The sequence below is a fragment of the Rhinoderma darwinii genome, chromosome 4 (genome assembly GCF_050947455.1).
Source record: "Rhinoderma darwinii isolate aRhiDar2 chromosome 4, aRhiDar2.hap1, whole genome shotgun sequence".
In the NCBI taxonomy this organism is placed as follows: domain Eukaryota; kingdom Metazoa; phylum Chordata; class Amphibia; order Anura; family Rhinodermatidae; genus Rhinoderma; species Rhinoderma darwinii.
Genome location: NC_134690.1, coordinates 331,629,643 through 331,773,821, shown reverse-complemented (window position 1 = coordinate 331,773,821; position 144,179 = coordinate 331,629,643). Strand labels below are relative to the sequence as shown.

At 39.8% G+C, this 144,179-nt stretch overlaps 1 long non-coding RNA gene across 1 annotated transcript; it reads left to right on the top strand.

Annotated features, from left to right (window-relative positions):
• The first annotated feature begins 51,387 nt into the window (after positions 1-51,387).
• LOC142761248 (uncharacterized) lies at positions 51,388-141,516 on the top strand. The gene is made up of 3 exons (XR_012883580.1): positions 51,388-51,493; positions 55,396-55,492; positions 141,138-141,516. It is a non-coding gene; the product is annotated as an uncharacterized LOC142761248 (long non-coding RNA).
• Positions 141,517-144,179: the final 2,663 nt, after the last annotated feature.

The following is a 144,179-nucleotide window of genomic DNA, read 5'->3' as shown; positions in this document are numbered from 1 at the left end:
CGACTTACCTGCAAACGCTGATGCTGCTGCAGAATCGACTGTAGCCTCTGGTGCCGATGTGGCCGTCACGATGCAGGACCTGTGAGTGACGTCACAGATCTGCACTGTCAGAAGCTGGGCGTTCTGAAGAGAAGAGGATGTTACTTCTCTTCAGAGCGCCCAGCTAGTGAAAGTATTAAAAACGCCCCGATGTACGCACATAATACACGCCCACTTGGACTTTTACTTTTAAACACACCCACTTGGACTTTTGCCAGCCTCATTTGCATAACCACAAAAACGGTCATAACTTGGCCAAAAATGCTCGTTTTTTTAAAATAAAAACGTTACTGTAATCTACATTGCAGCGCCTATCTGCTGCAATAGCAGATAGGGAGACAGAACCGATAAAAACACAGGGACATATACAGAAACACCGACAAAGGCCATACTTACAAATGGACACAGCCAGGCCAGAAATGCTGATGAAAGGGCGAGCAGGTGCTTTAAATAATAATAGCCACTCCCACTAGTCTTGAGGGGAGTGGTGTGTGGTGCATGGGATGTGTAGTAAGAAATAATAAATGAATAGTGTGTGTGCAAGTGTAATACTATAAGTGAAATATAGGGGGCAGTAATAAATGAAGTGCCTCAATAGAAATAAATGGATAATGGGGTGCAAGTGAGTGAAACATGGAGGGATAGTGTGTACGTCATGAGGCACAACGTGTATAGCCAGGTAAAAGCCTATTTGTGACGCCTTGATAATTCATAGAGCGGGCTACCCTGCTTGCTATGCCAAACAACAACACACCAGATAGCAGATAGGGGTTGCAAAATCTGGTGACAGAGCCTCTTTAAGCAGCTCCTGATGAGCTTAATTGTTCAAAGTTATTGGTTTAAGGTTCAAATCGGTTTTGCATGCCTGCTACATGATGACATGGGAACAGGGTCCCATTATCATTGCTCGCTGATTGTGGGGGGATGGTGCCTTCCCATAGAGATATGGTATAGAGTGGAATATGGCGACACTTAAATTTATGTCCTGGAATGTGAGGGGGATGGGAACGCCGGGTAAGAGAAATGTGATCTTTTCTATACTACGGAGGCACATGCCACATATTATATGCCTTCAGGAAACGCATCTTACGGCAGATAAGGTGCATATGCTGAGTAAATCTTGGATTCAATGGGGGCGGCATGCTACTAGATCCTCAGCATCACGGGGAGTATCACTGCTAGTACATAGGAATTTACGCTGGGAAGCGTTACATACAAGAATAGATACTGATGGTAGATATGTGCTGGTTCATGCTAATGTAAACTCTGTCCCTTATGTCATAATTGGTATATACAACCCACCACAGGGCTCAATGAGTATACTCAGAGAGGCCATCACATTCGCATCCACTTATCAGGAGGCACGAGTTATACTAATGGGGGACCTGAACCTCACCATAGACCCTCTGTTGGATCGCTTTACTGTTAGGTTGGGCCCCCGGGACCCCACGATAGGATGGTTGGATCTATGGAGAGTGAGCCACCCGGGAATAAGGGAATACACGTGCCATACTCCGCAGTTTAACGCTCTGTCTCGCATTGACTACGTGTCGGGATCTCTCGCCATTTTCTCAAGCATGGCTTCTATAGAGCACTTGCCCAGAGGGGTGTCGGATCATAGCCCGATTCTTTTACAGTTACATCAACGGGCAGAGGGAAGGAGGGGAGCTCTTAAGATACACCCATTTTGGTTGCAATTGTTTACGGGAACTGACAGAATACCTGACCAACTAGATGTCTTTTTAGAAGCGCATTCACAAGAACAAAATAGTGCACTGGTGTGGGATACATTAAAAGCGTATTTGAGAGGGTGCTTGAGATCCTCTATTTCCTATGTTAAACGCTCCTCAGCCAGACAAGAAATGGATTTAGCACAACAATGCAGAGGTTTAGAGGATACTTTCGTACGGGACCCATCCCAGGGTAACAGAGAAGCGTGGCTGGCAGCGGGCAGACAATACTTGCTTCTAGTCAAGGAAAAGGCAGCAAGAAGGATATTCTTCTCTAAACAATCCTTTTTTGAGCACGGTAATCAGTCGGGTAAGCTGCTTGCACAAATAGCGAAACAGAATACCATGTCCCCTCCAGTGCTACGTATATCCCAACCAAACCAGGGTACGGCTACTACGCCATTAGACATACTGAATAGATTTGCAGATTTTTATGGGGAACTCTACACTTCGCAGGCACAGTATTCGATGGAGGAATTGAACTCCTATTTAGATAGGGCAAACTTCCCAGGGTTGTCAGAGGAGAATAGAATCAAGTTAGAGGCCCCTTTCTCGGTACAGGAGATAGAAGAATGCTTATCCTCCATGACAAAAGGGAAGGCGTCAGGTCCGGATGGTCTCCCTCTAGAGGTGTATATTAAATATGCAGATACTCTAAATCCCCAGTTATTAACTGTATTTGAGGACGCCTTTCAGAAGGGTGAATTACCAGTCTCGATGAAAGATGCCACTATAGTTGTCATTTTGAAACCAGGAAAAAATTCAGAGGAATGTGAGTCGTACCGCCCGATATCCCTACTCAATGTGGATTATAAAATCCTAACCAAACTTTTAGCTAATAGACTTAGTGGCGCTATCACAGATATTATTCATCCGGACCAATCCGGTTTTATCCCAGGCAAATCAACATCGGATAATATCCGTAGAGCTCAGGTGGTGACCCAGATAGGGTGGTGGGAGCAGCAGGACTGGGCATTGGCCTCGTTGGACGCGGCTAAGGCCTTTGATTCAGTAGAGTGGTCTTATTTGTTTGGGGTCCTTCGCAGATTTGGTTTTGGAGAGAGATTCCTTAAATGGATTAACATCCTATACAAAGATCCGAAAGCATTGGTGTTGGTCAATGGGATTTTGTCTCCCTCCTTTTGTCTCCATAGAGGCACGAGGCAGGGATGCCCCCTGTCCCCTCTTCTGTTTGCAGTGGCCATTGAGCCCCTGGCTATCCGCATCCGTCTAGATGCGGCTTTTCAGGGTATCCGCATAGGACCACGGGAGGATCGGATCGGACTTTATGCAGATGACATGATTTTGTATATGGCTAATCCAAACGCCTCCTTACCAAGAGCAATGACAATACTGGAAGAGTTTGGACGGTTCTCAGGCCTATATATCAATTGGAGTAAGTCATTTCTTATGCCCCTTAGACCCGATAACTGTGGGTGGGATATGGAATTCCAGGGCCTGCAGGTGGTTTCCTGTTTTAAATACTTAGGGGTCTATATAGTTAGGGATAGTGGCGCTTCATATGATCTAAATATATATCCCCTGTTGACATATCTGAGAGATAAATTTGCTGTCTGGAAGGCGCTCCCTATATCGACAGCAGGAAGAATAAATTTAATTAAGATGATAGTGCTGCCCAAAATGTTATACCTCCTAGAACACGCGGACACCCTGGTCCCTAAGCGATTTTTCAACCTGGTAAGCTCCTTATTTTCCTCATTTTTATGGGGGGAGAGTCGCCCCAAGCTTAAACTTAGCACGCTACAACGCCCCAAGGAACAGGCGGGGGCTGCTCTTCCTGACGTGTTCTTGTATTACTTGGCAGGCCAATTAAGATATATTAAGGCATGGGTGGCTGAGGAACCAATGCCTAATGCAGATCTCCACTTGGCCCATTTTCTTAGGATCCCCTCTTTGTGGCCCATACTTGAGCCGCATGGATATAGCCCTAGGCATTCCTTGCCAATAATTAAACTAGCCAGGCAGGTCTGGTCACATGTTAAGAAAGTTCTGGAATGGGAGGACATAGTTGCAGAGCTGCCACTTTGGTCTCATCAGGGTCTTTCTCATTTTAGGGGGATGCAGGATTCTGATTTTTGGATTGAAGTAGGTATAACGCAGGTGCAAAACCTGGTAGATGACGAGGGACATATGATATCAGCCAGAGAGATACAGGATACATTCCGGGTCCCTGAGAGAGATGCATTCCGCTGTGTACAGATTAGGCATGCTTTACAATCCCAGTTCAGGGAAGATCAGAGATCCATTTCTTCACTTCCACTCATTGGTATTCTGAGAACACAGGGACAAGGGGGATGGTATCTGCCCTTTATACTTACCTCCTGTCGCAGAGGGTCGCTCACGCTGAGATGTCGGTTGAGGTTGGATGGAGGGGTCTTATTCCCACACTATCCAGTGAGGACTGGGGGGAGGCCATGGGATCACATCTCTTGGTCTCGCCTGCAGCGAACAATAAATTGACGCAATTGTACATCATACACAGATGTTATATTACCCCCATCAGATTATATCGGATGGGAAGGGCACCTAGCACACGATGTCCTAGATGCTCTCAAGATCAGGCTGGCTTTGATCACATGATGTGGTTATGCCCAGTCATAGCCAATTTCTGGAAAGAAGTGACGCAAATACTGTCCTCAATTATGACCAACCCGATTCCATGTGAACCAGGTCTATGCTTATTGGGGCTGTTGGGAGAGAGGACCCCGACACACTATGAGGGTATCTTCCTGCGAGAAGCCCTGTTCTTAGCCAGAAAAGCGATAGCCATCCGATGGATGGGGGACACTTTTCCGGATACATCACAATGGAAAAGCTTGGTCAATGCCATTCTCCCATATGAAAATATAGTATATAAACATAGAGGATGTCAATATAAATTCTTGAAAATCTGGGGAGAGTGGTGCTCCTCACCTCTTGCCTCCTTCAGCGTGGGCGACCTTAGAGAATCCTTACCACTTCAAGTAGGAGGGATCTGAGATCTATTTGACCAGGTATTTAATGCCCTAGGTGTGAGAATGGAGCTTGGATCTGGTAAATAACTGCGACCTGTATGTCTACAGAATCACAAATAAGTGAGACACTGACCTGCCTGCGTGCAGTGAATATTTGGAGTCTCCTGTGACTCGCCTTCATGTATAAATGTAAATTGCAATCTCTTGTTTCTAATGTGTATTCATGGTATGCAGGAACGTTAATGTTAATGTCATTATTTTGTTTCCATTTGATGATGATTTTTGTATGTACTTTTACAATAAACCGAGTTTAAAAAAAAAAAAACACAAGCCTCAGAAGCAAAGAAGGACCTAGTACATTTTGAGGCCTCTTTTTTATTAGAATATATTTTAGGCAGCATGCCAGGTTTGAAGAGGTGTTGAAGTGCCAAAACAGTAGGAATCCCCCAAAAGTGACCCCATTTTGGAAACTACACCCCTCAAGGAATTCATTTATGGTTGTTGTTTCCATTTTGACCCCACAGTTTTTACACAGCACGTATTTGAATTGAGCTGTGAAATTAAAAAAATTAAATTTTTTCCAATAAGATGTCATTTTTCATCAAAATTTCTAATTTTCACAGAGAAGAAAATTTGTTGCCCAATTTCTCCTGAGTGCGGCAATACCCCATTTGTGGCGATAAACTGCCGTTTGGGTCCATGGGAGGCCTCAGAAGGGAAGGAGCGCTGTGTGTTCTTTGGAGTGCAGATTTTGCTGGATTGGTTTTCGGGTGCCATGTCGCATTTGCAGAGCCCCAGAGGTATCAAAGCAATGGAAACCTACAAGAAGTGACCCCATTTTGGAAACTACACCCCTCAAGGAATTCATTTATTGGTAATGTGATCATTTAGACCCCATAGTTTCTTCACAGAATTTATTTGAATTGGGCTGGGAATTAAAAAAAATAATAATTTCTTCCAATAATATGTAGTTTTAGCTCAAAATTTCTTATTTTCACAAGAAATAAAATACTCCCTTTTGTTGCCCAATTTGTCCTGAGTGCAGCAATACCCCATTTGTGGTGATAAACTGCCGTTTGGGCCCATGAGAGGGCTCAGAAGAAAGTGAGCGCTGTGTGTTCTTTGGAGTGCAGATTTTGCTGGATTGGTTTTCGGGTGCCATGTCGCATTTGCAGAGCCCCAGAGGTATCAAAGCAATGGATACCCACCAGAAATTACCCCATTTTGGAAATACACCCCTCAAGGAATTCATTTTTGGTTAATGTGATCATTTAGACCCCATAGTTTCTTCACAGAATGTATTTGAATTGGGCTGGGAATTAATAAAATAATTATTTCTTCCAATAATATGTAGTTTTAGCTCAAAATTTCTTATTTTCACAAGAAATAAAATACTCCATTTTGTTGCCTAATTTGTCCTGAGTGCAGCCATACCCCATTTGTAGTGATAAACTGCCGTTTGGGCCCATGAGAGGGCTCAGAAGGAAAGGAGCGCTATTTGTTCTTTGGAGTCCAGATTTTGCTGGATTGGTTTTCGGGTGCCATGTCGCATGTGCTGAGCCCCAGAGGTATGAAAGCAATGGAAACCCACCAGAAGTGACCTCATTTTGGAAACTACATCCCTCAAGGAATTCATTTATGGGTGTTGTGACCATTTTGACCCCATAGTTTTTTCACAGAACTTATTTGAATTGGGCTGGGAATTAAAACAAAATAAATATTTTCCAATAATATGTAGTTTTGGCTGAAAATTTCTTATTTTCACAAGAAATAAAATACCCCATTTTGTTGCCCAATTTGTCCTGAGTGTGCCAATACCCCATTTGTGGGGATAAACTGCCGTTTGGGCCCATGGGAGGGCTCAGAAGGAAAGGACCACCATTTGGCCTACTGGGGATTTTCTGGTGCGGTCATGTATACAGAAGCCCCTCATGTACCAGTACAGTTGAAACCCCCGAGAAGTGACCCCGTTTTAAAACTGTACCCCTTAAGACATTCATCTAGAGGTGTAGTGAGCATTTTGACCAGAGACATACACCCCATAAACTGTAATGTGGGTTCTCTCGGGTATGGCGATACCCTACATGTGGCTGTTAACAGCTGCCTGGGCACGCATCAGGGCTCAGCTTTGCGGAGTGCATCAAGGGATGTATGATAAATTTTAAAATACTCTTTCATACAGAGCCTTCATTTTTCGGGACACGTGTCACATTGATATATTGTGTCCTTCCTTATCCCCCTCTTATAGCAGACTTTGCACCTCTTTTGACTATTGCACTTCTTGCCAGTTTTGGGAACTTCTCCTGGAAAGTGTTGCCCTAGTAGGATGCATGTGGCCTTGCTTCCAGAAGTACTGGGTGCCCCCCCCCCTCCTTGGTCCCTAAAAATTAGTTTCTTGATAACCACCTCTTGAAATTCCAGGAAAGTTCCCGTCTGGCTTGCACATCGACGTAGCACGTACGCATTGTACAATGCCATCTGTATGATGTACACGGCGAGCTTCTTATACCACACCGCATGGCGATGTAGGGCTTCAGGACTTGATCTGACAAGTCCACCCCTCACATGTACCTATTGTAGTCCAGGCTGCAGTCTTGTTTGGGGGTCTCTGTACTGGTACCTCGTACAGGTACATGGGTACTGGTGTGGGCATGTATTGTTGTCAATACAAGCATATCTCTCTTGTCTTGTACTTGACACACAATATATTGCTGCTAGATTGTGCCCTGCTCTCACCCCTTCTGAGTGTTTGCCCAAGCAGAGTCTTATGGAGGCCTCTCAGATTTCTTCTAGCAGTGCCGCATGCCGCAGTACTTCTGGAAGCGAGGCACTTGAAGAATGGGACGCTGGTATAAAAATTATCCAGGTAGAGGTGGTAACCCTGGTCCAGCAGTGGGTGCACCAAATCCCGCACAATTTTTGCATTAGCTCCCAGTAAAGGGGGCATTCTGGAGGCTGAATACTGGTGTCCTTTGCTTCATATATCCTAAATTTGCAGGTTTACCCTGATGCACTCTCGCACAGATTATACATGTTGAAATTTACATTTTTATTTTTTTTGGTCAGAAAATCCTTTTTAGACCATTTTTTTCTATAACACAAAAGGTTTTACCAGAGAAACGCAACTCAATATTTATTGCCCAGATTCTGCAGTTTTGAGAAATATCCCACATGTGGCCCTAGTACGGTAATGGACTGAAGCAACGGCCTCCGAAGCAAAGGAGCACCTAGTGGATTTTGAGGCCGCCTTTTTATTTGTCACCATGTCCAGTTTGAAGAGGGCTTGTGGTGCCGAAACAGTGGAAACCCTCAAAAAGTGACCCCTTACCTAACCTGATGGCGGAGCTGGGTGAATACTCGAAACTGTCCAGTTTCAAGATCAACTATTCGAAGTCAGAGGCGCTTAACATATCGTTGCCATAGACTCTTGTGGCCGATCTGTCGGAGTCATTTTCCTTTAAATGAGCTAGGGATTCGCTTAAGTATCTGGGGGTCAGGCTTCCGAGTGCCCTGTCTCTCCTTTATGTGGTGAACTACACTTCACTCCTTCAACGGGTAAAGAGCGATTTGGACTCTTGTACGTCGGATACCTTTACCTGGTTTGGTAGATGTGCTATATTTAAAATGAACATTTTACCATGGATCTTATACGTTTTTCAGGCGCTGCCGATACATATCCCACGCCCCTTCTTTCAGTCTCTGTTGTTCATGCTTCATAAGTTCATATGGGCGGGGAAACCTGCGCGTATTGCCCGATCTATGCTCTTTCGTGCGAAGTGTGAAGGCGGTGTTGGTCTTCCGGATTTTGTGTCTTATCATCAGGCCTCCCACTTGGCACAAATTTTGGATTGGTTCAGACACACTGAGAATAAAGAATGGGTGTCCATGGAACAGGTCTTTATGGAAGTTCCTCTGCAGGCCTTACCATGGTTGGGCAATCACGTCCCTCCGACGATTGGGCCCACTCTGGCGACTGCGGCACGGATCTTTCCTCGGAAAGAGATCTCTCCCTCCCCGATGTTCCCGGTTTTGGGCAATCCTGCATTTCCACCGGGGCGGGAAGGAGGTCCCTTCGACCACTGGTTGAAGGCAGGTAAAGGACGGGCGGCCCATTTTTTACAGGATGAGGTGTGGATGAGTAGCACTCAGCTGGAGTCCGTGTCGGATCCGGTCTCTTTTTCTTTTTGGCAGGTTACCCAATTGAGACACTTCCTCGCGTCCTTAGCTGATCCAGCAGCGTACTCGCGAGATAACTCCCCTTTTGAACGCTTATGCACGGGCACGGGCACAATTCGTCACGCATTGTCTAGACTCTATGCTCTTCTGATCTCTCCCTCCACCCTGTCCACACCTTCATACTTGCTTAGTTGGGAACGGGACTTAGGTCTAACATTTACCTTGGAGCATAAGGATCGCCTGTTCCACATGACACATAAATCATCTCTGGCTAGCAGATCTCAAGAGGCAGGGTATAAGATTTTGTCTCGTTGGTATAGGGTGCCTTCCAGATTGCATGTGATGTTACCGGCGGTTTTGCCGTTGTGTTGGAGATGTGGCGACCATGTGGGTACTCTCTTACATATTTTTTGCAACTGCCCCATACTGACAGACTTTTAGTCTGAGGTGTGGCGCATTTCCTCGAAATTTACGGATTTCCCCCTCCCAAGATCACCGGGCCTCTTCCTGCTCCATCTGTGTGAGGTGCCTTTATCTACTTACCGAAGGTCAGTGGTGCGCCATTTAGTGAATGCAGCCAGGGCATGTGTTCCCACGTTGTGGAGACAATCCTGTCCCCCGACTGTGGGAATGTGGTTTGGTAAAATCCAGGAGATCATGAGAATGGAGGACCTCACGGCATCAATGAAAGGCTCCCATGCCGCCTTCCTCAAAACGTGGCGTGAATGGATTCGCTTTCAATCCTCAGAGGAATACAAGACCGTCATGGCTTCTTGAATTTACCCGGTGGGTCCTTCGGGTCAGGTCAGTTCTTTCCCCCCTTTTCTCTCTTTCTTCTGCCTTCTGCCCTCTTTCGTTGCTCTGCAACGATTTACTGCTCTTCCTTATGGGTATATATGCATGGCTGCGGGTTCAGTGTGCATACCAGAGCTTCTCTAGCCTCAATGTTCTCAGCGTTTTTTGTTCTCTTTCTCTGTGATTATGATGCCACTGTATTACCAATTGTTGGCCTGCGAGCCGATGTTGGTGCAGCTTTGATCTACACCGTAACACAATTGTTCTTATGAAAACGGAAAATAAAAGAATTAAAAAAAAAAAAAAGTGACCCCATTTTGGAAACTAGACACCTTGAGGAATTCATTGTAGTTTTCATTGGGTGCATGCGATTTTTTGATCAGTTTTTATTCTATTTTTAACCCCTTAATGACCGGGCTATTTTGCACGTTAATGACCAAGGATTATTTTTTGTTTTTTCACGGTCGCATTCCAAGAGTCGTAACTCTTTTTTTAGTCCGTCGACATAGCCGTATAAGGGCTTGTTTTTTGCGGGACGAGTTGTATTTTGTAATTGTACCATTTTTAGATGCTTATAAAATATTGATTAACTTTTATTAACTTTATTTTAGGAGAGAATTGAAAATAAGCAGCTATTCCAGCATTGATTTTCACGTTATAAATTTACGCCGTTTACTATGCAGCGTAAATAACATGTTCAGTTTATTCTATGGGTCGGCACGATTAAGGGGATACCAAATATGTAAAGGTTTTATATGTTTTTCCTACGTTTGCACAATAAAAACCCTTTTAGAAAAAAATTACTTGTTTTTGCATTGCCGCATTCCAAGAGCCGTAACGTTTTTATTTTTCCGTCGATGTGGCCGTATGTGGGCTTGATTTTTGCGGGCCAATGTGTAGTTTTTATTAGTACTATTTTGGGGTACATAGGACTTATAGATTAACTTTTATTTTATTTTTTATGGAGGGAATGGGAGAAAAGAGAGAATTTTGACGTTGTTTTTTGCGTTTTCTTTGGACGCCGTTCATCCGGCGGTTTAATTAATATGTTCATTTTATTGGTCAAGTTGTTACGAACGCGGGGATACCATATATGTGTATGTGTGATTTGTTTTGACCGTTTTACTAAATAAAACCACTTTTTGGGCCAAAAAAGTAGTTTTATTTGACTTTGACTGTAATTATTTTAATTTTTTTTTCACAAACTTTATTTAACTGTTTTACATTTTTTTTTTTAGTCCCACCAGGGGACTTCACTACACGATGTGCCGATCGCATATATAATGCTTTGGTATACTTCGTATACCAAAGCATTATTGCCTGTCAGTGTAAAACTGACAGGCAACCTGTTAGGTCATGCCTCTGGCATCGCCTAACAGGCAGATGCTGAAGGCAGACCTGGGGGTCTTTGTTAGACCCCCGGCTGTCATGGAAACCCGACGGCGACCCGCGATTTGTTTGCGGGGGCGCCGATCGGGTGACAGAGGGAGCTCCCCCCTCTGTCAAACACATTAAATGCCGCTGTCACTATTGACAGCGGCATTTAATGGGTTAAACTGCCGGAATCGGCGCGCGCTTCGATTCCGGCAGTTGCAGCAGGAGCCCGGCTGTGTATAACAGCCGTGCTCCTGCCGCTGATCGCGTGGGTACAGTGTCAGTACCCGCGCCATCACAGGACGGATATATCCGTCCTCCTGCGCGAACTAGCAGCTGCTGAGGACGGATATATCCGTCCTTCGGCGTTAAGGAGTTAAGGGGCGTGGTGACTAAAAAACAGCAATTCTACTATAGTTTTTTATTCTATTTTTTTTACAGCGTAAATGACATATTCGCTTTATTCTGCGTGGCGATACGATTACGGCGATACCATATGTTTATAGTTTTTTTTTATGTCTTCTGGCGTTTGCACAATAAAATACTTTTTGTAAAAAATAATTTACTTTTTGTGTTGCCTTATTCTAAGAGCCATAACTTTTTTATTTTTCCATCAAGAAAGCCGTGCGAGGACTTGTTTTTTGCGTAACGAACTGTAGTTTTGATCAGAACCATTTTTAGGTAGATGCGAGTTTTTGATCTCTTTTTATTCCATTTTTGGGAGGTGAAGTGACCAAACAATTATGATTCTGGTACGATTTATTATTATTTTCTTTTACGGCGTTCACCGCGCGGGATAAATAACAAAATAGTTTTGTAGTTCAGGCCGTTACGGACGTGGCGATACCATTTATGTATAGTTTATTTGTTTGTTTATATATTTTTATTAATAATAAAGGACTGATTAGGGAAAAAGGCGGATTTTTACTTTTATTAATTTTAACCTGTTAACGCCGAAGGACGGATATATCCGTCCTCTGCAGCTGGTACCTTAGGGTTTTGCAAATACAACATGGCACCCAAACCAAGCCAGCAAAATCTGCATGCCAAATAGCGCTCCTGCCTTTCTGAGCCCAGCTGTGTGTCCAAACAGCAATTTCTTACCACATATGGGGTATTGCCGTGCTCGGGAGAAATTGCTTTATAAATGTTGGGGTGCTTTTTCCTCTTTATCCCTTGTGAAAATGAAAAAAAACAACTTTTTAGTGGAAAAAACGCTGATATTCATTTTTACAGACTAATTCCAATAAATTTAGCAAAAGACCAGTGGGGTCTAAATGCTTACTATACCCGTAGATAGATTGCTTAAGGAGTGTAGTTTCCAAAATGGGGTCACTATTTGGGGGTTCCTACTATTTTGGTCCCGCAGGCACTTAGCAAATGTGACATGGCACCCGAAAACCATTCCAGCTAAATTTTAGCTCCAAATGGTTCTGCTTCCCTTTTGACCCCTGCCGTGTGTCCAAGCAGCAATTTATGACCACTTATGGGGTATTGCCATAATTGGGAATAATTGCCTTTCTAATTTTGGGGGCTTTTTCTACTTTATGCCTTGTAAAAATAAAAAATTTCAACATTTTATTAGAAAAAATGTAGATTTAAATTTTCACGGCCTAATTCCACTAAAGTCAGCAAAAAACTTGTAGGGTCAAAATGCTCACTATACCCCTCGATAAATTCCTTGAGGAGTGTAGTTAACAAAATGGGGTCACTTTTTGGTGGTTTCCACTGTTTTGGTACCTCCAGGATGTTGCAAACGCGACATGGCACCGAAAATCATTCGAGCAAAATCTGTGCTCCAAAATACAAATGCCGCTGTTTCCCTTCTGAGCCCTGCCGTGGGTCCATACAGCAGTTTATTACCACATATGAGGTATTCCCATAGTCGGGAGAAGTTGCATTATAAATTTTGTGGTTCTTTTTCTCCTTTATTCCTAGTAAAAATTAAACATGTCTACGTTTTTTACGAAAAATGGTGGATTTTCATATTCATGGCCGAATTCCACAAAATTCTGCAAAAAACCTGTGGGGTCAAAATGCTAACTATACCCCTAGGAAAATTCCTTGAGGGGTGTAGTTTCCAAAATGGGGTAACTTTTTTGGGGTTTCCACTGTTTTGGTCCCTCCAGGATGTTGCAAACGCGACATGGCATTCCAGCAAAATCTGCGCTCCAAAATCCAAATGATGTTAGTAAATTTCACATCTATATTGCTTTAATTCCTGTGAAACGCCTAAAGGGTTAAGAAACTTTTTGAATGCTGTTTTGAATACCTTGAGGGTGTATTTTTTAAAATGGTGTGATTTTTGGGGATTTTCTAATATATAAGACCCTCAAAGCCACTTCAAAACTGAACTGGACGTGTAAAAATCGCCTTTTGAAATTTTCTTGAAAATGTGAGAAATTGTGGCTAAAGTTCTAAGCCTTGTAACGTCCTAAAAAAAATAAAAGGATGTTAAAGAAAACGATGCCAATCTAAAGTAGCCATATGGGGGATGTTAACTAGTAAGTATTTTGTGTGGTATTACTATCTGTCTTACAAGCAAATACATTTAAATTAAGAAAAATGCTAATTTTTAAAAATTTTCTCAAAATTTTGGTGTTTTTCACAAATAAATACTGAATTTATCGACCATATATTTTTACTAACATCAAGTACAATATGTGTATAGGTTCAGACAGCACCAGATATGTGGAAGGGTGAGGTTTTGCACAGATAGGGGCCCAACCCAAACATAAATATAAAAGAGTATCCGGCACACCAATTTTGAAATAAAGGTATTTTTTATTTTGTTTTTAATGCCAGTGGCAGAGTGCGACGTTTCGGTCTAAGTGACCTTCATCAGGCACTGAGCCGTGCTGGGAAACTGAATAGACGAACGCTAGTGGTGCTGATAGCGGCTGGCCGCTGTATCATGGCGCTTTATTTAAAAATTGGTGTGCCGGATACTCTTTTATATCAAGTACAATATGTCACGATAAAACAATCTCAGAATCGCCTGGCTAGGTGAAAGCATTCCCATGTTATTACCACATAAAGTAACACATGTCAGATTTGAAAAAATTGGCTGCGTCCTGAAGGCCAAAACAGGTTGTGTCCTTAAGGGGTTAATATCATGCTAATAAAGAAAAACTATATTTAAAAAAAAAAATGTTTTAGCTGTTTGTTGCAAAAATGCACCTAATTAAAATTAAAATTAACATTTTTGAGAAGAAGAGTATGAAGAGGAAGCCTCTTCTTATGTTCATGCATGCATTTAGTCTGAACATATTGCTGCACTGCCTCATTGATCACAGCTATCAATTGGTTTTATATTTATTGTTTTCTTGGTATAGATTTGTAATTAATCTATTTCTTAGATGTCTTCAGCAGGTCTGGCGACAGAGATTGGAGGAAGCTCCTCAGCAGAAACAGTTGCCTGCTAGAGAAGGAACAATATACTCTAGACATATTGGAGGATGTCTGCTGTGTAACAAGGGCCTGTGTGCAGCCTCAGCTGTGGGTTTTAAAAGGAAAACAACCTCCAATTGAGAGCACAGTACCTGCAGGGATTGTGATATCCCCCTACCTGTAGCTAGGAACTTTTAGGTGCCAAGATTGTCACCCTTGCATCCTTTCTGGTGAATCGTCTCTATGAGTTGATGTACATGGCTATTTTAAACTACTGTGCCTGCCCTTGTCAGATTGCAGAAGCTATACAGCTTAGGGCCTGACAAGCACCTATATGGGAGACTGTTGATTTAAGGACTGTTTAAAGATCCATGATGAGAAGGAAGAATTATCATGACCTGCCTAAGTAGAGTCGTGTGTTAGTGAACCTTCCCTTATCTCTTCCTCCCCCTCAACCCCCCCTTTAGAAAAGACACGTGACACCGAGGTTGGATGTGAAATGGCCACAGCAGCCGTTTATTAATTTCACAGTTTTATAAAAACAATTTAAATCCGAAACGTTCGGATAACTAATTAGGAATCCACCAGAGAATTCCTCCTAATAATTCACATGACCCAACATGGGTCAGAATCATAGATAACAATTTAACGTTAACATTAATCCGAGCAGGGGAAGTCCTTGAAGCCATTTTAGATATTCCTTTTTGACACACCCCGAGTTAGCCATCTGCAACCACCACCAACCAATGACCTCCAGCCGTAAACCAGCTCAGAGGCACCGCTCACCTCTGCAGATGGCTCCAACCACCAGAAGACCACTTCAAAGGGATAACACCCGATGAAGCCTTCAAGTGATATACCTTCCACCAGAAGACCACTTCAAAGGGATAACACCCGATGAAGTCTTCAACCATGTACCTTTTTTGGGGGACGCATACCCCCGATGCGACCCCCCCACCATTTTGTACTGACTGACCTCAAGGACTCCCCCCGCCACAGCGAAACAGGCCTTGACCACCTTAAGCCTGTGAGTTCCGCCACACCAACACCGCCCTTTCAATTCCCTCTGCTATTGCCAAGCTCCACAGATCAATACCAACCTCGGTCAAATGAACCCCATCACTCCTCCAGTAGTTCCCCTCCCCTGACTCCAAATCCCTGTGCCGCACGCAAATGCCCCCGTTCTTGGCTACAAAACGGGACACCGCACGATTAACTTTAATGCGAGCCTTATTGACTCTTTCCACTGACCTGGCCAGCCGCCAATGTTTCCTTGGGACAATGTCCGACCACACTATCACCAGCCTGGGATAAGAAACCCACAAACACAACATATCGTGTTTAATATCCCGCACCAACTCTCGAAAGGGGCGGACTCCCAAGTCATTTCCACCCACGTGCAATACCAAGACCTCTGGGACCCTATCAAGCCGGGCATATGTCTGGAATTCTGCTAACACCCTGCTCCATGACATACCTCTAAATCCCAGCCAATGCAAAACCGCATCCTGTCGCGGAATGCGCAACTGGAGACCGTCCGGGCGGACGTCCGCCCTCAAAGCCCCCCAATGCACGTAAGAGTGGCCCAGCAACCACACCAAACACGGAGGCGGATCTGAAACGGAAAAGAAAGTTAGATACCACCACACAAACATTTATGTAAGCGCTAACAACAAGACTCATAACAGATGAGGGCGGACATAAGATCTAAATCTGTTGGACTCCCAACGACCGATGCGCCGCACCCCTTCATCATCCAACCCCCAGCGCCCTGCTTCTGTTGCTGCGCCAATCCTGAAGGAATGAGATGAATACGAGCCCGCCGCGACACCGACCGCCGCCAAACATTTCTTAAATACAGCTCCAAATTGAAATCTGGACAAAAACGACCCGTCCTCGTGACGTAGCAATGGCCACTCTGGAGACCCCACATGTGGCTTAAAACCCCGCATGCACGCTACCGGGCACATAGCCGAACCAGGGAGCGCGAACAAAACTATCAGCTTCCCCTTCCCTAATTGGTCAGTTTTTGACCAACGCAACCATACCTCAAGCCGATCTGCATATAGGCTCACCTCCCCCAGTCTCAACCCCCCTGCCTGCTTGGTACTTGGCGACACCAACTCGCCAATTCTAAATGCCCCAAAGAACGCTAAAGAAAAAGCTAACCGAAACAACTCCATCTCTGCCGAAGAACGACAGACCGATGCTAATGAACCGCCCAAAGAGTTAAGCAGAGAAAACGACACAGGCCTTCTACGATCCGCCTCGACCCTACCTCGGCGCAAACCCCTTCAAAGCCTGTCCCACTAAAAATTCCTTAGATACATCCCGAAAGCCTCGCAACTTAAAACCAAACGCCACCGCAGACATGAACCGGTTAACGTTTGCCAATGAAAACCCCGCCTCCCAGGCGTCCCCTAACCAGTACAAAAGTGCTACCAACCTGTCTCTATCCGTGTTGACGTCACCCAACTCTCTTACCCACTCCTCCCACTGCCTCCAACAAGCAGCATAAGCACTCCACGTCGTGCGCGCCAAAGACCTTTCCACCAATCGTTCTACGGGACCGAGACCAGATCCCAAAGATGTTCCGGACAAGCCAAACCGAGACGTTCCGCTCCCGGTGCCAATTGCCGAAACCGGTAACACTGCGAGCGAGAAAGAGCATCAGCGATACAATTCCGTACCCCCGGCACATGCACCGCCACCACCCACGCGTTCAACGACAAGCACACCAACACCAAATGTCGCAACAACTGAACTACCGGAGGAGAGGACGCCGTGATGTTATTAATGGCCAGCACCACCCCCATGTTGTCGCAGTAAAAACGAACCTTCTTATCCCTGAGCCTGTCCCCACAGATGGTCGCCGCAACCACGATGGGGAACAGCTCGAGCAGGGCCAGATTCCGCGTGAGTCCACTGGACACCCAGCTAGCCGGCCATTGACCTGCGCACCACGAACCCCCCCCCCGTAAGCTCCAAAACCGCCCGCCCCAGCTGCATCCGTAAAAATATTTAAATCACTCGTATCCTGCGCTGGAGCCATGCATAGCGAGCGACCGTTATACTGGCCCAAGAAGTCATCCCATACCTGCAGATCAGCCCGATGCTCCTCCTTGAGCCACACAAAATGATGTGGTGCACGCACTCCCGCCGTTGCCGAAGCCAACCGTCTACCAAACACCCTCCCCATTGGCATAATCCGGCAAGCGAAATTCAACTTCCCCAGCAACGACTGAAGCTCACGCAGCGTAATTTTTTTTAACCTACAAGCCCGACGTACCTCCTGACTCAAAGCCCCCAACTTATCCGCAGGAAGCCGACACTCCATTGCCACCGAATCTATCTCAATTCCCAAAAAACAAATCGTCAATACCGGGCCCTCAGTCTTTTCTGGCGCCAAAGGGATCCCAAAATCCCTCGCAACCTTCTGCAGTGCATGAAGCAGATTACCGCAAACCGGCGTACCCCCCGGGCCGACGCACAAGAAATCGTCTAAATAATGTATCAACGAGTCGACCCCGGCTACTCCCTTCGTCACCCACTCCACGAAGCTACTAAATGCCTCGAAGTATGCGCAAGAAAGGGAACACCCCATCGGAAGGCACCGATCCACGTAAAAAGCCCCATTCCAAAAACAACCCAACAGCCGTTGGCTTTCTGGATGAACTGGCAACAACCTGAACGCTGCCTCGATGTCGGTCTTTGCTAGCAGCGCACCTGGACCCACAGCACGAACTAACCCCACCGCCTTATCGAATGAGGTATACACTACGGAGCACAACTCGTGATCAATCCCGTCATTTACCGACGAACCCTTGGGAAACGATAAATGCTGAATCAAACGAAATTTCCGGGGCTTGCGCTTTGGAACAATACCCAATGGGGACACCACTAAATCTTTTATTGGCGGATCAACAAAAGGCCCCGCCATGCGACCCAACGAAACTTCTTTAAACAATTTTTCCGACACGACCTCGGCATGCAAGTAGGCCGATTTAAGGTTCCTCCGCGTAACCGGGACCTCATAAGGAGGCGGAGGAATAATAAAACCAACACAAAACCCCTCGTAAAGTAACTTGGCCGCCGCCCTATCCGGATACTCATTTAGATAAGGGGCCATCCTTTCCACCCTCACCGGTGACAACCCCTTGACCAGCCGAGGAGGACTGGTTCCCTGACCTCTTTTTTCGCATACATTTTGCCGCCCCGTGGGATGCACCATTACACTCTGAACACACGTGCTTGAACTTGCACGTGGCCCCGAACTTACACTGGCCATCGATAAATTGCCAGCCGAATCCCAACTTTGCCCCGCCGCCTTGTCCGACCTGACTGGACTGGCCCCCCTGGCCGACGCTCCCGGGAAAGGACTGCCTAACCGGAGCCGTAACCCTTAACCAGAGAGCAATATCCTTCTGGTCCCACCGAATCGCCGGCCGAACCGACAGAATTGCTCATCGTACCTTAGCCACGCCTGCCCCCCGTACGCCCTATGAGCCTCCCCAATGGCGTCAAAATAGCAAAACAACGCCGAACAATTTTCCGGCGCCTTTTCTCCTATTACACTGGCTAATATGGCTAACGCCTGCGACCAATTAACGAACGTCTGCGGGATAAGCCTATACCGCCGACGTTCCTCCTCGTCCTTCTTACTCTCGTCCCGCTTGCTCTTATCCAAATTGAAATTAGCAAGCGGCAAGAGAGAAAAAATCTCGAAGTATTTGTCCTTCCAGATACGCTCACGCACCTCCGGTTTTAAGTGCGCCCCCAACGGGCCTTCGAAGCAAACATACACCTCCCCACGAGCACGATCATCAATACGCACCCGATCGCCTTCTTTTTGTGCCTCGGTCTGTACCGACACCGCGACCGCCTCCATAGCCGCCATCCTGGGCCGCGCCTGTAACGATCCCACTTCCCTGGGGCCTTCCCAAACTACCGCCGGGGACACCTCCGTAACTACCGGCACCGCCGCCCTATCTAGACGCCCGACCAGCTCCCGCAAGCAACCCACTAAGTCCGCTAGACCCGCGCTGTCGCGCCCGCCCGCACCACTACCGGCCACCGATGCGACGCTAGCAGCCCCCCCACCGACACCCGACATAAAAATCGCTGGATACGACAAAGATGGAGTTATGCACTCACCGGGCTGCACAGGCGGTTTGTTCCCGACAGCCGGACCATCCTGACCTCGCTGATACACGTCCAGTTCACCTTCCTCCAGCTCCTCTCTCGCAGATGACTGGCCATCCCACCGACATCTCCGAAACGGGGATGATGACGCGCTGACAGATGGGCCGGCAACCTGCCGCCCGACCGCCGGGACCCAGACCTCCGACCGGACCTGTTGCCTCGACGTCGCTGCAGGTCTAGGCGTCCGTCTCGACGATCTCGATGAAGCCTGCCCCCCGGCCGGAACATCACCAGGTGGGGCGGCCGTAGCTTGTCCTCCAAATCTTGCATTTGATGGGGGAGGGGTGACAGGGAGCCCGGCCTGCGACTCCCTGATAACCGCCGGACCCCGTCGCGGCTGGGGATTCCTGCCAGGACGCAGGGCCTGGGAAGAGGCGGCCCTCCCAGCTGCCTGGCCTGCAGCGTCCATTGTAGGGCTCCCCCTGCGACGCCGTGTCCGCGGGACCACCTCAGGGCTGAAGCGTTCTGGAGGTCGGGACCGCCGGGAGCGACGGGTGGACCCGGCCTGAGTCACCGTCACCCCTGGCGACGCTCTCTGCCTCCTCTGAGCAGGAGCGGGTGTTGCTGACTCCCCCCCCCCGCCGCCATATTACTGCCAAGAAGGGGGCCGGGGGAGGGGAGCCTGTCCCCGACATCAACAGACCTCGTATGCCGAGCCTGACGTGGCGATTCGGCGTCAGGGATCACGATAAGTGCCACCACGGTCTCCTACAGCCATCCGGGACCGTGGTGCACAGCAGCGGCGCGCAGCCGCGCAAGTATAACGGCCTCGGACATCACACACAGAGCGGGGCAGCGGGGAGCTTGCTCAAGTGTGTGTTACTCCTCCCGCTGCTTACGGCTCAGTGCCGAAAACAGCGGGAAGCTCCGTAACGGCCCCTAACTCCTCCCTGTCCCTCCTCCACCTCCTCCTAACTCTCCCTCAATACTTAACCCTTTCCCTCCTAGGTCTGTCATGGAGGCTTCCCTCCTAAGCCCTGCAGGCTGCGTCCAGCCTCTTCTTTCTAAGGGTATGTGCACACGATAACTGTAAATTACGGAGCTGTTTTCTGAAAAACAGCCTCTGAATTTGAGGCGTATTTCAGAGCCTTTTCATGTTGAGGCGTATTTTGGAGCGTTTTTTCACACGTAAATGGGTTGGTATCCAAGCCGTTTAAGGCTGTGTTCACACGGAGTTTTTTGCAGGAGGAAAATTCCTCCTGCAAAAACTGCTCCAGACGGTTTTTGCACAGTGGTTTGACAAAAACTCGTCAAAACACTTGTCGAGGCGTTTTTTTCCACTTTCTGATTGATTGAAATGGGGTTTTGGAGGCGGAAACCGCCTCAAGATGGGTCATGACGCTTCTTTTTACCGCGACGCGTTTTTTTTACTCGCGGTAAAAGAACTCGTCCAACTACCATTGAAATCAATGGGAGGCATTTTCGGGCGGTTTTTGAGGAGTTTTGCGGCGCGGTTTCCACGTCAAAAAACTCTTCAAAATACTCTGTGTGAACAGGGCCTTACAGACGTTTTTACAGACGTTTTTCGAGGCATTAACAGGCGTCATTTGGGGCGTTAAGAGGCGTTTCAAGAACCAGCCCACTAGGGGCTGTCTTTCTGGCCCAGGAGTACAAAAAGCCTGGGCGAAACCTGCAATTTCCCTTTTGGAGATAGCACTAGTTACTGAGGCAATTCTTCATTGGAAATGAGTTCGGACAGTACAGCAGGCCCATCCCAGCAGGAGCAGCATGGACAACATGTGGTGCAAAGGTGCATAAAAGTTCGGCGACGCCACATGGCCGCCCTGATGCAAATCGTCCACAATGTCATTCGACGTAAAAGAATTTGTGAGGTAAGTGGCTACATTTATAGAGTATGTTGTCAATGTTTGTATTTGTTGCCATGATCCTTATAATGGACATTTGCTCCAACTTTATGTTTCACAGGCACATGAACGTGCCCGCGAGTATTGGGTGCACCCCATAAATGTTCTGCGAAATTAAAGGGGTCACATTGGCCACCTTTATCTTAAGATGGTGAGTTTTTGTGTGGATGCTTGAAGCTAATGTACCTTCGTGATATTTCCTCTAGTTTTAATGTGTACTTTAGCAGGTATTGTGGCAATTTCTCCCGCACTGTGTTGCATCTGCCTACAAATGTTGCATCACACAGTGTGTTTTAGTTTCTCCTGTGAAATGTGTAACAAATTAGCGTTAATTTGTTGACTTACAACTGTGTTGATTGTAACCTCTGGTTTTATGTGAGTAACCTAAATTTACACAATGCAACTTTACATTCTGAATACATATTGGCGTTAGAAATTGGGGTTGCATTGTGTTCATTTGGGAAGCATTCATGTATGTATGTTGCACATGCTATGTTTGTCCATGTGGCTTTGTCTCTACAGGTTTCCCCACAAATTTTATGATTTTTGTCGGATGACAATACCTGCATTTGACGCTTTGGAGGAGATTCTATCGGTCCATCTCAGGAGGCAGGATACGGTTATGCGCATGGCCATTAGTCCTGTGGAGAGGCTGCTGATCACGTTGTGGTGAGTTCGGAATTATTTAAACGCTTTTGTAAAACATTTTCCAGTATGGTGGATGTAAATCTAATGCTAAGTCATTTATGGTTTTCCTATCTGAATGTCCAAGTTATGCTGGTGTTCCATTATGATTACTTGTTCCTAATCCTTGTTTTCTTTTCTTTACAGATTTCTTGCAACAGGGGAGAGTTATTCTTCCCTGCACCTGCAATTCCGGGTTGGGAAATCAACTATTTCTAGAATTGTCAGGTGCACATGCCAGGTGATCTGGCAGTATTTGCAGCCCATCTTGATGCCCAGTCCGACTTGGGAGATTTGGTTGCAGGTGGCAGCAGGCTTTCAATCTGTGGCCAATTTCCCAAATTGCATAGGCGCCGTCGATGGTAAGCACGTACGTGTGCAGCAGCCACCGCGGTCAGGATCACATTACTTCAACTACAAGAAGTATTTTTCTGTGGTCCTGATAGCCGTGGCTGATGCCTCGTACAAGTTTGTTGCTATTGACGTCGGCGCATATGGAAGCACTGGTGACTCCCAGGCGCTACTGACTTCGGTTTTAGGGAAGCAAACCCTGCTAGATCAGGTAACTCTACCTCCACCCCAACCTCTTCCGGGTACCACGCATGCAGTCCCCTTCGTGATGGTATCGGACGAGGCTTTTCCACTGATGCCCAACCTGCTGCGCCCATACCCACGGAGGAGACTAGATGCCCGGAGGAGGGTCTTCAATGAGAGGCTGAGTTGGGCACGACGCTTCGTGGAGTGCACCTTTGGAATCATGGTTAGTAAGTGGAGAGTGTTCACCTGTGCCCTTCAGTTGGATGCCTCCACAGTTGATGGGGTCATTAAAGCTGCCTGTGTTTTCCACAACTATGTTAGGGATCACGAGCGAGGTGAAGTTGAGGTGGAGACACAGACAGCTTTCCGTGACACCCACATCAACTGGGGCTTAGGAAGACCATCCAACCGTGGAGTACAGGTGAGAGATGCCTTCACAGACTACTTCATGAGTCCCGAAGGTGCCGTGCCCCGGCAGGATTCCAGCCACAGTGTTCAGCAGCCGATCCCGGACTAGGCCCAAGTCTAATTTTTGTTTGCCGTATCAAATTGTGGCTATGAAGCCAAATGTACATCCTTCCTCCCTTTGTGTGCACTATGTGTGTTATATACTTTGACATGTCTTGTGTTGGTGTGGAAAAAAAAAGTGTTTTTTCTCGTCACTTTGTACAGTTCGACCACAAACTAAAAATAACATTCACACCCCAAAATGTATGTTTTGTCTCAATTGTTCCTTGGACGTTACTCTCTAGTGTTTCTTCTTGGGTCCCTTTTTTGATAACAAAACACATGTGACATGTTTCATACGGTAAAATAGTTTTACTCTGTACTTCACATAAAGTAAATGCCAAATAAGAAAGGTAACACTTTACCACAGACACCATCTCCTTTTTGAAATGCAGGGATGTTCAGTGTCAATATCAAAAACAGTCTTCAAACACATAGTAACATAACCTCCACCCAGAGAAAAGGACTATCACATGAGGGTAAATCGGGGAGGAGAATCATAGGTTGAGGCAGGGGGAAAAGTTGGGGGGTAACTTTGCTGATAAGCAGTTGTGGTGTATTGGGAGGGTGGGTAAGTGTAGAAGGATTGGGCAAAGTGTGAACCAGCAGAGGAAATGGAAAGGGAGGGCGGGGGGTTTGGGGGCTCGGTCTGGGTGGAGGCATTTTGCCATCTTGGGCTGTGGGGCATATGTGAGCGCCCCTCCCCACGGCCTGCGGACCTATTGAGGTTCCCAATTAATTCCACAACCTGGGGCATGTTGACAGCAAACTCGAAGACTGCCACCGCCGCCTGAAAATAGGTGATTACGTCCTGGGCTACTTCGGGTGGCAGCCGACGGCAACGAGAGGCTATGCCATAGCCCAAAAAAATCAAACTCATCGTCGACCCTCCGGATAAAGGACATGGCGTCTGACTCGACCTCGAGTTGCCTGTCCATTGTCTGGAGGGTTCTTCGAGTTCGCTGTCGGGTGGAAGGTGTCCGGGTGGGGGGAGCCGGACATGTTGCGGTTGCCACTCGCAAAGGGGCAGCAGCAGGTGTTTCCAATGTGTCGTCGGACCCCTCTGCTGCTGTGCCCACCCATGAAGGACCAGCCTCATCCTCTGAGTGCCCCTCCGCTTCTCCAGTTGGCTGATGGGAGGTAGATAGAGTGGGTTCCCTCTCCCTCTACTGCTGTTCCTCGTGTTCAGCAGGGTGCCCTTCCATTGGACCTGCTACGTTTCCAGCGGATCTAGGGTAAAGCAAAAAAAAGTATAATGGCTGTTGTGACCGCAACTAACATGTGTATTTGCGTGGGAACTATTTGCCAACAACATATACAAAAATCACAAATTGGACATGAAACACATTCCTTAAACAAACACCAAGGGGAGAAGTACCTGCTAATTCTACTTTGCTAGCATGACAACTTGCATGACGCATGTAGTGGTCCAAGAAATATTGGCAATGCTTAGCAACCCGAAATCCTCCGCTCCTTCATGACACTGCCAGGGTTGTGGTACAATGTAAAAACAGGGGGAACCGGTGTTTTTTGGAATCACGTCAATGCGTAGGTTACAGTGAGCATGCCATTTAGGGGTTTAGGGGGACATGAACATGTATGCTCTCTAAAATGTAGCAACATATCTGGACATCTCCACACACACCCACATTGCATGTTAGGAAGACGCAGTTCCAACGTCCCCATCATGAAGAAACCATAAAATGACAAACAACAGTTGTCTTTATGATTAGAAAGTCCACATTCCAAAATGGGCTGGGATGAATTAACATGACCAAAATTACAACAATATGTATTCTGTAAAGGCATGCCTACAAATGACCAGCATGCCTTGTTAGTGAATTGTCAGCCCTTCCTAAGGAAATGTACACAAACTTACTGGCGTAGTGCCCTGTTGGGCAGGAGGAACAGCAGCTGCTGATGGTATGGACACTGCGAGCCTTGTGAGGGAGAGGACCCACTCCTCTCAGCCTTGCGAATCTGCCTCTGGAACCGGTCCCGGACACTCTTCCACCGATTCTGAAGGTCTTTTACTGTGAAATAATATAAAAACAAACAGTCAATACCAAAACATGATAGTATACCTTTCTGGAAGTGGCACTTGATTTGGGTATTTGTGTGGAAACACAAATGTGCCTGAAAAACTATACTGCTAAGATGCGTCTGTATGCATGTACATTTTGGTTGCTCCTCAGAGGCGTCCCAGACTGTCATCACTAAAACATTGTTCCGTACATACACACCATATGCCGTTCAAATGCCACAACCTCATTAATGTCTAATAACCTATGTGTAGATATTATGAACACTCACCAATAACCCCCTGCTCGTTGTTTGTGCGAGCCTTCCAGTCCGGGTACAGCGCTCGACAAATTTTCTCCCAGGAATCATGTCGGAGGCCTCTGTTGCTGTACCCGGAAGAGCTTTTGTCCCATATATTGGGTCGCACCTGCACCTTTAAGAAAAAAGCAGAGATAAATTAGCAGAACTATTAGCAAACTAATTGAGTAATCACAAACAAGTGTAAGCAAAGGCCCGTTTTGCCTCCTCAGGTTTTCTTGACTGTACTTACAGAAACCCCAAACACAAACATGCTAAGCTAGTGATTTTGAATCCTTACACCACAAACACTTTAAGAACATGTACCTACTAAGGTTAGTTCGTGTTGTAAAGTGCGTAATGGTATCCGCGAGGGTTGGACATGCAAGGAATGAGCAATTGTGTGGGGTTTACATGATGCTGTGCTCCAAACACAGAACAAACGAATGCACGTCCTCACTTTAAATAATCACAACCAGAGAGTGGACATTTGTGACACACTTTAACACACCATAAAGTAGTCCCAAATATGCAGGCAAAAGTCCATGTACAATTTACATACACAGTTAACAAAAGGCAATACAGGTATAGAGTGTTTAAATACATACAATCACCACATGAAAACACACAGTGTCAGGTTAATAACTGCTGCACATACGCCGTGAACAGTGGCGGATTATCATTAGGGCGGTTCGGGCGGCCGCCCGGGGCCCGAGGCTCCCAGGAGGCCCATAGCCACCCGAACCCCCTCATGCCCAGTGGCGTCGCTAGCACCGGAGGGAGCCCCGGTGCCAGGACTGCACCTGTCATGACTCATGAGACGAGGGGAGCTTCGCTCCTACTTAGCAGCCGTGGTTTCTGCTGCTTTAGAAGCTCCCCCTCCAGCCCCCCTTCCCTGCTCTAAACTTCTCTCCTCCTGTTGCTAGCTGTCGGGACATGGGGGAGGGGAGACTGTCGGCGGGCTTTGTGTCGGGCTGTGAGCAGGAGAAGAGCTGCAGTGAAGACTCACAAATATCCTACATAAAAGGTAAGTGCATGTGTGTTTACAATGTGTACTTTATATGCGCATAATGTGCATACACGTGTGTGTACTTTATATGTGTATAATGTCCATACTTGTGTGTGTCTGTGATGTGTATAATGTGCATACTCGTGTGTGTACTTCATATGTGTATAATGTGCATACTCGTGTGTGTACTTTATATGTGTATAATGTGCATACTCGTGTGTGTACCTTATATGTGTATAATGTGCATACTCGTGTGTGTCTGTGATGTGTATAATGTGCATACTCGTGTGTGTATGTATATAAATATATATATATATATATATATATATAGTGTGTATGTATGTGTGTGTATATATATACATAGTGTGTATGTATGTGTATATATATATATATATATATATATATATATATAGTGTGTATGTATGTGTATATATATAGTGTGTGTGTGTGTGTATATATATAGAGTTCGTGTTTGTATATATAGTGTGTGTGTATGTGTGTATATAGTGTGTGTGTGTGTGTGTGTGTGTGTGTGTGTATATATAGTGTGTGTGTGTATGTATATATATATATATATATATATATATATATATTTCTGCAGCAATTCCGCAGAAACTAGCAGAAATTTTGCTGCAGAAAAAAAGCACCAATGCCTGCATTTTTGCTGCAGAAAATGGTGCGTATTTTGCTGCGTTTTTCTCAATGTTGGGAGATGGTGACGTCTCCTCTGAAAAAAATGCAGCAATTCTGTCCACTTTCCGCAGCAGGAATTGAAATGCTGCAGTACGAGAAATACGCACCGCAGGACAAAATGTCTGGTCGGAAATTTTACTCAGCGTCTGGATGAGATTTGGTAAATCTCACTCACTTTGCCACTACTGTATTCTGGGTATTTTCCGGGCGGAAAATACGCAGCAATTCCGTTAAGTGTGGACAAGCCCTAATACAGAAGCAGCAGAGTAGATTAGATGTGAACAATTCTCATCTACACGCTGCGTAAATGATAAGTCGGGGAAAAACAAAGCTCAGAAATTGACCTGCGGTGCGTTTTTTTATTCCGCAGCATGTCAATTGTATTTGCGTAAACGCTGCTTATTTGTTTCGGGTTTTCCCCATTTAATTCAATAGGGAGGTAAAACCCGCAACAAATAGCAGATGTTATGTAAAAATGCAATTTAGAAAAAAATAAAATCTTATATTTGCCCAGAGTTCGGTTTCTTCGTCCGGGCCGGCCTCCTGGGATGACGTTTCACCCCATGTGACTGCTGCAGCCAAACACAGGCCAATCACAGGCTGCAGCAGTTATATGGGATAAAATGTCATCCCAGGGCTGCAGTGTAGCGACGCTGTGTAGCACTATATACAAGGGGGGAGCGCTGAGTGGCACTATATATAAGGGGGAGTGCTGTGTGATGCTATCTACAGGGGGTGTGTGTGTGGCTCTATCTACAGGGGGTGTGTGTGTGGCTCTATCTACAGGGGGGTGTGTGTCGCACGGACCTATGCAAGTCTATGGGGCAGTGCAGAGTGTCCGTGATTTTTGCGCAGCGTGAATCCGCTGCGTAAAACTCATGACAGGTTCTATATTTCTGCGTTTTTCGCGCATCATGCACCCATTGAAGTCAATGGGTGCGTGAAAATCATGCGCGCCACACGGAAGCACTTCCATGGGACGCGCGTTATTCGCGCAACAACAGTAAAAGAATGAATCTAAACAGAAAAGCACCACATGCTACAAACATCCAAACGGAGTGTCATAATGATGGCGGCTGCGTGAAAAGCACGCAGCCGCGCACCATATGAACATGACACACGGAGCTGTAAAGTGCCTTTTGCGCACGTAAAACACAGCGTTTTTTGCGTGCGCAAAACGCACACGCTCGTGTAAATCCGCCCTTACGGCGCGGCAGGGTGGCGGTGGAGAAGGGGGGCCCAAGTTTGGGTAACAGCCCAGGGCCCATGGTCTTCTTAATTCGCCACTGGCCGTGAGGTGTGAGTGTGCAAAATGGCATCTGTAGATATTGCAAACACCATGCATGCTTCCAAAGCGTAGCAAATATTGGATACATTGCATAGTGGCAGGTAAATTGCAATAACATATGGGAATACACGCACATGTAAGGAACACATTACCTAACATTAATAAAACTGTCTAGACACATGTTTGCTCTGGCATACTGTCTGCAGCTTTACCCAAACCGTTTTAGCCCTAAAAACATGGATACCCAAAAACAAACATCATTTTTGCTTTCATCTGGTCCTTACCTCGCTTATCAGGGCATCCACATCGATGTGCATCCTGTTGTAGGCTCTGGGTGGCATGTTGAATGTCCTGCTTCTTCCTTTTTTAAATACCTTGCTTCAACCATAAACTCGCCTTTCAAAATGGCCGGTTAGGCAACACCCCTTGGGGGAGTGTTGCCCATGTTTCATGCGTATTTCGAGGCGTATTTTGAGGCGTAAACGCCTCAAAATACGCTCCAAATGCGTGTCAAACGCCTGGACACTGTTTTTTCAAACTTCCATTGACTTCAATGGGCTTGCGCTCCGTCAAGTACGCCTGAAGAAGTGCCCTGCACTTCTTTTTACGAGGCGTAATTTTACGTGCCGTAATTGAAGAACGACGCGTAAAATTACGCCTCGTGGGAACAGTACAGCGTAAAACCCATTGAAACTAATGGGCAGATGTTTGCCGACGTATTGGAGGCTTTTTTTCAGACGTATTTAGAGGCGTAAAACGCCTCCAATAAGTCTGAAAATAGGTTGTGTGAACCCAGCCTAATGAAAATATTGGAAGTCCCTCCGGTCAAGGGACCAGGATGTTGACCAGGGGGAAGCTCTCGTCTCCACCTCTAGGGGGCCTTGGGCCTTCAAAGTGGATGAAGCTTTGGAAAAAAGATATGGTGGCAGAAGAGTAAATATCCTGAATATGGTCCATGTTTCCTATGGATGAGCTACACTTAAACAGTGAGGTCCTCCTCCAAGATTATATGGCTATTGCCAAGGCTGTCCAGGCTTACTATTGTACCTACTAAGTTCAGGTCAAATCTCCAAGTGTGTGCCTGAAGGGCCTACTCCGCTGAGCAGCGCCAGTGGTGCAATTTATTATGGACCGCAGAAGTGCACAGTAACCTTTGGCACTCCAGCTGTTGTGAAACTACAACTTCCAGCATTTCCTGATAGCCAAGGACTTTATTTTTATTTTTTTAATATAAAATAAAAAAGACCTTATCCTACAGCTAAGCTAAATATGGCAGGCTAGGCTGTAGGTGTCTGCTCTCATCAGATCACAGAAGTTACTCAGCTTGAATCCTCGCAAGTACCAGCGTGGGGGACCTGGCTTGGAATCTATGCCTAGTTCCATTGACTTCTGGAAATCTCCAAGGCTCACCAAAAATGGATTCTAACAGATCCAAGGTAATAGATGCCGAGTTACATGTGATGATATCATCAATTTGACCCCTGACTACCTGGGTGATACTATCCCAATAGGTAAGACTGCCAGACAGGACTATGGCCCTATCTACCACTGGTAGACACTCTCTGTAGCTTAAACTCTGAGTCACAGATTATGCTTCCAAGTGCAGCCTGTGAGAGTTAAAGTATGAGTTAAAAGACTATTTGGATCCAAGCTGATTAAAAGTATAAAGAGCTTCTCTAACAAGAAGGGATAATCATTACCGTAGTCATTTGAGGTACTTCAACGTGGAAACTTCCTCTGACATTACAGAAGTCAATACCGAGGCAGACCAAGGTTCCCTAGAAGGGGATTAAGAGGCTCCATAGCCCTTAACAAAGTCAATCAGGATGACCGAGCTGTCTAGGGCTCTGCGCTAAGTCGCAGTTCCCCCTGGAGGCTGTGATTCTGATTCCATTTCTAACACCAGAAGGACTAAACTCTGACACCAGCTCCCTTTCTGTAGGGGGCGCCTCCAATCTGTTTTCTGAAGCTGGCAAAGTATAAACTTTCCTACTGTTGAAGATCATGCAGTACGGCTATTCAATAGATTTTAATTCTATTCCTCTGGAAAGATTTCCGGTACTGCTCCTTTACATCAGGTCATCCTGGATGTCTCCTTTCCACAGTTCCTAGGAAGGAACATCCTAGAGGAGGTCCCTACTTCTGGGCGAGGAACTGGAGTGTATTCTCCTAAGCCTTTGGGCAAATGAAGGAAAGGTACCGACCACCGATTATTCAGGAAGAAGAAAAATCAAATAGCAGACAATCACATCCATGGAAATGAGATTTCATGGCCTCCATGGTCCTGAAAGATGCATACCTTTATATTGCCATTTTTTTCTGCCTCTTCAGAAAATATCTAAGAACAGCTGTGTAAATAAGAGGTAGTGTCAAGCACCCTGCAATTCACAGCTCATCTGTCCAGGATTTCTTCGGCTCATCATACCTTTTCTAAGGTAGTGACCACTATAGCTGCCTGTAAGAACACAGGGAATACCTGTGGTACCATACCTGGACGATTCATCTGATACTCCATCTTCAAACTACTGTCCAGTAATTCCAACGCTGTTTGTTAATAAATTGAGAAAGTCACATAGTTCCAGCAAGTACAAACTTGTTCTTAGGCTTTGTCATAAATTCCCTGGAGATATTCTCTCCCTTCCTCCTGCCTAGCAGGTAAGAATCTTGGCAGAAGAAGGTTTTATGTTCATGTCAGTAGCTGCAAAAGCAGTTCTTTGGGCCTTAGGGCACTTGCGACCCCGCCAGAGAGAGATCCAGTACCTAAGATATGCAACCCGGTGTGGTTGAATAATAGGGGCACCCTGTCATTTCAAACTCATGAATCCGTCAGATGTGGAAACATCTTAGAAACGGGAGGTCCCTGATCCAGGATTTGGATCCTGTTGACTACAGATGCATCTCAACTATGTTGGTGGTACACCTGCAGTGGTATAGAGTCCAGGCCTCAGAGTCCCCTCTAGAGCTCTATGTCCTTGATACTAAAGGAACTCAAAGCCATATTATATACTCTGCAAGTCCAGTGGGAAGCAGTCCGTGTAAAGTCGGACATCATAACATGAGGCAGGGTGGCACCCGATCAGAACCCCTTCTCAGGGAGGTGGGAAAGATCTTGAAATTCTGAAAAATGCTATTTTTAATAAATGATCTCTAAATTTTGCATTTTTTAACTAATAAACACTGAATATATCGTCCAAATTTCACCACTAACATAAAGCCCATTGTCTCACGAGAGAACAATCTCAGAACCGCTTGGATAGGTTTAAGCATTCCGACGTTATTACTACATAAAGTGTAATGTTAGATTTGAAAAATGGGCTCTGAGCCTTAAGGCCAAAACTAGGCTGCGTCCTTAAGGGGTTAAAGAGGCTCTGTCACCACATTATAAGTGCCCTATATCCTACATAAGGAGATGGGCGCTATAATGTAGGTATTCTATAGGTTAAACAAGATGTTGGGGAGGGTGTAATTTCTGGGGTGTGGATGGGGAATTGAGTGCGATGTTTTGAATGTAGAAATTGTGTCATTAGTCAGAAAAAAGTAGATCAAATCTTTAAGTCCTGGGGCAACCAAGTACCTGTGGGCAATCAGAGCTCTATGGGAAATGGTGGCTCCTGTAGGTGAAAGCAACGGATGTGTGTAAATTACTATATTCAATAGAGCGCAGCATCTGATGGGTTTTAATCTGACCGGCAACCTGAAGCCAAATAATGGCGTCCGAGTCTGCCTTGTACGGAGCCTGCGGCGTGTCCTCATAGGCTTGCTGTCAGTGAATAACTAACAGCGCTAATACACTGCACTACGTATGTAGTGCAGTGTATTAGAATAGCGATCGGGGCATGAGGCCCTCATGTCCCCTAGTGGGACAAGTCAAAAAAGTTAAAAAAAGTTAATAAAAATGTCGTAAAACATAAAAAACACAAGTTTCAAGTTAAAAAAAAAAGCTAAACTGCCTTTTTTCCCATAGTAAGTCTTTTATTATGGGAAAAAAAGTAAAAAATTAAAAAAAAACTACAAGGTGGCGTTTGTAACGACCCAAACTACAAAACTTGTATGTAAATTATCCCGCACGGTGAACGGCGTAAAAAAAAAACATGAAAAACAACGCCAGAATCTTTGTTTTTAGGTCACATCTCCTCCCAAAAAATGCTATAAAAAATGATCAAAAAGTCACATTTACTCCAAAATAGTACCAATAAAAACGACAATCCGTGCCGCAAAAAATAATCCCTGACACAACTTTGTCCACGCAAAAATAAAAAAGTTATGGGTCTTAGAATATGGCGACACAGAAAACAAATGATTTTATAAAAAAGGTGATTTTATTGTGCAAAAGCTGCAATACATAAAAAAAACTATATAAATTTGGTATCGCCGTAATCGTATCGACCCGCAGAATAAAGCTAACATGTAACTTAGGGTGCACTGTGGATGCAAAAAAAACAAACAATAAAAAACTATTCCAGAATTGCTTGTTTTTGATCATTTCCTTTACCAAAAAATGAAATAAAAAGTGATCAAAAAGTCGTATGTGTTCTAAAATGGTACCAATAAAATCTACAGCCCGTCTCGCAAAAAACAAGCCTGCACACCGCTCAATCAACTGAAAAATAAAAAAGTAATGGCACTAGTAATACGGTGATGAAAAAACATCTCAATGCGCAGGCCATAGGCGAACATTCCTTCAGTTTCAGGGCCCTAGTATTTAGGAACTAGGAAAGGGAAGGGACATAGCACATCCGCTGGAAGCAAGGGCGCCCGTATTATACCAGCGCAAAACTTTCCCAGCAATATTTCCCAAACTACGAAGGAGAAAAAGTCCCCAAAAGGTGCAGAGTGTTATAAAAGGGGGATAAGAAAGAAAACCGTTTATCAGTGTGACACCGGCCTGCGCATAACGGATTGCTTCACATCGTAACACACACTATTATACCCTCTTATTATGCCCCGATGCACTCCGCACAGATTACATATGCCACCACATTATAAAATAAAATACCAGCAAAACTCAAACAAAACTACCACGCAAAATCCATGCTCAAAATGGCGGTCTTTCCCTTCTTAGCCCTACAGTGTGCCCAAACAGCAATTTATGGCCACAAGTAAGGCATTACCGTACCCGGGAGAACCCGCTTAACAATTTATAAGGGTAAGATTCTCTAGGGGCACAAAATATTGTGCGTTGAATAGGCAGATCAGTGAAAAAATTGCATTTTTCACTTTGCACCATCCACTGCGTATTCATTTCTGAAAAACACCTGTGGAGTCTAAATTCTCACTACACCCCTTGATAAATGCCTTTAGGGGTGTAGTTTCTAAAACGGGGTCACTTTTGTCTGGTACCCCAGTGGTTTTGCAAATGCAACATGGCGTCTGCAAACCATTCCAGCAAAATCTACGCTCCAAAAGATAAATACCGCTCCTTTTCTTCTGAATGCTCCCATATATGTAAACAGCTGATTATAACCACATATGGGGTGTTACCGTACTCGGGAGAAATTTCTTTACAAATGTTGGCGTGCTTTTTCTTCTCTATTCCTTGTAAAAATGAAAAATGTTGATCTAAAACTACATCTTGTTGGAAAAAATTTTTTTTTTTCATTTTCATGGCTTAATTCTAATTAATTCAGCAAAAAACCTTTGGGATCCAAATTTTCACTATACCCCTAGATGATTCCTCAGGGGGTGCAGTTTCCCAAATGTAGTCACTTTTGGGGTGTTTACACTGTATTAGTACTAAAGGGGCTTAGCAAATGTGACATGGCGCCCAGAAACCATTCCAAAATCCAAATGGTGCTTCTTCCATTCTGAGCCCTACCGTGTGTCCAAACAGCCATCTATTACCACATGTGGGGTATTGTTTTACTCGGGAGAAAAAAAATAATGAACTTTGTAAATTTCACCTCTACTTTGCCTTAATTCCTGCGCAATGTCTAAAGGGTTAAGAAACGTTCTAAATGCTGTTTTGAATACTTTGAGGGGTTCAGTTTTTAAAATGGGGTGACTTATTGGGGGTTTTTAATATCTAAGGACCTCAAAGCCACTTCACAACTGAACTGCCCCCTGTAAAAATAGCATTTTTACATTTTCTTGAAAATGTGAGAAATTGCTGCTAAAGTTTTAAGCCTTGTAACCAGGGGTGAACCTAGCCCCTCTGCTGCCTGAGGCGAACTATAAAAAGGCGACACCCCCCCCCCCCCCCCCAATCTATCAGAGTTTTCTCATTACTGGCTTTACACATCAAACACGCAATATATACTTTTTTTTAAAATAGGAAAACATTTGTTGTTTATTTGTAAAGTGCTGTTTAATGTATAGAAAAGATTTAAAGAACTCAATTTACTATATTACTTTAGTATCATAGATCAGCAACGCAGCATTAACACTGAAAATGGTTTAACATCTTCTATGCCCCCTTTTTATTACCTAATTGACTTATGATTTTTAACCAAGTTCAGTAGCCCGGCGTGGACGGCATGATGCAGTGACATCATCGTGCCGGGCAGTTGACGTTATCAGCATGCTACCGATCTCTTGTAGGCCTCAGGCATAAACCAGGCTGTGGCCTACAAGAGCAAACGGCGGAGCAGGGGTTTCTATTGTGGCAAATTATTATTTTTTTTACATTTTATATTGCTAACTTTTTTTTGGTGGGTTCCGCTGGACCGTTTGGACTACGTCGTAGATTCATTGAACTACTTCAATGATCTACTTTAAAAAAAAAAAAATTGTGAAAGAGGATTGCATGGGGGAGTGTTGATTTCAATAAAAAAAATTCTTATGTCTGTTTTTTTTAAATACTTTATTATGACCTTAGTAATGGCAGCTGTCTGATTGACAGCGTTCAATTACTAAGGCTGGGGCTTAGCATTAGCCAGTAAAAAGGCTATCACTAACCCCTATTATTACCCCGGTTCCCACTGCCGCCAGGGATACCGGGAAGAGTCGAGTACGATTCAGTACCTGGCCATCTGAAACAACGGTTAGGCCGCAGGCTGGTATTATCAGGCCTTTCCCACCCTGGGGATGCTAGGCTGCAGCTGCTTTATTGTATCTGGCTGGTTATGAAAAATTGGGGAAACCCTCGTCATTTTTTAAAAAAAAATTTAAAAAAAAATTACGTGAGATCCCCTCCATTTTTCATAGCCAGCCAGATACAATAAAGCAGCAGCAGCAGCCGAGCATCACCTTATGGCCTTATTACTGGCTAACACTAAGCCCCTTCTTAGTAATGGACGCTCTCAATCAGACAGCAGCCATTACTAAGGCGGTAATGAAGTATTAAAAAACAGAGACATAAAGAAATTTATTTTATTGAAATGACAACTCTTCCACACAATCCACTTTAACCATTTTATTTAAAAAAAAAGAAGAAAAAAAGCTTACATCAGCGAAGTAGTCCACCGAATCTACAACGTAGTCCAAATGGTCCAGCGGAACCTGCAAAACAAAAATTAGCAGTATGAAAAAAAAAAATAAAGTTGGCTGCCCCCACAGACATATGAATAAATAGCTACCTTCGGGAACATATTAAAATAATTACAAAAATTAGGCCCATAAAATAAAACATATCAAATAAAAAAAAAATAATTATAAGACCTTTCTTTTAAAGAGAACCTTTCACCTCCCCATACATGTACAGCTGAGTGCAGCATGTAATGGGGAGGGCCGCACAAACTCTGGGGCACTTTACATTTTTTTCCTAGCCTCCTTCGTTATTTAGATATCGGTGCTGTAATATTTGGCGCCCGATATTTAAATAACCCCCTGAACTGTCAATGGGGAGGTAATTGGCAAGGGGGCGTGTAACATCGCTGTGACACTGTGCAATCACTACAGACAGTTTCAGAGCAAGAGCTGGACAGAGAGCGCGTGCGCGCGAGCGTGCAGCTCCGCCACCACTAAGGAACAGAAGAAGAGTGTGAATTCTTCTTCTTCTGTTTCATGGCATCGGAGCTGTGCGAGCACGCATGCTCTCACTCTTTAGCTCTCGGCAGACAAGGACGACAAGACTGATCTCTCACCTGAGATCACAGTCTTGTACTTGCCTGCCGAGAGCTGAAGAGTGAGAGCGTGTGCACGCGCACATGCTCTCCTCTCTCCAGCTCTTGCTGTTGACATTGTCCGTAGCTGATTGGACAGTGTGACAGCGATGTTACACGCCCCCTTGCCAATTACCGCCCCATTGGCAGTTCATGGGATTATTTAAATATCGGTGCCAAACATTACGGCACCGATATCTAAGTAAGGAAAGAGGGTAGGAAAAAAAATGTAAAGTGCCCCAGAGTTTGTGCAGCCCTCCCCATTACATGCTGCACTCAAATGCAAATCTGTGGGCAGGTGAAAGATTCTCTTTAAAGTGTAACAACTTTTTTAAAAACTTATGACATGTCAGAAGTTTTGATCAGTGGGGTCCGAACACTGAGACCCCCCACTAGTCGCTAAAACGAAGCAGCAGAAGTGCTCGGGTGAGCGGTGTGCCGCTTCAATTCTGTTTGGCTTTCCTTGGAGCAGTGTACGGGCTCAATAGAAAGTCTAGGAGTCCGTACACCTCTCACTCGGCTGAAAGTCGATCATAAATGAAGCGGCACAGCGCTCACCCGAGCACTTCTGCTGCTTCATTTTAGCGATCTGTGGGGGCCTCAGTGCTCGGTCCCCCACCGATGAAAACTTTGGACATGTCACTATGATATATAAAGATATCTATTAATGCGATTAGTGCAAGTTTTAATTACTTTTTATTGAAAATAATTTGTACTTTTTGAGATACAGCTGCTTTGTATCCTGTATACAGAGCAGCTGTATATAGCGCTGAGACCTGAATGCATTAGGTCGCCTATTACCGATCACATCTAAGTTATGAACTTAGATGTGATTGGTAACAGCTCGATCCTGCAGGAACCGCTGACCTGACGGATACAGGATACAGCGCTACATACATTATATAATATATTTATTTTAATTAGCGGGGGCAGGTTTATGTGGAAGGATTAGGGCCTGTTCACATCAGCGTTGGCTTTCCGTTTCGGGGTTCCATGTGATGTTTCCGTCATGTGAACCCCGCAACGGAAAGTCAAACTGAAACTACAGCTTCCGTTTCAGTCACCATTGAAATCAATGGTGACGGAAACTTTGATAATGGTTTCCGTTCGTCACCATTCCGGCAGGTTTCCGTTTTTGTGACGGAATCAATAGCGCAGTCGACTGCGCTAATGGTGACGGAAACGGAAGCTGTGGTTTCAGTTTGACTTTCCGTTGCGGGGTTACCTCCGACGGAACCCCAGAACGGAAAGCCAACGCTGATGTGAACAGGCCCTAAGGCTTCTTTCACACTAGCATTAATATACGTTTGCTGCTCTTCCGTCAGAGGAAGAGAGGATCAATACGTTAAACGGAAAGCAACGGCTCCATTAGAATTACCATTGCTTTCAATGGTAATTCTTTTGTATCAGTTGCTTTCCGTTTGTCTCCGTTCGCTAAGTTTCCATTTTTTTTAAAAGAAACAAAAGTGAAGTCTGCAGAACTTTTATTTCCGTTCAAAAGAACGGAAACCTAGCGAACGGAGACAAAAGGAAAGCAACTGATACAAAAGAATTACCATTGAAAGCAATGGTAATTCTAATGGAGCCGTTGCTTTCCGTTTAACGTATCGTTCCTCTCTTCCTCTGACATAAGAGAGGTAAACGTATATTAATGCTAGTGTGAACAAAGCCCAATACAAGTAAGATGTTAATAAATAAAAAATAAAAAAACCCAGCTGGGCTTTGAACCAGCAACCTCCATATGTAAGGCAGACAAGCTAACCACTACACTATAGAAAGCTTCATAGTCAATGCCTGTGAAACTGTACTAGTTGAGGGTTTATTCAACGACAGGCACTATTAGTCTCTCCTGTCTGCTGCGTGTGGGTGGTGACTGGTAAGAGACTCACAGTCAGACTGGCTGCCGCAGCTGCCGCATGCAGTGTGCACTGGGAGTGACTGTGAGGCTCACCAGTCACAGCTCTGCTTGTAGCTTTCCCACGCTAATTAAGCACAGGAAAGCTACAAAGCCAGGAGTATACTGCAAAGGGGGGGGGGGGGATCTGGGCGTTTTACTGACAGCAGAGGCCTCTATAGGGGGGAATTATCCCCCCACCATAGAGCCCTGACTAGTTACTATACTGAAAGGTTAGGGGGGTCTGAGCATCTGACTGACTGCTCTAAAGGGGGGGGCAGAATCCCCCCCTCTAGAGCTCTCTGCAGTAAGTCAGACGCTCAGACCCTCCCCCACCCACACTAATCCTTCCATTATAGTGATGTGAGGGCTCTATGGGGTGGATTATTCCAGCCCCATAGAGCCCTCTGCTGTCGGTAAAATGCCCAGATTCCCCCTTGCAGTATACTCACGTCACGGGTCCCGGTCCCAGCAAGGCAGGAACTTACCTCGTGCTGCTCGTCGCTCCTCCTGCAGACTTGCTCCTCTCTGGCTGCATACAGCGTCAGAGAGGAGGAGGAGTGTTTCAGACGTTCAGCACGTCTGCTATCTATGTGCGTCTGCATTCCCCCCTCCCCCGGTCCAGTCCGTCCCGGGCTGAAAATGCCGCCCCCCCCCCCGTTTGGGTAGGTGGTGCCGCCTGAGGCCGTTGGCTCACCTGGCCTCATGGCAGGTGCGGCACTGCTTGTAACGTCCTAGAAAAATAAAAGGATGTTCAAAAAACGATGCCAAACTAAAGTAGACATATGGGGGATGTTAATTAGCAACAATTTTGTGTGGTATAACTGCCTGTCTTACAAGCAGATACATTTAATTTGAGAAAAATGCAAATTTTTAAATTTTTCGCTACATTTTAGTATTTTTCACAATCAAATACTGAATGTATCGGGCAAATTTTGCCAGTAACAAAGTCCAATGTGTCACGAGAAAACAATCTCAGAATCGATTGGATAGGTAAAAGCATTCCGGAGTTATTACCACATGAATTGAAACATGTCAGATTTGAAAAATGAGGCTCTGTCAGGTAAGATCAAAAGTGGCCACAGCGGGAAGGGGTTAATAGAGGAAGAGATATGTAGCATGGGGAGATCATTGTAAGTGCGGATATTTTATAATATAGGAAATGTAGGAATAAATATTATGTTTGATATGACAAAATATGGTTTAACAAATATTCTATAGGTTGAACATGATGTTGCGGATGGTGTCGTTTCTAGTGGTATGGATGGGGAATTGTATGTGATGTTTTGAGTGTAAAAATTGTGTCATTAGTCAAAAAAAAGTACATCAAATCTTTAAGTCCTGAGGGCAACCAAGTACCTGTGGGTAATCAGAGCTATATGGAAAATGGTGGCTCCCGTAGGTGAAAACGTTGGTCGTATGTATCTTCCTAGTTTTTTCTGACTACTGACTGTTATTAGGTGGGTTTTTTTTAGTGTTTTTTTTATGAAAGGTTATTAACAGAGGAAGAGATATGTAGCATGGGGAGATCATTGTAAATGGGGATATTTTGTAATATAGGAAATATAAGAATACATATTATGATTGATAGGACAAAATATAAATTAACAGATATTCTACAGGTTAAAATGATATTGGGGAGTGCGTTGCACCTGATTATAGAGATTTTGTTGGCTTATCAGGTAAACCTGTGAAAAACAGTGAAGATTTAGCAGCCCTATTCAGAGGCTAACAGCTACCTAAAAAGGCAGCCATTATAAAAGTCCAGGCGCATACAATGAAACAGTCACCTGAGGTCGTAGGTAACCGAATGGCAGATGAGGTGGCCAGAAGGCTTCAGATTATCTAGGTTGTAACATGCCATAATCAAAAGACTGTTAGGGCAGGTATGTGCAGCATCCAGTTTGAGATGGGTGCCAAAATTCACGAAAGGAGAAAATACCACCTGTACCCAAAGTAGGCCCTGCCAAATAGTAGGCCCTGCCTGCTGCCATTATATAGAACCCTCTGGACAGTTGGAGGTCAAGTGTGATATCAAGGCGAAGAGGGTTAAGGAAGAGTTCAGGAAAGTTAACTCTCAGGGTGACTGGAATTTCAAATTGCCCGATTGGCTTAGTTGGTTAAAACTAGCTAACTGGTTTTACGGAATATTACATGTAGCTTTGCAGGTATTTATTGTAAGAATACTGATTTATCTGATTGTCAAACACATTTTTATACTGATGACAAAGTCTTGTAATTGTTAGAAAAACCCAACACAGATTACAGTTCTATGTGTAGAAAAAGGAGTAACATTGGGACATGAAATAACTTCTACATCCTTGCTCCCAGTAGCAGTTCCCATGCCTCGATGGATATGCGTCTACTGTGATGAATGGAACCCCTCTCAAGTTGACATATGCGTCCATTGTGGTTGTCAGGAAGGAATAAGATAATTAGGGATAGATTTGTGTGGCCAGGAACACCCCACTCTTAGGTAAATGTTTTATAGATGATCTGTGGGAAAGGATCTCAAGGCAAGTTTGATGATCCCACTTAGAGATGAGCGAACCGGGACAACCGAACCCGGTTTCGGTCCGAACTTCCGGAAAAGTTCGGTTCGCAGCGAATCCGAACTTCACCGGGTTCGGCCGAACCCGTTTTGACCGAACCCGGTCAAAAACATTATACAAATCGGCAGCCACTTGTCTCTATCAATCACTGATAGAGAAAAGAGGCTGCTGATTAAAAATAAAATAAAAAGCATTTCATACGTACCCGGTCGTCTTGGTGACGAGTCCCTCTTCTTCCTCCAGTCCGACCTTTTCTGACGCGGCAGCCTGTGATTGGCTGCAGAGGCCTCTGCAGCCTGTGATTGGCTGCAGAGGCCGCGGCAGCCTGTGATTGGCTGCAGCGCTCACATGGGCTGCATCGTCATCAAGGAATGTCGAGAGGGACGCGTCACCAAGGCAACGGCCAGGAGACCGGACTGGAGGAAGCAGGGAGTTCCCGGTAAGTATGAACGTCTTTTTTTTTACAGGTACTGTGATCGGTAGTCACTGTCCAGGGTACTGAAACAGTTACTGCCGATCAGTTAACTCTTTCAGCACCCTGAACAGTGACTATTTAGGGTATGTGCACACACACTAATTACGTCCGTAATTGACGGACGTATTTCGGCCGCAAGTACCGGACCGAACACAGTGCAGGGAGCCGGGCTCCTAGCATCATAGTTATGTACGATGCTAGGAGTCCCTGCCTCTCTGCAGGACAACTGTCCCGTACTGTAATCATGTTTTCAGCACGGGACAGTAGTTCCACGGAGAGGCAGGGACTCCTAGCATCGTACATAAGTATGATGCTAGGAGCCCGGCTCCCTGCAGTGTGTTCGGTCCGGTACTTGCGGCCGAAATACGTCCGTCAGTTACGGACGTAATTAGTGTGTGTGCACATACCCTTACTGACGTCGCCTAGCAACGCTGCCGTAATGACGGGTGCACACATGTAGCCACCCGTCATTACGGGGCCTCATGCACACGACCATAAAAACACCCGTTATCACGGGTCGTAATTACGACCCGAAATAGCGGGCCCATAGACTTCTGTTAGCCACGGGTACCTTCCCGTTTTCTCACGGGAAGGTGCCCGTGCCGTTAAAAAGATAGAACATGTTCTATTTTTTTATTTTACGGGCCGTGCTCGTAATTACGACTCGTAACTACGAGCACGGCCGGCCGGCCACGGGCAGCCGGCCGCTTTTGCGAACCGTGCTGTCATTATAATTATAGCAGCACGGCCCGTAAAATAGAAAAATAGAACATGTTCTATTTTTTTAACGGCACGGGCACCTTCCCGTGAGAAAACGGAAAGGTACCCGTGGGTAACAGAAGTCTATGAGCCCGTTATTGCGGGTCGTAATTCCGAACCGCAATAACGGGTGTTTTTACGGTCGTGTGCATAATGGGAGCACGGCTCGGAAAAACGAACGGCTGCCCGTGCTCATCTCCTGAAATACTCTGTGCTGCCTTAAACTCTGTGGACAGGTCAGGATCCTGTTTATTTTAAATGCTGCTAGGGAACCCGCTCGATCCACTATATAAGGCTACGCTACAGTGCAGCTTTTAAAAGAAACAGGATCCTGACCTGTCCACAGAGTTTAAGGCAGCACAGAGTATTTCAGGAGATGAGCGTGCAGATTCAGTGCTGCTGTGAACTCTGCTCTTACCATTACGTAGCTCTCAGTCTGTTACCTCTCCTCCACTCCTGTCCTCAAGAACACCTTCACATCTTTGGCAAGTCACCACGTAATGGTAAGAGCAGAGTTCACAGCAGCACAGAGTATTTCAGGAGATGAGCATGCGGATCTTGTACGTGGTGGTGACTTGCCAATCATGTGAACGTGTTATAGAGGACAGGAGTGGAGGAGATGTAACAGACTGAGCTACGTAATGGTAAGAACAGAGTTCACAGCAGCACAGAGTATTTCAGGAGAGGAGCTTGCAGATTCAGTGCTGCTGTGAACTCTGCTCTTACCATTACGTAGCTCAGTCTGTTACCTCTCCTCCACTCCTGTCCTCAATAACACCTTCACATGATTGGCAAGTCACCACCCCGCACAAGATCTGCACGCTCATCTCCTGAAATACTCTGTGCTGCTGTGAACTCTGCTCTTACCATTACGTGGTGACTTGCCAATCATGTGAAGGTGTTCTGGAGGACAGGAGTGGAGGAGAAGTAACAGACTGAGAGCCACGTAATGGTAAGAGCAGAGTTCACAGCAGCACTGAATCTGCATGCTCATCTCCTGAAATACTCTGTGCTGCCTTAAACTCTATGGACAGGTCAGGATCCTGTTTCTTTTAAATGCTGCACTGTAGCGCAGCCTTATATAGTGGATCGAGCGGGTTCCCCAGCAGCATTTAAAAGAAACCGTGTTTGTGTATGTGTGTGTTTGTGTATATATGTGTGTTTGGGTATGTGACTTTGTCTGTTTTTGTTTTTATATGTGTGTTTGTGTATATGTGTGTGTGTGTATATATGGGTGTGTTTGTGTATATGCGTTTGTGTATATGTTTGTGTATATATGGGTGTATTTGTGTATATGTTTGTGTGTAGATGTTTGTGTGTGTTTTTGTATATGTGTGTGTTTGTGTATATGGGTGTGTGTTTGTGTGTATATATGGGTGTGTTTGTGTATATGTGTTTGTGTATATGTGTGTTTGGGTATGTGTGTTTTTGTTTGTATATGTGTTTGTGTATATGTGTTCGTGTATGTGTGTGTATAACTGTGTGTGTGTGTGTGTTTGGATATGTGTGTTTTTGTTTGTATATGTGTGAGTTCGTGTATATGTGTGTGTGTGTTTGTCTGTTTATGTGTGTGTGTGTGTGTGTGTGTTTGTATATCTTGTTGTGTTTGTGTATATATGTGTGTTTGTGTATGGTTGTTTGTTTGTGTGTGCGTGTATATATGTGTGTAGGTGAGTAGAAGTATTGTTATTGTTCACATTGATAACTGTTTTTTTATGTTGTTGCAGATTTTGATGTACTGATTGGACTACATCTTCGATTCATTGGACTACTGCGTAGATCTACGTTTTTTCAAATTTTAATAAAATGGTTAACGAGGGTTTTGTTGGGTATTTCTTATTTCAATAAAAAAGAATTGTCTTTGTGTTTTTTTTTAAACTTTATTAGTGCCTAGATAATGGCAGTTGGCTGATTGACAGCGTCCATTATTAAGGCGGTACTTAGTGTTAGCCGGTGCAGAGGCTAGCACTAACCACCCATTATTACCCCGGTACCCACCACCACCAGGGGTGCCGGGAAGAGCTTGGTACGATCCAGTACCCGACCATCTGTTGTGATGGTCGGGTACTGGGGCGGCCGTAGGCTGGTATTATGAGGCTGGGAAGGGCCAAAATCAGTGGACCTTCCCACCCTTGTAATGCTAGGCTGCTGCTGCTGTGTTGTATCGGGCTGGTTATAAAAATGGGGGGGACCCCCACGTCGTTTTTTTTTTTTAATTTAACAAATTTAGCAATAGACGGGTCCCCCACATTTTTAATAACCAGCCATATACAAGGCCGCAGCAGTCTGGCATTACATTGGTGGGAAGGGCCACTGGTTTTGTCCATTCCCAGGCTAATAACACTGTGTTGTATGTGGCTGGTTATGATAAATTGGGTGGAACCCCATGTCTTTTAAAAAGAAAAAATTTAAATAAATAATTTAAAAAAATGACGTGGGGTCCCCCCCACTTTTATAACCAGCCAGATACAACACAGCAGCAGCAGCCTAGCATTACAAGGGTGGGAAGGTCCACTGTTTTTGGCCCTTCCCAGCCTCATAATACCAGCCTGCGGCCGCCCCAGAGCCCGACCATCCCAACAGATGGACGGGTACTGGATCGTACCTGGCTCTTCCCGGCACCCCTGGTGGTGGTGGGTACCGGGGTAATAATGGTGGTTAGTGTTAGCCTCTGCACCGGCTAACACTAAGCCTCGCCTTAGTAATGGATGTTGTCACTCAGACAGCGGCCATTACTAAAGTGGTAGTAATAAAATTTGAAAAGAAAAAGACAAAGATATAGATAAAATATTTTATTGAAATAAAGCACCCCCAACACAACCCTCATTAACCATTTTATTGTAGAAAAAAAACACGTCATCTAAGTAGTCCTCGAAACCGACGTAGTCCAAACACCAAACCTGTGAAAAAAAAAAATTTAATAAAACATGTCGTAGGCTTAGATTCAGTTTAATGTGTGATACTGACTGTTATACCATGTATAGAAGCCTGCCGTGAAGTTGACTTAGATACAGGGCGCCAGCAGACAGTATCATACATGGCCATACATACATATATACAAACATACATACAAGCATGCACATATATACATGCAAATATACATACATGCAAACATACACACATATATACATGCAAACTATCATACATACATGCATACACACACACACACACATGAAAACATACATACAAACAAACAAACATGCAAAGATACATACATACATATATACAAGCATGCACAAATATACATGCAAACATAAATACATGCAAACATAATTACATACATGCACATATATATAAACATACATGCAAAAATAAAAACATGCAAACATACATACATGCACATATATACATACATACATGACAACATACATACAAACATACATGACAACATACATACATGCAAACATACATACATACATGCAAACATATATACATGCAAATATACATACAAACATACATGACAACATACATACATGCAAATATATACATGCAAATATACATACATACACACATGCACATATATACATACATGCCAACATACATGCACATATATACATACATAACATACATACATACATACATGACAACATACATATATATATATACACACATGCAAATATACATACAAACATGCATACATACATACATACATGCAAACATACATTCATGCAAACACACATACATGCAAACATACATACATTCATGCAAACATACATACAAATATACATACACACATGCACATATATACATACATACATGACAATATACATACATACATACATGACAACATACATGCAAAAATACATACATGCAAACATACATACATGCAAATATATACATGCAAATATACATACAAACATGCACATATATACATACATGCCAACATACATGCACAGATATACATACATGACAACATACATACATGCCAACATACATACATACATACATGCCAAAAAAAAAAATAATACGTTCATACTTACTTTCCTCCTGTCCGGCCTCCAGCGATGACGTTTCATCCATGTCGCCGCTGCAGCCTGTGATTGGCTGCAGAGGCGGTCACGTGGGATGAAGCGTCATCCTGGCGTGCGTGACCGCCACTACAGCCTGTGATTGGCTGCAGCGGCGAAAGGGATGAAACGTCATCGCTGGAGGCCGGACAGGAGGAAAGTAAGTACGAACGTATAATTTTTATTTTTTTATTACATTTATTAAAATTGTATTTTCCGCGCGCCGAGCATGTACTGTGAAGGTTGCTGAAAGAGTTAGTGCAGCCCATTAACTCTATCAGCACCCCGGACAGTAGCATGCTCGGCGCACGTAAGTGACAGGTTCGGTCAGAACTAGTTCGGTCCGAACCGAACTTTTTTGTGAAATTCGGCGAACTAGCCGAACCGAACTTTTGATAAGTTCGCTCATCTCTAATCCCACTGTTTATATGGCTACCCGTATAATCCGTGATATACCACAGTTTCGGCTGTAACTCATGATAGGTAGATTCCCCAATCTAATGGCCACTATACTAGTTTAGGAAGGGATAGGAGGATCCAAGTTTTCACCTTCAGAGGATATCGGGTCCCATAGGGCTAGAATCGTTGGATGCTATTAGAGTAATTTGGATAAATTGTATAAATTATCAAAAAAACGGCATTATATTCAATTAGATATGTATGAGATATGTATAAGATATGTTTTAAGATTTCCATTCCCTTTCCCCATCATTTGAATACATGGAATTAAGATGACGTCATCTAGCAATCCAAACTAATAAATATTTGATGTGTTTGAAAGGATTCTAGGAAGAAAGTCATTACCTTATATAGAAGTATTTTTGAATGCATGCATTTGTATACATGGCATTGGTTAATGTGTGTTAAGTGAAAGCGTGAACCTATAAATAAAGGCTCCGTTCACAGCCATTTTAGATTTCTGTACATCAAACCATTGTATGTGCAATCTCTGCCGATCTGTCATTTTTGTGAATTTAATTGAATCCTGGACAAATTCTGTTATCTAGAAAAGGAACTTAAGATTGATGGAGATCACTCTAACAACTTCCTATATCTTCTGACCACTGACTGTTTTTAACTGGTTCCCGACCGCTGACTGTGTTTTTACGGCCAGCTGTCAGGGTCCTTAAAACGCGCGCCATAGACTATTTATGGCCCGGGTTTTATCTTGCTGCCCGAGCGATCGGGCAGCTGTAAGTCGGGTCTCTGTCAGTCAGTGACTGCCGGGGACCCTGAGGAGAGGATAGAAGCAGCTTTCCCTGCTTTTGTCTTCTCTAATCACTTGTACACAGCGCTCAATGAACGCTGTGTATTGGAATAGAGGCAGCGGCCGCGCCGCTGTCTCTATTGATCCCGGTGTTTATGTGACTGGTCACATGATTGCCGGGTGCCGTTAGTGGCAGACTACTACTGGGTCTAATTAGACCAATCACAGCTCCATTAGTTACAATAGTTACTATGAGAGGGCTGATTTCCCCTGTAACTAGGGCTACTGTGCAGCCCCAGTTACAGTAGAAAAAGATGGTGTAAAAGAAAGAAAAAAAATATACAAAGTTCCCCAAAGGTCTTTTTTGACCTTTGAGTGACAGACCATAGTAATAAAAAAATAAAAGTAAAGTAAAGTGCAAAAAAATTATAAATAAATAAATACACATAAAATACGTTCCCCCCGCCAATCATTGTCGTAACGCTAGCCTGGACCCAATTATAGACATGTAATATATTCAAATTTACGGTAGACATTAACGATCACAAATAAGAGGTCTATTTTAGAGTAAAACTATGTTATTACCAAAAAAAAAAAATTGCTGAAATTTAAAAATGCTTATTTTTTACTATTATTTTCAAACTTTAAGCCTAAAAATTCTAAAATAGCAAAAAGGATGTTTACAAAAATGATTAAAAAAGAAACCTGCATTGTCTACGGAAAAAATATTGCAAAAATCACGTCGCTAGCGCAGCAAATAAAAAAGTTATAGCCATTTAACTACCGCGTGCTAAAAATGGCTAAACAGTGTCTGGTCCTGAAGGCTCAAAATAGCCCGGTCCTGAACTGGTTATTGCTTTCATTTGTATAGGGGTGTTATGTTTAATAGGACAAATTTGGATGTGAGAAATATTCTATAGATTATGAGTAATGATGTGGAGGGTGTAATTTCTGGGGGGATGGGAATTGTGGGTTATGTTTTGAATGTAGAAATTGTGCCATTAGACAGAAGAAAGTAGATAAAATCTTTAAGTCCTGGGGGCAACCAAGTACCTGTGGGCAATCAGAGCTCTATGAGAAATGGTGACTCCTATAGGTGAAAACGACAGACATGTGTATCTTCCTATTTTTCTGACCACTGACTGTTATTATGTTTTTTTAGAGGGCTTCTTTATGAAAGGTTATTAATAGAGGAAGAGATATGTAGCGTGAGGAGATCATGGTAAGAGCAGATATTTTGCAATATAGGAAATATGGGAATAAATACTATGTTTGATAGGACAAAATATGGACTAACAAATATTATATCGGCTAAACATGATGTTATAAAGGGTGTCATTTCTGGGGGGGGGGGTGGATGGGGAATTGTGTGTGTTGTTTTGAATGTAGAAATTGTGTAGGTAGTCAGAAAAAAGTACCGTATTTTTCGGACTATAAGACGCACCTGACCATAAGACGCACCCAGGTTTTAGACAACAGAAAATACGAAAAAAATAATTTGTTAAAAAATTATTTGTTAAAAAATTATTTATTCTATTTTACCACATTCTGAGAGCCAACATTTTTTTTATATTTGTTTCATCGATTGAGCGGTGGGAGTGCTTATTTTTTGCGGGACGAGCTATCGTTTTATTGGCACCATTTTTTGGTGCATACGATTTTTTTGATCACTTTTTTTCTTCATTTCATGTTTTAAGCACTAAGGTGACAAAAAAACTATTTTGATATTTTACATTTTAAAACTCACCATGCGAGTTAAATAATGGTATATTGTAATAGATCAGACTTTTACGGACACAGCGATACCAAATTATTTTATTTTTTACATTGTGCTTGGGGAAAATGGGAAAAGGTTTTTTTTTTAACTTTTAATATTTATTTATTTTTAAACTCCTGAAAATGTATGTAATATTTTTTTATTTTTTTTACACATTTTATTAGTTCCCCTAGGGGACTTGAACCAGCGGCTACTTGGTTACATGTGGAGTCACTGACACAGTGTACGCTGTTTCCCTAACTCCCATAGTAGTGAATGGCAGTTACGGAAGCAGCGTAGCATGCGAGCTACGCTGTTTCCGTAACTACTGTTCACTTCTATGGGAGTTACGGAAACAGCGTAGCTCAGCGAGTTACGCTGTTTCAGTAACTCCACATGTAATCAAGTGGCCGGAAGAGCACAGAAAGCTAGAACGGGGTTTAGGGGGTCCGGTTCTAGAGATAGGTGCGGGTCCTGCATCTATCTGACATTTATGACATATCCTGTGGATATGTCATAAATGTCCTTCATAGAAAAACCCCTATAAATGCTGCGGTCGCTATTGACCACGGCATTTAACTATTTAAAGGGGTTTGCCATAAAACACATGTATCCCCTATCCACAGGATAGGGGCTACATGTGAGATCGCTGGGGGTCTGACCGCTGGGAGCCCCAGCAATAAGGAGAACAGGGGAGCGAAAGTCACCCAAAGCACTACATGAGAAGCCTGGACTTCCGGATTCTGTGTCCGGCTTATCTGTTCCGCAGCTCCATAGAGATCAATGGAGAGCCGCTCATGCATGCGCAGAAGAATCAAATTGATCTTTATGAAGCTGCCGGACACAGAACGCGGAAGTCACAGCTTCTCGTGCAGCGGTCTTGGTAACTTTGGATCCCCGTTTTACTTATCGATCACACATGTATCCCCTATCCTGTGGATAGGGAGGATACATGTGTTTTATGGCATAAGCCCTTTAAACTGCCAGGAACAGTGAAATTGCTGTTCCTGGCCGTTATAGCAGCATGTCAAAAGCTGACACCTGCAGTGTATGGAGCGGGCTTAGCGCGTGAGCCCGCTCCATACATCACCCCCCTCCAGATCCATGATGTGCCGACACGTCATGGGTGAAGAAGGGGTTAAGCAAGAAAGCGGTCATGGCGCCCGGCGATGCCGGGTCCCTTGACTGCAGACTATAAGACGCAGGGACTTTACGGTATATATTGGGGGGGGGGCAAAATATCAAAATATAATTCTTGGGGCTATTGCAGTTTTTGAAATTAAGTAATTTGTTGGGGTTTCTAATATTTACACTGCTCAAGGACACTTCAGACCTGATTTAGGCCCCATGCACACGACCGTAGACTTCGTCCGTAATTTAGGACCCATTCATTTCTATGGCCGATAGAAACCTTCCCATATATTTACGGGAAGGTGTCCGTGCCGTAGAAAGACTCTGCAAAAGATAAGACATGTCCTATTTTTTTCTTTTTACAGACTGTGCTCCCATACATTATATGGGAGCACTGGTGTCTGTCCGTGGCCATCAGCAGCCGGCCGTGTGCATGGGGCATTAGTCTTTAAAAAAAAAAATGGTTTTGGAAATTGTCTTGAAAATGTGAAAATTGCTGCTAAACTTATAGAATTCTAACGTTCTAAAAAAATAAAAGGATATTTAGAAAATGATGCCAACATAAAGTAGACAAATGAGAAATGATAATTATTAAGTATTTTGGTGGTATCATTATCTGTGTTACAAGCAGAGAAATGCAAATTTTCTTCCACATTTTCAATAGATTTTGGTGTTTTTTTAAATAAAATTAGAATGCATCAACCAAAATTTAGCCCTAACATAAAGTACAAACTGTCATGAAAACACAACCCCAGAATTGCTTGGATAAGTAAAAGCATTACAATGTTATTACCACATAAAGGGACACATGTCAGATTTTAAAAATGTGGGCTGTGTCAGAAAGGTAAAAACTGGCTGCGGTGGTTAAGGGTTAAAATTCCAAGCAGTGATCTGATTGGTTGCTGTGGTTGACTATGACATTTATTGCCTCAATGTTTAAGCCACGCCCCTTTTTAATCAGCAGTTCTACTGTCAGTTCCACAGATTGTCCGACATACATCACATGAAGATGACTGCCACTGTCTGCCACAAGGATGAAAACTGTTTGTACTAGCAGATACATGGAGAGCAAAGCGCTGACAATGTGAAGGTAAGGAGGATCAATGTGACTCTGTTGCCCGAGGGCATAGTTGTAAGGCACCTAGCATCTGGAGCACATAACCTACAAGCCCCCCTAGCTCTGCCCCTTCATAGGGGTACAAGGGTACATATAAATTTAATGCCAGCCTTGCTCCCAAATGGTCTGGATCCAATGGGACAGTCAGAGGGACAGTTTAGGTATTTTTTAGAACAGCGCAGCCACTGTTACACTGATTGCCATGGTAGCAGCAGCCATTTTGCTAGAGTCAGTTAGAGGGAGTGAGCATGCAGCTACTAGACATGAATGTAGACAGAGCGCTAATAACAAGGTCAAGTTCACAACATGGAAAATTATTGCCGCCCCTCGCCCTGGAAAGAGCTTGGAAATAGTAAAATCTAATGGCCCCCTACATACAACTTGTATAGCTATAAAGTGTAAGTCCTACCAATCAGAATACAGTTTTCCTAGTGCTAGTTTAACATTTAAGGTAGTGATCTGTTTGGTTGCTGCGGTCAACATTGACACTTATTAAGGGAGATTTTTTTAAATTGTCTAAAAGAAAACCTGGACTTGTTGACCATAGCAACCAATCAGAGTTCAATGAAAGCTGCACTATGATTGGTTGCTATGGGCAACAAGAACAGCTTTTCTTTTAGGCCTGGATCACACAGAGGATTTTGCAGGCAGAAAAAAATCTGCCTCAAAATGTAATTTTCCCGTGGCCATTGAGCGTCGTGGGGAAAAAACGCAGTGAAAAACGCTTTTTCTGCCACCTATTAATTTCAATAGAAGGTCAGAGGTGGAAGTGCAACAAGAAAGGACATGCCGCTTTATTTTCCCGTGTGAGGCTAAAAGCCACCTCGGAAAGAAAATGCCTCCCATTGAAATCAATGAGAGGCGGTTTTGGACGTTTTTGGGGCTGTTTCCGTGTCAAAATCAGCGCCAAAAAAATTCTGTGTGAACTGGGCCATAGACAATTTCGATAAATGGGGCCAATTGTATCTAAACATAAGCCCCGCTCACATGTTATATATTAGCAGTTACATCCCATGATATATCATTTCCAACTGACATTTCTTCCAGTTTTTTCCAGAGGAACAGTTTAGGTATTGTTTAGAATAATGGGGCCAGTGTTGCACTGGTTGCCATGGTAGCAGTAGCCATTTTGCAAGAGTCAGAGGAAGTTAACATGCGGCTACTAGACCTAAATGCAGACAGTGCGCTGATAACAGGGTAAGGATCACAATATGGAAAATGAAAGATCTGACAGCGAGTTTATTTATTTATTTATTTTATTTGAGAAAACAATTACTAAAAATTCAATATGAACTTTCGGAATAAGAATATAAATGTACAGCGGATCATAGAATGATTATTATCCATAAATTATACAGCACCAACATATTATGCAGTGCTGTACATTGTAGGATAGAGAGGTACAAAAACAGACCCCAATGCAAAACATTAGAAGTATAAAGGCATGACCAGACGTGGTGGAATTGCTCTGGAATTCCGCAGCGGACAGTCCGCTGTGGAAATCCGCAGTATACACGTTTCTTTATTGCTTTCCACAGCTTTTTAGTTAGGTTAGTTTACACGCTGCGTAGCATAGGCTGCGGTGCGGAATTTGGTGTCCGCAGCATACTCTGACTGTTGCGGACGTGTAGCGGACTTGTTGCGGACTCATTGCGGAATTTCTCCTTTGACTTCAATGGAGAGTCAAAATTCCGCAATGAAATCCACCGATGTTATGTGTGCTGCGCAGCGAATTGGTTTTACGAACATGATAGTTCTTCATTCGTGGCTGGACCTATGTATTTCTAGGTCTACAGCCAGACTGAGGAAGTCAATGGGGCTCCCGTAAATTCGGGTGACTACGTCTGTGCACCCGTAATTACGGGAGCATTGCTAGGCGACGTCAGTAAATAGTCACTGTCCAGGGTGCTGAAAGAGTTAAACGATCGGCAGTAACTGTTTCAGCACCCTGGACAGTGACTTCCGATCACAATATACATCAACCTGTAAAAAAAATAGACGTTCATACTTACCGAGAACTCCCTGCTTCTTCCTCCAGTCCGGCCTCCCGGGATGACGTTTCAGTCCAAGTGACGGCTGCAGCCAATCACAGGCTGCAGCGGTCACATGGACTGCTGCGTCATCCAGGGAGGTCGGGCTGGATGTCAAGAGAGGGACGCGTCACCAAGGCAACGGCCAGGTAAGTGAGAATTTCTTTTACTTTTACTAGGGAAAGTGCTGTCCCAACTCTCTATCCTGCACTGATAGTGAGAAGGGAAATACTTTCACCTCAATACGCAACGGCTTGTCCGCATCAATTTAACCCGTTAGTGACCGGCCCATCGTGTTTCTACGTCGGTCACTAACGGGCCTTATTCCGATGCCATAGACTTTTTACGTCGAGAAGGGAGCTGTCAGATCTCCCTGCTCTCAGCTGCTAGAGGCAGCTGAGGGCTGGGAGCGTCCCTGCTCTGCCGTTTGAGATCGATATTAGTATCGATCTCACACGTTTAACCCCTCAGATGCGGTGCTCAATAGCGAGCACCGCATCTGAGTGGTTTTGGAGAGAAGGAGGGAGCTCCCTCTCTCCCCCACCGACACCCGGCGATACGATCGCCGAGTATCTGTGTCTCCCATGGCAGCCGGGGGTCTAATAAAGGCCCCCAGGCTGCCTGGAGTGAATGCCTGCTAGATCATGCCGCAGGTATGACCTAGCAGATGCCTGTCCGTGTTAAACGGACAGGCAGTAATACACTGCAATACAAAAGTATGGCAGTGTATTATAAATGCGATCGCAGAATCGCATATTATAGTCCCCTAATGGGACTAGTAAAAAAGTGAAAAAAAAGTTTAATAAAGTTAATTTAAAAAAAAATGTGAAAAAAAATTAAAAACCCAGCTTTTCCCCTTACAAAATGCTTTACTATTAAAAAAACTAAATAAAGTTAAAAAGTTACACATATTTGGTATTGCCGCGTCCGTAACGACCCCGACTATAAATCTATTACATTATTTAACCCGCACGGTGAACGCCGTAAAAAAATAATAAAAAACTATGGAAAAATTGCTGTTTTCTGTGAATAATGACTTTAAAAAAATGTAATAAAAAGTGATCAAAAAGTCGCATCTACTCCAAAAATGGTACCAATAAAAACTACAAGTCGTCCCGCAAAAAAAAAGCCCTCATACAACTGCATCGGCGAAAAAATAAAACCGTTACGGCTCTTCAAATATGGAATCACAAAAACAAATAATTTTGAAAAAAAAGGGTTTTTACTGTGTAAAAGTAGTAAAACTTACAAAAACTATACAAATTTGGTATCGTTGCAATCGTAACAACCCGCTGAATAAAGTTATTGTGTTATTTATACCACACGGTAAACGGCGTAGATTTAGGACGCAAAAAAGGGTGGCGAAATTTCAGATTTTTTTCTATTCCCCCCAAAAAAAAGTTAATAAAAGTTAATCAATAAATAATATGTACCTAAAAATGGTGCTATTAAAAAATACAACTTGTCCCGCAAAAGACCTTATACAGCTATGTCGACGCAAAAATAAGAAGGTTATAGCTCTTGGAATACGACGATTGAAAAACGTAAAAAATAGCTTGGTCATTAAGGGCCAAAATAGGCTGGTCATTAAGGGGTTAATGCCCATTTTAGGCAGAGCCGCAACAGAATCTGCAACGCAGAATATGTGCGGCATTGATGCGGACAGTGGCGGAAAAAATACGCCACGTCTGGTCATGACCTAAAACAAGAGAAGAGAGCCCTTCCCAAAAGAGGAAAGTAAATCGAGGTTGTGGGTCAGGAGTGGCGGGATTATTATTATTCTCTGAAAAACTAAATGTATATTTTAATAGAGACTTTTTCTCATATTTCTCTTTTGTCTTATAGGACGTCTTGAAAATATACAACACTTCAAAGCTACAAAGTATCAGTTGTCACATGGAGCTCTATGGGAGAAGAAATGGCTATAGAAGAGGATGAAGACGTAAGTATCCGACCTCTGTAATCTAGACGTGGGAACGATTCACAAGAAAACCAATTAATATCTAGATTACACACAATATGTCCTAGGAGAATAATTGTAGAATATTTATCGAGTAACAAAAAAAATGGATAATATTTCAGCTGTACTAGAAAAAGCCTCATGGAGGAAAGGGAGGGAATTTATAACAGGGATGGATGTTCAACAAGAGGAGAATGACAGGAAATGTGGGAGCAAATATTATGTGTAATAGAACAAATTCTATAGGTTAAAAGTAATGTTGTAGAGAAAGTGTCATTTCTGGGGGGATAAATGAGGGAATGTGTATAATGTTTTGAATGTGAAAATTGTGTCATTAGTCAGAAAAAAGTACGTCAAGTCCTATGGCAACCAAGTACCTGTGGGCAATCAGAGCTCTATGGGAAATGGTGGCTCCTATAGGTGAAAACCACGGACGTGTGTATCTTCCTATTTTTTCTGACCACTGACTTTTAATAATGTTTTTATTTGTATAGCGATCTTATGTTTAATAGGAAAAATTAGGATGTGACAAATATTCTATAGGTTATGCGTAATAATGAAGAGGGCCTCATTTCTGGGGGATGGATTGGGAATTGTGGGTCATTGGTCAGAAAAAAGTCAAAACCTTTAAGTCCTGGGGGCAACCAAGTACCTGTGGGCAATCAGAGCTCTATGGGAAATGTTGGCTCCTATAGGTGAAAACAACGGACAAGTGTATCTTCCTATTTTTTTTGACCACTGACTGTTATTTGTTTTTTTTAGAGGATTTATTCATGAAAGGTTATTAACCCCTTCCCGCATGTACGTGATGGAGATCGTGCGGGCACAGAAGCAGTGCCCGCACGATAGCCGCGGGAGCCCGGCTATGACTGACAGCTAGGCTCCCGCTGCAACTGCCGAGATTGAAGAAACCTTCCATCTCAGCCGTTTAACCCATTAAAGGCCGCAGTCAATAGTGACCGCAGCATTTAAAACTATAGACAGAGGGAGGGAGCTCCCTCTGTCACCCATCGGCGGCCCGCAAATGCGATCTCCGGCCGCCAACAGGTTTCCATGGCAGCCGGGTGTCTAACAAAGACCCCCAGGCCTGCCCTGGCTGTATGCCTATTAGGCCATGCCAGAGGCATGGCCTAATAGATTGCCTGTCAATTTTACACTGACAGGCAATAATGCTTTGGTATGTTAAGTATACGAAAGTATTACATCTGTGATCAGTGGGACTTAAAAAAATAATTAAAAACAGTCAAATAAAGTTTTTAACAATATTAAAAAAAAATGTGAACAGTAAAAATAAAATAAAACAATTTTTTCCATAAAAGGTGGTTTTATTTAATAAAAGTGTAAAATCAAACATGAAGAGTACACATATATGGTATTGCTGCGATCGTAACAGCAAAAAGAATAGAGTTAACACATTAATTCAACTGTATAGTGAACGCCGTACAAAAAAACCCGCTAAAAACAACATCAAAATCGCTTTTTTTCGGCATTCCCCCACCAAAAAAATATAATAAAAGTTAATCAATAAGTCCCACGCACCCCAAAATAGTAACACTGAAAACTACACCTTGTCCCACAAAAACCAAGCCCTCATATTGCGATATCAATGGAAAAATAATACAGTTATGGCTCTTGGAATACGGTTATGCAAAAATGTATTATTTTTAATTAGTAGGTTTTTTATTGTGCAAACGTAATAAAACATAAAAAACCTAACATATGTGGTATCATCGTAATCGTACCAACCCATAAAATAAAGGTAACATGGTATTTATGCCGCATGGTGAACGGCATACATTTCAAATGCGAAAAGCAATGCAGGAATAGCGTTCCTTTCAATTCCGTTCCCCCAAAAAAGTTAATAAAAGTTAATCAATATAATATATGCACCAAAAAAATATGCCATTAAAAAACACAACTCCTCCAACAAAAAACAAGCCCTCATACGCCTATGTTGACGGAAAAATAAAAGAGTTATAACTCTTGGAATGTGAAAATAAAAAAGGATGCTTGGTCATTAAGGCCAAAATAGGCCTGGTCGTTAAGGGGTTAATAGAGGAAGAGATATGTAGCATGGGGAGTTCATTGTAAGTGTGGATATATTGCAATATAGGAAATATGGGAATAAATATTATGTTTGATAGGACAAAATATGGATTAACAGATATTCTATAGCTTAAACATGATGTTGGGGAGGGTGTCATTTCTGGGTGGGGGGGGTGGATGGGGAATTGTGTGTGATGTTTTGAATGCAGAAATTTTGTCACTGGTCAGAAAAAAGTAGATCAAATCTTTAAGTCCTGTGGACAACCAAGTACCTGTGGGCAATCAGAGCTCTATGGGAAATGGTGGCTCCTATAGGTGAAAACGACGGACGTGAGTATCTTCCTATTTTTTTATGACCACTGACTGTTATTACTTTTTATTATAGTTTTCATTTTTTATGAAAGGTTATTAATAGAGGAAGAGATATGTTTCATGGGGAGATCATTGTGAATGGGAATATTTTGTAATATAGGAAATACGGAATAAATATTTTGTTTGATAGGAAAAAATATGGATTAACATATATTCTATAGGTTAAATTGATTGAAGTTGGTGAGGGCCTCATTTCTGGGGGATGGATGGGGAATTGTGTGTGATAGTTTGAATGTAGAAATTGTTTCATTATTTAGAAAAAAGTAGATCAAATCTTTAAAGGCAATGTGTTGCCATAAAAACATGTTTTGTTTTTTTTAATTAAACATTTAGTGTGTGGGTGATTAAACATTGTTCAAATTTTTTTTATTTTTTTCACGAGAAGGGAAATATTATAAATTAATTCTAATTTATAGTATTTCCCATTTCTGGCCACTAGATGGAGCTATTCCCAAAATTGCAGCATTGCAACATTGGGTGAAAAGCCCTCGCTCTAGTGAGCTCTCAGCATCCCCCCCTCCTTTATCCTGGCTAGTGCCGGGATAAATGAGGGGTTTGAACGGTGTAACCTCCTACACTGTGTGTCGCCATTTTTTGAGCTAACACACAGTGTAGTAGGTTTACATACAGTAGTAAACACACACAAACACGGAACATACATTGAAATCTCTTACCTGCTCCTGCCACCGCGGCTCCCTCCGGCCCGTCCGCTCCGTCTGCTGCCGCTGGTCCAAGTGCACAAGTCCGGAAGCCGCGACCGGAAGTAGTAATATTACTGTCCGGCTGCGACTTCCGGTCCACAGGAAAATGGCGCCGGACGGCGCCAATTTCAAATTGGACTGTGTGGGAGCGGCGCATGCGCAGTTCCCACACAGACGCCGTACACACAAGTGAATGGGACGGGAGCCGTTCGCAGTCCCTATGGGACTGTGGCTGCCGTATTCCATGTCTGTATGTGACGTTAATCGACACATACAGAAATGGAACAAAAAATGGCAGCCCCCATAGGGAAGAAAAAGTGTAAAAATAAGAAAAAGTAAAACACAAACACACAAATAAATATAAACTTTTTTAATAAAGCACTAAAATCGTTAACATATAAAAAAATAATTTGTGATGACACTGTTCCTTTAAGTCCTGGGGGCAACCAAGTATCTGTGGGCAATCAGAGCTCTATGGAAAAAGGTGGCTCCTATAGGTGAAAACAATGGACGTGTGTATCTTCCTATTTTTCCATATTAGAGGAAGAGATATGTTTCATTGGGGGATCATTGTAAATGGGGATATTTTGCAATATAGGAAATATATGAATACATATAATGATTGATAGGACAAAATATAAATTAACAGATAGGTTAAAATGATGTTGGGGAGGGCGTTACACATGATTATGGCCCAATTTGGAGGAGCAGAGATTTTTTTTGGCTTATCAAATAAACCTGTGAAAAATAGTGAAGCTTTAGCAGCCCTATTCAGAGCCTAACAGCTACCTAAAAAGACAGCCATTATAAAAGTCCAGGCATATACAAGGAAACAGTCACCTGAGGTCACAGGTAACATAATGGCAGATGAGGTGGACAGAAGGCTTTAGATTATCTGGGCTGTAACATGCCATAATCAAAAGACTGTTTGGGCCGGTATTTGCATGATCCAGTTGGAGATAGGCGTCAAATTTCACGAAAGGAGAAAATACCACCTGTACCCAAAGGGGAGCAATTCCTAATCTTGGGGATAATTATAATCAAAGTGATCCTTCTATATACAGACAGGAAATATATCATTGCCCCATGGGTAACAAGACTAGTGAACCATGGTGCCTTTTCAATAATTCCCCAAGGTTTGGGGAACTAGCAGATATGATGAAACATCATATGAGTGGCGCCTTTATGCTTCCAAATGATATCTATATATTCTGTGGTCATAATGCCTATCAATGGATACCCATAGGAGTAGAAGGAACCTGTACATTAGCTAGACTCCAGCTACCCACATGGGTATGCGAAAATACTGATTTTCCTTAGAGTAACATACCAAATCATATGTTGTTTAAGAGGGAAGACAACCCAAGTAAGGCTAAATCCCTAGTACATGTTTCCTGGCAAGAAAAGTTAGGCCTATCACTTACACTAGTAGGCACATAATATTGAAAAGCTTGCTGACATATTGCAGAATATGTTTATGATGCTTTAAATATAACTAGCACACTTACCAGTCAGCTTATTTTAGTAACTAATCAGCATGCTTTGGTCCTGGACTATCGGATAACATCCCAAGGCGGTACGTGTCAGATAGTAGGCCCTGCCTGCTGCCATTATATAGAAACCTCTGGACTGTTGCAAGTCTAGTGTGATATCAAGGCGAAGAGGGTTAAGGAAGAGTTCAGGAAAGTTAACTCTCAGGGTGACTGGAATTTGAAATTGCCAGATTGGCTTAGTTGGCTAACAGCTAACTGGTTTAAGGGAATAGGTGCTTGGTTTTACGGAATATTACATGTAGCTTTGCAGGTATTTATTATAAGAATACTGATTTATCTGACTGTCAATCTAATTTTTAGACTGATGACAAAGTCTTGTAATTGTTAGAAAAACCCAACACAGATTAAAGTTCCATGTGTAGAAAAAGGAGTAACATTGGGACATGAAATAACTTCTACATCCTTGCTCACAGTAGCAGTTCCCATGCCTCGATGGATATGCGTCTACTGTGATGAATGGAACCCCTCTCAAGTTGACATATGCGTCCATTGTGGTTGTCAGGAAGGAATAAGATAATTAGGGATCTGTTTTTTTTTGGCAGGAACACCCCACTCTTAGGTAAATGATTTATAGATGATCTGTGGGAAAGGATCTCAAGGCAAGTTTGATGATCCCACTGTTTATATGGCTACCCGTATAATCCGTGATATACCACAGTTTCGGCTGTAACTCATGATAGGTAGATTCCCCAATCTAATGGCCACTATACTAGTTTAGGAAGGGATAGGAGGATCCAAGTTTTCTCCTTCAGAGGATATCGGGTCCCATAGTGCTAGAATCGTTGGATGCTATTAGAGTAATTTGTATAAATTGTATAAATTATCAAAAAAACGGCATTATATTCAATTAGATATGTATGAGATATGTATAAGATATGTTTTAAGATTTCCATTCCCTTTCCCCATCATTTGAATACATGGAATTAAGATGACGTCATCTAGCAATCCAAACTAATAAATAGTTGATGTGTTTGAAAGGATTCTAGGAAGAAATTCATTATCTTATATAGAAGTATTTTTGAATGCATGCATTTGTATACATGGCATTGGTTAATGTGTGTTAAGTGAAAGCGTGAACCTATAAATAAAGGCTCCGTTCACAGCCATTTTAGATTTCTGTACATCAAACCATTGTATGTGAAATCTCTGCCGATCTGTCATTTTTGTGAATTTGATTGAATCCTGGACAAATTCTGTTATCAACAAAAGGAACTTAAGGTTGATGGAGATCACTCTAACACTTCCGTTTTCTTCTGTCCACTGACTGTTTTTAATGTTTACATTTGTACAGGGGTGTTATGTTTAATAGGACAAATTAGGATGTGACAAATATTCTATAGATTATGAGTAATGATCTGGATGGTGTAATTTCTGGGGGGATGGGAATTGTGGGCTATGTTTTGAATATAGAAGCCAGAAGAAAGTAGATCATATCTTTATGTCTTTGGGGCAACCAAGTACCTGTGGGCAATCAGAGCTCTATGGGAAATGGTGGCTGACATAGGTGAAAACGACAGACATGTGTATCTTCCTATTTTTTCTAACCACTGACTGTTTTTAAAGTTTTTATTTGTACAGGGGGTGTTATGTTTAATAGGACAAATTAGGATGAGACAAATATTCTATAGGTTATGAGTAATGATGTGGAGGGTGTAATTTCTGGGGGGATGGATTGGGAATAGTGGGTTATGTTAGGAATGTAGAAATTGTGTCATTAGTCAGAAAAAAGTAGATCAAATCTTTAAGTCCTGGGGGCAACCAAATACTTGTGCACAATCAGAGTTCTATGGAAAATGGTGGCCCCTATAGGTGAAAACAACGGAATTGAGTATACTCCTATTTTTTCTGACCACTGACTCTTCTTATTTGTTTGTTTTTTTAGATTTTATTTTATGAAAGGTTAATAATAGAGGAAGAGATATGTAGCATGGGGAGTTCATTGTAAAAGGGAATATTTTGTTATATAGGAAATATGGAAATAAATATTACGTTTGATAGGACAAAATATAAATTCACAGATATTCCATAGGTTAAACATGATGTTGGGGAGGGCGGAATTTCTGGGGGATGGATGAGGTATTGAGTGTGATGTTTTGAATGTAGAATTGTGTCATTGGTCAGAAAAATATAGATCAAATCTTTATGTCCTGGGGGCAACCAAGTACCTGTGGGCAATCAGAGCTCTATGGGAAATGCTGGCTTCTATAGATGAAAACGACAGATGTGTGTATCTTCCTATTTTTCTGACCACTGACAGTGTTTAATGTTTTTATTTCTATAGGACAAATTAGGATGTGACAAATATTCTATAGGTTATGAGTAATAATGTGAAGGGTGTCATTTCTGGGGGTATAGATGAGGAATTGAGTGTAATTTTTAAAAATTTAGAAATTGTGTCACTCAGAAAAAAGTAGATCAAATCTTTAAGTCCTGAGCGCAACCAAGTACCTGTGGGCAATCAGCGCTATATGGAAAATGGTGGCTGCTATAGGTGAAAACGGCGAAAGTGTGTATTAGAGTTTTGGTTTTTTTAAATGAAAGGTTATTAATAGAGGAAGAGATATGTAGCATGGGGATATCATTGTAAGTGCGTACATTTTTCAATATAGGAAATATGGGAATAAATACTATGTTTGATATCACAAAACATGGATTAACAAATATTCTATAGGTTAAACATGATGTTGCGGAGGGTGTCATTTGTGGACGCATGGATGGGGAATTGTATGTGATGTTTTAAATGTGGAAATTGTGTCATTAGTCAGAAAAAAGTAGATCAAATCTTTAAGTCCTGGGGGGAACCAAGTACCTGTGGGCAATCAGAGCTCTTTGGGAAATGGAGGCCCCTATAGGTGAAAACGACAGACGTGAGTATCTTCCTATTTTTTCTGACCACTGACTGTTTTTAATGTTTTTATTTGTACAGGGGGTGTTATGTTTAATAGGACAAATTAGGATGTGTCAAATATTCTATAGGTTATGAGTAATGATATGGGGGTGTAATTTCTGGGGGGATGGATTGGGAATAGTGGGTTATGTTAGGAATGTAGAAATTGTTTCATTAATCAGAAATAAAAGTAGATCAAATCTTTAAGTCCTGGGGGCAACGAAGTACCTGTGCACATTTAGAGCTCTATGGGAAAATGTGGCTCCTATAGGTGAAAAAGATGGACATGTGTATCTTCCTATTTTTTATGACCACTGATTGTTATTATGGGTTTTTTTTAGTTGTTTTTTTTTATGACAGGTGATTAATAGAGGAAGAGATATGTAGCATGGGGAGTACATTGTAAGTGCGGATATTTAGCAATATACGAAATGTAGGAATAAATACTATGTTTAATATGACAAAATATGGACTAACAAATATTCTATAGGTTGAACATGATGTTGCGGATGGTGTCGTTTCTAGTGGTATGGATGGGGAATTGTATGTGATGTTTTGAGTGTAAAAATTGTGTCATTAGTCAAAAAAAAGTACATCAAATCTTTAAGTCCTGAGGGCAACCAAGTACCTGTGGGTAATCAGAGCTATATGGAAAATGGTGGCTCCTGTAGGTGAAAACGTTGGTTGTATGTATCTTCCTAGTTTTTTCTGACCACTGACTGTTATTAGGTGTTTTTTTTGGTGTGTTTTTTTATAAAAGGTTATTAACAGAGGAAGAGATAATTAGCATGGAGAAATATTTGTAAATGGGAATATTTTGTAATATAGGAAATATAAGAATACATATTATGATTGATACGACAAAATATAAATTAACAGATTCTATAGGTTAAAATGATATTGGGGAGGGCGTTGCACATGATTATAGCCCAATTTGGAAGAGCAGAGATTTTGATGGCTTATCAGGTAAACCTGTGAAAAACAGTGAAGATTTAGCAGCCCTATTCAGAGCCTAACAGCTACCTAAAAAGGCAGCCATTATAAAAGTCCAGGCGCATACAAGGAAACAGTCACCTGAGGTCGTAGGTAACCGAATGGCAGATGAGGTTGCCAGAAGGCTTCAGATTATCTAGATTGTAACATGCCATAATCAAAAGACTGTTTGGGCCGGTATGTGCATGATCCAGTTGAAGATGGGCGCCAAATTTCACGAAAGGAGAAAATACCACCTGTACCCAAAGGGGAGCTATTCCTAATCTTGGGGATAATTATAATCAAAGTGATCCTTCTATATACAGACAGGAAATATATCATTGCCCCATGGGTAACAAGACTAGTGAACCATGGTGCCTTTTCAATAATTCCCTAAGGTTTGGGGAACTAGCAGATATGATGAAACATCATATGAGTGGCGCCTATATGCTTCCAAATGATATCTATATATTCTGTGGTCATAATGCCTATCAATGGATACCCATAGGAGCAGAAGGAACCTGTACATTAGCTAGACTCCAGCTACCCACATGGGTATGCGAAAATACTGATTTTCCTTAGAGTAACATACCAAATCATATGTTGTTTAAGAGGGAAGCCAACCCAAGTAAGGCTAAATCCCTAGTACATGTTTCCTGGCAAGAAAAGTTAGGCCTATCACTTACACTAGTAGGCACATAATATTGAAAAGCTTGCTGACATATTGCAGAATATGTTTATGATGCTTTAAATATAACTAGCACACTTACCAGTCAGCTTATCTTAGTAACTAATCAGCATGCTTTGGTCCTGGAATATCGGATAACATCCCTAGGCGGTACGTGTCAGATAGTAGGCCCTGCCTGCTGCCATTATATAGAACCCTCTGGACTGTTGCAAGTCAAGTGTGATATCAGGGCGAAGAGGGTTAAGGAAGAGTTCAGGAAAGTTAACTCTCAGGGTGACTGGAATTTCAAATTGCCAGATTGGCTTAGTTGGCTAACAGCTAACTGGTTTAAGGGAATGGGTGCTTGGTTTTACGGAATATTACATGTAGCTTTGCAGGTATTTATTATAAGAATACTGATTTATCTGACTGTCAATCTAATTTTTATACTGATGACGAAGTCTTGTAATTGTTAGAAAAACCCAACACAGATTAAAGATCCATGTGTAGAAAAAGGAGTAACATTGGGACATGAAATAACTTCTACATCCTTGCTCCCAGTAGCAGTTCCCATGCCTCGATGGATATGCGTCTACTGTGATGAATGGAACCCCTCTCAAGTTGACATATGCGTCCATTGTGGTTGTCAGGAAGGAATAAGATAATTAGGGATCTGTTTTTTTTTGGCAGGAACACCCCACTCTTAGGTAAATGATTTATAGATGATCTGTGGGAAAGGATCTCAAGGCAAGTTTGATGATCCCACTGTTTATATGGCTACCCGTATAATCCGTGATATACCACAGTTTCGGCTGTAACTCATGATAGGTAGATTCCCCAATCTAATGGCCACTATACTAGTTTAGGAAGGGATAGGAGGATCCAAGTTTTCACCTTCAGAGGATATCGGGTCCCATAGGGATAGAATCGTTGGATGCTATTAGAGTAATTTGGATAAATTGTTTAAATTATCAAAAAAACGGCATTATATTCAATTAGATATGTATGAGATATGAATAAGATATGTTTTAAGATTTCCATTCCCTTTCCCCATCATTTGAATACATGGAATTAAGATGACGTCATCTAGCAATCCAAACTAATAAATAGTTGATGTGTTTGAAAGGATTCTAGGAAGAAAGTCATTACCTTATATAGAAGTATTTTTGAATGCATGCATTTGTATACATGGCATTGGTTAATGTGTGTTAAGTGAAAGGGTGAACCTATAAATAAAGCCTCCGTTCACAGCCATTTTAGATTTCTGTACATCAAACCATTGTATGTGAAATCTCTGCCAATCTGTCATTTTTGTGAATTTGATTGAATCCTGGACAAATTCTGTTATCAACAAAAAGAACTTAAGGTTGATGGAGATCACTCTAACACTTCCGTTTTCTTCTGTCCACTGACTGTTTTTAATGTTTACATTTGTACAGGGGTGTTATGTTTAATAGGACAAATTAGGATGTGACAAATATTCTATAGATTATGAGTAATGATCTGGATGGTGTAATTTCTGGGGGGATGGGAATTGTGGGCTATGTTTTGAATATAGAAGCCAGAAGAAAGTAGATCATATCTTTATGTCTTTGGGGCAACCAAGTACCTGTGGGCAATCAGAGCTCTATGGGAAATGGTGGCTGATATAGGTGAAAACGACAGACATGTGTATCTTCCTATTTTTTCTAACCACTGACTGTTTTTAATGTTTTTATTTGTACAGGGGGTGTTATGTTTAATAGGACAAATTAGGATGAGACAAATATTCTATAGGTTATGAGTAATGATGTGGAGGGTGTAATTTCTGGGGGGATGGATTGGGAATAGTGGGTTATGTTAGGAATGTAGAAATTGTGTCATTAGTCAGAAAAAAGTAGATCAAATCTTTAAGTCCTGGGGGCAACCAAGTACTTGTGCACAATCAGAGCTCTATGGAAAATGGTGGCCCCTATAGGTGAATACAACGGAATTGAGTATACTCCTATTTTTTCTGACCACTTACTCTTCTTATTTGTTTGTTTTTTTAGATTTTATTTTATGAAAGGTTAATAATAGAGGAAGAGATATGTAGCATGGGGAGTTCATTGTAAAAGGGAATATTTTGTTATATAGGAAATATGGAAATAAATATTATGTTTGATAGAACAAAATATAAATTCACAGATATTCCATAGGTTAAACATGATGTTGGGGAGGGCGGAATTTCTGGGGGATGGATGAGGTATTGAGTGTGATGTTTTGAATGTAGAATTGTGTCATTGGTCAGAAAAATATAGATCAAATCTTTATGTCCTGGGGAAACCAAGTACCTGTGGGCAATCAGAGCTCTATGGGAAATGCTGGCTTCTATAGATGAAAACGACAGATGTGTGTATCTTCCTATTTTTCTGACCACTGACAGTGTTTGATGTTTTTATTTCTATAGGACAAATTAGGATGTGACAAATATTCCATAGGTTATGAGTAATAATGTGGAGGGTGTCATTTCTGGGGGGATGGATGAGGAATTGAGTGTAATTTTTAAAAATGTAGAAATTGTGTAACTCAGAAAAAAGTAGATCAAATCTTTAAGTCCTGAGCGCAACCAAGTACCTAGGGGCAATCACGCTATATGGAAAATGGTGGCTGCTATAGGTGAAAACGGCGAAAGTGTGTATTAGAATTTTTTTTTTTTTTAAATGAAAGGTTATTAATAGAGGAAGAGATATGTAGCATGGGGATATCATTGTAAGTGCGTATATTTTTCAATATAGGAAATATGGGAATAAATACTATGTTTGATAGGACAAAATATGGACTAACAAATATTATATAGGTTAAACATGATGTTGCGGAGGGTGTCATTTGTGGTGGGATGGATGGGGAATTGTATGTGATGTTTTGAATGTGGAAATTGTGTCATTAGTCAGAAAAAAGTAGATCAAATCTTTAAGTCCTGGGGGAACCAAGTACCTGTGGGCAATTAGAGCTCTATGGGAAATGGTGGCCCCTATAGGTGAAAACGACAGACGTGTGTATCTTCCTATTTTTTCTGACCACTGACTGTTTTTAATGTTTTTATTTGTACAGGGGGTGTTATGTTTAATAGGACAAATTAGGATGTGTCAAATATTCTATAGGTTATGAGTAATGATATGGGGGTGTAATTTCTGGGGGGATGGATTGGGAATAGTGGGTTATGTTAGGAATGTAGAAATTGTGTCATTAATCAGAAATAAAAGTAGATAAAATCTTTAAGTCCTGGGGGCAACGAAGTACCTGTGCACATTTAGAGCTCTATGGGAAAAGGTGGCTCCTATAGGTGAAAAAGATGGGCATGTGTATCTTCCTATTTTTTATGACCACTGATTGTTATTATGGGTTTTTTTTAGTTAGTTTTTTTTATGACAGGAAATTAATAGAGGAAGAGATATGTAGCATGGGGAGTACATTGTAAGTGCGGAAATTTAGCAATATAGGAAATGTAGGAATAAATACTATGTTCAATATGACAAAATATGGATTAACAAATATTCTATAGGTTGAACATGATGTTGCGGATGGTGTCGTTTCTAGTGGTATGGATGGGGAATTGTATGTGATGTTTTGAGTGTAAAAATTGTGTCATTAGTCAAAAAAAAGTACATCAAATCTTTAAGTCCTGAGGGCAACCAAGTACCTGTGGGTAATCAGAGCTATATGGAAAATGGTGGCTCCTGTAGGTGAAAATGTTGGTTGTATGTATCTTCCTAGTTTTTTCTGACCACTGACTGTTATTAGGTGTTTTTTTTGGAGTGTTTTTTTATAAAAGGTTATTAACAGAGGAAGAGATAATTAGCATGGGGAAATATTTGTAAATGGGAATATTTTGTAATATAGGAAATATAAGAATACATATTATGATTAATAGGACAAAATATAAATTAACAGATTCTATAGGTTAAAATGATATTGGGGAGGGTGTTGCACATGATTATAGCCCAATTTGGAAGAGCAGAGATTTTGTTAGCTTATCAGGTAAACCTGTGAAAAACAGTGAAGATTTAGCAGCCCTATTCAGAGCCTAACAGCTACCTAAAAAGGCAGCCATTATAAAAGTCCAGGCGCACACAATGAAACAGTCACCTGAGGTCGTAGGTAACCGAATGGCAGATGAGGTTGCCAGAAGGCTTCAGATTATCTTGATTGTAACATGCCATAATCAAAAGACTGTTTGGGCCGGTATGTGCATGATCCAGTTGGAGATGGGCGTCAAATTTCACGAAAGGAGAAAATACCACCTGTACCCAAAGGGGAGCTATTCCTAATCTTGGGGATAATTATAATCAAAGTGATCCTTCTATATACAGACAGGAAATATATCATTGCCCCATGGGTAACAAGACTAGTGAACCATGGTGCCTTTTCAATAATTCCCTAAGGTTTGGGGAACTAGCAGATATGATGAAACATCATATGAGTGGCGCCTATATGCTTCCAAATGATATATATATATTCTGTGGTCATAATGCCTATCAATGGATACCCATAGGAGAAGAAGGAACCTGTACATTAGCTAGACTCCAGCTACCCACATGGGTATGCGAAAATACTGATTTTCCTTAGAGTAACATACCAAATCATATGTTGTTTAAGAGGGAAGCCAACCCAAGTAAGGCTAAATCCCTAGTACATGTTTCCTGGCAAGAAAAGTTAGGCCTATCACTTACACTAGTAGGCACATAATATTGAAAAGCTTGCTGACATATTGCAGAATATGTTTATGATGCTTTAAATATAACTAGCACACTTACCAGTCAGCTTATCTTAGTAACTAATCAGCATGCTTTGGTCCTGGACTATCGGATAACATCCCAAGGCGGTACGTGTCAGATAGTAGGCCCTGCCTGCTGCCATTATATAGAACCCTCTAGACTGTTGCAAGTCAAGTGTGATATCAAGGCGAAGAGGGTTAAGGAAGAGTTCAGGAAAGTTAACTCTCAGGGTGACTGTAATTTCAAATTGCCAGATTGGCTTAGTTGGCTAACAGCTAACTGGTTTAAGGGAATAGGTGCTTGGTTTTACGGAATATTACATGTAGCTTTGCAGGTATTTATTATAAGAATACTGATTTATCTGACTGTCAATCTAATTTTTATACTGATGACGAAGTCTTGTAATTGTTACAAAAACCCAACACAGATTAAAGTTCCATGTGTAGAAAAAGGAGTAACATTGGGACATGAAATAACTTCTACATCCTTGCTCCCAGTAGCAGTTCCCATGCCTCGATGGATATGCGTCTACTGTGATGAATGGAACCCCTCTCAAGTTGACATATGCGTCCATTGTGGTTGTCAGGAAGGAATAAGATAATTAGGGATCTGTTTTTTTTTGGCGGGAACACCCCACTGTTAGGTAAATGATTTATAGATGATCTGTGGGAAAGGATCTCAAGGCAAGTTTGATGATCCCATTGTTTATATGGCTACCCGTATAATCCGTGATATACCACAGTTTCGGCTGTAACTCATGATAGGTAGATTCCCAAATCTAATGGCCACTATACTAGTTTAGGAAGGGATAGGAGGATCCAAGTTTTCACCTTCAGAGGATATCGGGTCCCATAGGGATAGAATCGTTGGATGCTATTAGAGTAATTTGTATAAATTGTATAAATTATCAAAAAAACGGCATTATATTCAATTAGATATGTATGAGATATGTATAAGATATGTTTTAAGATTTCCATTCCCTTTCCCCATCATTTGAATACATGGAATTAAGATGACGTCATCTAGCAATCCAAACTAATAAATAGTTGATGTGTTTGAAAGGATTCTAGGAAGAAAGTCATTACCTTATATAGAAGTATTTTTGAATGCATGCATTTGTATACATGGCATTGGTTAATGTGTGTTAAGTGAAAGCGTGAACCTATAAATAAAGGCTCCGTTCACAGCCATTTTAGATTTCTGTACATCAAACCATTGTATGTGAAATCTCTGCCGATCTGTCATTTTTGTGAATTTGATTGAATCCTGGACAAATTCTGTTATCAACAAAAGGAACTTAAAGTTGATGGAGATCACTCTAACACTTCCGTTTTCTTCTGTCCACTGACTGTTTTTAATGTTTACATTTGTACAGGGGTGTTATGTTTAATAGGACAAATTAGGATGTGACAAATATTCTATAGATTATGAGTAATGATCTGGATGGTGTCATTTCTGGGGGGATGGGAATTGTGGGCTATGTTTTGAATGTAGAAGCCAGAAGAAAGTAGATCATATCTTTATGTCTTTGGGGCAACCAAGTACCTGTGGGCAATCAGAGCTCTATGGGAAATGGTGGCTGATATAGGTGAAAACGACAGACATGTGTATCTTCCTATTTTTTCTAACCACTGACTGTTTTTAAAGTTTTTATTTGTACAGGGGGTGTTATGTTTAATAGGACAAATTAGGATGAGAAAAATATTCTATAGGTTATGAGTAATGATGTGGAGGGTGTAATTTCTGGGGGGATGGATTGGGAATAGTGGGTTATGTTAGGAATGTAGAAATTGTGTCATTAGTCAGAAAAAAGTAGATCAAATCTTTAAGTCCTGGGGGCAACCAAGTACTTGTGCACAATCAGAGTTCTATGGAAAATGGTGGCCCCTATAGGTGAAAACAACGGAATTGAGTATACTCCTATTTTTTTCTGACCACTGACTGTTATTATGTTTTTTTAAAGGGCTTCCTTATGAAAGGTTATTAATAGAGGAAGAGATATGTAGCGTTGGGAGATCATTGTAAGTGCAGATATTTTGCAATATAGGAAATATGGGAATAAATACTATGTTTGATAGGACAAAATATGGACTAACAAATATTATATCGGCTAAACATGATGTTATAAAGGGTGTCATTTCTGTGGGGCTTGGATGGGGAATGGTGTGTGTTGTTTTGAATGTAGAAATTGTGTCATTAGTCAGACAAAAGTACATCAAATCTTTAAGTCTTGGGGAAACCAAGTACCTGTGGGCAATCAGAGCTCTATGGGAAAGGGTGGCTCCTATAGGTGAAAGCAACAGATGTGTGTATCTTCCTACTCTTTCTGACCACTGACTGTCTCTAATGTTTTTATTTGTACAGGGGGTGTTATGTTTCATAGGACAAATTAGGATGAGACAAATATTCTATAGGTTATGTGTAATGATGTGGAGGGTGTAATTTCTGGGGGGATGGATTGGGAATAGTGGGTTATGTTAGGAATTTAGAAATTGTGTCATTAGTCAGAAAAAAGTAGATCAAATCTTTAAGTCCTGGGGGCAACCAGTAGCAGTTCCCATACCTCGATGGATATACGTCTACTGTGATGAATGGAACCCCTCTCAAGTTGACATATGCGTCCATTGTGGTTGTCAGGAAGGAATAAGATAATTAGGGATCTGTTTTTTTTTTGGCAGGAACACCCCACTCTTAGGTAAATGATTTATAGATGATCTGTGGGAAAGGATCTCAAGGCAAGTTTGATGATCCCACTGTTTATATGGCTACCCGTATAATCCGTGATATACCACAGTTTCGGCTGTAACTCATGATAGGTAGATTCCCCAATCTAATGGCCACTATACTAGTTTAGGAAGGGATAGGAAGATCCAAGTTTTCACCTTCAGAGGATATCGGGTCCCATAGGGCTAGAATCGTTGGATGCTATTAGAGTAATTTGGATAAATTGTATAAATTATAAAAAAACGGCATTATATTCAATTAGATATGTATGAGATATGTATAAGATATGTTTTAAGATTTCCATTCCCTTTCCCCATCATTTGAATACATGGAATTAAGATGACGTCATCTAGCAATCCAAACTAATAAATAGTTGATGTGTTTGAAAGGATTCTAGGAAGAAAGTCATTACCTTATATAGAAGTATTTTTGAATGCATGCATTTGTATACATGGCATTGGTTAATGTGTGTTAAGTGAAAGCGTGAACCTATAAATAAAGGCTCCGTTCACAGCCATTTTAGATTTCTGTACATCAAACCATTGTATGTGAAATCTCTGCCGATCTGTCATTTTTGTGAATTTGATTGAATCCTGGACAAATTCTGTTATCAACAAAAGGAACTTAAGGTTGATGGAGATCACTCTAACACTTCCGTTTTCTTCTGTCCACTGACTGTTTTTAATGTTTACATTTGTACAGGGGTGTTATGTTTAATAGGACAAATTAGGATGTGACAAATATTCTATAGATTATGAGTAATGATCTGGATGGTGTAATTTCTGGGGGGATGGGAATTGTGGGCTATGTTTTGAATGTAGAAGCCAGAAGAAAGTAGATCATATCTTTATGTCTTTGGGGCAACCAAGTACCTGTGGGCAATCAGAGCTCTATGGGAAATGGTGGCTCATATAGGTGAAAACGACAGATATGTGTATCTTCCTATTTTTTCTAACCACTGACTGTTTTTAAAGTTTTTATTTGTACAGGGGGTGTTATGTTTAATAGGACAAATTAGGATGAGAAAAATATTCTATAGGTTATGAGTAATGATGTGGAGGGTGTAATTTCTGGGGGGATGGATTGGGAATAGTGGGTTATGTTAGGAATGTAGAAATTGTGTCATTAGTCAGAAAAAAGTAGATCAAATCTTTAAGTCCTGGGGGCAACCAAGTACTTGTGCACAATCAGAGTTCTATGGAAAATGGTGGCCCCTATAGGTGAAAACAACGGAATTGAGTATACTCCTATTTTTTCTGACCACTGACTGTTATTATGTTTTTTTAAAGGGCTTCCTTATGAAAGGTTATTAATAGAGGAAGAGATATGTAGCGTTGGGAGATCATTGTAAGTGCGGATATTTTGCAATATAGGAAATATGGGAATAAATACTATGTTTGATAGGACAAAATATGGACTAACAAATATTATATCGGCTAAACATGATGTTATAAAGGGTGTCATTTCTGTGGGGCTTGGATGGGGAATGGTGTGTGTTGTTTTGAATGTAGAAATTGTGTCATTAGTCAGAAAAAAGTACATCAAATCTTTAAGTCTTGGGGAAACCAAGTACCTGTGGGCAATCAGAGCTCTATGGGAAATGGTGGCTCCTATAGGTGAAAGCAACAGATGTGTGTATCTTCCTACTCTTTCTGACCACTGACTGTCTCTAATGTTTTTTTTTGTACAGGGGGTGTAATGTTTCATAGGACAAATTAGGATGAGACAAATATTCTATAGGTTATGTGTAATGATGTGGAGGGTGTAATTTCTGGGGGGATGGATTGGGAATAGTGGGTTATTTTAGGAATTTAGAAATTGTGTCATTAGTCAGAAAAAAGTAGATCAAATCTTTAAGTCCTGGGGGCAACCAGTAGCAGTTCCCATGCCTCGATGGATATGCGTCTATTGTGATGAATGGAACCCCTCTCAAGTTGACATATGCGTCCATTGTGGTTGTCAGGAAGGAATAAGATAATTAGGGATCTGTTTGTTTTTTGGCAGGAACACCCCACTCTTAGGTAAATGATTTATAGATGATCTGTGGGAAAGGATCTCAAGGCAAGTTTGATGATCCCACTGTTTATATGGCTACCCGTATAATCCGTGATATACCACAGTTTCGGCTGTAACTCATGATAGGTAGATTCCCCAATCTAATGGCCACTATACTAGTTTAGGAAGGGATAGGAGGATCCAAGTTTTCACCTTCAGAGGATATCGGGTCCCATAGGGCTAGAATCGTTGGATGCTATTAGAGTAATTTGTATAAATTGTATAAATTATCAAAAAAACGGCATTATATTCAATTAGATATGTATGAGATATGTATAAGATATGTTTTAAAATTTCCATTCCCTTTCCCCATCATTTGAATACATGGAATTAAGATGACGTCATCTAGCAATCCAAACTAATAAATAGTTGATGTGTTTGAAAGGATTCTAGGAAGAAAGTCATTACCTTATATAGAAGTATTTTTGAATGCATGCATTTGTATACATGGCATTGGTTAATGTGTGTTAAGTGAAAGCGTGAACCTATAAATAAAGGCTCCGTTCACAGCCATTTTAGATTTCTGTACATCAAACCATTGTATGTGAAATCTCTGCCGATCTGTCATTTTTGTGAATTTGATTGAATCCTGGACAAATTCTGTTATCAACAAAAGGAACTTAAGGTTGATGGAGATCACTCTAACACTTCCGTTTTCTTCTGTCCACTGACTGTTTTTAATGTTTACATTTGTACAGGGGTGTTATGTTTAATAGGACAAATTAGGATGTGACAAATATTCTATAGATTGTGAGTAATGATCTGGATGGTGTAATTTCTGGGGGGATGGGAATTGTGGGCTATGTTTTGAATGTAGAAGCCAGAAGAAAGTAGATCATATCTTTATGTCTTTGGGGCAACCAAGTACCTGTGGGCAATCAGAGCTCTATGGGAAATGGTGGCTGATATAGGTGAAAACGACAGACATGTGTATCTTCCTATTTTTTCTAACCACTGACTGTTTTTAAAGTTTTTATTTGTACAGGGGGTGTTATGTTTAATAGGACAAATTAGGATGAGACAAATATTCTATAGGTTATGAGTAATGATGTGGAGGGTGTAATTTCTGGGGGGATGGATTGGGAATAGTGGGTTATGTTAGGAATGTAGAAATTGTGTCATTAGTCAGAAAAAAGTAGATCAAATCTTTAAGTCCTGGGGGCAACCAAGTACTTGTGCACAATCAGAGTTCTATGGAAAATGGTGGCCCCTATAGGTGAAAACAACGGAATTGAGTATACTCCTATTTTTTTCTGACCACTGACTGTTATTATGTTTTTTTAAAGGGCTTCCTTATGAAAGGTTATTAATAGAGGAAGAGATATGTAGCGTTGGGAGATCATTGTAAGTGCAGATATTTTGCAATATAGGAAATATGGGAATAAATACTATGTTTGATAGGACAAAATATGGACTAACAAATATTATATCGGCTAAACATGATGTTATAAAGGGTGTCATTTCTGTGGGGCTTGGATGGGGAATGGTGTGTGTTGTTTTGAATGTAGAAATTGTGTCATTAGTCAGACAAAAGTACATCAAATCTTTAAGTCTTGGGGAAACCAAGTACCTGTGGGCAATCAGAGCTCTATGGGAAAGGGTGGCTCCTATAGGTGAAAGCAACAGATGTGTGTATCTTCCTACTCTTTCTGACCACTGACTGTCTCTAATGTTTTTATTTGTACAGGGGGTGTTATGTTTCATAGGACAAATTAGGATGAGACAAATATTCTATAGGTTATGTGTAATGATGTGGAGGGTGTAATTTCTGGGGGGATGGATTGGGAATAGTGGGTTATGTTAGGAATTTAGAAATTGTGTCATTAGTCAGAAAAAAGTAGATCAAATCTTTAAGTCCTGGGGGCAACCAGTAGCAGTTCCCATACCTCGATGGATATACGTCTACTGTGATGAATGGAACCCCTCTCAAGTTGACATATGCGTCCATTGTGGTTGTCAGGAAGGAATAAGATAATTAGGGATCTGTTTTTTTTTTGGCAGGAACACCCCACTCTTAGGTAAATGATTTATAGATGATCTGTGGGAAAGGATCTCAAGGCAAGTTTGATGATCCCACTGTTTATATGGCTACCCGTATAATCCGTGATATACCACAGTTTCGGCTGTAACTCATGATAGGTAGATTCCCCAATCTAATGGCCACTATACTAGTTTAGGAAGGGATAGGAAGATCCAAGTTTTCACCTTCAGAGGATATCGGGTCCCATAGGGCTAGAATCGTTGGATGCTATTAGAGTAATTTGGATAAATTGTATAAATTATAAAAAAACGGCATTATATTCAATTAGATATGTATGAGATATGTATAAGATATGTTTTAAGATTTCCATTCCCTTTCCCCATCATTTGAATACATGGAATTAAGATGACGTCATCTAGCAATCCAAACTAATAAATAGTTGATGTGTTTGAAAGGATTCTAGGAAGAAAGTCATTACCTTATATAGAAGTATTTTTGAATGCATGCATTTGTATACATGGCATTGGTTAATGTGTGTTAAGTGAAAGCGTGAACCTATAAATAAAGGCTCCGTTCACAGCCATTTTAGATTTCTGTACATCAAACCATTGTATGTGAAATCTCTGCCGATCTGTCATTTTTGTGAATTTGATTGAATCCTGGACAAATTCTGTTATCAACAAAAGGAACTTAAGGTTGATGGAGATCACTCTAACACTTCCGTTTTCTTCTGTCCACTGACTGTTTTTAATGTTTACATTTGTACAGGGGTGTTATGTTTAATAGGACAAATTAGGATGTGACAAATATTCTATAGATTATGAGTAATGATCTGGATGGTGTAATTTCTGGGGGGATGGGAATTGTGGGCTATGTTTTGAATGTAGAAGCCAGAAGAAAGTAGATCATATCTTTATGTCTTTGGGGCAACCAAGTACCTGTGGGCAATCAGAGCTCTATGGGAAATGGTGGCTGATATAGGTGAAAACGACAGACATGTGTATCTTCCTATTTTTTCTAACCACTGACTGTTTTTAAAGTTTTTATTTGTACAGGGGGTGTTATGTTTAATAGGACAAATTAGGATGAGAAAAATATTCTATAGGTTATGAGTAATGATGTGGAGGGTGTAATTTCTGGGGGGATGGATTGGGAATAGTGGGTTATGTTAGGAATGTAGAAATTGTGTCATTAGTCAGAAAAAAGTAGATCAAATCTTTAAGTCCTGGGGGCAACCAAGTACTTGTGCACAATCAGAGTTCTATGGAAAATGGTGGCCCCTATAGGTGAAAACAACGGAATTGAGTATACTCCTATTTTTTCTGACCACTGACTGTTATTATGTTTTTTTAAAGGGCTTCCTTATGAAAGGTTATTAATAGAGGAAGAGATATGTAGCGTTGGGAGATCATTGTAAGTGCGGATATTTTGCAATATAGGAAATATGGGAATAAATACTATGTTTGATAGGACAAAATATGGACTAACAAATATTATATCGGCTAAACATGATGTTATAAAGGGTGTCATTTCTGTGGGGCTTGGATGGGGAATGGTGTGTGTTGTTTTGAATGTAGAAATTGTGTCATTAGTCAGAAAAAAGTACATCAAATCTTTAAGTCTTGGGGAAACCAAGTACCTGTGGGCAATCAGAGCTCTATGGGAAATGGTGGCTCCTATAGGTGAAAGCAACAGATGTGTGTATCTTCCTACTCTTTCTGACCACTGACTGTCTCTAATGTTTTTATTTGTACAGGGGGTGTTATGTTTCATAGGACAAATTAGGATGAGACAAATATTCTGTAGGTTATGTGTAATGATGTGGAGGGTGTAATGTCTGGGGGGATGGATTGGGAATAGTGGGTTATCTTATAAATTTAGAAATTGTGTCATTAGTCCGAAAAAAGTAGATCAAATCTTTAAGTCCTGGGGGCAACCAGTAGCAGTTCCCATGCCTCGATGGATATGCGTCTACTGTGATGAATGGAACCCCTCTCAAGTTGACATATGCGTCCATTGTGGTTGTCAGGAAGGAATAAGATAATTAGGGATCTGTTTTTTTTTGGCAGGAACACCCCACTCTTAGGTAAATGATTTATAGATGATCTGTGGGAAAGGATCTCAAGGCAAGTTTGATGATCCCACTGTTTATATGGCTACCCGTATAATCCGTGATATACCACAGTTTCGGCTGTAACTCATGATAGGTAGATTCCCCAATCTAATGGCCACTATACTAGTTTAGGAAGGGATAGGAGGATCCAAGTTTTCACCTTCAGAGGATATCGGGTCCCATAGGGCTAGAATCGTTGGATGCTATTAGAGTAATTTGGATAAATTGTATAAATTATCAAAAAAACGGCATTATATTCAATTAGATATGTATGAGATATGTATAAGATATGTTTTAAGATTTCCATTCCCTTTCCCCATCATTTGAATACATGGAATTAAGATGACGTCATCTAGCAATCCAAACTAATAAATAGTTGATGTGTTTGAAAGGATTCTAGGAAGAAAGTCATTACCTTATATAGAAGTATTTTTGAATGCATGCATTTGTATACATGGCATTGGTTAATGTGTGTTAAGTGAAAGCGTGAACCTATAAATAAAGGCTCCGTTCACAGCCATTTTAGATTTCTGTACATCAAACCATTGTATGTGAAATCTCTGCCGATCTGTCATTTTTGTGAATTTGATTGAATCCTGGACAAATTCTGTTATCAACAAAAGGAACTTAAGGTTGATGGAGATCACTCTAACACTTCCGTTTTCTTCTGTCCACTGACTGTTTTTAATGTTTACATTTGTACAGGGGTGTTATGTTTAATAGGACAAATTAGGATGTGACAAATATTCTATAGATTGTGAGTAATGATCTGGATGGTGTAATTTCTGGGGGGATGGGAATTGTGGGCTATGTTTTGAATGTAGAAGCCAGAAGAAAGTAGATCATATCTTTATGTCTTTGGGGCAACCAAGTACCTGTGGGCAATCAGAGCTCTATGGGAAATGGTGGCTGATATAGGTGAAAACGACAGACATGTGTATCTTCCTATTTTTTCTAACCACTGACTGTTTTTAAAGTTTTTATTTGTACAGGGGGTGTTATGTTTAATAGGACAAATTAGGATGAGAAAAATATTCTATAGGTTATGAGTAATGATGTGGAGGGTGTAATTTCTGGGGGGATGGATTGGGAATAGTGGGTTATGTTAGGAATGTAGAAATTGTGTCATTAGTCAGAAAAAAGTAGATCAAATCTTTAAGTCCTGGGGGCAACCAAGTACTTGTGCACAATCAGAGTTCTATGGAAAATGGTGGCCCCTATAGGTGAAAACAACGGAATTGAGTATACTCCTATTTTTTCTGACCACTGACTGTTATTATGTTTTTTTAAAGGGCTTTCTTATGAAAGGTTATTAATAGAGGAAGAGATATGTAGCGTTGGGAGATCATTGTAAGTGCGGATATTTTGCAATATAGGAAATATGGGAATAAATACTATGTTTGATAGGACAAAATATGGACTAACAAATATTATATCGGCTAAACATGATGTTATAAAGGGTGTCATTTCTGTGGGGCTTGGATGGGGAATGGTGTGTGTTGTTTTGAATGTAGAAATTGTGTCATTAGTCAGAAAAAAGTACATCAAATCTTTAAGTCTTGGGGAAACCAAGTACCTGTGGGCAATCAGAGCTCTATGGGAAATGGTGGCTCCTATAGGTGAAAGCAACAGATGTGTGTATCTTCCTACTCTTTCTGACCACTGACTGTCTCTAATGTTTTTTTTTGTACAGGGGGTGTTATGTTTCATAGGACAAATTAGGATGAGACAAATATTCTATAGGTTATGTGTAATGATGTGGAGGGTGTAATTTCTGGGGGGATGGATTGGGAATAGTGGGTTATTTTAGGAACTTAGAAATTGTGTCATTAGTCAGAAAAAAGTAGATCAAATCTTTAAGTCCTGGGGGCAACCAGTAGCAGTTCCCATGCCTCGATGGATATGCGTCTATTGTGATGAATGGAACCCCTCTCAAGTTGACATATGCGTCCATTGTGGTTGTCAGGAAGGAATAAGATAATTAGGGATCTGTTTTTTTTTGGCAGGAACACCCCACTCTTAGGTAAATGATTTATAGATGATCTGTGGGAAAGGATCTCAAGGCAAGTTTGATGATCCCACTGTTTATATGGCTACCCGTATAATCCGTGATATACCACAGTTTCGGCTGTAACTCATGATAGGTAGATTCCCCAATCTAATGGCCACTATACTAGTTTAGGAAGGGATAGGAGGATCCAAGTTTTCACCTTCAGAGGATATCGGGTCCCATAGGGCTAGAATCGTTGGATGCTATTAGAGTAATTTGGATAAATTGTATAAATTAACAAAAAAACGGCATTATATTCAATTAGATATGTATGAGATATGTATAAGATATGTTTTAAGATTTCCATTCCCTTTCCCCATCATTTGAATACATGGAATTAAGATGACGTCATCTAGCAATCCAAACTAATAAATAGTTGATGTGTTTGAAAGGATTCTAGGAAGAAAGTCATTACCTTATATAGAAGTATTTTTGAATGCATGCATTTGTATACATGGCATTGGTTAATGTGTGTTAAGTGAAAGCGTGAACCTATAAATAAAGGCTCCGTTCACAGCCATTTTAGATTTCTGTACATCAAACCATTGTATGTGAAATCTCTGCCGATCTGTCATTTTTGTGAATTTGATTGAATCCTGGACAAATTCTGTTATCAACAAAAGGAACTTAAGGTTGATGGAGATCACTCTAACACTTCCGTTTTCTTCTGTCCACTGACTGTTTTTAATGTTTACATTTGTACAGGGGTGTTAGGGCAAATTAGGATGTGACAAATATTCTATAGATTGTGAGTAATGATCTGGATGGTGTAATTTCTGGGGGGATGGGAATTGTGGGCTATGTTTTGAATGTAGAAGCCAGAAGAAAGTAGATCATATCTTTATGTCTTTGGGGCAACCAAGTACCTGTGGGCAATCAGAGCTCTATGGGAAATGGTGGCTGATATAGGTGAAAACGACAGACATGTGTATCTTCCTATTTTTTCTAACCACTGACTGTTTTTAAAGTTTTTATTTGTACAGGGGGTGTTATGTTTAATAGGACAAATTAGGATGAGAAAAATATTCTATAGGTTATGAGTAATGATGTGGAGGGTGTAATTTCTGGGGGGATGGATTGGGAATAGTGGGTTATGTTAGGAATGTAGAAATTTTGTCATTAGTCAGAAAAAAGTAGATCAAATCTTTAAGTCCTGGGGGCAACCAAGTACTTGTGCACAATCAGAGTTCTATGGAAAATGGTGGCCCCTATAGGTGAAAACAACGGAATTGAGTATACTCCTATTTTTTCTGACCACTGACTGTTATTATGTTTTTTTAAAGGGCTTCCTTATGAAAGGTTATTAATAGAGGAAGAGATATGTAGCGTTGGGAGATCATTGTAAGTGCGGATATTTTGCAATATAGGAAATATGGGAATAAATACTATGTTTGATAGGACAAAATATGGACTAACAAATATTATATCGGCTAAACATGATGTTATAAAGGGTGTCATTTCTGTGGGGCTTGGATGGGGAATGGTGTGTGTTGTTTTGAATGTAGAAATTGTGTCATTAGTCAGAAAAAAGTACATCAAATCTTTAAGTCTTGGGGAAACCAAGTACCTGTGGGCAATCAGAGCTCTATGGGAAATGGTGGCTCCTATAGGTGAAAGCAACAGATGTGTGTATCTTCCTACTCTTTCTGACCACTGACTGTCTCTAATGTTTTTTTTTTGTACAGGGGGTGTTATGTTTCATAGGACAAATTAGGATGAGACAAATATTCTATAGGTTATGTGTAATGATGTGGAGGGTGTAATTTCTGGGGGGATGGATTGGGAATAGTGGGTTATTTTAGGAACTTAGAAATTGTGTCATTAGTCAGAAAAAAGTAGATCAAATCTTTAAGTCCTGGGGGCAACCAGTAGCAGTTCCCATGCCTCGATGGATATGCGTCTATTGTGATGAATGGAACCCCTCTCAAGTTGACATATGCGTCCATTGTGGTTGTCAGGAAGGAATAAGATAATTAGGGATCTGGTTTTTTTTGGCAGGAACACCCCACTCTTAGGTAAATGATTTATAGATGATCTGTGGGAAAGGATCTCAAGGCAAGTTTGATGATCCCACTGTTTATATGGCTACCCGTATAATCCGTGATATACCACAGTTTCGGCTGTAACTCATGATAGGTAGATTCCCCAATCTAATGGCCACTATACTAGTTTAGGAAGGGATAGGAGGATCCAAGTTTTCACCTTCAGAGGATATCGGGTCCCATAGGGATAGAATCGTTGGATGCTATTAGAGTAATTTGGATAAATTGTATAAATTATCAAAAAAACGGCATTATATTCAATTAGATATGTATGAGATATGTATAAGATATGTTTTAAGATTTCCATTCCCTTTCCCCATCATTTGAATACATGGAATTAAGATGACGTCATCTAGCAATCCAAACTAATAAATAGTTGATGTGTTTGAAAGGATTCTAGGAAGAAAGTCATTACCTTATATAGAAGTATTTTTGAATGCATGCATTTGTATACATGGCATTGGTTAATGTGTGTTAAGTGAAAGCGTGAACCTATAAATAAAGGCTCCGTTCACAGCCATTTTAGATTTCTGTACATCAAACCATTGTATGTGAAATCTCTGCCGATCTGTCATTTTTGTGAATTTGATTGAATCCTGGACAAATTCTGTTATCAACAAAAGGAACTTAAGGTTGATGGAGATCACTCTAACACTTCCGTTTTCTTCTGTCCACTGACTGTTTTTAATGTTTACATTTGTACAGGGGTGTTATGTTTAATAGGACAAATTAGGATGTGACAAATATTCTATAGATTATGAGTAATGATCTGGATGGTGTAATTTCTGGGGGGATGGGAATTGTGGGCTATGTTTTGAATGTAGAAGCCAGAAGAAAGTAGATCATATGTTTATGTCTTTGGGGCAACCAAGTACCTGTGGGCAATCAGAGCTCTATAGGAAATGGTGGCTGATATAGGTGAAAACGACAGACATGTGTATCTTCCTATTTTTTCTAACCACTGACTGTTTTTAAAGTTTTTATTTGTACAGGGGGTGTTATGTTTAATAGGACAAATTAGGATGAGAAAAATATTCTATAGGTTATGAGTAATGATGTGGAGGGTGTAATTTCTGGGGGGATGGATTGGGAATAGTGGGTTATGTTAGGAATGTAGAAATTGTGTCATTAGTCAGAAAAAAGTAGATCAAATCTTTAAGTCCTGGGGGCAACCAAGTACTTGTGCACAATCAGAGTTCTATGGAAAATGGTGGCCCCTATAGGTGAAAACAACGGAATTGAGTATACTCCTATTTTTTCTGACCACTGACTGTTATTATGTTTTTTTAAAGGGCTTCCTTATGAAAGGTTATTAATAGAGGAAGAGATATGTAGCGTTGGGAGATCATTGTAAGTGCGGATATTTTGCAATATAGGAAATATGGGAATAAATACTATGTTTGATAGGACAAAATATGGACTAACAAATATTATATCGGCTAAACATGATGTTATAAAGGGTGTCATTTCTGTGGGGCTTGGATGGGGAATGGTGTGTGTTGTTTTGAATGTAGAAATTGTGTCATTAGTCAGAAAAAAGTACATCAAATCTTTAAGTCTTGGGGAAACCAAGTACCTGTGGGCAATCAGAGCTCTATAGGAAATGGTGGCTGATATAGGTGAAAACGACAGACATGTGTATCTTCCTATTTTTTCTAACCACTGACTGTTTTTAAAGTTTTTATTTGTACAGGGGGTGTTATGTTTAATAGGACAAATTAGGATGAGAAAAATATTCTATAGGTTATGAGTAATGATGTGGAGGGTGTAATTTCTGGGGGGATGGATTGGGAATAGTGGGTTATGTTAGGAATGTAGAAATTTTGTCATTAGTCAGAAAAAAGTAGATCAAATCTTTAAGTCCTGGGGGCAACCAAGTACTTGTGCACAATCAGAGTTCTATGGAAAATGGTGGCCCCTATAGGTGAAAACAACGGAATTGAGTATACTGCTATTTTTTCTGACCACTGACTGTTATTATGTTTTTTTAAAGGGCTTCCTTATGAAAGGTTATTAATAGAGGAAGAGATATGTAGCGTTGGGAGATCATTGTAAGTGCGGATATTTTGCAATATAGGAAATATGGGAATAAATACTATGTTTGATAGGACAAAATATGGACTAACAAATATTATATCGGCTAAACATGATGTTATAAAGGGTGTCATTTCTGTGGGGCTTGGATGGGGAATGGTGTGTGTTGTTTTGAATGTAGAAATTGTGTCATTAGTCAGAAAAAAGTACATCAAATCTTTAAGTCTTGGGGAAACCAAGTACCTTTGGGCAATCAGAGCTCTATGGGAAATGGTGGCTGCTATAGGTGAAAGCAACAGATGTGTGTATCTTCCTACTCTTTCTGACCACTGACTGTCTCTAATGTTTTTATTTGTACAGGGGGTGTTATGTTTCATATGACAAATTAGGATGGGACAAATATTCTATAGGTTATGTGTAATGATGTGGAGGGTGTAATTTCTGGGGGGATGGATTGGGAATAGTGGGTTATCTTAGGAATTTAGAAATTGTGTCATTAGTCCGAAAAAAGTAGATCAAATCTTTAAGTCCTGGGGGCAACCAGTAGCAGTTCGCATGCCTCGATGGATATGCGTCTACTGTGATGAATGGAACCCCTCTCAAGTTGACATATGCGTCCATTGTGGTTGTCAGGAAGGAATAAGATAATTAGGGATCTGTTTTTTTTTGGCAGGAACACCCCACTCTTAGGTAAATGATTTATAGATGATCTGTGGGAAAGGATCTCAAGGCAAGTTTGATGATCCCACTGTTTATATGGCTAGCCGTATAATCCGTGATATACCACAGTTTCGGCTGTAACTCATGATAGGTAGATTCCCCAATCTAATGGCCACTATACTAGTTTAGGAAGGGATAGGAGGATCCAAGTTTTCACCTTCAGAGGAAATCGGGTCCCATAGGGCTAGAATCGTTGGATGCTATTAGAGTAATTTGGATAAATTGTATAAATTATCAAAAAAACTGCATTATATTCAATTAGATATGTATGAGATATGTATAAGATATGTTTTAAGATTTCCATTCCCTTTCCCCATCATTTGAATACATGGAATTAAGATGACGTCATCTAGCAATCCAAACTAATAAATAGTTGATGTGTTTGAAAGGATTCTAGGAAGAAAGTCATTACCTTATATAGAAGTATTTTTGAATGCATGCATTTGTATACATGGCATTGGTTAATGTGTGTTAAGTGAAAGCGTGAACCTATAAATAAAGGCTCCGTTCACAGCCATTTTAGATTTCTGTACATCAAACCATTGTATGTGAAATCTCTGCCGATCTGTCATTTTTGTGAATTTGATTGAATCCTGGACAAATTCTGTTATCAACAAAAGGAACTTAAGGTTGATGGAGATCACTCTAACACTTCCGTTTTCTTCTGTCCACTGACTGTTTTTAATGTTTACATTTGTACAGGGGTGTTATGTTTAATAGGACAAATTAGGATGTGACAAATATTCTATAGATTGTGAGTAATGATCTGGATGGTGTAATTTCTGGGGGGATGGGAATTGTGGGCTATGTTTTGAATGTAGAAGCCAGAAGAAAGTAGATCATATCTTTATGTCTTTGGGGCAAGCAAGTACCTGTGGGCAATCAGAGCTCTATGGGAAATGGTGGCTGATATAGGTGAAAACGACAGACATGTGTATCTTCCTATTTTTTCTAACCACTGACTGTTTTTAAAGTTTTTATTTGTACAGGGGGTGTTATGTTTAATAGGACAAATTAGGATGAGAAAAATATTCTATAGGTTATGAGTAATGATGTGGAGGGTGTAATTTCTGGGGGGATGGATTGGGAATAGTGGGTTATGTTAGGAATGTAGAAATTGTGTCATTAGTAAGAAAAAAGTAGATCAAATCTTTAAGTCCTGGGGGCAACCAAGTACTTGTGCACAATCAGAGTTCTATGGAAAATGGTGGCCCCTATAGGTGAAAACAACGGAATTGAGTATACTCCTATTTTTTCTGACCACTGACTGTTATTATGTTTTTTTAAAGGGCTTCCTTATGAAAGGTTATTAATAGAGGAAGAGATATGTAGCGTTGGGAGATCATTGTAAGTGCGGATATTTTGCAATATAGGAAATATGGGAATAAATACTATGTTTGATAGGACAAAATATGGACTAACAAATATTATATCGGCTAAACATGATGTTATAAAGGGTGTCATTTCTGTGGGGCTTGGATGGGGAATGGTGTGTGTTGTTTTGAATGTAGAAATTGTGTCATTAGTCAGAAAAAAGTACATCAAATCTTTAAGTCTTGGGGAAACCAAGTACCTGTGGGCAATCAGAGCTCTATGGGAAATGGTGGCTCCTATAGGTGAAAGCAACAGATGTGTGTATCTTCCTACTCTTTCTGACCACTGACTGTCTCTAATGTTTTTTTTTGTACAGGGGGTGTTATGTTTCATAGGACAAATTAGGATGAGACAAATATTCTATAGGTTATGTGTAATGATGTGGAGGGTGTAATTTCTGGGGGGATGGATTGGGAATAGTGGGTTATTTTAGGAACTTAGAAATTGTGTCATTAGTCAGAAAAAAGTAGATCAAATCTTTAAGTCCTGGGGGCAACCAGTAGCAGTTCCCATGCCTCGATGGATATGCGTCTATTGTGATGAATGGAACCCCTCTCAAGTTGACATATGCGTCCATTGTGGTTGTCAGGAAGGAATAAGATAATTAGGGATCTGTTTTTTTTTGGCAGGAACACCCCACTCTTAGGTAAATGATTTATAGATGATCTGTGGGAAAGGATCTCAAGGCAAGTTTGATGATCCCACTGTTTATATGGCTACCCGTATAATCCGTGATATACCACAGTTTCGGCTGTAACTCATGATAGGTAGATTCCCCAATCTAATGGCCACTATACTAGTTTAGGAAGGGATAGGAGGATCCAAGTTTTCACCTTCAGAGGATATCGGGTCCCATAGGGCTAGAATCGTTGGATGCTATTAGAGTAATTTGGATAAATTGTATAAATTAACAAAAAAACGGCATTATATTCAATTAGATATGTATGAGATATGTATAAGATATGTTTTAAGATTTCCATTCCCTTTCCCCATCATTTGAATACATGGAATTAAGATGATGTCATCTAGCAATCCAAACTAATAAATAGTTGATGTGTTTGAAAGGATTCTAGGAAGAAAGTCATTACCTTATATAGAAGTATTTTTGAATGCATGCATTTGTATACATGGCATTGGTTAATGTGTGTTAAGTGAAAGCGTGAACCTATAAATAAAGGCTCCGTTCACAGCCATTTTAGATTTCTGTACATCAAACCATTGTATGTGAAATCTCTGCCGATCTGTCATTTTTGTGAATTTGATTGAATCCTGGACAAATTCTGTTATCAACAAAAGGAACTTAAGGTTGATGGAGATCACTCTAACACTTCCGTTTTCTTCTGTCCACTGACTGTTTTTAATGTTTACATTTGTACAGGGGTGTTAGGGCAAATTAGGATGTGACAAATATTCTATAGATTGTGAGTAATGATCTGGATGGTGTAATTTCTGGGGGGATGGGAATTGTGGGCTATGTTTTGAATGTAGAAGCCAGAAGAAAGTAGATCATATCTTTATGTCTTTGGGGCAACCAAGTACCTGTGGGCAATCAGAGCTCTATGGGAAATGGTGGCTGATATAGGTGAAAACGACAGACATGTGTATCTTCCTATTTTTTCTAACCACTGACTGTTTTTAAAGTTTTTATTTGTACAGGGGGTGTTATGTTTAATAGGACAAATTAGGATGAGAAAAATATTCTATAGGTTATGAGTAATGATGTGGAGGGTGTAATTTCTGGGGGGATGGATTGGGAATAGTGGGTTATGTTAGGAATGTAGAAATTTTGTCATTAGTCAGAAAAAAGTAGATCAAATCTTTAAGTCCTGGGGGCAACCAAGTACTTGTGCACAATCAGAGTTCTATGGAAAATGGTGGCCCCTATAGGTGAAAACAACGGAATTGAGTATACTCCTATTTTTTCTGACCACTGACTGTTATTATGTTTTTTTAAAGGGCTTCCTTATGAAAGGTTATTAATAGAGGAAGAGATATGTAGCGTTGGGAGATCATTGTAAGTGCGGATATTTTGCAATATAGGAAATATGGGAATAAATACTATGTTTGATAGGACAAAATATGGACTAACAAATATTATATCGGCTAAACATGATGTTATAAAGGGTGTCATTTCTGTGGGGCTTGGATGGGGAATGGTGTGTGTTGTTTTGAATGTAGAAATTGTGTCATTAGTCAGAAAAAAGTACATCAAATCTTTAAGTCTTGGGGAAACCAAGTACCTGTGGGCAATCAGAGCTCTATGGGAAATGGTGGCTCCTATAGGTGAAAGCAACAGATGTGTGTATCTTCCTACTCTTTCTGACCACTGACTGTCTCTAATGTTTTTTTTTGTACAGGGGGTGTTATGTTTCATAGGACAAATTAGGATGAGACAAATATTCTATAGGTTATGTGTAATGATGTGGAGGGTGTAATTTCTGGGGGGATGGATTGGGAATAGTGGGTTATTTTAGGAACTTAGAAATTGTGTCATTAGTCAGAAAAAAGTAGATCAAATCTTTAAGTCCTGGGGGCAACCAGTAGCAGTTCCCATGCCTCGATGGATATGCGTCTATTGTGATGAATGGAACCCCTCTCAAGTTGACATATGCGTCCATTGTGGTTGTCAGGAAGGAATAAGATAATTAGGGATCTGTTTTTTTTTGGCAGGAACACCCCACTCTTAGGTAAATGATTTATAGATGATCTGTGGGAAAGGATCTCAAGGCAAGTTTGATGATCCCACTGTTTATATGGCTACCCGTATAATCCATGATATACCACAGTTTCGGCTGTAACTCATGATAGGTAGATTCCCCAATCTAATGGCCACTATACTAGTTTAGGAAGGGATAGGAGGATCCAAGTTTTCACCTTCAGAGGATATCGGGTCCCATAGGGCTAGAATCGTTGGATGCTATTAGAGTAATTTGGATAAATTGTATAAATTAACAAAAAAACGGCATTATATTCAATTAGATATGTATGAGATATGTATAAGATATGTTTTAAGATTTCCATTCCCTTTCCCCATCATTTGAATACATGGAATTAAGATGACGTCATCTAGCAATCCAAACTAATAAATAGTTGATGTGTTTGAAAGGATTCTAGGAAGAAAGTCATTACCTTATATAGAAGTATTTTTGAATGCATGCATTTGTATACATGGCATTGGTTAATGTGTGTTAAGTGAAAGCGTGAACCTATAAATAAAGGCTCCGTTCACAGCCATTTTAGATTTCTGTACATCAAACCATTGTATGTGAAATCTCTGCCGATCTGTCATTTTTGTGAATTTGATTGAATCCTGGACAAATTCTGTTATCAACAAAAGGAACTTAAGGTTGATGGAGATCACTCTAACACTTCCGTTTTCTTCTGTCCACTGACTGTTTTTAATGTTTACATTTGTACAGGGGTGTTAGGGCAAATTAGGATGTGACAAATATTCTATAGATTGTGAGTAATGATCTGGATGGTGTAATTTCTGGGGGGATGGGAATTGTGGGCTATGTTTTGAATGTAGAAGCCAGAAGAAAGTAGATCATATCTTTATGTCTTTGGGGCAACCAAGTACCTGTGGGCAATCAGAGCTCTATGGGAAATGGTGGCTGATATAGGTGAAAACGACAGACATGTGTATCTTCCTATTTTTTCTAACCACTGACTGTTTTTAAAGTTTTTATTTGTACAGGGGGTGTTATGTTTAATAGGACAAATTAGGATGAGAAAAATATTCTATAGGTTATGAGTAATGATGTGGAGGGTGTAATTTCTGGGGGGATGGATTGGGAATAGTGGGTTATGTTAGGAATGTAGAAATTTTGTCATTAGTCAGAAAAAAGTAGATCAAATCTTTAAGTCCTGGGGGCAACCAAGTACTTGTGCACAATCAGAGTTCTATGGAAAATGGTGGCCCCTATAGGTGAAAACAACGGAATTGAGTATACTCCTATTTTTTCTGACCACTGACTGTTATTATGTTTTTTTAAAGGGCTTCCTTATGAAAGGTTATTAATAGAGGAAGAGATATGTAGCGTTGGGAGATCATTGTAAGTGCGGATATTTTGCAATATAGGAAATATGGGAATAAATACTATGTTTGATAGGACAAAATATGGACTAACAAATATTATATCCGCTAAACATGATGTTATAAAGGGTGTCATTTCTGTGGGGCTTGGATGGGGAATGGTGTGTGTTGTTTTGAATGTAGAAATTGTGTCATTAGTCAGAAAAAAGTACATCAAATCTTTAAGTCTTGGGGAAACCAAGTACCTGTGGGCAATCAGAGCTCTATGGGAAATGGTGGCTCCTATAGGTGAAAGCAACAGATGTGTGTATCTTCCTACTCTTTCTGACCACTGACTGTCTCTAATGTTTTTATTTGTACAGGGGGTGTTATGTTTCATAGGACAAATTAGGATGAGACAAATATTCTATAGGTTATGTGTAATGATGTGGAGGGTGTAATTTCTGGGGGGATGGATTGGGAATAGTGGGTTATGTTAGGAATTTAGAAATTGTGTCATTAGTCAGAAAAAAGTAGATCAAATCTTTAAGTCCTGGGGGCAACCAGTAGCAGTTCCCATGCCTCGATGGATATGCGTCTACTGTGATGAATGGAACCCCTCTCAAGTTGACATATGCGTCCATTGTGGTTGTCAGGAAGGAATAAGATAATTAGGGATCTGTTTTTTTTTGGCAGGAACACCCCACTCTTAGGTAAATGATTTATAGATGATCTGTGGGAAAGGATCTCAAGGCAAGTTTGATGATCCCACTGTTTATATGGCTACCCGTATAATCCGTGATATACCACAGTTTCGGCTGTAACTCATGATAGGTAGATTCCCCAATCTAATGGCCACTATACTAGTTTAGGAAGGGATAGGAGGATCCAAGTTTTCACCTTCAGAGGATATCGGGTCCCATAGGGCTAGAATCGTTGGATGCTATTAGAGTAATTTGGATAAATTGTATAAATTAACAAAAAAACGGCATTATATTCAATTAGATATGTATGAGATATGTATAAGATATGTTTTAAGATTTCCATTCCCTTTCCCCATCATTTGAATACATGGAATTAAGATGACGTCATCTAGCAATCCAAACTAATAAATAGTTGATGTGTTTGAAAGGATTCTAGGAAGAAAGTCATTACCTTATATAGAAGTATTTTTGAATGCATGCATTTGTATACATGGCATTGGTTAATGTGTGTTAAGTGAAAGCGTGAACCTATAAATAAAGGCTCCGTTCACAGCCATTTTAGATTTCTGTACATCAAACCATTGTATGTGAAATCTCTGCCGATCTGTCATTTTTGTGAATTTGATTGAATCCTGGACAAATTCTGTTATCAACAAAAGGAACTTAAGGTTGATGGAGATCACTCTAACACTTCCGTTTTCTTCTGTCCACTGACTGTTTTTAATGTTTACATTTGTACAGGGGTGTTAGGGCAAATTAGGATGTGACAAATATTCTATAGATTGTGAGTAATGATCTGGATGGTGTAATTTCTGGGGGGATGGGAATTGTGGGCTATGTTTTGAATGTAGAAGCCAGAAGAAAGTAGATCATATCTTTATGTCTTTGGGGCAACCAAGTACCTGTGGGCAATCAGAGCTCTATGGGAAATGGTGGCTGATATAGGTGAAAACGACAGACATGTGTATCTTCCTATTTTTTCTAACCACTGACTGTTTTTAAAGTTTTTATTTGTACAGGGGGTGTTATGTTTAATAGGACAAATTAGGATGAGAAAAATATTCTATAGGTTATGAGTAATGATGTGGAGGGTGTAATTTCTGGGGGGATGGATTGGGAATAGTGGGTTATGTTAGGAATGTAGAAATTTTGTCATTAGTCAGAAAAAAGTAGATCAAATCTTTAAGTCCTGGGGGCAACCAAGTACTTGTGCACAATCAGAGTTCTATGGAAAATGGTGGCCCCTATAGGTGAAAACAACGGAATTGAGTATACTCCTATTTTTTCTGACCACTGACTGTTATTATGTTTTTTTAAAGGGCTTCCTTATGAAAGGTTATTAATAGAGGAAGAGATATGTAGCGTTGGGAGATCATTGTAAGTGCGGATATTTTGCAATATAGGAAATATGGGAATAAATACTGTGTTTGATAGGACAAAATATGGACTAACAAATATTATATCCGCTAAACATGATGTTATAAAGGGTGTCATTTCTGTGGGGCTTGGATGGGGAATGGTGTGTGTTGTTTTGAATGTAGAAATTGTGTCATTAGTCAGAAAAAAGTACATCAAATCTTTAAGTCTTGGGGAAACCAAGTACCTGTGGGCAATCAGAGCTCTATGGGAAATGGTGGCTCCTATAGGTGAAAGCAACAGATGTGTGTATCTTCCTACTCTTTCTGACCACTGACTGTCTCTAATGTTTTTATTTGTACAGGGGGTGTTATGTTTCATAGGACAAATTAGGATGAGACAAATATTCTATAGGTTATGTGTAATGATGTGGAGGGTGTAATTTCTGGGGGGATGGATTGGGAATAGTGGGTTATGTTAGGAATTTAGAAATTGTGTCATTAGTCAGAAAAAAGTAGATCAAATCTTTAAGTCCTGGGGGCAACCAGTAGCAGTTCCCATGCCTCGATGGATATGCGTCTACTGTGATGAATGGAACCCCTCTCAAGTTGACATATGCGTCCATTGTGGTTGTCAGGAAGGAATAAGATAATTAGGGATCTGTTTTTTTTTGGCAGGAACACCCCACTCTTAGGTAAATGATTTATAGATGATCTGTGGGAAAGGATCTCAAGGCAAGTTTGATGATCCCACTGTTTATATGGCTACCCGTATAATCCGTGATATACCACAGTTTCGGCTGTAACTCATGATAGGTAGATTCCCCAATCTAATGGCCACTATACTAGTTTAGGAAGGGATAGGAGGATCCAAGTTTTCACCTTCAGAGGATATCGGGTCCCATAGGGATAGAATCGTTGGATGCTATTAGAGTAATTTGGATAAATTGTATAAATTATCAAAAAAACGGCATTATATTCAATTAGATATGTATGAGATATGTATAAGATATGTTTTAAGATTTCCATTCCCTTTCCCCATCATTTGAATACATGGAATTAAGATGACTTCATCTAGCAATCCAAACTAATAAATAGTTGATGTGTTTGAAAGGATTCTAGGAAGAAAGTCATTACCTTATATAGAAGTATTTTTGAATGCATGCATTTGTATACATGGCATTGGTTAATGTGTGTTAAGTGAAAGCGTGAACCTATAAATAAAGGCTCCGTTCACAGCCATTTTAGATTTCTGTACATCAAACCATTGTATGTGAAATCTCTGCCGATCTGTCATTTTTGTGAATTTGATTGAATCCTGGACAAATTCTGTTATCAACAAAAGGAACTTAAGGTTGATGGAGATCACTCTAACACTTCCGTTTTCTTCTGTCCACTGACTGTTTTTAATGTTTACATTTGTACAGGGGTGTTATGTTTAATAGGACAAATTAGGATGTGACAAATATTCTATAGATTATGAGTAATGATCTGGATGGTGTAATTTCTGGGGGGATGGGAATTGTGGGCTATGTTTTGAATGTAGAAGCCAGAAGAAAGTAGATCATATGTTTATGTCTTTGGGGCAACCAAGTACCTGTGGGCAATCAGAGCTCTATGGGAAATGGTGGCTGATATAGGTGAAAACGACAGACATGTGTATCTTCCTATTTTTTCTAACCACTGACTGTTTTTAAAGTTTTTATTTGTACAGGGGGTGTTATGTTTAATAGGACAAATTAGGATGAGAAAAATATTCTATAGGTTATGAGTAATGATGTGGAGGGTGTAATTTCTGGGGGGATGAATTGGGAATAGTGGGTTATGTTAGGAATGTAGAAATTGTGTCATTAGTCAGAAAAAAGTAGATCAAATCTTTAAGTCCTGGGGGCAACCAAGTACTTGTGCACAATCAGAGTTCTATGGAAAATGGTGGCCCCTATAGGTGAAAACAACGGAATTGAGTATACTGCTATTTTTTCTGACCACTGACTGTTATTATGTTTTTTTAAAGGGCTTCCTTATGAAAGGTTATTAATAGAGGAAGAGATATGTAGCGTTGGGAGATCATTGTAAGTGCGGATATTTTGCAATATAGGAAATATGGGAATAAATACTATGTTTGATAGGACAAAATATGGACTAACAAATATTATATCGGCTAAACATGATGTTATAAAGGGTGTCATTTCTGTGGGGCTTGGATGGGGAATGGTGTGTGTTGTTTTGAATGTAGAAATTGTGTCATTAGTCAGAAAAAAGTACATCAAATCTTTAAGTCTTGGGGAAACCAAGTACCTTTGGGCAATCAGAGCTCTATGGGAAATGGTGGCTGCTATAGGTGAAAGCAACAGATGTGTGTATCTTCCTACTCTTTCTGACCACTGACTGTCTCTAATGTTTTTATTTGTACAGGGGGTGTTATGTTTCATAGGACAAATTAGGATGGGACAAATATTCTATAGGTTATGTGTAATGATGTGGAGGGTGTAATTTCTGGGGGGATGGATTGGGAATAGTGGGTTATCTTAGGAATTTAGAAATTGTGTCATTAGTCCGAAAAAAGTAGATCAAATCTTTAAGTCCTGGGGGCAACCAGTAGCAGTTCGCATGCCTCGATGGATATGCGTCTACTGTGATGAATGGAACCCCTCTCAAGTTGACATATGCGTCCATTGTGGTTGTCAGGAAGGAATAAGATAATTAGGGATCTGTTTTTTTTTGGCAGGAACACCCCACTCTTAGGTAAATGATTTATAGATGATCTGTGGGAAAGGATCTCAAGGCAAGTTTGATGATCCCACTGTTTATATGGCTAGCCGTATAATCCGTGATATACCACAGTTTCGGCTGTAACTCATGATAGGTAGATTCCCCAATCTAATGGCCACTATACTAGTTTAGGAAGGGATAGGAGGATCCAAGTTTTCACCTTCAGAGGATATCGGGTCCCATAGGGCTAGAATCGTTGGATGCTATTAGAGTAATTTGGATAAATTGTATAAATTATCAAAAAAACGGCATTATATTCAATTAGATATGTATGAGATATGTATAAGATATGTTTTAAGATTTCCATTCCCTTTCCCCATCATTTGAATACATGGAATTAAGATGACGTCATCTAGCAATCCAAACTAATAAATAGTTGATGTGTTTGAAAGGATTCTAGGAAGAAAGTCATTACCTTATATAGAAGTATTTTTGAATGCATGCATTTGTATACATGGCATTGGTTAATGTGTGTTAAGTGAAAGCGTGAACCTATAAATAAAGGCTCCGTTCACAGCCATTTTAGATTTCTGTACATCAAACCATTGTATGTGAAATCTCTGCCGATCTGTCATTTTTGTGAATTTGATTGAATCATGGACAAATTCTGTTATCAACAAAAGGAACTTAAGGTTGATGGAGATCACTCTAACACTTCCGTTTTCTTCTGTCCACTGACTGTTTTTAATGTTTACATTTGTACAGGGGTGTTATGTTTAATAGGACAAATTAGGATGTGACAAATATTCTATAGATTGTGAGTAATGATCTGGATGGTGTAATTTCTGGGGGGATGGGAATTGTGGGCTATGTTTTGAATGTAGAAGCCAGAAGAAAGTAGATCATATCTTTATGTCTTTGGGGCAACCAAGTACCTGTGGGCAATCAGAGCTCTATGGGAAATGGTGGCTGATATAGGTGAAAACGACAGACATGTGTATCTTCCTATTTTTTCTAACCACTGACTGTTTTTAAAGTTTTTATTTGTACAGGGGGTGTTATGTTTAATAGGACAAATTAGGATGAGAAAAATATTCTATAGGTTATGAGTAATGATGTGGAGGGTGTAATTTCTGGGGGGATGGATTGGGAATAGTGGGTTATGTTAGGAATGTAGAAATTGTGTCATTAGTCAGAAAAAAGTAGATCAAATCTTTAAGTCCTGGGGGCAACCAAGTACTTGTGCACAATCAGAGTTCTATGGAAAATGGTGGCCCCTATAGGTGAAAACAACGGAATTGAGTATACTCCTATTTTTTCTGACCACTGACTGTTATTATGTTTTTTTAAAGGGCTTCCTTATGAAAGGTTATTAATAGAGGAAGAGATATGTAGCGTTGGGAGATCATTGTAAGTGCGGATATTTTGCAATATAGGAAATATGGGAATAAATACTATGTTTGATAGGACAAAATATGGACTAACAAATATTATATCGGCTAAACATGATGTTATAAAGGGTGTCATTTCTGTGGGGCTTGGATGGGGAATGGTGTGTGTTGTTTTGAATGTAGAAATTGTGTCATTAGTCAGAAAAAAGTACATCAAATCTTTAAGTCTTGGGGAAACCAAGTACCTGTGGGCAATCAGAGCTCTATGGGAAATGGTGGCTCCTATAGGTGAAAGCAACAGATGTGTGTATCTTCCTACTCTTTCTGACCACTGACTGTCTCTAATGTTTTTATTTGTACAGGGGGTGTTATGTTTCATAGGACAAATTAGGATGAGACAAATATTCTATAGGTTATGTGTAATGATGTGGAGGGTGTAATTTCTGGGGGGATGGATTGGGAATAGTGGGTTATGTTAGGAATTTAGAAATTGTGTCATTAGTCAGAAAAAAGTAGATCAAATCTTTAAGTCCTGGGGGCAACCAGTAGCAGTTCCCATGCCTCGATGGATATGCGTCTACTGTGATGAATGGAACCCCTATCAAGTTGACATATGCGTCCATTGTGGTTGTCAGGAAGGAATAAGATAATTAGGGATCTGTTTTTTTTTGACAGGAACACCCCACTCTTAGGTAAATGATTTATAGATGATCTGTGGGAAAGGATCTCAAGGCAAGTTTGATGATCCCACTGTTTATATGGCTACCCGTATAATCCGTGATATACCACAGTTTCGGCTGTAACTCATGATAGGTAGATTCCCCAATCTAATGGCCACTATACTAGTTTAGGAAGGGATAGGAGGATCCAAGTTTTCACCTTCAGAGGATATCGGGTCCCATAGGGCTAGAATCGTTGGATGCTATTAGAGTAATTTGGATAAATTGTATAAATTATCAAAAAAACGGCATTATATTCAATTAGATATGTATGAGATATGTATAAGATATGTTTTAAGATTTCCATTCCCTTTCCCCATCATTTGAATACATGGAATTAAGATGACGTCATCTAGCAATCCAAACTAATAAATAGTTGATGTGTTTGAAAGGATTCTAGGAAGAAAGTCATTACCTTATATAGAAGTATTTTTGAATGCATGCATTTGTATACATGGCATTGGTTAATGTGTGTTAAGTGAAAGCGTGAACCTATAAATAAAGGCTCCGTTCACAGCCATTTTAGATTTCTGTACATCAAACCATTGTATGTGAAATCTCTGCCGATCTGTCATTTTTGTGAATTTGATTGAATCCTGGACAAATTCTGTTATCAACAAAAGGAACTTAAGGTTGATGGAGATCACTCTAACACTTCCGTTTTCTTCTGTCCACTGACTGTTTTTAATGTTTACATTTGTACAGGGGTGTTAGGACAAATTAGGATGTGACAAATATTCTATAGATTGTGAGTAATGATCTGGATGGTGTAATTTCTGGGGGGATGGGAATTGTGGGCTATGTTTTGAATGTAGAAGCCAGAAGAAAGTAGATCATATCTTTATGTCTTTGGGGCAACCAAGTACCTGTGGGCAATCAGAGCTCTATGGGAAATGGTGGCTGATATAGGTGAAAACGACAGACATGTGTATCTTCCTATTTTTTCTAACCACTGACTGTTTTTAAAGTTTTTATTTGTACAGGGGGTGTTATGTTTAATAGGACAAATTAGGATGAGAAAAATATTCTATAGGTTATGAGTAATGATGTGGAGGGTGTAATTTCTGGGGGGATGGATTGGGAATAGTGGGTTATGTTAGGAATGTAGAAATTGTGTCATTAGTCAGAAAAAAGTAGATCAAATCTTTAAGTCCTGGGGGCAACCAAGTACTTGTGCACAATCAGAGTTCTATGGAAAATGGTGGCCCCTATAGGTGAAAACAACGGAATTGAGTATACTCCTATTTTTTCTGACCACTGACTGTTATTATGTTTTTTTAAAGGGCTTCCTTATGAAAGGTTATTAATAGAGGAAGAGATATGTAGCGTTGGGAGATCATTGTAAGTGTGGATTTTTTGCAATATAGGAAATATGGGAATAAATACTATGTTTGATAGGACAAAATATGGACTAACAAATATTATATCGGCTAAACATGATGTTATAAAGGGTGTCATTTCTGTGGGGCTTGGATGGGGAATGGTGTGTGTTGTTTTGAATGTAGAAATTGTGTCATTAGTCAGAAAAAAGTACATCAAATCTTTAAGTCTTGGGGAAACCAAGTACCTGTGGGCAATCAGAGCTCTATGGGAAATGGTGGCTCCTATAGGTGAAAGCAACAGATGTGTGTATCTTCCTACTCTTTCTGACCACTGACTGTCTCTAATGTTTTTATTTGTACAGGGGGTGTTATGTTTCATAGGACAAATTAGGATGGGACAAATATTCTATAGGTTATGTGTAATGATGTGGAGGGTGTAATTTCTGGGGGGATGGATTGGGAATAGTGGGTTATCTTAGGAATTTAGAAATTGTGTCATTAGTCCGAAAAAAGTAGATCAAATCTTTAAGTCCTGGGGGCAACCAGTAGCAGTTCGCATGCCTCGATGCATATGCGTCTACTGTGATGAATGGAACCCCTCTCAAGTTGACATATGCGTCCATTGTGGTTGTCAGGAAGGAATAAGATAATTAGGGATCTGTTTTTTTTTGGCAGGAACACCCCACTCTTAGGTAAATGATTTATAGATGATCTGTGTGAAAGGATCTCAAGGCAAGTTTGATGATCCCACTGTTTATATGGCTAGCCGTATAATCCGTGATATACCACAGTTTCGGCTGTAACTCATGATAGGTAGATTCCCCAATCTAATGGCCACTATACTAGTTTAGGAAGGGATAGGAGGATCCAAGTTTTCACCTTCAGAGGATATCGGGTCCCATAGGGCTAGAATCGTTGGATGCTATTAGAGTAATTTGGATAAATTGTATAAATTATCAAAAAAACGGCATTATATTCAATTAGATATGTATGAGATATGTATAAGATATGTTTTAAGATTTCCATTCCCTTTCCCCATCATTTGAATACATGGAATTAAGATGACGTCATCTAGCAATCCAAACTAATAAATAGTTGATGTGTTTGAAAGGATTCTAAGAAGAAAGTCATTACCTTATATAGAAGTATTTTTGAATGCATGCATTTGTATACATGGCATTGGTTAATGTGTGTTAAGTGAAAGCGTGAACCTATAAATAAAGGCTCCGTTCACAGCCATTTTAGATTTCTGTACATCAAACCATTGTATGTGAAATCTCTGCCGATCTGTCATTTTTGTGAATTTGATTGAATCCTGGACAAATTCTGTTATCAACAAAAGGAACTTAAGGTTGATGGAGATCACTCTAACACTTCCGTTTTCTTCTGTCCACTGACTGTTTTTAATGTTTACATTTGTACAGGGGTGTTATGTTTAATAGGACAAATTAGGATGTGACAAATATTCTATAGATTGTGAATAATGATCTGGATGGTGTAATTTCTGGGGGGATGGGAATTTTTGGGCTATGTTTTGAATGTAGAAGCCAGAAGAAAGTAGATCATATCTTTATGTCTTTGGGGCAACCAAGTACCTGTGGGCAATCAGAGCTCTATGGGAAATGGTGGCTGATATAGGTGAAAACGACAGACATGTGTATCTTCCTATTTTTTCTAACCACTGACTGTTTTTAAAGTTTTTATTTGTACAGGGGGTGTTATGTTTAATAGGACAAATTAGGATGAGAAAAATATTCTATAGGTTATGAGTAATGATGTGGAGGGTGTAATTTCTGGGGGGATGGATTGGGAATAGTGGGTTATGTTAGGAATGTAGAAATTGTGTCATTAGTCAGAAAAAAGTAGATCAAATCTTTAAGTCCTGGGGGCAACCAAGTACTTGTGCACAATCAGAGTTCTATGGAAAATGGTGGCCCCTATAGGTGAAAACAACGGAATTGAGTATACTCCTATTTTTTCTGACCACTGACTGTTATTATGTTTTTTTAAAGGGCTTCCTTATGAAAGGTTATTAATAGAGGAAGAGATATGTAGCGTTGGGAGATCATTGTAAGTGCGGATATTTTGCAATATAGGAAATATGGGAATAAATACTATGTTTGATAGGACAAAATATGGACTAACAAATATTATATCGGCTAAACATGATGTTATAAAGGGTGTCATTTCTGTGGGGCTTGGATGGGGAATGGTGTGTGTTGTTTTGAATGTAGAAATTGTGTCATTAGTCAGAAAAAAGTACATCAAATCTTTAAGTCTTGGGGAAACCAAGTACCTGTGGGCAATCAGAGCTCTATGGGAAATGGTGGCTCCTATAGGTGAAAGCAACAGATGTGTGTATCTTCCTACTCTTTCTGACCACTGACTGTCTCTAATGTTTTTATTTGTACAGGGGGTGTTATGTTTCATAGGACAAATTAGGATGAGACAAATATTCTATAGGTTATGTGTAATGATGTGGAGGGTGTAATTTCTGGGGGGATGGATTGGGAATAGTGGGTTATGTTAGGAATTTAGAAATTGTGTCATTAGTCAGAAAAAAGTAGATCAAATCTTTAAGTCCTGGGGGCAACCAGTAGCAGTTCCCATGCCTCGATGGATATGCGTCTACTGTGATGAATGGAACCCCTATCAAGTTGACATATGCGTCCATTGTGGTTGTCAGGAAGGAATAAGATAATTAGGGATCTGTTTTTTTTTGACAGGAACACCCCACTCTTAGGTAAATGATTTATAGATGATCTGTGGGAAAGGATCTCAAGGCAAGTTTGATGATCCCACTGTTTATATGGCTACCCGTATAATCCGTGATATACCACAGTTTCGGCTGTAACTCATGATAGGTAGATTCCCCAATCTAATGGCCACTATACTAGTTTAGGAAGGGATAGGAGGATCCAAGTTTTCACCTTCAGAGGATATCGGGTCCCATAGGGCTAGAATCGTTGGATGCTATTAGAGTAATTTGGATAAATTGTATAAATTATCAAAAAAACGGCATTATATTCAATTAGATATGTATGAGATATGTATAAGATATGTTTTAAGATTTCCATTCCCTTTCCCCATCATTTGAATACATGGAATTAAGATGACGTCATCTAGCAATCCAAACTAATAAATAGTTGATGTGTTTGAAAGGATTCTAGGAAGAAAGTCATTACCTTATATAGAAGTATTTTTGAATGCATGCATTTGTATACATGGCATTGGTTAATGTGTGTTAAGTGAAAGCGTGAACCTATAAATAAAGGCTCCGTTCACAGCCATTTTAGATTTCTGTACATCAAACCATTGTATGTGAAATCTCTGCCGATCTGTCATTTTTGTGAATTTGATTGAATCCTGGACAAATTCTGTTATCAACAAAAGGAACTTAAGGTTGATGGAGATCACTCTAACACTTCCGTTTTCTTCTGTCCACTGACTGTTTTTAATGTTTACATTTGTACAGGGGTGTTATGTTTAATAGGACAAATTAGGATGTGACAAATATTCTATAGATTGTGAGTAATGATCTGGATGGTGTAATTTCTGGGGGGATGGGAATTGTGGGCTATGTTTTGAATGTAGAAGCCAGAAGAAAGTAGATCATATCTTTATGTCTTTGGGGCAACCAAGTACCTGTGGGCAATCAGAGCTCTATGGGAAATGGTGGCTGATATAGGTGAAAACGACAGACATGTGTATCTTCCTATTTTTTCTAACCACTGACTGTTTTTAAAGTTTTTATTTGTACAGGGGGTGTTATGTTTAATAGGACAAATTAGGATGAGAAAAATATTCTATAGGTTATGAGTAATGATGTGGAGGGTGTAATTTCTGGGGGGATGGATTGGGAATAGTGGGTTATGTTAGGAATGTAGAAATTGTGTCATTAGTCAGAAAAAAGTAGATCAAATCTTTAAGTCCTGGGGGCAACCAAGTACTTGTGCACAATCAGAGTTCTATGGAAAATGGTGGCCCCTATAGGTGAAAACAACGGAATTGAGTATACTCCTATTTTTTCTGACCACTGACTGTTATTATGTTTTTTTAAAGGGCTTCCTTATGAAAGGTTATTAATAGAGGAAGAGATATGTAGCGTTGGGAGATCATTGTAAGTGCGGATATTTTGCAATATAGGAAATATGGGAATAAATACTATGTTTGATAGGACAAAATATGGACTAACAAATATTATATCGGCTAAACATGATGTTATAAAGGGTGTCATTTCTGTGGGGCTTGGATGGGGAATGGTGTGTGTTGTTTTGAATGTAGAAATTGTGTCATTAGTCAGAAAAAAGTACATCAAATCTTTAAGTCTTGGGGAAACCAAGTACCTGTGGGCAATCAGAGCTCTATGGGAAATGGTGGCTCCTATAGGTGAAAGCAACAGATGTGTGTATCTTCCTACTCTTTCTGACCACTGACTGTCTCTAATGTTTTTTTTTTGTACAGGGGGTGTTATGTTTCATAGGACAAATTAGGATGAGACAAATATTCTATAGGTTATGTGTAATGATGTGGAGGGTGTAATTTCTGGGGGGATGGATTGGGAATAGTGGGTTATTTTAGGAACTTAGAAATTGTGTCATTAGTCAGAAAAAAGTAGATCAAATCTTTAAGTCCTGGGGGCAACCAGTAGCAGTTCCCATGCCTCGATGGATATGCGTCTATTGTGATGAATGGAACCCCTCTCAAGTTGACATATGCGTCCATTGTGGTTGTCAGGAAGGAATAAGATAATTAGGGATCTGTTTTTTTTTGGCAGGAACACCCCACTCTTAGGTAAATGATTTATAGATGATCTGTGGGAAAGGATCTCAAGGCAAGTTTGATGATCCCACTGTTTATATGGCTACCCGTATAATCCGTGATATACCACAGTTTCGGCTGTAACTCATGATAGGTAGATTCCCCAATCTAATGGCCACTATACTAGTTTAGGAAGGGATAGGAGGATCCAAGTTTTCTCCTTCAGAGGATATCGGGTCCCATAGGGCTAGAATCGTTGGATGCTATTAGAGTAATTTGGATAAATTGTATAAATTATCAAAAAAACGGCATTATATTCAATTAGATATGTATGAGATATGTATAAGATATGTTTTAAGATTTCCATTCCCTTTCCCCATCATTTGAATACATGGAATTAAGATGACATCATCTAGCAATCCAAACTAATAAATAGTTGATGTGTTTGAAAGGATTCTAGGAAGAAAGTCATTACCTTATATAGAAGTATTTTTGAATGCATGCATTTGTATACATGGCATTGGTTAATGTGTGTTAAGTGAAAGCGTGAACCTATAAATAAAGGCTCCGTTCACAGCCATTTTAGATTTCTGTACATCAAACCATTGTATGTGAAATCTCTGCCGATCTGTCATTTTTGTGAATTTGATTGAATCCTGGACAAATTCTGTTATCAACAAAAGGAACTTAAGGTTGATGGAGATCACTCTAACACTTCCGTTTTCTTCTGTCCACTGACTGTTTTTAATGTTTACATTTGTACAGGGGTGTTAGGACAAATTAGGATGTGACAAATATTCTATAGATTGTGAGTAATGATCTGGATGGTGTAATTTCTGGGGGGATGGGAATTGTGGGCTATGTTTTGAATGTAGAAGCCAGAAGAAAGTAGATCATATCTTTATGTCTTTGGGGCAACCAAGTACCTGTGGGCAATCAGAGCTCTATGGGAAATGGTGGCTGATATAGGTGAAAACGACAGACATGTGTATCTTCCTATTTTTTCTAACCACTGACTGTTTTTAAAGTTTTTATTTGTACAGGGGGTGTTATGTTTAATAGGACAAATTAGGATGAGAAAAATATTCTATAGGTTATGAGTAATGATGTGGAGGGTGTAATTTCTGGGGGGATGGATTGGGAATAGTGGGTTATGTTAGGAATGTAGAAATTGTGTCATTAGTCAGAAAAAAGTAGATCAAATCTTTAAGTCCTGGGGGCAACCAAGTACTTGTGCACAATCAGAGTTCTATGGAAAATGGTGGCCCCTATAGGTGAAAACAACGGAATTGAGTATACTCCTATTTTTTCTGACCACTGACTGTTATTATGTTTTTTTAAAGGGCTTCCTTATGAAAGGTTATTAATAGAGGAAGAGATATGTAGCGTTGGGAGATCATTGTAAGTGCGGATATTTTGCAATATAGGAAATATGGGAATAAATACTATGTTTGATAGGACAAAATATGGACTAACAAATATTATATCGGCTAAACATGATGTTATAAAGGGTGTCATTTCTGTGGGGCTTGGATGGGGAATGGTGTGTGTTGTTTTGAATGTAGAAATTGTGTCATTAGTCAGAAAAAAGTACATCAAATCTTTAAGTCTTGGGGAAACCAAGTACCTGTGGGCAATCAGAGCTCTATGGGAAATGGTGGCTCCTATAGGTGAAAGCAACAGATGTGTGTATCTTCCTACTCTTTCTGACCACTGACTGTCTCTAATGTTTTTTTTTTGTACAGGGGGTGTTATGTTTCATAGGACAAATTAGGATGAGACAAATATTCTATAGGTTATGTGTAATGATGTGGAGGGTGTAATTTCTGGGGGGATGGATTGGGAATAGTGGGTTATTTTAGGAACTTAGAAATTGTGTCATTAGTCAGAAAAAAGTAGATCAAATCTTTAAGTCCTGGGGGCAACCAGTAGCAGTTCCCATGCCTCGATGGATATGCGTCTATTGTGATGAATGGAACCCCTCTCAAGTTGAAATATGCGTCCATTGTGGTTGTCAGGAAGGAATAAGATAATTAGGGATCTGGTTTTTTTTGGCAGGAACACCCCACTCTTAGGTAAATGATTTATAGATGATCTGTGGGAAAGGATCTCAAGGCAAGTTTGATGATCCCACTGTTTATATGGCTACCCGTATAATCCGTGATATACCACAGTTTCGGCTGTAACTCATGATAGGTAGATTCCCCAATCTAATGGCCACTATACTAGTTTAGGAAGGGATAGGAGGATCCAAGTTTTCTCCTTCAGAGGATATCGGGTCCCATAGGGCTAGAATCGTTGGATGCTATTAGAGTAATTTGGATAAATTGTATAAATTATCAAAAAAACGGCATTATATTCAATTAGATATGTATGAGATATGTATAAGATATGTTTTAAGATTTCCATTCCCTTTCCCCATCATTTGAATACATGGAATTAAGATGACGTCATCTAGCAATCCAAACTAATAAATAGTTGATGTGTTTGAAAGGATTCTAGGAAGAAAGTCATTACCTTATATAGAAGTATTTTTGAATGCATGCATTTGTATACATGGCATTGGTTAATGTGTGTTAAGTGAAAGCGTGAACCTATAAATAAAGGCTCCGTTCACAGCCATTTTAGATTTCTGTACATCAAACCATTGTATGTGAAATCTCTGCCGATCTGTCATTTTTGTGAATTTGATTGAATCCTGGACAAATTCTGTTATCAACAAAAGGAACTTAAGGTTGATGGAGATCACTCTAACACTTCCGTTTTCTTCTGTCCACTGACTGTTTTTAATGTTTACATTTGTACAGGGGTGTTATGTTTAATAGGACAAATTAGGATGTGACAAATATTCTATAGATTGTGAGTAATGATCTGGATGGTGTAATTTCTGGGGGGATGGGAATTGTGGGCTATGTTTTGAATGTAGAAGCCAGAAGAAAGTAGATCATATCTTTATGTCTTTGGGGCAACCAAGTACCTGTGGGCAATCAGAGCTCTATGGGAAATGGTGGCTGATATAGGTGAAAACGACAGATATGTGTATCTTCCTATTTTTTCTAACCACTGACTGTTTTTAAAGTTTTTATTTGTACAGGGGTGTTATGTTTAATAGGACAAATTAGGATGAGAAAAATATTCTATAGGTTATGAGTAATGATGTGGAGGGTGTAATTTCTGGGGGGATGGATTGGGAATAGTGGGTTATGTTAGGAATGTAGAAATTGTGTCATTAGTCAGAAAAAAGTAGATCAAATCTTTAAGTCCTGGGGGCAACCAAGTACTTGTGCACAATCAGAGTTCTATGGAAAATGGTGGCCCCTATAGGTGAAAACAACGGAATTGAGTATACTCCTATTTTTTCTGACCACTGACTGTTATTATGTTTTTTTAAAGGGCTTCCTTATGAAAGGTTATTAATAGAGGAAGAGATATGTAGCGTTGGGAGATCATTGTAAGTGCGGATATTTTGCAATATAGGAAATATGGGAATAAATACTATGTTTGATAGGACAAAATATGGACTAACAAATATTATATCGACTAAACATGATGTTATAAAGGGTGTCATTTCTGTGGGGCTTGGATGGGGAATGGTGTGTGTTGTTTTGAATGTAGAAATTATGTCATTAGTCAGAAAAAAGTACATCAAATCTTTAAGACTTGGGGAAACCAAGTACCTGTGGGCAATCAGAGCTCTATGGGAAATGGTGGCTCCTATAGGTGAAAGCAACAGATGTGTGTATCTTCCTACTCTTTCTGACCACTGACTGTCTCTAATGTTTTTATTTGTACAGGGGGTGTTATGTTTCATAGGACAAATTAGGATGAGACAAATATTCTATAGGTTATGTGTAATGATGTGGAGGGTGTAATTTCTGGGGGGATGGATTGGGAATAGTGGGTTATGTTAGGAATTTAGAAATTGTGTCATTAGTCAGAAAAAAGTAGATCAAATCTTTAAGTCCTGGGGGCAACCAGTAGCAGTTCCCATGCCTCGATGGATATGCGTCTACTGTGATGAATGGAACCCCTCTCAAGTTGACATATGCGTCCATTGTGGTTGTCAGGAAGGAATAAGATAATTAGGGATCTGTTTTTTTTTGGCAGGAACACCCCACTCTTAGGTAAATGATTTATAGATGATCTGTGGGAAAGGATCTCAAGGCAAGTTTGATGATCCCACTGTTTATATGGCTACCCGTATAATCCGTGATATACCACAGTTTCGGCTGTAACTCATGATAGGTAGATTCCCCAATCTAATGGCCACTATACTAGTTTAGGAAGGGATAGGAGGATCCAAGTTTTCACCTTCAGAGGATATCGGGTCCCATAGGGATAGAATCGTTGGATGCTATTAGAGTAATTTGGATAAATTGTATAAATTATCAAAAAAACGGCATTATATTCAATTAGATATGTATGAGATATGTATAAGATATGTTTTAAGATTTCCATTCCCTTTCCCCATCATTTGAATACATGGAATTAAGATGACGTCATCTAGCAATCCAAACTAATAAATAGTTGATGTGTTTGAAAGGATTCTAGGAAGAAAGTCATTACCTTATATAGAAGTATTTTTGAATGCATGCATTTGTATACATGGCATTGGTTAATGTGTGTTAAGTGAAAGCGTGAACCTATAAATAAAGGCTCCGTTCACAGCCATTTTAGATTTCTGTACATCAAACCATTGTATGTGAAATCTCTGCCGATCTGTCATTTTTGTGAATTTGATTGAATCCTGGACAAATTCTGTTATCAACAAAAGGAACTTAAGGTTGATGGAGATCACTCTAACACTTCCGTTTTCTTCTGTCCACTGACTGTTTTTAATGTTTACATTTGTACAGGGGTGTTATGTTTAATAGGACAAATTAGGATGTGACAAATATTCTATAGATTATGAGTAATGATCTGGATGGTGTAATTTCTGGGGGGATGGGAATTGTGGGCTATGTTTTGAATGTAGAAGCCAGAAGAAAGTAGATCATATCTTTATGTCTTTGGGGCAACCAAGTACCTGTGGGCAATCAGAGCTCTATGGGAAATGGTGGCTGATATAGGTGAAAATGACAGACATGTGTATCTTCCTATTTTTTCTAACCACTGACTGTTTTTAAAGTTTTTATTTGTACAGGGGGTGTTATGTTTAATAGGACAAATTAGGATGAGAAAAATATTCTATAGGTTATGAGTAATGATGTGGAGGGTGTAATTTCTGGGGGGATGGATTGGGAATAGTGGGTTATGTTAGGAATGTAGAAATTGTGTCATTAGTCAGAAAAAAGTAGATCAAATCTTTAAGTCCTGGGGGCAACCAAGTACTTGTGCACAATCAGAGTTCTATGGAAAATGGTGGCCCCTATAGGTGAAAACAACGGAATTGAGTATACTCCTATTTTTTCTGACCACTGACTGTTATTATGTTTTTTTAAAGGGCTTCCTTATGAAAGGTTATTAATAGAGGAAGAGATATGTAGCGTTGGGAGATCATTGTAAGTGCGGATATTTTGCAATATAGGAAATATGGGAATAAATACTATGTTTGATAGGACAAAATATGGACTAACAAATATTATATCGGCTAAACATGATGTTATAAAGGGTGTCATTTCTGTGGGGCTTGGATGGGGAATGGTGTGTGTTGTTTTGAATGTAGAAATTGTGTCATTAGTCAGAAAAAAGTACATCAAATCTTTAAGTCTTGGGGAAACCAAGTACCTGTGGGCAATCAGAGCTCTATGGGAAATGGTGGCTCCTATAGGTGAAAGCAACAGATGTGTGTATCTTCCTACTCTTTCTGACCACTGACTGTCTCTAATGTTTTTTTTTTGTACAGGGGGTGTTATGTTTCATAGGACAAATTAGGATGAGACAAATATTCTATAGGTTATGTGTAATGATGTGGAGGGTGTAATTTCTGGGGGGATGGATTGGGAATAGTGGGTTATTTTAGGAACTTAGAAATTGTGTCATTAGTCAGAAAAAAGTAGATCAAATCTTTAAGTCCTGGGGGCAACCAGTAGCAGTTCCCATGCCTCGATGGATATGCGTCTATTGTGATGAATGGAACCCCTCTCAAGTTGACATATGCGTCCATTGTGGTTGTCAGGAAGGAATAAGATAATTAGGGATCTGTTTTTTTTTGGCAGGAACACCCCACTCTTAGGTAAATGATTTATAGATGATCTGTGGGAAAGGATCTCAAGGCAAGTTTGATGATCCCACTGTTTATATGGCTACCCGTATAATCCGTGATATACCACAGTTTCGGCTGTAACTCATGATAGGTAGATTCCCCAATCTAATGGCCACTATACTAGTTTAGGAAGGGATAGGAGGATCCAAGTTTTCTCCTTCAGAGGATATCGGGTCCCATAGGGCTAGAATCGTTGGATGCTATTAGAGTAATTTGGATAAATTGTATAAATTATCAAAAAAACGGCATTATATTCAATTAGATATGTATGAGATATGTATAAGATATGTTTTAAGATTTCCATTCCCTTTCCCCATCATTTGAATACATGGAATTAAGATGACGTCATCTAGCAATCCAAACTAATAAATAGTTGATGTGTTTGAAAGGATTCTAGGAAGAAAGTCATTACCTTATATAGAAGTATTTTTGAATGCATGCATTTGTATACATGGCATTGGTTAATGTGTGTTAAGTGAAAGCGTGAACCTATAAATAAAGGCTCCGTTCACAGCCATTTTAGATTTCTGTACATCAAACCATTGTATGTGAAATCTCTGCCGATCTGTCATTTTTGTGAATTTGATTGAATCCTGGACAAATTCTGTTATCAACAAAAGGAACTTAAGGTTGATGGAGATCACTCTAACACTTCCGTTTTCTTCTGTCCACTGACTGTTTTTAATGTTTACATTTGTACAGGGGTGTTAGGACAAATTAGGATGTGACAAATATTCTATAGATTGTGAGTAATGATCTGGATGGTGTAATTTCTGGGGGGATGGGAATTGTGGGCTATGTTTTGAATGTAGAAGCCAGAAGAAAGTAGATCATATCTTTATGTCTTTGGGGCAACCAAGTACCTGTGGGCAATCAGAGCTCTATGGGAAATGGTGGCTGATATAGGTGAAAACGACAGACATGTGTATCTTCCTATTTTTTCTAACCACTGACTGTTTTTAAAGTTTTTATTTGTACAGGGGGTGTTATGTTTAATAGGACAAATTAGGATGAGAAAAATATTCTATAGGTTATGAGTAATGATGTGGAGGGTGTAATTTCTGGGGGGATGGATTGGGAATAGTGGGTTATGTTAGGAATGTAGAAATTATGTCATTAGTCAGAAAAAAGTAGATCAAATCTTTAAGTCCTGGGGGCAACCAAGTGCTTGTGCACAATCAGAGTTCTATGGAAAATGGTGGCCCCTATAGGTGAAAACAACGGAATTGAGTATACTCCTATTTTTTCTGACCACTGACTGTTATTATGTTTTTTTAAAGGGCTTCCTTATGAAAGGTTATTAATAGAGGAAGAGATATGTAGCGTTGGGAGATCATTGTAAGTGCGGATATTTTGCAATATAGGAAATATGGGAATAAATACTATGTTTGATAGGACAAAATATGGACTAACAAATATTATATCGGCTAAACATGATGTTATAAAGGGTGTCATTTCTGTGGGGCTTGGATGGGGAATGGTGTGTGTTGTTTTGAATGTAGAAATTGTGTCATTAGTCAGAAAAAAGTACATCAAATCTTTAAGTCTTGGGGAAACCAAGTACCTGTGGGCAATCAGAGCTCTATGGGAAATGGTGGTTCCTATAGGTGAAAGCAACAGATGTGTGTATCTTCCTACTCTTTCTGACCACTGACTGTCTCTAATGTTTTTATCTGTACAGGGGGTGTTATGTTTCATAGGACAAATTAGGATGAGACAAATATTCTATAGGTTATGTGTAATGATGTGGAGGGTGTAATTTCTGGGGGGATGGATTGGGAATAGTGGGTTATGTTAGGAATTTAGAAATTGTGTCATTAGTCAGAAAAAAGTAGATCAAATCTTTAAGTCCTGGGGGCAACCAGTAGCAGTTCCCATGCCTCGATGGATATGCGTCTACTGTGATGAATGGAACCCCTCTCAAGTTGACATATGCGTCCATTGTGGTTGTCAGGAAGGAATAAGATAATTAGGGATCTGTTTTTTTTTTGGCAGGAACACCCCACTCTTAGGTAAATGATTTATAGATGATCTGTGGGAAAGGATCTCAAGGCAAGTTTGATGATCCCACTGTTTATATGGCTACCCGTATAATCCGTGATATACCACAGTTTCGGCTGTAACTCATGATAGGTAGATTCCCCAATCTAATGGCCGCTATACTAGTTTAGGAAGGGATAGGAGGATCCAAGTTTTCACCTTCAGAGGATATCGGGTCCCATAGGGCTAGAATCGTTGGATGCTATTAGAGTAGTTTGGATAAATTGTATAAATTATCAAAAAAACGGCATTATATTCAATTAGATATGTATGAGATATGTATAAGATATGTTTTAAGATTTCCATTCCCTTTCCCCATCATTTGAATACATGGAATTAAGATGACGTCATCTAGCAATCCAAACTAATAAATAGTTGATGTGTTTGAAAGGATTCTAGGAAGAAAGTCATTACCTTATATAGAAGTATTTTTGAATGCATGCATTTGTATACATGGCATTGGTTCATGTGTGTTAAGTGAAAGCGTGAACCTATAAATAAAGGCTCCGTTCACAGCCATTTTAGATTTCTGTACATCAAACCATTGTATGTGAAATCTCTGCCGATCTGTCATTTTTGTGAATTTGATTGAATCCTGGACAAATTCTGTTATCAACAAAAGGAACTTAAGGTTGATGGAGATCACTCTAACACTTCCGTTTTCTTCTGTCCACTGACTGTTTTTAATGTTTACATTTGTACAGGGGTGTTATGTTTAATAGGACAAATTAGGATGTGACAAATATTCTATAGATTGTGAGTAATGATCTGGATGGTGTAATTTCTGGGGGGATGGGAATTGTGGGCTATGTTTTGAATGTAGAAGCCAGAAGAAAGTAGATCATATCTTTATGTCTTTGGGGCAACCAAGTACCTGTGGGCAATCAGAGCTCTATGGGAAATGGTGGCTGATATAGGTGAAAACGACAGACATGTGTATCTTCCTATTTTTTCTAACCACTGACTGTTTTTAAAGTTTTTATTTGTACAGGGGGTGTTATGTTTAATAGGACAAATTAGGATGAGAAAAATATTCTATAGGTTATGAGTAATGATGTGGAGGGTGTAATTTCTGGGGGGATGGATTGGGAATAGTGGGTTATGTTAGGAATGTAGAAATTGTGTCATTAGTCAGAAAAAAGTAGATCAAATCTTTAAGTCCTGGGGGCAACCAAGTACTTGTGCACAATCAGAGTTCTATGGAAAATGGTGGCCCCTATAGGTGAAAACAACGGAATTGAGTATACTCCTATTTTTTCTGACCACTGACTGTTATTATGTTTTTTTAAAGGGCTTCCTTATGAAAGGTTATTAATAGAGGAAGAGATATGTAGCGTTGGGAGATCATTGTAAGTGCGGATATTTTGCAATATAGGAAATATGGGAATAAATACTATGTTTGATAGGACAAAATATGGACTAACAAATATTATATCGACTAAACATGATGTTATAAAGGGTGTCATTTCTGTGGGGCTTGGATGGGGAATGGTGTGTGTTGTTTTGAATGTAGAAATTGTGTCATTAGTCAGAAAAAAGTACATCAAATCTTTAAGACTTGGGGAAACCAAGTACCTGTGGGCAATCAGAGCTCTATGGGAAATGGTGGCTCCTATAGGTGAAAGCAACAGATGTGTGTATCTTCCTACTCTTTCTGACCACTGACTGTCTCTAATGTTTTTATTTGTACAGGGGGTGTTATGTTTCATAGGACAAATTAGGATGAGACAAATATTCTATAGGTTATGTGTAATGATGTGGAGGGTGTAATTTCTGGGGGGATGGATTGGGAATAGTTTGTTATTTTAGGAATTTAGAAATTGTGTCATTAGTCAGAAAAAAGTAGATCAAATCTTTAAGTCCTGGGGGCAACCAGTAGCAGTTCCCATGCCTCGATGGATATGCGTCTACTGTGATGAATGGAACCCCTCTCAAGTTGACATATGCGTCCATTGTGGTTGTCAGGAAGGAATAAGATAATTAGGGATCTGTTTTTTTTTTGGCAGGAACACCCCACTCTTAGGTAAATGATTTATAGATGATCTGTGGGAAAGGATCTCAAGGCAAGTTTGATGATCCCACTGTTTATATGGCTACCCGTATAATCCGTGATATACCACAGTTTCGGCTGTAACTCATGATAGGTAGATTCCCCAATCTAATGGCTGCTATACTAGTTTAGGAAGGGATAGGAGGATCCAAGTTTTCACCTTCAGAGGATATCGGGTCCCATAGGGCTAGAATCGTTGGATGCTATTAGAGTAGTTTGGATAAATTGTATAAATTATCAAAAAAACGGCATTATATTCAATTAGATATGTATGAGATATGTATAAGATATGTTTTAAGATTTCCATTCCCTTTCCCGATCATTTGAATACATGGAATTAAGATGACGTCATCTAGCAATCCAAACTAATAAATAGTTGATGTGTTTGAAAGGATTCTAGGAAGAAAGTCATTACCTTATATAGAAGTATTTTTGAATGCATGCATTTGTATACATGGCATTGGTTCATGTGTGTTAAGTGAAAGCGTGAACCTATAAATAAAGGCTCCGTTCACAGCCATTTTAGATTTCTGTACATCAAACCATTGTATGTGAAATCTCTGCCGATCTGTCATTTTTGTGAATTTGATTGAATCCTGGACAAATTCTGTTATCAACAAAAGGAACTTAAGGTTGATGGAGATCACTCTAACACTTCCGTTTTCTTCTGTCCACTGACTGTTTTTAATGTTTACATTTGTACAGGGGTGTTATGTTTAATAGGACAAATTAGGATGTGACAAATATTCTATAGATTGTGAGTAATGATCTGGATGGTGTAATTTCTGGGGGGATGGGAATTGTGGGCTATGTTTTGAATGTAGAAGCCAGAAGAAAGTAGATCATATCTTTATGTCTTTGGGGCAACCAAGTACCTGTGGGCAATCAGAGCTCTATGGGAAATGGTGGCTGATATAGGTGAAAACGACAGACATGTGTATCTTCCTATTTTTTCTAACCACTGACTGTTTTTAAAGTTTTTATTTGTACAGGGGGTGTTATGTTTAATAGGACAAATTAGGATGAGAAAAATATTCTATAGGTTATGAGTAATGATGTGGAGGGTGTAATTTCTGGGGGGATGGATTGGGAATAGTGGGTTATGTTAGGAATGTAGAAATTGTGTCATTAGTCAGAAAAAAGTAGATCAAATCTTTAAGTCCTGGGGGCAACCAAGTACTTGTGCACAATCAGAGTTCTATGGAAAATGGTGGCCCCTATAGGTGAAAACAACGGAATTGAGTATACTCCTATTTTTTCTGACCACTGACTGTTATTATGTTTTTTTAAAGGGCTTCCTTATGAAAGGTTATTAATAGAGGAAGAGATATGTAGCGTTGGGAGATCATTGTAAGTGCGGATATTTTGCAATATAGGAAATATGGGAATAAATACTATGTTTGATAGGACAAAATATGGACTAACAAATATTATATCGACTAAACATGATGTTATAAAGGGTGTCATTTCTGTGGGGCTTGGATGGGGAATGGTGTGTGTTGTTTTGAATGTAGAAATTGTGTCATTAGTCAGAAAAAAGTACATCAAATCTTTAAGACTTGGGGAAACCAAGTACCTGTGGGCAATCAGAGCTCTATGGGAAATGGTGGCTCCTATAGGTGAAAGCAACAGATGTGTGTATCTTCCTACTCTTTCTGACCACTGACTGTCTCTAATGTTTTTATTTGTACAGGGGGTGTTATGTTTCATAGGACAAATTAGGATGAGACAAATATTCTATAGGTTATGTGTAATGATGTGGAGGGTGTAATTTCTGGGGGGATGGATTGGGAATAGTTTGTTATTTTAGGAATTTAGAAATTGTGTCATTAGTCAGAAAAAAGTAGATCAAATCTTTAAGTCCTGGGGGCAACCAGTAGCAGTTCCCATGCCTCGATGGATATGCGTCTACTGTGATGAATGGAACCCCTCTCAAGCTGACACATGCGTCCATTGTGGTTGTCAGGAAGGAATAAGATAATTAGGGATCTGTTTTTTTTTGGCAGGAACACCCCACTCTTAGGTAAATGATTTATAGATGATCTGTGGGAAAGGATCTCAAGGCAAATTTGATGATCCCACTGTTTATATGGCTACCCGTATAATCCGTGATATACCACAGTTTCGGCTGTAACTCATGATAGGTAGATTCCCCAATCTAATGGCCGCTATACTAGTTTAGGAAGGGATAGGAGGATCCAAGTTTTCACCTTCAGAGGATATCGTGTCCCATAGGGCTAGAATCGTTGGATGCTATTAGAGTAATTTGGATAAATTGTATAAATTATCAAAAAAACGGCATTATATTCAATTAGATATGTATGAGATATGTATAAGATATGTTTTAAGATTTCCATTCCCTTTCCCCATCATTTGAATACATGGAATTAAGATGACGTCATCTAGCAATCCAAACTAATAAATAGTTGATGTGTTTGAAAGGATTCTAGGAAGAAAGTCATTACCTTATATAGAAGTATTTTTGAATGCATGCATTTGTATACATGGCATTGGTTAATGTGTGTTAAGTGAAAGCGTGAACCTATAAATAAAGGCTCCGTTCACAGCCATTTTAGATTTCTGTACATCAAACCATTGTATGTGAAATCTCTGCCGATCTGTCATTTTTGTGAATTTGATTGAATCCTGGACAAATTCTGTTATCAACAAAAGGAACTTAAGGTTGATGGAGATCACTCTAACACTTCCGTTTTCTTCTGTCCACTGACTGTTTTTAATGTTTACATTTGTACAGGGGTGTTATGTTTAATAGGACAAATTAGGATGTGACAAATATTCTATAGATTGTGAGTAATGATCTGGATGGTGTAATTTCTGGGGGGATGGGAATTGTGGGCTATGTTTTGAATGTAGAAGCCAGAAGAAAGTAGATCATATCTTTATGTCTTTGGGGCAACCAAGTACCTGTGGGCAATCAGAGCTCTATGGGAAATGGTGGCTGATATAGGTGAAAACGACAGACATGTGTATCTTCCTATTTTTTCTAACCACTGACTGTTTTTAAAGTTTTTATTTGTACAGGGGGTGTTATGTTTAATAGGACAAATTAGGATGAGAAAAATATTCTATAGGTTATGAGTAATGATGTGGAGGGTGTAATTTCTGGGGGGATGGATTGGGAATAGTGGGTTATGTTAGGAATGTAGAAATTGTGTCATTAGTCAGAAAAAAGTAGATCAAATCTTTAAGTCCTGGGGGCAACCAAGTACTTGTGCACAATCAGAGTTCTATGGAAAATGGTGGCCCCTATAGGTGAAAACAACGGAATTGAGTTTACTCCTATTTTTTCTGACCACTGACTGTTATTATGTTTTTTTAAAGGGCTTCCTTATGAAAGGTTATTAATAGAGGAAGAGATATGTAGCGTTGGGAGATCATTGTAAGTGCGGATATTTTGCAATATAGGAAATATGGGAATAAATACTATGTTTGATAGGACAAAATATGGACTAACAAATATTATATCGGCTAAACATGATGTTATAAAGGGTGTCATTTCTGTGGGGCTTGGATGGGGAATGGTGTGTGTTGTTTTGAATGTAGAAATTGTGTCATTAGTCAGAAAAAAGTACATCAAATCTTTAAGTCTTGGGGAAACCAAGTACCTGTGGGCAATCAGAGCTCTATGGGAAATGGTGGCTCCTATAGGTGAAAGCAACAGATGTGTGTATCTTCCTACTCTTTCTGACCACTGACTGTCTCTAATGTTTTTATTTGTACAGGGGGTGTTATGTTTCATAGGACAAATTAGGATGAGACAAATATTCTATAGGTTATGTGTAATGATGTGGAGGGTGTAATTTCTGGGGGGATGGATTGGGAATAGTGGGTTATGTTAGGAATTTAAGAATTGTGTCATTAGTCAGAAAAAAGTAGATCAAATCTTTAAGTCCTGGGGGCAACCAGTAGCAGTTCCCATGCCTCGATGGATATGCGTCTACTGTGATGAATGGAACCCCTCTCAAGTTGACATATGCGTCCATTGTGGTTGTCAGGAAGGAATAAGATAATTAGGGATCTGTTTTTTTTTTTTGGCAGGAATACCCCACTCTTAGGTAAATGATTTATAGATGATCTGTGGGAAAGGATCTCAAGGCAAGTTTGATGATCCCACTGTTTATATGGCTACCCGTATAATCCGTGATATACCACAGTTTCGGCTGTAACTCATGATAGGTAGATTCCCCAATCTAATGGCCACTATACTAGTTTAGGAAGGGATAGGAGGATCCAAGTTTTCACCTTCAGAGGATATCGGGTCCCATAGGGCTAGAATCGTTGGATGCTATTAGAGTAATTTGGATAAATTGTATAAATTATCAAAAAAACGGCATTATATTCAATTAGATATGTATGAGATATGTATAAGATATGTTTTAAGATTTCCATTCCCTTTCCCCATCATTTGAATACATGGAATTAAGATGACGTCATCTAGCAATCCAAACTAATAAATAGTTGATGTGTTTGAAAGGATTCTAGGAAGAAAGTCATTACCTTATATAGAAGTATTTTTGAATGAATGCATTTGTATACATGGCATTGGTTAATGTGTGTTAAGTGAAAGCGTGAACCTATAAATAAAGGCTCCGTTCACAGCCATTTTAGATTTCTGTACATCAAACCATTGTATGTGAAATCTCTGCCGATCTGTCATTTTTGTGAATTTGATTGAATCCTGGACAAATTCTGTTATCAACAAAAGGAACTTAAGGTTGATGGAGATCACTCTAACACTTCCGTTTTCTTCTGTCCACTGACTGTTTTTAATGTTTACATTTGTACAGGGGTGTTATGTTTAATAGGACAAATTAGGATGTGACAAATATTCTATAGATTGTGAGTAATGATCTGGATGGTGTAATTTCTGGGGGGATGGGAATTGTGGGCTATGTTTTGAATGTAGAAGCCAGAAGAAAGTAGATCATATCTTTATGTCTTTGGGGCAACCAAGTACCTGTGGGCAATCAGAGCTCTATGGGAAATGGTGGCTGATATAGGTGAAAACGACAGACATGTGTATCTTCCTATTTTTTCTAACCACTGACTGTTTTTAAAGTTTTTATTTGTACAGGGGGTGTTATGTTTAATAGGACAAATTAGGATGAGAAAAATATTCTATAGGTTATGAGTAATGATGTGGAGGGTGTAATTTCTGGGGGGATGGATTGGGAATAGTGGGTTATGTTAGGAATGTAGAAATTGTGTCATTAGTCAGAAAAAAGTAGATCAAATCTTTAAGTCCTGGGGGCAACCAAGTACTTGTGCACAATCAGAGTTCTATGGAAAATGGTGGCCCCTATAGGTGAAAACAACGGAATTGAGTATACTCCTATTTTTTCTGACCACTGACTGTTATTATGTTTTTTTAAAGGGCTTCCTTATGAAAGGTTATTAATAGAGGAAGAGATATGTAGCGTTGGGAGATCATTGTAAGTGCGGATATTTTGCAATATAGGAAATATGGGAATAAATACTATGTTTGATAGGACAAAATATGGACTAACAAATATTATATCGGCTAAACATGATGTTATAAAGGGTGTAATTTCTGTGGGGCTTGGATGGGGAATGGTGTGTGTTGTTTTGAAAGTAGAAATTGTGTCATTAGTCAGAAAAAAGTACATCAAATCTTTAAGTCTTGGGGAAACCAAGTACCTGTGGGCAATCAGAGCTCTATGGGAAATGGTGGCTCCTATAGGTGAAAGCAACAGATGTGTGTATCTTCCTACTCTTTCTGACCACTGACTGTCTCTAATGTTTTTATTTGTACAGGGGGTGTTATGTTTCATAGGACAAATTAGGATGCGACAAATATTCTATAGGTTATGTGTAATGATGTGGAGGGTGTAATTTCTGGGGGGATGGATTGGGAATAGTGGGTTATCTTAGGAATTTAGAAATTGTGTCATTAGTCAGTAAAAAGTAGATCAAATCTTTAAGTCCTGGGGGCAACCAGTAGCAGTTCCCATGCCTCGATGGATATGCGTCTACTGTGATGAATGGAACCCCTCTCAAGTTGACACATGCGTCCATTGTGGTTGTCAGGAAGGAATAAGATAATTAGGGATCTGTTTGTTTTTTGGCAGGAACACCCCACTCTTAGGTAAATGATTTATAGATGATCTGTGGGAAAGGATCTCAAGGCAAGTTTGATGATCCCACTGTTTATATGGCTACCCGTATAATCCGTGATATACCACAGTTTCGGCTGTAACTCATGATAGGTAGATTCCCCAATCTAATGGCCGCTATACTAGTTTAGGAAGGGATAGGAGGATCCAAGTTTTCACCTTCAGAGGATATCGGGTCCCATAGGGCTAGAATCGTTGGATGCTATTAGAGTAATTTGGATAAATTGTATAAATTATCAAAAAAACGGCATTATATTCAATTAGATATGTATGAGATATGTATAAGATATGTTTTAAGATTTCCATTCCCTTTCCCCATCATTTGAATACATGGAATTAAGATGACGTCATCTAGCAATCCAAACTAATAAATAGTTGATGTGTTTGAAAGGATTCTAGGAAGAAAGTCATTACCTTATATAGAAGTATTTTTGAATGCATGCATTTGTATACATGGCATTGGTTAATGTGTGTTAAGTGAAAGCGTGAACCTATAAATAAAGGCTCCGTTCACAGCCATTTTAGATTTCTGTACATCAAACCATTGTATGTGAAATCTCTGCCGATCTGTCATTTTTGTGAATTTGATTGAATCCTGGACAAATTCTGTTATCAACAAAAGGAACTTAAGGTTGATGGAGATCACTCTAACACTTCCGTTTTCTTCTGTCCACTGACTGTTTTTAATGTTTACATTTGTACAGGGGTGTTATGTTTAATAGGACAAATTAGGATGTGACAAATATTCTATAGATTGTGAGTAATGATCTGGATGGTGTAATTTCTGGGGGGATGGGAATTGTGGGCTATGTTTTGAATGTAGAAGCCAGAAGAAAGTAGATCATATCTTTATGTCTTTGGGGCAACCAAGTACCTGTGGGCAATCAGAGCTCTATGGGAAATGGTGGCTGATATAGGTGAAAACGACAGACGTGTATCTTCCTATTTTTTCTAACCACTGACTGTTTTTAAAGTTTTTATTTGTACAGGGGGTGTTATGTTTAATAGGACAAATTAGGATGAGAAAAATATTCTATAGGTTATGAGTAATGATGTGGAGGGTGTAATTTCTGGGGGGATGGATTGGGAATAGTGGGTTATGTTAGGAATGTAGAAATTGTGTCATTAGTCAGAAAAAAGTAGATCAAATCTTTAAGTCCTGGGGGCAACCAAGTACTTGTGCACAATCCGAGTTCTATGTGAAAATGGTGGCCCCTATAGGTGAAAACAACGGAATTGAGTATACTCCTATTTTTTCTGACCACTGACTGTTATTATGTTTTTTTAAAGGGCTTCCTTATGAAAGGTTATTAATAGAGGAAGAGATATGTAGCGTTGGGAGATCATTGTAAGTGCGGATATTTTGCAATATAGGAAATATGGGAATAAATACTATGTTTGATAGGACAAAATATGGACTAACAAATATTATATCGGCTAAACATGATGTTATAAAGGGTGTCATTTCTGTGGGGCTTAGATGGGGAATGGTGTGTGTTGTTTTGAATGTAGAAATTGTGTCATTAGTCAGAAAAAAGTACATCAAATCTTTAAGTCTTGGGGAAACCAAGTACCTGTGGGCAATCAGAGCTCTATGGGAAATGGTGGCTCCTATAGGTGAAAGCAACAGATGTGTGTATCTTCCTACTCTTTCTGACCACTGACTGTCTCTAATGTTTTTATTTGTACAAGGGGGTGTTATGTTTCATAGGACAAATTAGGATGAGACAAATATTCTATAGGTTATGTGTAATGATGTGGAGGGTGTAATTTCTGGGGGGATGGATTGGGAATAGTGGGTTATGTTAGGAATTTAAGAATTGTGTCATTAGTCAGAAAAAAGTAGATCAAATCTTTAAGTCCTGGGGGCAACCAGTAGCAGTTCCCATGCCTCGATGGATATGCGTCTACTGTGATGAATGGAACCCCTCTCAAGTTGACATATGCGTCCATTGTGGTTGTCAGGAAGGAATAAGATAATTAGGGATCTGTTTTTTTTTTGGCAGGAACACCCCACTCTTAGGTAAATGATTTATAGATGATCTGTGGGAAAGGATCTCAAGGCAAGTTTGATGATCCCACTGTTTATATGGCTACCCGTATAATCCGTGATATACCACAGTTTCGGCTGTAACTCATGATAGGTAGATTCCCCAATCTAATGGCCACTATACTAGTTTAGGAAGGGATAGGAGGATCCAAGTTTTCACCTTCAGAGGATATCGGGTCCCATAGGGCTAGAATCGTTGGATGCTATTAGAGTAAATTGGATAAATTGTATAAATTATCAAAAAAACGGCATTATATTCAATTAGATATGTATGAGATATGTATAAGATATGTTTTAAGATTTCCATTCCCTTTCCCCATCATTTGAATACATGGAATTAAGATGACGTCATCTAGCAATCCAAACTAATAAATAGTTGATGTGTTTGAAAGGATTCTAAGAAGAAAGTCATTACCTTATATAGAAGTATTTTTGAATGCATGCATTTGTATACATGGCATTGGTTAATGTGTGTTAAGTGAAAGCGTGAACCTATAAATAAAGGCTCCGTTCACAGCCATTTTAGATTTCTGTACATCAAACCATTGTATGTGAAATCTCTGCCGATCTGTCATTTTTGTGAATTTGATTGAATCCTGGACAAATTCTGTTATCAACAAAAGGAACTTAAGGTTGATGGAGATCACTCTAACACTTCCGTTTTCTTCTGTCCACTGACTGTTTTTAATGTTTACATTTGTACAGGGGTGTTATGTTTAATAGGACAAATTAGGATGTGACAAATATTCTATAGATTGTGAGTAATGATCTGGATGGTGTAATTTCTGGGGGGATGGGAATTGTGGGCTATGTTTTGAATGTAGAAGCCAGAAGAAAGTAGATCATATCTTTATGTCTTTGGGGCAACCAAGTACCTGTGGGCAATCAGAGCTCTATGGGAAATGGTGGCTGATATAGGTGAAAACGACAGACATGTGTATCTTCCTATTTTTTCTAACCACTGACTGTTTTTAAAGTTTTTATTTGTACAGGGGGTGTTATGTTTAATAGGACAAATTAGGATGAGAAAAATATTCTATAGGTTATGAGTAATGATGTGGAGGGTGTAATTTCTGGGGGGATGGATTGGGAATAGTGGGTTATGTTAGGAATGTAGAAATTGTGTCATTAGTCAGAAAAAAGTAGATCAAATCTTTAAGTCCTGGGGGCAACCAAGTACTTGTGCACAATCAGAGTTCTATGGAAAATGGTGGCCCCTATAGGTGAAAACAACGGAATTGAGTATACTCCTATTTTTTCTGACCACTGACTGTTATTATGTTTTTTTAAAGGGCTTCCTTATGAAAGGTTATTCATAGAGGAAGAGATATGTAACGTTGGGAGATCATTGTAAGTGCGGATATTTTGCAATATAGGAAATATGGGAATAAATACTATGTTTGATAGGACAAAATGTGGACTAACAAATATTATATCGGCTAAACATGATGTTATAAAGGGTGTAATTTCTGTGGGGCTTGGATGGGGAATGGTGTGTGTTGTTTTGAATGTAGAAATTGTGTCATTAGTCAGAAAAAAGTACATCAAATCTTTAAGTCTTGGGGAAACCAAGTACCTGTTGGCAATCAGAGCTCTATGGGAAATGGTGGCTCCTATAGGTGAAAGCAACAGATGTGTGTATCTTCCTACTCTTTCTGACCACTGACTGTCTCTAATGTTTTTATTTGTACAGGGGGTGTTATGTTTCATAGGACAAATTAGGATGAGACAAATATTCTATAGGTTATGTGTAATGATGTGGAGGGTGTAATTTCTGGGGGGATGGATTGGGAATAGTGGGTTATGTTAGGAATTTAAGAATTGTGTCATTAGTCAGAAAAAAGTAGATCAAATCTTTAAGTCCTGGGGGCAACCAGTAGCAGTTCCCATGCCTCGATGGATATGCGTCTACTGTGATGAATGGAACCCCTCTCAAGTTGACATATGCGTCCATTGTGGTTGTCAGGAAGGAATAAGATAATTAGGGATCTGTTTTTTTTTTGGCAGGAACACCCCACTCTTAGGTAAATGATTTATAGATGATCTGTGGGAAAGGATCTCAAGGCAAGTTTGATGATCCCACTGTTTATATGGCTACCCGTATAATCCGTGATATACCACAGTTTCGGCTGTAACTCATGATAGGTAGATTCCCCAATCTAATGGCCACTATACTAGTTTAGGAAGGGATAGGAGGATCCAAGTTTTCACCTTCAGAGGATATCGGGTCCCATAGGGCTAGAATCGTTGGATGCTATTAGAGTAAATTGGATAAATTGTATAAATTATCAAAAAAACGGCATTATATTCAATTAGATATGTATGAGATATGTATAAGATATGTTTTAAGATTTCCATTCCCTTTCCCCATCATTTGAATACATGGAATTAAGATGACGTCATCTAGCAATCCAAACTAATAAATAGTTGATGTGTTTGAAAGGATTCTAGGAAGAAAGTCATTACCTTATATAGAAGTATTTTTGAATGAATGCATTTGTATACATGGCATTGGTTAATGTGTGTTAAGTGAAAGCTTGAACCCATAAATAAAGGCTCCGTTCACAGCCATTTTAGATTTCTGTACATCAAACCATTGTATGTGAAATCTCTGCCGATCTGTCATTTTTGTGAATTTGATTGAATCCTGGACAAATTCTGTTATCAACAAAAGGAACTTAAGGTTGATGGAGATCACTCTAACACTTCCGTTTTCTTCTGTCCACTGACTGTTTTTAATGTTTACATTTGTACAGGGGTGTTATGTTTAATAGGACAAATTAGGATGTGACAAATATTCTATAGATTGTGAGTAATGATCTGGATGGTGTAATTTCTGGGGGGATGGGAATTGTGGGCTATGTTTTGAAAGTAGAAGCCAGAAGAAAGTAGATCATATCTTTATGTCTTTGGGGCAACCAAGTACCTGTGGGCAATCAGAGCTCTATGGGAAATGGTGGCTGATATAGGTGAAAACGACAGACATGTGTATCTTCCTATTTTTTCTAACCACTGACTGTTTTTAAAGTTTTTATTTGTACAGGGGGTGTTATGTTTAATAGGACAAATTAGGATGAGAAAAATATTCTATAGGTTATGAGTAATGATGTGGAGGGTGTAATTTCTGGGGGGATGGATTGGGAATAGTGGGTTATGTTAGGAATGTAGAAATTGTGTCATTAGTCAGAAAAAAGTAGATCAAATCTTTAAGTCCTGGGGGCAACCAAGTACTTGTGCACAATCAGAGTTCTATGGAAAATGGTGGCCCCTATAGGTGAAAACAACGGAATTGAGTATACTCCTATTTTTTCTGACCACTGACTGTTATTATGTTTTTTTAAAGGGCTTCCTTATGAAAGGTTATTCATAGAGGAAGAGATATGTAACGTTGGGAGATCATTGTAAGTGCGGATATTTTGCAATATAGGAAATATGGGAATAAATACTATGTTTGATAGGACAAAATGTGGACTAACAAATATTATATCGGCTAAACATGATGTTATAAAGGGTGTAATTTCTGTGGGGCTTGGATGGGGAATGGTGTGTGTTGTTTTGAATGTAGAAATTGTGTCATTAGTCAGAAAAAAGTACATCAAATCTTTAAGTCTTGGGGAAACCAAGTACCTGTTGGCAATCAGAGCTCTATGGGAAATGGTGGCTCCTATAGGTGAAAGCAACAGATGTGTGTATCTTCCTACTCTTTCTGACCACTGACTGTCTCTAATGTTTTTATTTGTACAGGGGGTGTTATGTTTCATAGGACAAATTAGGATGAGACAAATATTCTATAGGTTATGTGTAATGATGTGGAGGGTGTAATTTCTGGGGGGATGGATTGGGAATAGTGGGTTATGTTAGGAATTTAAGAATTGTGTCATTAGTCAGAAAAAAGTAGATCAAATCTTTAAGTCCTGGGGGCAACCAGTAGCAGTTCCCATGCCTCGATGGATATGCGTCTACTGTGATGAATGGAACCCCTCTCAAGTTGACATATGCGTCCATTGTGGTTGTCAGGAAGGAATAAGATAATTAGGGATCTGTTTTTTTTTTGGCAGGAACACCCCACTCTTAGGTAAATGATTTATAGATGATCTGTGGGAAAGGATCTCAAGGCAAGTTTGATGATCCCACTGTTTATATGGCTACCCGTATAATCCGTGATATACCACAGTTTCGGCTGTAACTCATGATAGGTAGATTCCCCAATCTAATGGCCACTATACTAGTTTAGGAAGGGATAGGAGGATCCAAGTTTTCACCTTCAGAGGATATCGGGTCCCATAGGGCTAGAATCGTTGGATGCTATTAGAGTAAATTGGATAAATTGTATAAATTATCAAAAAAACGGCATTATATTCAATTAGATATGTATGAGATATGTATAAGATATGTTTTAAGATTTCCATTCCCTTTCCCCATCATTTGAATACATGGAATTAAGATGACGTCATCTAGCAATCCAAACTAATAAATAGTTGATGTGTTTGAAAGGATTCTAGGAAGAAAGTCATTACCTTATATAGAAGTATTTTTGAATGAATGCATTTGTATACATGGCATTGGTTAATGTGTGTTAAGTGAAAGCTTGAACCCATAAATAAAGGCTCCGTTCACAGCCATTTTAGATTTCTGTACATCAAACCATTGTATGTGAAATCTCTGCCGATCTGTCATTTTTGTGAATTTGATTGAATCCTGGACAAATTCTGTTATCAACAAAAGGAACTTAAGGTTGATGGAGATCACTCTAACACTTCCGTTTTCTTCTGTCCACTGACTGTTTTTAATGTTTACATTTGTACAGGGGTGTTATGTTTAATAGGACAAATTAGGATGTGACAAATATTCTATAGATTGTGAGTAATGATCTGGATGGTGTAATTTCTGGGGGGATGGGAATTGTGGGCTATGTTTTGAAAGTAGAAGCCAGAAGAAAGTAGATCATATCTTTATGTCTTTGGGGCAACCAAGTACCTGTGGGCAATCAGAGCTCTATGGGAAATGGTGACTGATATAGGTGAAAACGACAGACATGTGTATCTTCCTATTTTTTCTAACCACTGACTGTTTTTAAAGTTTTTATTTGTACAGGGGGTGTTATGTTTAATAGGACAAATTAGGATGAGAAAAATATTCTATAGGTTATGAGTAATGATGTGGAGGGTGTAATTTCTGGGGGGATGGATTGGGAATAGTGGGTTATGTTAGGAATGTAGAAATTGTGTCATTAGTCAGAAAAAAGTAGATCAAATCTTTAAGTCCTGGGGGCAACCAAGTACTTGTGCACAATCAGAGTTCTATGGAAAATGGTGGCCCCTATAGGTGAAAACAACGGAATTGAGTATACTCCTATTTTTTCTGACCACTGACTGTTATTATGTTTTTTTAAAGGGCTTCCTTATGAAAGGTTATTAATAGAGGAAGAGATATGTAGCGTTGGGAGATCATTGTAAGTGCGGATATTTTGCAATATAGGAAATATGGGAATAAATACTATGTTTGATAGGACAAAATATGGACTAACAAATATTATATCGGCTAAACATGATGTTATAAAGGGTGTAATTTCTGTGGGGCTTGGATGGGGAATGGTGTGTGTTGTTTTGAAAGTAGAAATTGTGTCATTAGTCAGAAAAAAGTACATCAAATCTTTAAGTCTTGGGGAAACCAAGTACCTGTGGGCAATCAGAGCTCTATGGGAAAGGGTGGCTCCTATAGGTGAAAGCAACAGATGTGTGTATCTTCCTACTCTTTCTGACCACTGACTGTCTCTAATGTTTTTATTTGTACAGGGGGTGTTATGTTTCATAGGACAAATTAGGATGAGACAAATATTCTATAGGTTATGTGTAATGATGTGGAGGGTGTAATTTCTGGGGGGATGGATTGGGAATAGTGGGTTATGTTAGGAATTTAGAAATTGTGTCATTAGTCAGAAAAAAGTAGATCAAATCTTTAAGTCCTGGGGGCAACCAGTAGCAGTTCCCATGCCTCGATGGATATGCTTCTACTGTGATGAATGAAACCCCTCTCAAGTTGACATATGCGTCCATTGTGGTTGTCAGGAAGGAATAAGATAATTAGGGATCTGTTTTTTTTGGGCAGGAACACCCCACTCTTAGGTAAATGATTTATAGATGATCTGTGGGAAAGGATCTCAAGGCAAGTTTGATGATCCCACTGTTTATATGACTACCCGTATAATCCGTGATATACCACAGTTTCGGCTGTAACTCATGATAGGTAGATTCCCCAATCTAATGGCCACTATACTAGTTTAGGAAGGGATAGGAGGATCCAAGTTTTCACCTTCAGAGGATATCGGGTCCCATAGGGCTAGAATCGTTGGATGCTATTAGAGTATTTTGGATAAATTGTATAAATTATCAAAAAAACAGCATTATATTCAATTAGATATGTATGAGATATGTATAAGATATGTTTTAAGATTTCCATTCCCTTTCCCCATCATTTGAATACATGGAATTAAGATTACGTCATCTAGCAATCCAAACTAATAAATAGTTGATGTGTTTGAAAGGATTCTAGGAAGAAAGTCATTACCTTATATAGAAATATTTTTGAATGCATGCATTTGTATACATGGCATTGGTTAATGTGTGTTAAGTGAAAGCGTGAACCTATAAATAAAGGCTCCGTTCACAGCCATTTTAGATTTCTGTACATCAAACCATTGTATGTGAAATCTCTGCCGATCTGTCATTTTTGTGAATTTGATTGAATCCTGGACAAATTCTGTTATCAACAAAAGGAACTTAAGGTTGATGGAGATCACTCTAACACTTCCGTTTTCTTCTGTCCACTGACTGTTTTTAATGTTTACATTTGTACAGGGGTGTTATGTTTAATAGGACAAATTAGGATGTGACAAATATTCTATAGATTATGAGTAATGATCTGGATGGTGTAATTTCTGGGGGGATGGGAATTGTGGGCTATGTTTTGAATGTAGAAGCCAGAAGAAAGTAGATCATATCTTTATGTCTTTGGGGCAACCAAGTACCTGTGGGCAATCAGAGCTCTATGGGAAATGGTGGCTGATATAGGTGAAAACGACAGACATGTGTATCTTCCTATTTTTTCTAACCACTGACTGTTTTTAAAGTTTTTATTTGTACAGGGGGTGTTATGTTTAATAGGACAAATTAGGATGAGAAAAATATTCTATAGGTTATGAGTAATGATGTGGAGGGTGTAATTTCTGGGGGGATGGATTGGGAATAGTGGGTTATGTTAGGAATGTAGAAATTGTGTCATTAGTCAGAAAAAAGTAGATCAAATCTTTAAGTCCTGGGGGCAACCAAGTACTTGTGCACAATCAGAGTTCTATGGAAAATGGTGGCCCCTATAGGTGAAAACAACGGAATTGAGTATACTCCTATTTTTTCTGACCACTGACTGTTATTATGTTTTTTTAAAGGGCTTCCTTATGAAAGGTTATTATTAGAGGAAGAGATATGTAGCGTTGGGAGATCATTGTAAGTGCGGATATTTTGCAATATAGGAAATATGGGAATAAATACTATGTTTGATAGGACAAAATATGGACTAACAAATATTATATCGGCTAAACATGATGTTATAAAGGGTGTCATTTCTGTGGGGCTTGGATGGGGAATGGTGTGTGTTGTTTTGAATGTAGAAATTGTGTCATTAGTCAGAAAAAAGTACATCAAATCTTTAAGACTTGGGGAAACCAAGTACCTGTGGGCAATCAGAGCTCTATGGGAAATGGTGGCTCCTATAGGTGAAAAAAACGGAATTGAGTATACTCCTATTTTTTCTGACTCTTCTTATTTGTTTGTTTTTTTAGATTTTATTTTATGAAAGGTTAATAATAGGGGAAGAGATATGTAGCATGGGGAGTTCATTGTAAAAGGGAATATCTTGTTATATAGGAAATATGGAAATAAATATTATGTTTGATAGGACAAAATATAAATTCACAGATATTCCATAGGTTAAACATGATGTTGGGGAGGGCGGAATTTTATTGAGAATTTTTTTTTAAGATTGATGGAGATCACTCTAACCCTTCCTTTTTCTTCTGACCACAAAATGTTTTTAATGTTTACATTTGTATAGGGTGTTATGTTTATTAGGACAAATTAGGATGGGACAAATATTCTATAGCTTATGAGTAATGATCTGGAGGTTGCAAATTCTGAGGGGATGGGAATTGTGGGTTATGTTTTGAATGCAGAAATTGTGCCATTAGCCAGAAGAAAGTAGATCAAATCTTTATGTCTTTGGGGCAACCAAGTACCTGTGGGCAATCAGAGTTCTATGGGAAATGGTGGCTCCTATAGGTGAAAGCAACAGATGTGTGTATCTTCCTACTTTTTCTGGCCACCGACTGTCTCTAATGTTTTTATTTGTACAGGGGGTGTTATGTTTAATAGGACAAATTAGGATGAGACAAATATTCCATAGGTTATGAGTAATGATGTGGAGGGTGTAATATCTGGGGGGATGGATTGGGAATAGTGGGCTATGTTAGGAGTATAGAAATTGTGTCATTAGTCAGAAAAAAGTAGATCAAATCTTTAAGTCCTGGGGGCAACCGAGTACTTGTGCACAATCAGAGCTCTATGAGAAATGGTGGCTCCTATAGGTGAAAACAACGGAATTGAGTATACTCCTATTTTTTCTGACCACTGACTCTTCTTATTTGTTTTTTTTTAGCGTTTATTTTATGAAAGGTTAATAATAGAGGAAGAGATATGTAGCATGGGGAGTTCATTGTAAAAGGGAATATTTTGTTATTCAGGAAATATGGAAAATAAATATTATGTTTGATAGGACAAAATATAAATTCACAGATATTCTATAGGCTAAGCATGACGTTGGGGAGGTCGGAATTTCTGGGGGATGGATGAGGTATTGAGTGTGATGTTTTAAATGTAGAAATTGTGTCATTAGTCAGAAAAAAGTAAATCAAATCTTTAAGTCCTGGGGGCAACCAAGTACTTGTGCACAATCAGAACTCTATGGGAAATGGTGGCGCCTATAGGTGAAAACAACGGAATTGAGTATACTCCTATTTTTTCTGACCACTGACTGTTATGTTTTTTTAGAGGGCTTCTTTATGAAAGGTTATTAATAGAGGAAGAGATATGTAGCGTTGGGAGATCATTGTAAGTGCAGATATTTTGCAATATAGGAAACATGGGAATAACTAATATGTTTGATAGGACAAAATATGGACTAACAAATATTATATCAGCTAAACATGATGTTGTAAAGGGTGTAATTTCTGGGGGGTGGATGGGGAATGGTGTTTGTTGTTTTGAATGTAGAAATTGTGTCATTAGTCAGAAAAAAATAGATCAAATCTTTAAGTCCTAGGGCAACCAAGTACCTGTGGGCAATCAGAGCTCTATGGGAAATGGTGGCTCCTATATGTGAAAGCAACAGATGTGTGTATCTTACTACTTTTTCTGACCACTGACTGTCTCTAATGTTTTTATTTGTACAGGGGGTGTTATGTTTCATAGGACAAATTAGGATGAGACAAATATTCTATAGATTATGTGTAATAATGATGTGGAGGGTGTAATTTCTGGGGGGATGGATTGGGAATAGTGGGTTATGTTAGGAATTTAGAAATTGTGTCATTAGTCAGAAAAAAGTAGATCAAATCTTTAAGTCCTGGGGCAACCAAGTACTTGTGCACAATCAGAGTTCTATGGAAAATGGTGGCCCCTATAGGTGAAAACAACGGAATTGAGTATACTCCTATTTTTTCTGACCACTGACTGTTATTATGTTTTTTTAAAGGGCTTCCTTATGAAAGGTTATTAATAGAGGAAGAGATATGTAGCGTTGGGAGATCATTGTAAGTGCGGATATTTTACAATATAGGAAACATGGGAATAACTACTATGTTTGATAGGACAAAATATGAACTAACAAATATTATATCAGCTAAACCTGATGTTGTAAAGGGTGTAATATCTGGGGGGTGGATGGGGAATGGTGTGTGTTGTTTTGAATGTAGAAATTGTGTCATTAGTCAGAAAAAAGTAGATCAAATCTTTAAGTCCTGGGGCAACCAAGTACCTGTGGGCAATCAGAGCTCTATGGGAAATGGTGGCTCCTGTAGGTGAAAGCAACGAATGTGTGTAAATTACTATTTTTTCTGACCACTGACTGTTTTTAATGTTTTTATTTGTACAGGGGGTGTTATGTTTCATAGGACAAATTAGGATGAGACAAATATTCTATAGATTATGTGTAATAATGATGTGGAGGGTGTATTTTCTGGGGGGATGGATTGGGAATAGTGGGTTATGTTAGGAATTTAGAAATTGTGTCATTAGTCAGAAAAAAGTAGATCAAATCTTTAAGTCCTGGGGGCAACCAAGTACTTGTGCACAATCAGAGTTCTATGGAAATGGTGGCCCCTATAGGTGAAAACAACGGAATTGAGTATACTCCTATTTTTTCTGACCACTGACTGTTATTATGTTTTTTTAAAGGGCTTCCTTATGAAAGGTTATTAATAGAGGAAGAGATATGTAGCGTTGGGAAATCATTGTAAGTGCAGATTTTTTGCAATATAGGAAATATGGGAATAAATACTATGTTTGATAGGACAAAATATGGACTAACAAATATTATATCGGCTAAACATGATGTTATAAAGGGTGTCATTTCTGTGGGGCTTGGATGGGGAATGGTGTGTGTTGTTTTGAATGTAGAAATTGTGTCATTAGTCAGAAAAAAGTAGATCAAATCTTTAAGTCCTGGGGCAACCAAGTACCTGTGGGCAATCAGAGCTCTATGGGAAAGGGTGGCTCCTATAGGTGAAAGCAACAGATGTGTGTATCTTTCTACTTTTTCTGACCACTGACTGTCTCTAATGTTTTTATTTGTACAGGGGGTGTTATGTTTAATAGGACAAATTAGGATGAGACAAATATTCTATAGGTTATGAGTAATGATGTGGAGGGTGTAATATCTGGGGGGATGGATTGGGAATAGTGGGCTATGTTAGGAGTATAGAAATTGTGTCATTAGTCAGAAAAAAGTAGATCAAATCTTTAAGTCCTGGGGGCAACCAAGTACTTGTGCACAATCAGAGCTCTATGAGAAATGGTGGCTCCTATAGGTGAAAACAACGGAATTGAGTATACTCCTATTTTTTCTGACCACTGACTCTTCTTATTTTTTTTTTTTTTAGAGTTTATTTTATGAAAGGTTAATAATAGAGGAAGCGATATGTAGCATGGGGAGTTCATTGTAAAAGGGAATATTTTGTTATATAGGAAATATGGAAAATAAATATTATGTTTGATAGGACAAAATATAAATTCACAGATATTCTATAGGTTAAGCATGATGTTGGGGATGGCGGAATTTCTGGGGGATGGATGAGGTATTGAGTGTGATGTTTTAAATGTAGAAATTGTGTCATTAGTCAGAAAAAAGTAAATCAAATCTTTAAGTCCTGGGGGAATCAAGTACCTGTGGGCAATCAGAGCTCTATGGGAAATGGTGGCTCCTGTAGGTGAAAGCAACGGATGTGTGTATCTTACTATTTTTTCTGACCACTGACTGTTTTTAATGTTTATATTTCTACAGGGGGTGTTATGTTTCATAGGACAAATTAGGATGAGACAAATATTCTATAGGTTATGTGTAATAATGTGGAGGGTGTAATTTCTGGGGGGATGGATTGGGAATAGTGGGTTATGTTAGGAATTTAGAAATTGTGTCATTAGTCAGAAAAAAGTAGATCAAATCTTTAAGTCCTGGGGGCAACCAAGTACTTGTGGGCAATCAGAGCTCTATGGTAAATGTTGGCCCCTATAGGTGAAAACAACGGAATTGAGTATACTCCTATTTTTTCTGACCACTGACTGGTATGTTTTTTTTAGAGGGCTTCCTTATGAAAGGTTATTAATAGAGGAAGAGATATGTAGCGTTGGGAGATCATTGTAAGTGCAGATATTTTGCAATATAGGAAATATGGGAATAAATACTATGTTTGATAGGACAAATTATGGACTAACAAATATTATATCAGCTAACAATGATGTTGTAAAGGGTGTAATTTCTGGGGGGTGGATGGGGAATGGTGTGTGTTGTTTTGAATGTAGAAATTGTGTCATTAGTCAGAAAAAAGTAGATCAAATCTTTAAGTCCTGGGGCAACCATGTACCTGTGGGCAATCAGAGCTCTATGGGAAATGGTGGCTCCTTTAGGTAAGCAACAGATGTGTGTATCTTCCTACTCTTTCTGAACACTGACTGTCTTTATTGTTTTTATTTGTACAGGAGGTGTTATGTTTAATAGGACAAATTAGGATGCGACAAATATTCTATAGGTTATGAGTAATGATGTGGAGTGTGTAATTTCTGGGGGGATGGATTGGGAATAGTGGGTTATGTTAGGAATTTAGAAATTGTGTCATTGGTCAGAAAAATGTAGATCAAATCTTTATGTCCTGCGGCAACCAAGTACCTGTGGGCAATCAGAGCTCTATGGGAAATGTTGGCTTCTATAGGTGAAAACGACGGATGTGTGTATCTTCCTATTTTTCTGACCACTGACTGTTTTTAATGTTTTTATTTCGATAGGGGTGTAATGTTTAATAGGACAAATTAAGATGTGACAAATATTCTATAGGTTATGAGTAATGATGTGGAGGGTGTCATTTCTGGTGGAATGAATGGAGAATTGAGTGTGATGTTTTAAATGTAGAAATTGTGTCAGTCAGAAAAAAGTAGATCAAATCTTTAAGTCCTGGGGCAATCAGGTGAAAACGGCAATCGTGTGTATCTTCCTATTTTTTCTGACCACTGACACTCATTAGGTGTTTTTTTTTAATAAAAGGTTATTAATAGAGGAAGAGATAATTAGCATGGGGAGATCATTGTAAATGGGGATATTTTGTATTATAGGAAATATAAGAATACATATTATGATTTATAGGACAAATATAAATTAACAGATATTCTATAGGTTAAAATAATGTTGGTGAGGGTATTGCACATGATTATGGCCCAATTTGGAGGAGCAGAGATTTTGTTGGCTTATCAGGTAAACCTGTGAAAAATAGTGAAGATTTAGCATCCCTATTCAGAACCTAAAAGCTACCTAAAAAGGCAGCCATTATAAAAGTCCAGGCGCACACAATGAAACAGTCACCTGAGGTCGTAGGTAACCGAATGGCAGATGAGGTTGCCAGAAGGCTTCAGATTATCTAGATTGTAACATGCCATAATCAAAAGACTGTTTGGGCCGGTATGTGCCTGATCCAGTTGGAGATGGGCGTCAAATTTCACGAAAGGAGAAAATACCACCTGTACCCAAAGGGGAGCTATTCCTAATCTTGGAGATAATTATAATCAAAGTGATCCTTCTATATACAGACAGGAAAGATATCATTGCCCCATGGGTAACAAGACTAGTGAACCATGGTGCCTTTTCAATAATTCCCTAAGGTTTGGGGAACTAGCAGATATGATGAAACATCATATGAGTGGCGCCTTTATGTTTCCAAATGATATCTATATATTCTGTGGTCAAATTGCTTATAAATGGATACCCATAGGAGTAGAAGGAACCTGTACATTAGCTAGACTCCAGCTACCCACATGGTTATGCGAAAATAATGATTTTCCTTACAGTAACATACCAAATCATATGTTGTTAAAGAGGGAAGCCAACCCAAGTAAGGCTAAGTCCCTAGTACATGTTTCCTGGCAAGAAAAGTTAGGCCTATCACTTACACTAGTAGGCACATAATATTGAAAATCTTGCTGACATATTACAAAATATGTTTATGATGCTTTAAATATAACTAGCACACTTATAGGTGAAAACGACAGACATGTGTATCTTCCTATTTTTTCTGACCACTGACTGTTTTTAATGTTTTTATTTGTACAGGGGTGTTATGTTTAATAGGACAAATAAGGATGAGACAAATATTCTATAGGTTATGAGTAATGATGTGGAGGGTGTAATTTCTGGGGGGATGGATTGGAAAATGGTAGCTCCTGTAGGTGAAAACGTTGGTCGTATGAATCTTCCTATTTTTTCTGACCACTGACAGTTTGAAAGGTTATTAATAGAGGAAGAGATATGTAGCATGGGGATATCATTGTAAGTGCGTATATTTTTCAATATAGGAAATATGGGAATAAATACTATGTTTGATATCACAAAAGATGGATTAACAAATATTCTATAGGTTAAACATGATTTTGCGGAGGGTGTCATTTCTGGTGGGATAGATGAGGAATTGTATGTGATATTTTGAATGTGGAAATTGTGTCATTAGTCAGAAAAAAGTAGATCAAATCTTTACGTCCTGGGGGAATCAAGTACCTGTGGGCAATTAGAGCTCTATGGGAAATTGTGGCTCCTATAGGTGAAAACGACGGACGTGTGTATCTTCCTATTTTTTCTGACCACTGACACTTAGTGAAACATTAGCAAACCTATTCAGAGCCTAACAGCTACCTAAAAAGGCAGCCATTATAAAAGTCCAGGCGCACACAATGAAACAGTCACCTGAGGTCGTAGGTAACCGAATGGCAGATGAGGTGGCCAGAAGGCTTCAGACTATCTAGGCTGTAACATGCCATATTCAAAAAAATGTTTGGGCCGGTATGTGCATGATCCAGTTGGAGATGTGCGTTAAATTTCACGAAAGGAGAAAATACCACCTATACCCAAAAGGGAGCTATTCCTAATCTTGGGGATAATTATAATCAAAATGATCCTTCTATATACAGACAGGAAAGATACCATTGCCCCATGGGTAACAAGACTAGTGAACCATGGTGCCTTTTCCATAATTCCCTAAGGTTTGGGGAACTGGCAGATTTGATGATACATCATATAAGTGGCATCTATATGCTTCCAAATTATATCTATGTATTATGTGGTCATATTGCCTATAAATGGATACCTATGGGAGCAAAACGAACCTGTACAATTGCTAGACTCCAGCTTCCCACATGGGTATGCGAAAATAATGATTTTCCTTACAGTGACATACCAAATCATATGTTGTTTATGAGGGAAGCCAACCCAAGTAAGGCTAAATCCCTAGTACATGTTTCCTGGCAAGAAAAGTTAGGCCTATCACTCATAATATTGAAAAGCTTGCTGACATATTGCAGAATATGTTTATGATGCTTTAAATATAACTAGCACACTTACCAGTCAGCTTATCTTAGTAACTAATCAGCATGCTTTGGTCCTGGACTATCGGATAACATCCCAAGGCGGTACGTGTCAGATAGTAGGCCCTGCCTGCTGCCATTATATAGAACCCTCTGGACTGTTGCAAGTCAAATGTGATATCAAGGCGAAGAGGGTTAAGGAAGAGTTCAAGAAAGTTAACTCTCAGGGTGACTGGAATTTCATATTGCCCGATTGGCTTAGTTGGCTAACAGCTAACTGGTTTAAGGGAATAGGTGCTTGGTTTTACGGAATATTACATGTAGCTTTGCAGCTATTTATTATAAGAATACCGATTTATCTTATTGTCAAACAAATTTTTATACTGATGACGAAGTCTTGTAATTGTTAGAAAAACCCAACACAGATTAAAGTTCCATGTGTAGAAAAAGGAGTAACATTGGGACATAAAATAACTTCTACATCCTTTCTCCCAGTAGCAGTTCCCATGCCTCGATGGATATGCGTCTACTGTGATGGATAGATCCCCTCTCAAGTTGACATATGTGTCCATTGTGGTGTTGTGAGGAAGGAATCAGATCATTAGGGATAAATTTGTGTGGCCAGGAACACTCCACTCTTAGGTAAATGATTTATAGATGATCTGTGGGAAAGGATCTCAAGGCAAGTTTGATGATCCCACTGTTTATATGGCTACCCGTATAATCCGTGATATACCACAGTTTCGACTATAACTCATGATAGGTAGATTCCCCAACTTAATGGCCACTATACTAGTTTAGGAAGGGATAGGAGGATCCAAGTTTTCACCTTCAGAGAATACCGGGTCCCATAGGGATAGAGTAGTTGGATGCAGTAAATTATTAAAATGATTTGTATAAATTGTTTAAATGATCAAAATAACTGCATTATATTCAATTAGATATGTATGAGATATGTATAAAAAAATGTTTGAACATTTCCATTCCCTTTCCCCATCATTTGAATACATGGAATTAAGATGATGTCATCTAGCAATCAAAACTAATAAATAGTTGATGTGTTTGAAAGGATTCTAGGAAGAAAGTCATTACCTTATATAGAAGTATTTTTGAATGCATGCATTTGTATACATGGCATTGGTTAATGTGTGTTAAGTGAAAGCGTGAACCTATAAATAAAGGATCCGTTCACAGCCATTTCAGATTTCTGTACATCAAACCATTGTATGTGAAATCTCTCTCGATCTGTCATTTTTGTGAATTTGAATTAATCCTGGACAAATTCTGTTATCTAGAAAAGATCACTCTAACACTTCCTATTTTTTCTGACCACTGACTGTCTCTAATGTTTTTATTTGTACAGGGGGTGTTATGTTTAATAGGACAAATTAGGATGTGACAAATATTCTATAGGTTATGAGTAATGATGTGGAGGGTGTAATTTCTGGGAGGATGGATTGGGAATTGTGGGCTATGTTTTGAATGTAGAAATTGTGTCATTAGCCAGAAGATAAGTAGATCAAATCTTTAAGTCCTGGGGGCATCCAAGTACCTGTGAGCAATCAGAGCTATATGGAAAATGGTTGCTCCTATAGGTAAAAACGACGGACATGTGTATCTTCCTATTTTTTCTGACCACTGACTGTTATTATGGTTTTTTTTAGAGGTTTTTTCGTTATGAAAGGTTATTTATTAATAGAGGAAGAGATATGTAGCGTTGGGAGATCATTGTAAGTGCGGATATTTCGCAATATGGGAAATATGGGAATAAGTACTATGTTTGATATGACAAAATATGGATTAACAATTATTCTATAGGTTAAACATGATGTTGGGGAGGGTGTCATTTGTGGTGGGATGGATGGGGAATTGTATGTAATGTTTTGAATGTTGAAATTGTGTCATTAGTCAGAAAAAGTAGTTCAAACTGGCGGCAACCAAGTACATATGACAAAATATGGTTTAACAAATATTCTATAGGTTAAACATGATGTTTCGGAGGGTGTCATTTCTGGTGGGATGGATGGGGAATTATATGTGATGTTTTGAATGTAGAAATTGTGTCATTACTCAGAAAAAAGTAGATCAAATCTTTAAGTCCTGGGGGGAACCAAGTACCTGTGGGCAATCAGAGCTCTATGGGAAATGGCGGCTCCTATATGTGAAAACGACGGACGTGAGTATCTTCCTATTTTTTCTGACCACTGACTGTTTTTAATGTTTTTATTTGTACAGGGGTGTTATGTTTAATAGGACAAATTAGGATGAGACAAATATTCTATAGCTTATGAGTAATGATGTGGAGGGTGTAATTTCTGGTGGAATGGATTGGGAATCGTGGGTTATGTTTTGAATGTAGAAATTGTTTCATTAGTCAGAAAAAAGTAGATCAAATTTTTAAGTTCTGGGCAACCAAGTACCTGTGGGCAATCAGAGCTCTATGGGAAATGGTGGCTCCTGTAGGTGAAAAAGATGGACATGTGTATCTTCCTATTTTTTATGACCACTGATTGTTATTATGGGTTTTTTTTAGTTTGTTTTTTTTATGACAGGAAATTAATAGAGAAAGAGATATGTAGCATGGGGAGTACATTGTAAGTGCGGATATTTAGCAATATAGGAAATGTAGGAATAAATACTATGTTTAATATGACAAAATATTCTATAGGTTGAACATGTTGTTGCGGATGGTGTCGTTTCTAGTGGTATGGATGGGGAATTGTATGTGATGTTTTGAGTGTAAAAATTGTGTCATTAGTCAAAAAAAAGTACATCAAATCTTTAAGTCCTGAGGGCAACCAAGTACCTGTGGGTAATCAGAGCTATATGGAAAATGGTGGCTCCTGTAGGTGAAAACGTTGGTCGTTTGTTATCTTCCTATTTTTTCTGACCACTGACTGTTAATAGGTGTTTATTTAGAGGTTTTTTTTTAATGAAAGGTTATTAAAGGAGAAAGAGATATGTAGCATGGGGAGATCATTGTAAGTGCGGATATTTAGCAATATAGGAAATATGAGAATAAATATTATGTTTGCATAAATATTATGGAAATTGTGTCATTAGTCAGAAAAAGTAAATTAAATCTTTAAGTCCTGGGGCAACCAAGTACCTGTGAGCAATCAGAGCTCTATGTGAAATTGTGGATCCTATAGGTGAAAACGACGGACATGTGTATCTTCCTATTTTTCTGACCACTAACTGTTAATAGTTGTATTTTTGAGAGTCTATTTTATGAAAGGTTATTAATAGAGGAAGAGATATTTACAATATAGGAAATATGGGAATAAATATTATGTTTGATATGACAAAATATGGAATAACAGTGTTATAATGTTGTTGGGGAGGGTGTCATTTTTGGGGGGATGGATGGGAAATTGTGTGTGATGTTTTGAATGTGAAAATTGTGTCATTAGAAAAAAGTCGACCAAATCTTTACGTCCTGCGGGTAACCGAGTACCTGTCGAAAAACAGAGCACTATGGGAAATGGTGACCCCTATAGGTGAAAACGACGGTTGTGTGTATCTGCTTATTTTTTCTGACCACTGACTCTTATTATTATTATATATTGTTTTTTATATGTGTGTTTTCTTTAATAAGAGATTCTTAATGGATAGTGTCATTTCTGTCAGTGAATGGGGAATTGTGTGTAAGCTTAAAATTTGGGAATTGCATCTTTGGTCAGAAAACATAGGTTAAATTTTTTAAGCCTAGGGGACGAAAAAGTACCTGCAAATATAGTTTTACAATGAAGTGTGCTCCTATAAAGTAAAACAATAGCCTTGTTTTTCTGCTAATGTCCTCTGACAACAGATTGCTATTGTCTTTTATTTAAGTGATGTTGTCCATGTTTTAATCTTGTGTTTGTCTCTAAAAACATCTTATTTCGTTACGCTGTTATGTTTATATGATTATGTATGTTTGAACAATATTTTTTGTATCTCTTTTTTTGCGAGCTCTTCCTACGTATGATAGAAGCTGCCACTTGAATCATCTGTTGTTTCAATGAGAGCTGTCATTTGAATTTGAGAGGAGGATAGCGTGGAACAGATCTAAATTCGGATAGTCAAGCAACTGAATGTACATTCAGAAGTATTCGCCGTGTCAAGTTTGCAACCCTTCATAAATACTTTTAGCCAGAGTCGCTATAAAAATATTCCTCAACATGTGCTGTCTACTGGAATAAAGATGATCATAATTTTAAATCTAGAAATGCATATGGCTTACTCTTGTATAACTGGTTAGTATTGCCTTTATTGGCATTAATTGCTATGGTACAATCTTCATATTTTGTAAGTACAATAAAGAAGAAGAAGTGGGGTTTGGTATTTTTAATCTGGTCTTTTTTTCCGTGGTTCTTTACCTGAAGGTTGCACCAAATTCAGAGATGGGATTTTCTGAAAGGATTATGACTTCCAAGGAATTTCGTTCACTGTGGGCAGTCGTAGCTATGAGTGTGAGGAGAACAAGTGCCTTTGAGAAGGACGCCAAGACGGAGCAATGGAGCACTGTGTACTAAGTGTGGAGGAGACCCTGGATATACTAGTCCTTCTCAATGAATTATAATATAATCAAAAAGTTAATTTATTTCAGTAATTCAATTCAAAAAGTGAAACTCATATATTATATAGATTTATTACACACAGAGTGATCTTTTTCCAGCAATTTTTTTATTTTAATGTTGAAGGTTATGGCTAACAGTTAGGGTATGTTCACACAGCTTATTTTCTGACGTTTTTCGGGCCGTAAATGGCCGAAAAACAGCAGAGAGATCGGAAGCAGAACGCCTCCAAACATCCGCCCATTGATTTCAATGGGAAATACAGCGTTCTGTTCCGACGGGGCGTATTTTTACGCTACTGTTTTTAAAAATGGCCGCGTAAAAAAACGCCCACGAAAAAGAAGTGCTTGTCACTTTTTGAGCCGTTTTTAGAGCATTTTTCACTGACTCTATAGAAAAACAGCTCCAAAAACGTCCGTAAAAAACGCAGCAAAAAACGCGAGTTGCTAAAAAAAGTCTGAAAATCAGGAGCTGTTTTCCCCTGAAAACAGCGCCGTATTTTCAGATGTTTTTTTACTAAACGTGTGCACATACCCTTAATGAAAACCTAAAATGTAGTGTCTCAGAAAATTAGAATATTATATAAGCCCAATTTAAAAATGATTTTAATACCGAAATGTTGGCCTACTGAAAAGTATGTACAGTATATGCACTCAATACTTGGTCGGGGCTCCTTTTACATTAATTACTGCATCAATGCAGCGTGGTATGGAGGCGATCAGCCTGTGGCACTGCTGAGGTGTTATGGAAGCCCAGATTGCTTTGATAGCGGCCTTACGCTCATCTGCATTGTTGGCAGTGTTCCCTAGAAGGTGCTCCTTCCACGATCCGCCCGCTCACTAAACTTTAAAGCCTGCGCACTGTCACGAGCGGCGGGCGGATGCAGTGGCGTCGCTAGTACCGGAGGGGGCTCTGGTGCTAGCGACAGCCACATTCACATGTATGTGCGACCAACACCAGCAAATGACATAGCTCCCCAAACCTTCAGTGACTGTGGAAACTTAACACTGGACCAGAAGCAACTTGGATTGATGCCTCTCCACTCTTCCTCCAGACTCTGGGGCCTTGAATTCCAAATGAAACGCAAAATTTACTTTCCTCTGATAACAGGACTTTAGACCACGGAGCAACAGTATCTACCAGGAAATTTTAGAGCACTTCATGCTTCCCTCTGCTGACATCTCTTATGGAGATGCTGATTTCATTTTCCAGCAGGACTTGGCACCTGCACACACTGCCAAAAATACCAATACTTGGTTTAATAACCACAGTTTCACTGTGCTTGATTGGCCAGCAAACTCGCCCGACCTAAACCCATAGAGAATTTATGGGGTATCGTCAAGAGGAAGATGAGAGACACCAGACGCAACAATGCAGACGAGCTGAAGGCCGCTATCAAAGCAACCTGGGCTTCCATAACACCTCAGCAGTGCAACAGGCTGATCGCCTCCATGCCACGCCGCATTGATGCAGTAATTCATGCAAAAGGAGCCCCGACCAAGTATTGAGTGCATATACTGTGCATAGTTTTCAGTAGGCCAACATTTCGGTCTTAAAAATAATTTTTTAAATTGGGCTTATATAATATTCAAATTTTCTGAGACACAAAATTTTTGGTTTTCATTAACTGTTAGCCATAATCATCAACATTAAAAGAAAAAAAAATGCTGGAAATAGATCACTCTGTGTGTTATGAATCTATATAATATATGAGTTTCACTTTTTTTATTGAATTACTGAAATAAATTAACTTTTTGATGATATTCTAATTAATTGAGAAGGACTAGTATATGACTAGGATCTAATGCAGGGGCTGTTCCAAGTTGCCCGGATATCCACCTGTGACTAGGACTGGAAGGCCCTTACATACTAGTGGTGTCATTAGCACTGAGCATTGGCCTGATGGCCCGGGTGACTGCCACATTCATTTGTATCTGTGTCCTCAGGAAGCAGATACAATAAAATACTATGGCAGAGCTGGGAGCTCCCTGCTCTGCCATTCACTAGGCTACAGGCCACGTTAGTCCTGCAGCCTATAAGACAATGGTAGAGGATACCTGTGAATGCCGGCTAGATGAAGTTACTGACGGTCTTCGCAAGGCTCCCGTCTCAGTGCCTCATAGGCTGTGGAGCTCATTTCTGCACGGAACGGGGCTAGGTGGATATACATTTTTTTATTTGTTTTGGGGGCACCCAGGCACTATCTACAGCGGGACTGTGTGGCACTATCTATATAGGGGGGGTGTGGCACTATCTACAAGGGTGGGCTGTTTGGTGCTATCAACAAGGGGGCTGTGGCTGACACTATCTACAAGGCGCTGTGTGGCACTCTCTACAGGGATTTGTGCAGTCGTGTAACTATAGGGGTCGCAGCAGTCGCAATTCCGACCGGGCCCCGAAGCCAGAAGAGCCCGCGGCCCCCCGCACCGTATTAATA